The sequence below is a fragment of the Xenopus laevis genome, chromosome 8S (genome assembly GCF_017654675.1).
Source record: "Xenopus laevis strain J_2021 chromosome 8S, Xenopus_laevis_v10.1, whole genome shotgun sequence".
NCBI lineage: Eukaryota > Metazoa > Chordata > Amphibia > Anura > Pipidae > Xenopus > Xenopus laevis.
Window position 1 is genome coordinate 5,505,259 of NC_054386.1, and position 121,896 is coordinate 5,627,154.

The window sequence follows — 121,896 nt, forward strand, 5'->3', positions numbered from 1 at the left end:
CAACAGCCTAATAGTCAGTACAACCCAATAAAGAACATAAGAAGCATATGATGATACAGTGACCGTCTACAGTCTTATCTTGAAAATGACAACACGAGTGTACAGAGCACATAAAGCATTACTGCTGAAGATACAACAAATAAAGGAAAGTAATAAAATGTGTGATTTACATGATTTCCACTGGATTGTGTACTTTCCATTCTATAAATATAGTCACTTTTGCTACAGTAAATTATCTCCAAAGAACACAACTACTGAAGTGCATGCAGCCAAGGGAAAACGTATTTCTAGAGATCATTAGCAGCTGTTAAAGAACAATTTGGATACAGCACTGAGTACTGTTAGGATCAGCCAAGTCCCCATAGTTCTGGATTGTAAGACTTGTTGGATAATAATGCAGAGCCGTGTACTATGTGTTTCATTGATATATTGTGATGAGCCATCCCTAGTGGTCACTTAGTTACACATTAAGCCAACTGAAAGCTCCTTTCCAAACTTCCCAAAGATGTTTTATTGGCAGGGGAAATAGTAGAAAACCCAACTATAATATAAAAGCAAAAAATAGATTCTCGCCAGAAGTATCTGATCAGCTTTGTATTAAAGTGGTTGTAATTTTCAGTGTATTACCTTTTCAGTATGGAGAGCCAAGTAACGCATTTAAAAAAACACAGATTTTAAACGGATGTGATTAAAACCTATAGGAGCTTAACAGAAGAACTGCAGTACATGAATTATTTAAATTGCATTTTCTGAAAAGTTCAGCATTTGGGCATAGTGGGTAGTTATTAAACAGCGCAAGGGTAAAATCGTTTCTTACCTAGTAAGTGAGTCCAGACTAGTATGTGGGAGACGAGGAGGACAGAGAAGGAAAAACCCATGTTGTGAATCGCAGCAGGCACTGATCCCCAGGATTGTGGCCCCACATGTGTCACCTTCCCAGCAGTGCTATATCCTGAGTGGCGGTGCTATCTGTCAGTTTATCTGTCAGTTTATTTGTCAGTTTATTTGTCAGGCTGTTTCTCTGCTGGAGCAGGACCACGACTGATGCTGCTGTCTGGAACTCTGCCTCTGGATTAGAGATGCATCCACACCTCCTTATGCTGTCCTTATGCAAGGTCCTAAAGCCCTCCTTGTTTGAAATAACTCCAATGCAAAGATCACTGAGCTTCACCCCCTCAAGGGCTGAATTGATTTCACATCAGTGACATGATTAGAAGTAAGAAAAAACAGCAATTTCTAGTTGCCGGGAAGCTTACAAAATATAAATGTAAATTCTCAAATTCTGATAGGAATAAAGATATCTGGAATTAAAGTGTGCATGTTACTCTTCTAGCTCAGAAGATGTTCTCACAAAATAGAATGCTGATATATATTTAAAGGGATCCTGTCATCAGAAAACATGTTTTTTTCAGTTAATAGTGCTACTCCAGCAGAATTCTGCACTGAAATCCATTTCTCAAAAGAGCAAACAGATTTTTTTATATTCAATTTTGAAATCTGACATGGGGCTAGACATATTGCAGTTTCCCAGCTGCCCCCAGTCATGTGACTTGTGCCTGCACTTTAGGAGAGAAATGCTTTCTGGCAGGCTGCTGTTTTTCCTTCTCAATGTAACTGAATGTGTCTCAGTGGGACATGGGTTTTTACTATTGAGTGTTGTTCTTAGATCTACCAGGCAGTTGTTATCTTGTGTTAGGGAGCTGCTATCTGGTTACTTTCCCATTGTTCTTTTGTTTGGCTGCTGGGGGGGGAAAAGGGAGGGGGTGATATCACTCCAACTTGCAGTACAGCAGTAAAGAATGATTGAAGTTTATCAGAGCACAAGTCACATGACCAGGGGCAGCTGGGAAATTGACAATATGTCTAGCCCCATGTCAGATTTCAAAATTGAATATAAAAAAATCTGTTTGCTCTTTTGAGAAATGGATTTCAGTGCAGAATTCTGCTGGAGCAGCACTATTAACTGATTCATTTTGAAATTTTTTTTTTCCCATGACAGTATCCCTTTAAGCATTTGTAGATAAAATCAAATTTTTGCCTGGGATTGGGCTTAGCGCCGGCGTTTTTTTCATTTTAGCCGGCGCAGAGTGAGGGAAGGCATTTGGGGAGATTGGTCGCCGCAAAAACTAGGCGATTAGTCGCCAGGCGACCAAATCTCCCCAAAATGCCCAGTGTGGCCTGACCCTAATAAGGAACCTTCTCTTAAGTGACGTATATGCAGTATATATGAGCAACTTGTTAAACTCAGGCATGTCAGAATAATAAAGTTACAGCTGTTGTTAAAGGGGAACTCCACACAAACATAACTTAAGCTTTTTGAAAAGTAAACATAATTTCAAGCAACTTTGCAATATACATCAGTTAAAAAATATGCAGACCTTTCAGTAATTTTTATTGTTTGGAACCGTTCCCTAAGCCTAGCCCCCTGCTCTCCTGCTGATCTGTCTGACTGGGACACCAGGGGCCCACCAAAAAACCTTAGACCAGGGGCCGCTCTCAGTGCTATTTTTCTTCCTCTCCTCACTCAACATCTATTCTCCTAGTCTCTTTTCTTTATAATCTATTATTTCATTTATTAAGCCTCTTTGTTCTCATATAAATAAGGAATGGCCATGAAATAGGCCAAATGTTTATAACATTATAAATTATTAATAACATTGGCATCAAGCAAATACCGGCCAGGTGGCAACCCTAACCCGCGGGTCGGCAGGTTCAGGTCAACTGCTGCACAAAGTTAGCGGGTCATTGGCGGGTGCAGACTGAACTTTAGCTCCTAGTGCCCCACTTATGCCAGACACTTCTTTGTATATACTTGCAAGCTGGCATGCCCTGCCCCCTTCTCTGATGACACAGTGGGGTGGGCGTGGGTATATAAATAGGAACGCACATCGGGTTAGGGTCAGGTGCGGGTTCTTGGGTGTCGGGTTAGAGTCGGTGCAGGTCACGTTTTTCTCTAACTCTCGACATCACTATACATATAAAATGAAAGGGATTCTGTCATGATTTTTATGATGTATTTTTTCTTTCCAAATTACAATGTTTACACTGCAAATAATTCACTCTACAACATAAAATTTAATTTCTGAACCAAGTGTATTTTATAGTTGTAATATTGGTGTGTAGGTGCATCTCAGGTCATTTTGCCTGGTCATGTGCTTTCAGAAAGAGCCAGTACTTTAGGATGGAACTGCTTTCTGGCAGGCTGTTGTTTCTCCTACTCAATGTAACTAAATGTGTCTCAGTGGGACCTGGATTTTACTATTGAGTGTTGTTCTTAGATCTACCAGGCAGCTGTTACCTTGTGTGAGGGAGCTGTTATCTGGTTACCTTCCCATTGTTCTGTTGTTTGGCTGCTGCTAATAGTGCTGCTCCAGCAGAATTCTGCACTGAAATCCATTTCTCAAAAGAGCAAACAGATTTTTTTTACATTCAATTTTGAAATCTGACATGGGGCTAGACATTTTATCAATCTCCCAGCTGCCCCTGGTCATGTGACTTGTACCTGCACTTTAGGAGAGAAATGCTTTCTGGCAGGCTGCTGTTTTTCCTTCTCAATGTAACTGAATGTGTCTCAGTGGGACATGAGTTTTTACTATTGAGTGCTGTTCTTAGATCTACCAGGCAGCTGTTATCTTGTGTTAGGGAGCTGCTATCTGGTTACCTTCCCATTGTTCTTTTGTTTGGCTGCTGGGGGGAAAAGGGAGGGTGTGATATCATTCCAACTTGCAGTACAGCAGTAAAGAGTGACTGAAGTTTATCAGAGCACAAGTCACATGACTTGGGGCAGCTGGGAAATTGACAATATGTCTAGCCCCATGTCATATTTCAAAATGAAATATAAAAAAATCTGTTTGCTCTTTTGAGAAATGGATTTCAGTGCAAAATTCAGCTGGAGCAGCGCTATTAACTGATGGATTTTGAAAAAAAACATTTTTCCCATGACAGTATCCCTTTAAACATAGCCATAAAATTAGTAGTGGCATTAACCTCAGTGCAATTGTTTTGACTATAAAATGCAAGTAAACTACCTTACCCCAACATTGTTGATCTTGTCAGTATATTTAAATAACAAGGTTTGTTTACAATGCACACAATTCGCACATTTAATGAATGTAAATATAATCTTCCATAATATATGTATGTGTAATGACGCATGAGTAAAACCTGGCAAGTCTGACCAGCTCCCAGGGGGCAGTGATTACATTGACTTGCATTGTTCTTTGATGCCTCTCTACCTGTTTGGCTGTCAACATGACTGACAAGAAGACCGCATTCAAATATCAATATTCAGGATGAGGAATTAAAATAAAATGATAAATAGCCCTGGCCCATGGAAAATGATTTATACTAATGAGCACTGATAAAATGTCATAGAATGGATAATGGGTGAGGCATAAATATCATATGAACACCATGGGGGTTATTTACTAAAATCCGAAAATTTCTCATTATTCCCATCCACATGTTCACCTTATTTATCAATGGATTAACTTTAAAAAAAACTTTCAGAAAGAGCCAGCACTTTAGGATGGAACTGCTTTCTGGCAGGCTGTTGTTTCTCCTACTCAATGTAACTGAATGTGTCTCAGTGGGACCTGGATTTTACTATTGAGTGTTGTTCTTATATCTACCAGGCAGCTGTTATCTTGTGTTAGGGAGCTGCTATCTGGTTACCTTCCCATTGTTCCTTTGTTTGGCTGCTGGGGGGGGGGAAAGGGAGGAAGTGATATCACTCCAACTTGCAGTACAGCAGTAAAGAGTGACTGAAGTTTATCTGAGCACAAGTCACATGACCAGGGGCAGCTGGGAAATTGACAATATGTCTAGCCCCATGTCAGATTTCAAAATTAAATATAAAAAAATCTGTTTGCTCTTTTGAGGAATAGATTTCAGTGCAGAATTCTGCTGGAGCAGCACTATTAACTGATTCATTTTGAAAAAAACATGTTTTCCCATGACAGTATCCCTTTAAACACCATACTTGGTTTTCTAAATTGTACGTCCTTGGGTCAGATTGTTCCTGTGCCCCCTTCCCCCCCCCCCAAGTTTGTGCATCAGGAGTGCTGGGGATTTCCCATGGGATATTTAAAGTGTGTCCCCAGTGCTCTGAAATAAAATTCATATGTGGCCCCTGAAGAAAGCGCCAACAGTAACTGTCATTGATTATTTTGACAATCGGTGTAATTGGCAATTGGTGACAATGTAGTGTCAGATCTACTGGGCTGTTTTGCACCTTCTGACTTGGCACCACAATGCTCTCTTCACACAGTTGGCTTTCCTTACCAACAGGCCCCCCCAAAACTGTTGCGCTCCAGGCACAGTGTCGGACTGGGACATCAGGGGCCACCCAAAAACCTTAGACCAGCGGCCCACTCTCAGTACTAATATTCTTCCTCTCCTCAATCAACCTCTATTCTCCTCATTTGTTTTCTTTATATACTATAATCTATTATTCCATCTATTTAGCCTCTTTGTTCTCATATAATAGGGATTGGCCATGAAATAGGCCAATAGGTTTAGCAGCATGAGGGGTCACTGACACCTGGGCCCACCGGGAGTTTTCCTGGCAACTCAGTGGGCCAGTCCGACACTGTCCAGACATATGACTCTTCTGCCCATCGCTCGTTCCAGCTCTGAGTTACATGAAACGAAATCCAAATGCATGAAATACGGATTCAGAGACATTTATTAATTATTTACATTTGAAAAAAAAACTGTCGAGGAGCAGTGACTCAGACTTAGGTCTATGTATTATTTATCTGTTTATTGACCAGCCGGCACTATTATTGCTGGGTGTATATTTTTCATGGTTACATTGGGGATAAACAAGTGCACCGCTAATTTAAACAAAGTACAAATTAAAGGGATTTTCCTATTCCCTGGCTTCATGTTCCCCGTGTTGCATACAACTCATTGACTAAATGTGAGGGAGCAAAAGCAGCCGCTGTGAAAAATTCTCAGTTTTTTTGATTTGTGGAATCCTTCGCAGTGGAATGGATTTGCATTGCTGTTGTTATTTGTTTTGACGGGGGAATTGGTCTAAAATGATACTTTGGATGGAGAATGAGCATCTTAAGTGCCAACTAGTAAATCTGGCATTCAGATCCCATTGTGAGATCAGGAGCACGACAAACAATAAATGATTCGCCAACACTGCAGGTTGCTCAGCTCCCAGAATGCACCAGAGATTGGTCCCTTATGCTATTTTGTGCCCACCCCAGTGTTTTCCTTGGCTCAAAGTGGCTCACAAAATTTATATCTACAAAAGAGTTTAATGCGGAAAATAATGAATTCAGATGTTTTAGACCTTAAAGGGATACTGTCATTGGAAAAAAAAAATTTTTTTCAAAATGAACCAGTTAATAGTGCTGCTCCAGCAGAATTCTGCACTGAAATCCATTTCTCAAAAGAGCAAACAGATTTGTTTATATTCAATTTTGAAATCTGACATGGGGCTAGACATATTGTCAGTTTCCCAGCTGCCTCCAGTCATGTGAATTGTGCTCTGATAAACTTCAATTACTCTTTACTGCTGTACTGCAAGTCCCAGTGATATCACCCCCCTCCCTTTCCCCCCCCCCCAGCAGCCAAACAACAGAACAATGGGAACAGTGCCGATTCTGACTAAAGAGCTGTCTGAGGCGGCTCCTGCAATGCTGCCCCCCCTCACCGGCTTACCTGTTGGGGGGGGAGGCAGGAACACTATTGCGGAGAGCACAATTGCGCTCTCTCGCAATAGTACAGCCGAATTTCTGGTTTAAAAACTGGAAATTCGGCTCTTAAAGGTGCAGGAGCGGCTTTTTGCTGCCCCTGGAATCCACTTGAATTTATTTGCCTTTCCTTTTCCTTTAAGGAAGTTCATGTTAGAAGCACACTAACCTAGGCACGTTAATAACTGAACAGAACAAGAGCAAAACCGCAAATGCGAGACAGAAGCAGAATTGAATGAAATACATGTGGAATTAATCCATTTCATGCTTGGTGGTTCCATTTCTAGAGTGCAGAATGTGGACTAACATGTACAACTCACTTCTGTGTCTAGAACTGAGCTTCTCCAAAGGATATTTAAAAAAAAATAAACAAAATAAAATAAAACAATGATCTGTAGTCCATACTTCAGCGCTCAAATAAACCCTTCTACCTGTTAATCATTATGTTTTCTGAGTAGTACAATAATGAGCAATAGATCATGCAGGCAGACAAATTGGAAGGTCTGTTTTTCTAGTTTGTTTACAAGACATGCAAACCGGGAAATGTGTTTTTATTTCTCCTGGCAAAGGCCCATTGGGTTCTTTAATCAGATCCCTCGAGGAATCTTTTATTAAACGCATCTGCTATTGAATGGTTATGATTTTTGAGGGTAGAAAATTCACTTTCAATTTTGTTTAATGCATGGGGCAACGTTTCGGGGACAAACAATGCACCATGCATTAAATAAAATGCAAGGGCTTGTCCTGCTGGACGCATTTCTTGTGTGCCGGGGATATTCTTCATACATTGGACTGGAGGTTGTCGATTCCCCCATCACTGAGCAACAAGAGGAGAGATTTGGGAACATAGGGTGTGCGCTTATTTTAAATTTATTTGGTTCCCACTGTCCAAGAACATACTGAGCCTTGTGTCCTATGCTTTATTCCCCAAAGCAATTCTAAATGGCAAATTGGAAGTCAGGGATAGTAAAGATGAGCACAAGTAAATACAAATAAATATTGCATTATAATAGGAGCAATTCTTTTACCCTCGTGCCTCCTTCTTGTTTATCCATTCTAATGAAAAGCACTGCTTCTCTTCTGCAAGTCCCCCTGTAGTAAATACGTAGTTATTACAGAAAATATTTTTGTTCGGTGCTAAATATTAGAATGATGATTTCTGCCCCTCTGACTCAAAAACCAGAATGAATATGTGACCTGATATAAACAGAGATTTATAGAGCTCATTAGTCATTCAGCCCCTTCTCCAGTGGATCTTATAGTAAGAAATAAAGGGCGAAGTGGCTAACGCTAACGCTAGCGACAATTCGCCAGCGTTACCGCCCGTAGGGACAATGGCAATTTACTAACGGGCGCAGGCGCCAATTCGCTAGTGAAAGAGACTGGCGCTAGCGGTCATTCGCACTCTATCACCAGGCGAATTTTTGATGTGGAGAATGGGCGTAACTGCGCAAATTCACTCTATATACGGATTTTACTGAGCGTTCCCTCTTTCACCAGACTTGCCTTCACCAGCTCAGACCAGGCGAAGTGCAATGGAGTAGCTAGTAGTTATGGGCGAATAAATTTGACTGGCGCAAATTTGCAGCAAATTTCCGTGTTACGCCACCGGTGAATACATTCGCAAAACTCCAACGAAAATTCGGCAGCATGAGTTCGCTGGCGTCAAAATATTTTGGACGCACGTCCGAAAAGTTGCTTGCGTCAAAATAGCTGCGCGTCAACAGTATTCGGACTCCCATTTAATTTAACGCCGGCGTAAAAATTGGCGCAAGCGACTTCTCAGACGCGCGTCCAAAATTGACGCGGGCGCCAATTTTTGAGTTTCGCAAATTGTTTGCCATTTTGCGGATTTTGCAGGAAATTCGCAAATTTTTTGGCAAATCTAAACGGCAGAAATTTTCCCATCACTAAGGGGCCGATTCACTAACTTCGAGTGAAGGATTCAAAGTAAAAAAAAAGTGTTTTTTGGGCTACTTCGACCATCGAATGGGCTACTATGACCTTCGACTACGACTACGACTTTGAATCGAACTATTCGAACTAAAAATCGTTCGACCATTCGACCATTCGATAGTCGAAGTACTGTCTCTTTAAGAAAAAACTTCGACCCCCTAGTTCGTCATCTAAAAGCTACCGAACTCAATGTTAGGGAAGGTCCCCATAGGCTTGGCTAACTTTTTTTGATCGGAGGCTATTCCTTCGATCGTTGGATTAAAATCCTTCGAATCGTTCGATTCGAAGGATTTTATCGTTCGATCGAAGGAATAATCCTTTGATCGTTCGATCGCACTATTTGTGCTAAAATCCTTCGACTTCGATATTCGAAGTCGAAGGATTTTAATTCCCAGTTGAATATCGAGGGTTAATTAACCCTCGATATTCGACCCTTTGTGAATCGGCCCCTAGATCTTCCCAAATTTTCAGTTACTTACATTATATTCTGTGAGCCAAAAATGCATCAAAGTTCAAAAAACTTTTCCTTTTTTCAGGGTGATTGGCTGCAAAAGTCTTAAAAAATTTTTTGGGTAACCGGGTTCCCCCATACATTTCCTAACATATGGAACATAAACTATACAGTGGGCTCATGTGTAGGGCAATATAACAACTCTATTGTCTTTATTAAGGTTCCCTGGCCATGTGGTTTAACAGTGGAAATGTTAAGTATTTGAACCAACATTAACAATAAAGACGTCCATACGACTTTAAATTTCCCGCCCCAAGCAAATTGACCTGAGCTTAGATCACTAGTGAATTTTCGCTAGGCATCTTCGCTTTGAAATACTCGCACTACTGAAGTAACGCTAGCAAAAAGTCGACAGTGTTCGCCACCCAGGACGCGACTAGTGAATTAGCGTTGTCTGAATGCGCCTGATGAAGTGTTTCGCTGGGTGCGAATTGGACGCTGGCGAATTTTCGCTGGTTAGTAAATCTGCCCCTATGTTGTAAATAAAATGGTAATAGAAATGACTAATGGCTGGTCACAGAGCAGCCCATTCTTATTGTTTCCAGGACTATTACCTGCCACTGAAAATCATATTTTCACACCCACCTGAAGGACCAGGGATTTCTACTTCAGCAAATTAATTTCGGTGGTATTTAAACATGATCTATCCTGTTAATCAATGAGACAGTGTTGATCAAATGAGTAGAGGATTAACATGTGCAGATGAATGGAACTGGATATTGGAACACTCAAGGCTTCTACGGAGAGGTCAGAATGACTTCAATCACTGGCAGCCCTGCTGGTAATGGAATCGCTGAATTAATGACTGGACCAGGGGAGTGATGCGAGGGGGCCTAATTGTGACAAAGAATAAACGAGAAAACAAATACAATCATGAACACTACGGGGCAGATTTATCAAGGGTCGAATTTGGTAAAAACTCCCATGAACCCTCATGAACTTGAAATTCGGGAAAAAAATGACTAATCAAAAAAAAAATTTAAAAAAAAATTTAAAAAATTAAAAAAATTAATTTAAAAAAATTCAAATTTTTCAAATTTAGGTGAATGGGATCGGCCCGCAAAATCAAATCGAATTTGAATCGAATTCGATTTTCAGTATGTCTCCAAACAACTCCAAATTGATTCCAAGACGTCCCCCATAGGCTAAGACAGCAATTCGGCAGGTTTAAGCAGGCGAATAGTCAAATTCGAATTCTTAAAGGCCAGTACATGATAAATTTCAAAATTCTAATTTTTACTATTCCCTAGTCGAATTGCACTAAAATAAACTCGAAAATTCTAATTTTTGAATTCAAAATTTGAATTCGAAATACGGATTTTCACTTCCACCCTTCGTAAATCTGCCCACTTTTCTCTGTATATGGGGCCCATTTACTTAGCTCGAGTGAAGGAATAGAGGAAAAATAGTTTGCATTTCGAATGTTTTTTTTTGGCTACTTCGACCATTGAATGGGCTACTTCGACCTTCGACTACGACCTTCGACTTCGAATCGAACGATTCGAACTAAAAATCGTTCGACTATTCGACTATTCGATAGTCGAAGTACTGTCTCTTTAAAAAATTCTTCGAACCCCTAGTTCGTCACCTAAAACCTACCGAGGCCAATGTTAGCCTATGGGGAAGGTTCCTAAAGGCTTCGTAACAATTTTCTGATCGAAGGAATATCCTTCGATCAATGGATTAAAATCCTTTGAATCGTCCGATTTGATGGATTTAATCGTTCGATCAAACGATTATTCCTTCGATCGTTCGATCGTAGGAATAACGGTAAATCCTTCGAATTCGATATTCGAAGTCGAAGGATTTTACTTAGACGGTCGAATATCGAGGGTTAATTAATGCATTTTGTCTCAGCATTTTTTTTGTCGTGAAAATCCAAAATATTTTCCAATATTTAAATGCGAAATTCTGCCACAAACCCATGCTTGTTAAAAGAATAACACTCATCATCACTTAGGGGGACCCTTGTTACAAATAAAATATTTTGAATACTTTATATTTAATGTTTCTTGAACAGGTATGGGACCTTTTATCCAGAATGCTGAGGAGCTGGGGTTATCCGGATAATGGATCTTTTCATAATTTGAATCTTCATACCCTAAGGGGCAGATTTATCAAGGGTCAAATTTCGAAATTCAACCATTGAGTAGAATCGTTCGACATTCGAAGTCGGAGGATTTTATTCATCGTGCGATCGTATTCCGATCGTAGTACGATCGTACGATTCGAATGATTTTAATGCAAGATCGTACGATTTTCCTTCGAACAAAGTATTGAAGTCGAAGTTTTTTTAAAGAGACAGTACTTCCATTATCGAATGGTCCAATAGTGGAACGATTTTTACTTCGAATCGAAGTTGAAGTAAATTTGAAGTCGCAGTATCCTATTCGATGGTCGAAGTATTCAAAAAATGACTTAGAATTTAAAATTTTTTAACTTCGAAAATTCCCTCGAATTCACTTCGACCCTTGATAAATCTGCCCCTTAGTCTACTAGAAAATCATATAAACATTAAATAAACCCAATAGGCTGGTTTTGCTTCCAATAAGGATTAATTATATCTTAGTTGGGATCAAGTACAAGCGACTGTTTTATTATTATAGAGAAAAAGGAAATCAATTAAAATCAGAATTATTTGATTATAATGGAGTCTATGGGAGACAGCCTTTCTGTAATTCGGAGCTTTCTGGATAACGGGTTTCCGCAAACTCCCAAAAGATTTCTGTATCACAAGACTCTCTTTTGCCCGTCATACAGACTTTGCACATCCAATTTATTCGTATCAACACTAATAGGAACGCGTACTTGAAGAATAATTTATTCGGTTAAATATGGCACTAATCATATTTTCGATTCTTAAGCACTTGATCTCATTTCTCAGCGGGATAGGCTAGCCAGATGTCACATTTATTATGAAAGTTTTGCTTTGAATTTAAACGAACAGATGTCACATACTGCATATTCATCACTTCATCTTTAAACCATTGCGGAGTGCACCGATTTCAGCTTTCCTGCAGTAGAAGGGGATTACGTTAGCGGAGGGGACGTCTCAGAGAATGAAGATTAGCACCCAGGCCAGACTTAAAAATCTAATTTAGTCTATGAAAAAAACTGGAGGCCTTGAGGTTAATGGTTAGACGTCCAGTGCTGGACCAAAACCAAGGGATTTTTTTTTTGTTAAAGCAGATGTGGCACTGAAGATTACCATAATGCTGTGCCCTCTTCATTGCGTTGGTTGTGTTGATTGCGCCTGTTGGTACTGATGGGGGAATTTCTCCCATTACACTTCGCCGGAAAATTCACGAATTTCTCGAAACGGCAAAAAAATGTGCGAGAAATCGGAAAGGTCACAAAAAAATTGAGAAATTTAGAACGTTTTCAATAAGAAATCGTGAAATTCTAACGCTTTCACTAAAAATATCGTGAAATTCGAAAGTTTTCAAAAAAAATGGTGAAATTCAAAGGTTTTTACGAAAAAAAATCATAATTTTCACGAAAAAAACGACACCCGTGAATTTTCACTGGCGAATTTTCACGGGAGATTCGCAAATTTATTCGCCGGTGGCGAAATTCACTGCAAATTCGTGCCAGGCGAATTTATTCACCCATCACTACCTGTTGGCAACAGGGATGGGCAAATTTGACCCATTTTGTTTTGCCAAAAGATTCGCTCGCACAGCAGAATTTTTTTGATGCGCTTCTTTTTTGCTTTTTTGACGCACAAAGCCATACAAGTCTATGGGCGTTATTTCCGCGGCGAAACAATCCGAAAAAATTCACCCATCCCTAGTTGGCAATGTAAATAGTTAAACACATTGCAAATACCTACATTCGTTAAAGGGATACTTTCATGGGAAAACAAATTTTTTCAAAATGAAGCAGTTAATAGTGCTGCTCCAGCAGAATTCTGCACTGAAATCCATTTCTCAAAAGAGCAAACAGATTTATTTATATTCAATTTTGAAATCTGGCATGGGGCTAGACATTTTGTCAATTTCCCAGCTGCCCCAAGTCATGTGACTTGTGCTCTGATAAACTTCAGTCACTCTTTACTGCTGTACTGCAAGTTGGAGTGATATCAACCCCTCCCTTTTTCCCCCCAGCAGCCAAACAACAGAACAATGGGAAGGTAACCAGATAGCAGCTCCCTAACACAAGATAACAGCTGCCTGGTAGATATAAGAACAACACTCAATAGTAAAATCCAGGTCCCACTGAGACACATTCAGTTACATTGAGAAGGAAAAACAGCAGCCTGCCAGAAAGCATTTCTCTCCTAAAGTGCAGGCACAAGTCACATGACCAGGGGCACCTGGGAAATTGACAAAATGTCTAACCCCAGCTCAGATTTCAAAATTGAATATAAAAAAATCTGTTTGCTCTTTTGAGAAATGGATTTCAGTGCAGAATTCTGCCGGAGCAGCACTATTAACTGATGGGTTTGGAAAAAAAACATGTTTTCCCATGACAGGATCCCTTTAAGTTCAACAACTAAGTGTGAATATGTAGACATCTATCTCAACCTAGTCAATGGGGTGAGACCATGGAACCGCATTTGTTTCAAGAGCTAGTATTTGGGGCTGGAGGGTATGATGCAATTGTTGGGGATCCCAGGGACTCCCTTTTCCTGAACCTAAAGCTACTCATTCAATAGGTAGGCGTATGCTCGTAGCATCCATTAATTCTCCATGCAATATGATCGGAGAACTATAATCTGTTATATTTCCTCTGGAGGAAATCAGAAACTACAAGGAATTACTTTTCTTTTCACTATTGCCCTCTCCTCAATCAGTCTACATCTCTACATGCAGACTTTGTGTTGGAGACAATTCTTTTAACTACATCATCTGGACAAAGGGAGCACAGGCCAGTTATCTATTAGAGCTAACTGTCACTTCAAAAAAATGACAGATTTCTTAGAGGAAGAGCAACGTAATTATTTCATGAACAGGTCATCATTTTGAAATGGTCATATTTAGAAAGTTTTCTTATTCGTTTTTTTTTAATCATAATTCCCTTTTATCTTTTCATAAAAGATACAAAGTTTATAAGGAAGTGGGATCAAAGGTTTCAAAGAAATAACTGATCACAAGATGGTATGTGTTAGGGGCCAATTCACCAAAGGTCGAATATCGAGGGTTAATTAACCCTCGATATTGGACTGGGAATTAAAATCCTTCGACTTTGAATATCGAAGTCGAAGGATTTTAGCGCAAATAGCTCGATCGAACGATCGAAGGAATAATCCTTCGATCGAACGATTAAATCCTTTGAATCGAATGATTCGAAGGATTTAAATCCAACGATCGAAGAAATATCCTTCGATCAAAAAAACTTAGGCAAGCCTATGGGGACCTTCCCCATAGGCTAACATTGAGTTCGGTAGCTTTTAGATGGAAAACAAGGGGGGTCGAAGTTTATTCTTAAAGAGACAGTACTTCGACTATCGAATGGTCGAATAGTCAAACGATTTTTAGTTCGAATCCTTCGATTCGAAGTCGTATTCGAAGGTCGAAGTAGCCCATTCGATGGTCAAAGTAGCCCAAAAAACACTTCGAAATTCGAAGTTTTTTTACTTTGAATCCTTCACTCGAAGTTAGTGAATCAGCCCCTTAGTGTTATAGTTCAGTTACACCATGCAGTCTCAGCACGTCCGAGCTATGGACTCATTTTTCATTATATAAATGAGTAAGGATTCCCAACAGTTCCTTCCATTTCCTGATTACAGATCAGCCTTTTGCTTTAAAAACCCAGTGGGTGAGCTTTAGCCTATAGGATAAACCCATGTAAATGGGATTTTCTTGGAGTTTGTTTGGAATTCATTCCCAGGATTCCTTTTGTCTATTTAAATTTGTATGGGGCAGTCTCCTCAACCCTAGTGACTTGTATGCAAAACCACACAGTGACTCTATCTAAAGGTGGCCATACACGAGCCAATAAAAACTGCTGACAGACCGTGTCGGCAGCTTATTGGCCCGTGTATGGGGCCCCCCCGACAGCTTCACCGATCGAGATCTGGCCGAAAATCGGCCAGCTCTTGATCGGGTGGGACAAAAAATCCTGTCGGATCGCGGCCGAATCTGTTCGTTGATGCGGTCCCACGATCCGACCGCCCGTTAGGATCCGATTGTTGGGCCCTAGGGTCCACAATCGCATCAGCCCAATATTACCCAACTCAAGGTGGGCATATTAGAGGGAGATCCGCTCGTTTGGCGACATCGCCAAATGAGCGGATCTCTCCATGTATGGCCACCTTAAGCTGATCAGATAACCCTGCTCTGCACTGATGAGCCTCAAGAAAGGTGGAACCGGTCTGTAGTTGAGAATCAGATCAGCTATTATCTTGGCTTCTGCTTTAAAATCCCAGTGGGTGAGCTTTAGTCAATAGGATAAATCCATGTAAATTGGATTTTCTTGGAGCTTGTTTGGAATTCATTCCCAGGATTCCTTTTGTTTATTCCTTACAGTTGAAACAGACAGTTTAAACCTCTGAGTTGCTTTTTGTAGCCTTCCCCTAAACCATGATACTGAACAATCTTTGTTTTCAGATCTTTTGAGAGTTGCTTTGAGGATCCCATGCTGTCACTCTTCAGAGGAGAGTCAAACAGAAGCACAACTTGCAATTGGTCACCTTAAATACCTTTTCTCATGATTAGACACACCTGCCTATGAAGTTCAAGGCTTAACGAGCTAATCCAACCAATTTGGTGTTGCCAGTTATCAGTAATGAGCAGTTACATGCGTTCAAATTAGCAAAATTACAAGGGTACCCACATTTTTGCACAGCCAGTTTTCACATTTGATTTAATCCCATACAACTGAATTCTGCTTCACTAAAAATCTTTGTTCAGAAAACACCACAGTACTCAGATGTTCCTGGGAAATGAAAGACATACCACTGACATCTTATTTGTTGAAAGTGGAGTCAATTATTATGCAGACTGAGAGGGGTTCCCAAACTTTTTCATATGACTGTATATATAAAATTATTTTTTCCATGATAAAATGTATAGTATTTGTATTACCAGTGATTACTAGTGATAAATATGGCAATCATAGTTCTTCATGATCACATTACTACAGGACTAGATTTGCTGTTTGTCTGATTTACGGCTTGAATTCTACTACTGCTTAAATTCAATACAGGGACCAGTCTTTTAAAGAAAATATTTTTTTTCTATAATTAAAAATGACTAAAAAACCCATTATACAGTATATGTATGGGACCTGTTATCCAGAATGCTCAGAACCTTTCCGTATTCCGTAATTTGGATCCCCATGCCTTATAAATACTGGAAAATCATGTAAACATTAAATAAACCCTACAGGCCATTAGTTGCATCCCTGATAACAGGCAAATATTACAATACAGGTATGGGAATCACTTATCTGTAATGCTTCGGATGATTTTCTGGTAAGAGATTTTTCTACAATTTGGTATGTCTACTAAAAATCACTTAAACTAAAAAATAAACCCAATAGGATTGTTTTGCCACCAATATGGATTCATGCAGCTAGGTTACCATCAAATAAAAGGTACTCTTTTATTATTACAGAGAAAAGGAAAATCATTACAGAAAACACCTAGGGGGCCCATTTACTTAGCTCGAGTGAAGGAATAGAATAAAAAAAAACTTCGAATTTCAAATGTTTTTTTTGGCTACTTCAATCATCGAATTGGCTACTTCGACCTTCGACTACGACTTCGAATTGAACGATTCGAAGTAAAAATCGTTCGACCATTCGATAATCGAAGTACTGTCTCTTATCCAAAAAAATTTCGACCCCCTACTTCGCCACCTAAAACCTACCGAGGTGCAATGTTAGCCTATGGGGAAGGTCCCCATAGGCTTTCTTAGCTTTTTTTAGGCGAAGAAAAATCCTTCGATCGATGGATTAAAATTCTTCAAATCGTTCAATTCGAAGGATTTAATCGTTTTTCGTTAAACGATTTTTCGTTCGATCGATCTAACTAATTGCGGTAAATCCTTCGACTTCGATATTCGGCAGTCGAATATCGAGGGATAATTAACCCTCGATGTTCAACCCTATGTAAATCTGCCCCCTAGTATAGTGTTTCCTGATAAGGGATCCCATAGCTGTATAAGCATTTAAGTTACTAAAGTGTAGTAACTAACCAATTGCTTGGCTTTTACTCAGTTTTTCATCCATAATAAGATGGTGAGCCAGTTCTTTGTGTGTTTTCACCAGTTCTCTGTTGCTCACTGTACCATGTCTGATTAGGAATGGCTAAGTCAGCAGAGGTCATTCTTGCTTATTATTATGTCTCCCAAATGCACATTGGCAGGTGAGTGTTATTGTCCCATTAAAAGCTCAATATTCTGAAGCTAAATCCTTTTTTTCTCATGTGTGGGATGGTGCCGTTTTTCTGCTCCCACCACAAAGAAGAGCTTAAATGTACTTTATTTTGCTTCATGTCAACATCTGTTTGATCACTGCTGTCTGGGAATCCAATGAACAATTCAACTTAGTGTATATATATATATATATATATAAATATATATATCTATCTATCTATCTATCTATCTATATATATATATATATATATATATATATACTGTAATATGTAACAGAGCAATAAATAGTAAATCTTATAATCTTTGCAGTCAGTGATTAAACCTATAACATACTTGTGTTAATAGAGAATGATCTTGTTGTACTTGTCTCAGGGTCCAACTGGGCCGGTGGGACCCCGGGAAAAAAAAGTGGGCCCTGGCCCTCATGGGACCCCGCTGGTTTAAACTTGTTCCCATGCTTAGCATTGCGCAACTGTTCTGGGGACATACTTTAAGGGGTAGATTTATCAAGGGTCGAATTTCAAGTTTGTAAAAATTCCCATAAACTTCCATGAACTCAAAAAACGAAAAATAAACAACCAATCAAAATTTTTCCGAAAAATCACAAATTTTTCAAGTTCGGGTGAATGGGATCGACCCGCAAACTCGAATCAAATCGAATTAGATTAGATTTTTTTCACAAAAAAAAACTAGATTTTCAAGATGCTTTCAAACAACTCCAAATTGATTTGCAGGACATCTCCCATAGTCTAAAACAGCAATTCTGCAGGTTTAAGGTGTCAAATAGTTTAATTTGAATTCTTAAAGGGCCAGTACATGATAAATTTCTAAATTCGAATTCGATTTTTTTTTTAAAAACCTAAAATCAAATTTTAACTATTGCCTAGTCGAAGTACACTAAAATAAACTCTAAAATTTGAAATTTGAATTTCGAATTTTCCCTTCGACCCTTGGTAATTCTGCCCCCAAAAGTCAGGAGAGGGGCCCCCAGTGACTGCCAGGAGGACCCTTTTGGCTGCAGTCCCAGTGGGTCTACAATGGTCTAGTCCGACCCTGGATAGTCTTGGGGGTTTATATTTTTCTGTGCGGAGAAGAAACAACAAGCTTGAGTGCAGACAGTCCGTTGAGTTTCTTAGTTTAAGAGTTGGGATATGTGATAAATATGGGAAATATGAACTTATTTTAGCATAGAGTAGGGTTATCACTCATAACAAAAAAAATATAAATGGTGGCAAGGAATAAGAATGGTTGCAGTTTTTTTTGTATATCTGAAATAGTAAGTATAGTTAATGGATAAATATAGGGTTCTTTTTTGCTTTTAATGGCTGGGTGGAATTTGGAAAAGTTATATACAGGCAGTTACAGTTTCACAAGACTCATGGTGAAAGCAATATTGATTTAGTGATGAGCTACACTGGCTCATTTTGCCCAAAAAAATTGAAATGCATTGGTGTCAATGGGTATATGTTTCCAAGAGCAAGAAAAAAACATCTTTTGCCTGGAAGCTTGTGTGATGTACCCGCACTCCTGCTGTCAAAGATCTATTGATAAATCTATTGGTCACTTACTGTAATGGAACTGAAATATTAGCCAGTCACATAAACGGAATAACTCGTTGATCTATTGAAGTACTTGAATATAATATATGTTGTGTAATTGTATAACTCAGTCATGTAACTAAAGGTTCCAGAATAAATTTGCTCTAAGGTTCTGCTTTGGCGCCATCTTGAAGCCTCTGGGATTTCTGCCTGGAGCGTGGCGGGAGGTAGTGGCCCTTCTTCTCTGTGTCCTATGTCTGTCCTTGATACATGGACCTCATTCTTTTTCTTTCTATCAGACCAAGTATTTGTTGTCAAACAACACCAAGTATTTGCTATTTGTTTGTTGACTGTAATGTTTAAATAAAGGGTTGTGGTATCATCTTTTATTTATTAAAGGCAGTTTTATGCTTTTGTTCCATTTTTTCACATAACTGAACATCTGACAGTCAGTGTGGCTAATACTGTCTTTAAAAAAGACTTTGTTTATATACAGTAAATGCATTCAAGGCTCTTACCCCATAGTCAGCACAGCTAACATATTTATAAATGGTTATATAAATGCATTCGACGTTCATACTCATACCATTTACTTTTAAAAAGATGTGCTCGGTTGGCCGTAAAATCAAGGTACCGTCTATAATATTTGCATAGGCGCAAGAATAGCATCTCATCCAGCAATAAGCCCTAGAAAGAAGGGAAATTGTAAGAGGCAAGAGATGTATTAGTGCATATTTGTACTTCTAGGCAAAAAATGTATTATAGAGAGATAGATGTTATATTAAAGTGTCTACATTAAGACAAAGGACCAGTTTCACTTTAATGAGAAATTGCAGAACTGAACCTAATTCAATTCAGTTTTTCCCATAGACCTCTGCTGAGTTTTCATAAGAATTTTTATTTATATGGAATTGAATCTGGCCCAAAATATTTAACGGGTACAAATCCAACTATAAATATAATTGTTTTAGTTGATTTCAGAGCCCTTGCAGTGTTTCAGTTCCCACAGGGGTATGTTAAATCTTTATTCTTAAATATAGAAGAAAATGGAGAATGGAGCACAAAAGGTGAAGGCGAGGAGAGATGGGGAAAGGGAAAGATTGAGCATAAGAAAGAAGAAAAGGGCTGTGGGTGCAAGAAAAAAGAAACACGGTGGAAATGCAGAGAGAGAAGAGTTAAAAGTAAAGAGGTGAAAATGGGGCTCAAGATAAAAGAAGAATGTGGGCGAAGACAAGTGGGGAGCATAAATTAAAGCAGTGAAACTGTCTGGTTTAGACGAAAAGGAAAAACAAGGGTAGAACATACGTAGAATAGGTAGAATGGCAATGGTGGAGAAGCTGAAAAGAGAGCAGAAGCTGAAAAACGAGTGCTGAGATCAAGTGGAGAACATAACGAAATCTGTGTTGAGGAAGATAAAAGATAGGAAGAGTGTCCTGTCCCCGTCACTGTGAGAAGTGAATCAACAGGCAGTTTACTCGCCCTTCAATCACCACACTGTATAAGTTTTGGAACTTGTTTAATGCTGATGATCAAAAGAAGGTAGAACTGTAGATACAAACAATATAGAGGTATCAGAATACATTCTGGATACATGAGATACAGATGAAATGCAATAAAACATATATAAACATCTGATACGTGTTATACAGTCCTAATCAGGCCTAACACAGGTTACTGCTGAGAGGGAAACACTGGGTTAAAAACTACAACCAGGATGCACATAGCAGTAAAATACACATAGTATAATGAACAGGCATTAAGGCAAAATGCAAGCTTACCAACGATGCTTGGATAGGCCTGCTTGGAAACAAGGATGGGTGAGGATTTTACAGAGTGTAGTGAATTGTGGCTGTTACTACAGAAATGACAGCTTCCTCTCTGCACCAGGAAGTGATGTCATCAAATGTGACAGGGAGAATTTCAGAATGGATAGTAAACATCTGCCAGGCCGCAGTGCTAGAAACAACCAGCAGGGGGGGTACCCTAGATGCTCAATAGACATACTTATAAGAAATCATTACAAATGAAGAAATTGACAGCACTTAAAGAATAATTATGTATGGAATACAGACAAACGACTGCTGTGGCAGCACAAAGAGAATAATAATAAAAATGAAAACTGAATTTGGCAATAAATGTGTCTTGGCGTTAACTGAACAGAAAATTGAGGACAAACAAAGAATTTGAGCAGAATGATCTGTTTCTAGGGGTTACTATAAAGACTGATGAAAAAGAAAGCAAGATAATCTGAAAACAGAATATAAGTATCGTAGAGATATCGGTGACTAGGAAATGGGTACTGTGTTTAAATGGTCACACAAATACCCTCTAAAACATCTACGAACAGCACATTCCTTTCAGATATATCCAACAGTGAAGGGGGGACCCCACAATTTACGGAAGGCCAGAATTCCACCTCTAGTTTCAAAAAATGTGAGCGAACCAGCACGGGAAGTAAAAAGGTTAAGAAATCATGATAAATGGGGGTACCCAAAGAAAAATGATTGAGGGAAGGGATCTTAGAGACAAGTGAGATGTCTCTTAATATAATAAATCTTAGTGATCATGTGTTAACCCCCTCCCAAGAGGGGGTTGGGACATACATACGAAAATTTCACCTCTATAGGGATCTCTTTCTTTTTTGCCGCAAACTGCTATTAAAGGGGAACTCCAACTTCCAAACCAAAATTTGATAAAGAGGCCCAAATAACACAGAAACCCCTAATATACCCATCACAATCACCTGTTTCTTCAAAAAAAAGTCTGAATAAATGGCATTTTCTATGCTGAAATCCAGCTGTTTAACAGTTCTTCTCTTTCTGTATCATTTGAAATCTAAGGATAAGTAAACCTTTAAAATAAGTGAATGTAAAATTGACGAGGGGGCTATTCTAAGGACTTTTGCAATGTACATTCATTATTTATTCTGTTTTTATTGCGAGATATTAGGGGATACATGTACTGTTAATATGAATGAATTTTGTTACAACAGCGCCACCTGCTGGTCAGTTTCCCACCAGTTTGACCAGCAAGTAGTCAAGGAAATTGTCAGGAGAAAGAAAGAGGCTGCTCTGATGTTCTTCTGCTTATTTCTTAGGGAACAAAAATAAGAAACCTTTCTCAAATCTTTCCTAAGCAGAAGAACATCAGCCTCTTTCTTTCTCCTGACAACTTCCTTGACTACTTGCTGGTCAGACTGGTGGGAAAATGACCAGCAGGTGGCGCTGTTGTACCAAATTCATTCATATTAACAGCACATGTATCCCTTAATATCTTGGAATTTAAAAATAATAAATAATGAATGTACATTGCAAATGGGCTTAGAATAGCCCCCTCATCAATTTTACATTCACTTATTTTAAACGTTTACTTATCCTTTAAAGAAGTAACCCTAGACTGAACCCTATACAGGGCAGTCAAATGAGGAAAGAAAGCAGAGTTTAAAATCTTTTTTTTTTTTTAAGAGAAAAATATTCATCCTCATGTTTAAATTATAAAGGAGATTGCACCTTCCCTTTTTTTTATATTTAGAAGGAAAATATTAATTATATCTTAGTTGGGATCAAGTTCAAGTTTATTATTACAGAGATAAAACCAAATCCGAAGAACTGTTGGAATCTGGGTATTAAATTTTATGTATATTTCTACAAATCTATTAAACACAGGGCTTCCATTGACAGATCAAGGCATGAAATTACATTGATTATCAATACCCCCTTGCAAAGCCTGCAGTTTAAAGGAAAACCATTTATAGGCTAAAATCTAGGATGTCGTTAACCTCAGAGGTTACATGGCAGCAAATTCAACTCTGTAAATCCGATTCTGCCGGCATTTCCTCTCCCCAGAACTGGAGACTGATTGAATAATAGTGGAGCTCCAGGCTATGCCATGTGATCAGTGGAATGAGTGAGCAGCATATCATTACAGTCATTGTGAATGGTGGACATTATTAGTGGCTTGCCTTGGAGAATGGAAATAATGTGCTTTATTACATAGCGTAAAGATAATTGAGACACAGAAAAAAAGAACCTAAAGCTCACGCTTGTCACATTTATATTCAGAGGCATTCATTAACAGGTGTTAAAAATATAAACTTTCCCAAGCCATTAAAGATTTTTTCCTTTTTTTTTTACTGTTACTGATAATTCCCTGTTGATAACGGGATAACGGGAGAAAAAAACATTTCAGAAAGTCTTATTTATATTGTTTATAATTGGGCAAGAAATCTCTGTAATTCTGTGTATGTATTCAGACTAGTGTTAATAGCAGAGAGAACCTTGTTGCTTAAGGGCAGAGATGCACGCCAAGATTCGTGGAGATTAATCGGCCGGCGACAAATCACCTCTTCTTCAGGCGACTAATCTCCCTGGACTGCCTTCCCACCAGCTAGACTCTAAATTGCCGGCGGGATTTAGATTGTAGCTGCCAGGAAGGCTTTTCAGGGAGATTAGTCCCTAGAAGAAGAGTCACCAGGTGACTAAATCTTCCCGAATCTTCGCATGTGTCTCTGCCCTAAATGGCCGGTGGGATGACACTTGGAGGAAACTTCGGGCGACTTCGGAAAACGAATCGCTTCAAGTGCCATCCCGCTGGCGATTTAGGTTCTAGCAGGCAGGAAGGCTTTTCGGGGAGATTAGTCCTTTGAAGAAGAGTCGCCAGGTGACTAAATCTCCCCGAATCTCCGCATGTGTCTCTGCCCTAAATGGACGGTGGGATGGCACTTGGAGGTAACTTCGGAAAATGAATCGCTTCAAGTGCCATCCCACTGGCGATTTAGGTTCTAGCAGGCAGGAAGGCTTTTCAGGGAGATTAGTCCTTTGAAGAAGAGTCGCCAGGCGACTAAATCTCCCCGAATCTTCGCATGTGTCTCTGCCCTAAATGGCCGGTGGGATGACACTTGGAGGAAACTTCGGGCGACTTCGGAAAACGAATCGCTTCAAGTGCCATCCCACTGGCGATTTAGGTTCTAGCAGGCAGGAAGGCTTTTCAGGGAGATTAGTCCTTTGAAGAAGAGTCGCCAGGCGACTAAATCTCCCCGAATCTTCGCATGTGTCTCTGCCCTAAATGGCTGATGGGATGGCACTTGGAGGAAACTTCATGCGACTTCGGAAAACGAATCGCTTCAAGTGCCACCCCGCTGGCAATTTAGTTTCTAGCAGGCAGGAAGGCTTTTCGGGGAGATTAGTCGCCCGAAGAAGAGGAAATAAATCTCTCCGAATCTTCACGCGTGTCTCTGCCCTTAAGCTGACTGTGCACAGCAGGTATGTCAAAAGTGCAGCAAGAGGATCTCAGCATGATCTATAATCTGTTGTCAGCAATGTGTCTGAATGGGAATGTTGATGTAATAAAACAACACATAATCTTATGTATGTCTATCTTTTTTTAAATGTGTGTATATGTTTTGCTCTGTCTAATCTACCTATCTCTGCCTGTTGAAATCTGATTATCTGTGGTTCAGCAGCAATTCAGCTTTTACTAGTTACTGTATGTCTTCAGGCTAATGACTGTGTTATGTTTTTGGTAGCCGAGGATGAGTAGAGTATAACAGTGCTTTATTAGCAGAGTCATGCAGCCATTACACAACAGTAACTTTCACTTTCACTTTTAAGCTGTATGAAGTATGCACAGTATAAGTCTGAGCAGAGTGACATCTACAGGCATCTACAGACTGATCTGAAGGAAGCCAGATGCAATCGCTAGACTGGCGCTAGACTTACAATAGCAACGAGCTGAATCTTGTAGACCTTTCTAAAAAATATTTCTTCCAAAGAGCCAAGCAGGGACCGGCCCTAATGTAGGACTTAGTTTGGGCTCCCCAATTTGTTGCCTCCAGTTTCACAATCCCAAACTGCTATCCACATTTAGCTCTTGTACATTAGCTCCTATATATTGCATTTTCTTCTTCTTTGCACTTACGGGGCCAGCAAGCATTCCTTGTTATTCCCTCCTTCTCTCAAAAATATGAAATTGTAAAGCCATCAGAATATGTTAAAGTGGACCTGTCACCCAGACATAAAAATCTGTATAATAAAAGTCCTTTTCAAATTAAACATGAAATCCAAATTCATTTTTTTTTTATTAAACATTCATAGCTGTTGTAAACTCATTTAAAAATCTCAGCTGTCAATCAAATATTGTCTCCAATTACTTTCACTTTCCATTCAGCACTTCCTACATGTCACTGCTCTCCCCACATTCCCTCGTTCTCTTCACCATTTAATTGTGTAGCCAGGACATGGGGATGGACATCAGGTCCCCCATTCTGGTGCACAAACAAGATTCTGAGATGATACAAGGTTTGCCTGTAGTGATCTTACCTGGTGGTCTAGTGGGGGGAGGCAGTGACGCCTGCCATGCCGTGCAGTCTCTGCCATTAGGCCGCAGGTGCCTGCTCTCTAGGGCGCGCGCGGCGCGCTGCTGACTGATTTAAGGGCGTAGGCGCGCTGACGTGATTACATTACAAGGGCGTGAAATTCAAAAAGTATAAATAGCCTAATAGGGCTTCCAGACCTTGCCCGTTATAGGTGTTCCTGGTGCTATTTGAGCTTTGTGCTATTCTGTTTGAACCTGTTTGATTCCTGTTGTGACCCCTGCCTGGCTTTTGACTATTCTGACCTCTGGATCGTGACCTTTGCCTGAATACCAACTACCTCTTCTGCTTAACCCTCTGATTGACTTTCTGGTTTGACCCTTGCCTGCCTGACTACGTTTATTCTCTGCCTGGCCCGACCCGGCCTGATCTGGGTATTCTATTGCCTAACGTCTTCTGCCTAGAGACTTTACCTACAGTTGTGCCGCTTCGCTTGTTTAGAACCTTTCGCCTTGCACCTCTCGTTTTAAGACCTGGCGGCATATGAGTAGCTGAGGGCTCCTCCCGAGGCCAAAGGCGGCTGTTACAGACAGAAGCACGAGCCGAGACCAGGGTGCTTGGCATTGGTTCAGGGTGCCAACCGTTGCATTGCCTTAATAACAGTGTCCACAAATATAGTGCTTGTTATAATTATAAATTCCCAGACCAAAGGTAACAAGATTCAAATAATTTATACAGTGTAATCAAAGTTTATTTTTCTTGAGTAACTTGATAAAATAAGATTTTGAATATTATTTTCAGGTGACAGGTCCCCTTTAAATGAGTGTGTTACTGTTATATCCTTATTATATCCATTGCAGACATGGCCAAGAGGCAAAAAAAGAAATGTGAGAAAGATTTCAGGTATCCTTTTTTGTCAAACCTCTTGCTACTGGGAGAGCCACTTGGTGATGATATTTTGTTTTTGCAGTGTCCTCTGTCTATTACTTTCTTTGCTGTGAGTGTTAGTCAACCTTGCAACATGCAGATCTATCCTGTTATTTGTACATTCCAAGGATTTGTGTACCGCAGGTTACTCTGACATTGGTAAAGTACCACCTGGGAAACGAAATCTGACTCTTGGCACCCTTACATAAGGTGATACAGTAAATACCCTGACCTATTCCATTATTTTATACCCTTTTTGTGAACCCACCAATATATAATGCATACAGTAATACATTTCCCTGATTTTACGTTTTCCTGGATTTTACACCATTTTTTCTGGGCCCCTTAAAAACATAAAATTGGGATTTTACTGTACCTTTTCTAATTACGCCTACATTTCTCATATCTTTGTTTTTTCCTCCTCTCCTTCTCTTATTTTGTGATCTCCCTTGTAGTTATTATCTGGCTGGTTATTTAATTGTCCCTTTTGCTCTTTTTTACTTGTCTTGTGTTTCATCTTCCACCACTGCCTTTCCTTATTCCCTTTTCTTTTATTTTGTGTATTAGCTATACATTTTGTTTCCAGCTTTTCCGTCCCAGGACAGAGATCAATTTCTGGGAGGTTTTTTTTTTTGCACTTTTTTTTTGATTGCTAGAGTATGGACAAAATAGAGTATGGGCAAAATAGATTATGGGCAAAATAGAGTATGGGCAAAATAGATTATGGGCAAAATAGAGTATGGGCAAAATAGATTATGGGCAAAATAGAGTATGGGCAAAATAGATTATGGGCAAAATAGAGTATGGGCAAAATAGATTATGGGCAAAATAGAGTATGGGCAAAATAGATTATGGGCAAAATAGAGTATGGGCAAAATAGATTATGGGCAAAATAGAGTATGGGCAAAATAGAGTATGGGCAAATCTGAACATTTTGTTACTTATTAGATATTAGATATGCTTATTGATCGATATTCCATATGCAAGAGATTAGAGAATGGTACCCAGTTTAAATTGCTGAGCAGCAACAGTACATGGAGTCAATGTTATATTCTTTCATAGAAGCTCTAATTAAGAAATACTATTACAGGCTGTCTACTGTATGTCAGAAGAACAGAATCATTTTTGCTGTGGGAGAAATACTTTATACTTAAGGGAGGCTCTGGTTGGGTAATTCTTCCTCACCACCACTGAAAATTTGAGATACGTTTGTTTTCTACTATGCAAATTTGCCCTATGCAATAGTTGTCACTTAGCTACCGTAACTATTATAATATATGAGTAGAATATGAAGTGATTCTCATAGCTGTGTTTTGTCTTCAACAACCCATAGAATAAATAGAGGCATAATTGTATACACCTTTATACTCTTGGACATCTGAGCAATAAGCCTTTAAGGGCAAGCAGTAAATATTAGGCTCTCCTGCACCTTGCAGCCTATGGTGCTTTAAAGGGATACTGTCATGGGAAAAAAATGTTTTCAAAATGAATCAGTTAATCGTACTGCTCCAGCAGAATTCTGCACTGAAATCCATTTCTCAAAAGAGCAAACAGTTTTTTTTCATATTCAAATTTGAAATCTCACATGGGGCTAGACATATTGTCAATTTCCCAGCTGCCCCAAGTCATGTGACTTGTGCTCTGATAAACTTCAATCACTCTTTACTGCTGTACTGCAAGTTGGAGTGATATCACCCCCTCCCCTTCCCCCCCCCCCCAGCAGCCAAACAAAAGAACAATGGGAAGGTAACCAGATAGCAGCTCCCTAACACAAGATAACAGCTGCCTGGTAGATCTAAGAACAACACTCAATAGTAAAAACCCATGTCCCACTGAGACACATTCAGTTACATTGAGTAGGATAAACAGCAGCCTGCCAGAAAGCATTTCTCTCCTAAAGTGCAGGTACAAGTCACATGACCAGGGGCAGCTGGGAAATTGACAATATGTTTAGCCCCATGTCAGATTTCAAAATTGAATATAAAAAAATCTGTTTGCTCTTTTTAGAAATGGATTTCAGTGCAGAATTCTGCTGGAGTAGCACTATTAACTGATGTGTTTTTAAAAAAAACCTGTTTTCCAATGACAGGATCCCTTTAACAACTGAGTAAAGGGCAAATTAGGGGCACACACCTTCCATCCACTCCCTTGAATGTAGTGCTGGTGGACGCAGGCAGTGCTGCATTCAGAAAAAGGTTTACATCTTTTCACTCCATTCTAGGGTGCAACCCACAGGGCAATGTGGAAAAAGCACAGCTCATTTATGCCCTTTGCACATTGTCCTTGGCTTCTTAAATTAAGCCTATAGTAATTGCAGAAGGGGGTCCATGTCTCCTATGGTTAGATTAGGGTTGCCACCTTTTCCCCCCACTGGAGACCTGGCAGGGGGCGGGACCATGACATTGAGGGGGCGTAGCCATGACATAGATGGGCGGGGCAAAGACATAGAGGGGTGGTACTATGATGCAGCGATCGTCGATTGCCCGATCGACATGTCTATCATGGGGTATAATGCCCGGTTTTCCTTATTTTGGAAAACCGGGCAGGAAGTTTTGACTCGGGCAGCCCTTCAAAATACGGGGCTGTCTGTGTCAAAACCGGACAGGTGGCAACCCTAGGTTAGATTTAAAGAAATCCATGTCAGTTATCAAATTTCAAACTTTTTGTCTTCTTTTTTCAAAAATAAACATAAACAACAAGACCCCACTTTCAGGGCTGGAACTAGGGGTAGACAGAAGAGGCACTTGCCTAGTGCCTCTTCCATCACTTACCCCAGTCCTAACCCTTGTCCTCTCACTGCCGATTCTCGCCGTCAACGCGCCCTCATGCGCAAACACATTCGCTTATGCACTTGCAGACGTGGGCATGCATGTATGTGCACACTCTCATGCATGCTGTTGGGGGCCAAGGTGGCCGGCTGGGTTACCTAGGGCACTTGGCTGGCTTAGTTTGGCCCAGCCCACTTGGTGAGAAGAGCACCAGCCTATAGATTAACTGAGAAATGCCTGTGTAGGATCGAATAGTCAACTCGAAAAGATTCACTGAATAACCCTTTAGGGCGGCAAAAAATAGGTGCGGCATACCGCCCAGCCGCATTATAGGGACGTTTGCGTCCCCATTCAACTACACCAGCTGCGCCTGCGTTTTTTCTGACCGCACGCCCTAGGGGCGGCCGGAGAAGAAATCCGGCGCTGTGTGCAACGTTTGTCAAGTATGACAAAGGGGTACAACCCTGAAACGTTGCACAACTGCAAATAAACACGCAAGGGTTCGTCCCTGTTTGCATTAGCCTTTGAGGGCCAATGAATCTTTTCGAGTTGTCCGATTAAGAGGGTGCCGATCCCTCCATCACTGTGCACCAGGCGCCCATTCCAGAAGGCCAGGTGAGCGAGCGCTGCCTCATATCCCGAATAGGATCAGATAGTCAAGGCATATAACAAAATTAAGTCTGTTTTATTTTACTTTCATTTTTGTTTTGACAGTAAAGTGCCTTCTTGGAAATTGCTTTTTAATGTTTTATTTTTGGAAGACACGATGAACTAGTTATTGATGTAAAGCACCAGAGATGAGCGTACACACTTCTGTTCCACTTAATTAAAGTGTATTTCTTTATAAAACTCATTAATGCCTAAATATAAGTTCTTATTACATGAATGAGCACACACACTATATTACAATTATATATATATATATATATATATGTGTGTGAAAATCATGGCAGCAACTGATTTCACAATTAAGGGTTCCAAGAAGCCTAGGAGCTGAGTGACTGATGTTTATCTGTCAGAGATTTGATCTCATGGATGTAATTTGATTTGGTTTCCTGAACCAACAAGAATGCAGCTGTAAATTCAAACACGGTTTTATAGTTGGTTGTTGAGAAAAACAACCAACTGCTGCTGCTTGCCCGCTTGCTTGGTTTTACAGCCCAGCAGTAATAACAGACCCAATAAGCAAGGTGCACGGCAGAAAACAGAGTATGACATTTTCATAACTGTTGAATTTACAAATATGAATAGAAAAATAAGATGTCTTATGGTATTAGCAGTCAGTTTGTTTAAATGAATAACATTTGGGGTACTTGCAGCCTGTAATTTGGTATGGCCAGATATGGAGTGAATAAGTCAAGGTTGCTCAAATGGTAAATCAGTAGGATCTAGCAGTAGATCTTGAGTTACATAGTTACATAGTTACATAGTTAAATTGGGTTGAAAAAAGACAAAGTCCATCAAGTCCAACCCCTCCAAATGAAAACCCAGCCCCATACACACACCCCTCCCTACTGTCACATAAATTCTATATACCCATACCTATACTAACTATAGAGTTTAGTATCACAATAGCCTTTGATATTATGTCTGTCCAAGAAATCATCCAAGTCCCTCTTATAGTCATTAACTGAATCAGCATCACAACATCACCCGGCAGTGCATTCCACAACCTCACTGTCCTGACTGTGATGAACCCCCTACGTTGCTTCAAATGAAAGTTCTTTTCCTCTAGTCTGAAGGGGGGACCTCTGGTACGTGATCCTCTTTATGGGTAAAAAGGTCCCCTGCTATTTGTCTATAATGTCCTCTAATGTACTTGTAAAGTGTAATCATGTCCCCTCGCAAGCGCCTTTTTTCCAGAGAAAACAACCCCAACCATGACAGTCTCCCCTCATAATTTAACTCTTCCCTCCCTCTAACCAGTTTAGTTGCACTAAGTCTCTGCACTCTCTCCAGCTCATTTATATCCCTCTTAAGGACTGGAGTCCAAAACTGACCCCATACTCCAGATGAGGCCTTACCAGGGACCTATAAAGAGACATAATTATGTTTTCATCTCTTGAGTTAATGCCCTTTTTTATGCAAGACAGAGTTGTTGGTCAGTAGACCACAGCAGATCAAGTGTTGCTGAAACAGCTCTATTATATCATCCTTAATGGGGTTCACTTGGTTCAAAGCAAAGAACCATTCTCAGTTGCATGGTAACACATGAGATGCCTTATCCTCACTAAAAGTAGATCACACACTGCTAAAGTATGGCTTCCAGAGAGAAGGTACAGCTCAACCATAAGACAGCAGACTGTTCTTGAGTCTTCTATTTGAGTATGGACTGAAGATATAATCGATCCCAGTGGAAACTGGCAGAGATGTGTCAAATTCATGAGGAACTCACCCAACATCCCAATATAATTCCACTCCGGTGCTCCATACTCATAAAATACTTATGAAAAACACTTGGGAAACAAAGAGAAGGGATGGGTCAATGTCACAAGAAACATTATATCCATTATCGTCATTAGGCAGATTTAGTACGTTGAAGTTAGTAAGGATCCAAAGAAAACCGTGTAAGAGCAACATGCATGTCCAATTTGAATAATAATAAAGGAAAGAACCTCAATGCCTTTGAAATTATACCTGACAACAGTGAAAGCTTTGGAAACGATGGATTGAAACTGATTAATTTGGCACTGATAAATGTCACAACTAAACGTTTATACGATTATCCATATGATTCATGTAGCAGATCCTCCTGGATTGGAGATTTTGTGACTTTTGTAGTTGAGGCCAACTCTTTTTGGTCCAATATAAGTTCACTTCCCCCATAGCTCATACCCCAATTACAGATATAATTTCTGTAATATCTAGAACTGATTGGAGGCCCATGAAGGAATCCACTGTGCTAGATATAGGTGGACTATAAATTATAAAAATTCATGTGCCGTTGTTCATACCACTTCTAACCTTAAATGCACACTATCAAGATCAAGATCATCAGATATCCAGCATTGTGTTTTCCATAATATGGATTGGGTGCTTAGGATGTATAGGCCTCTGTCTTAAATATATTGATAATGGGTTGAGTGCAGAGGACCTCTTGTAGTTTACTATAGGATGTATAGGCCGTCATGTTACGGTCATGTTGTGGAAATTTTGTCTTTTGTCACAATTGCTGATGACAAGCACTTGTCAGTTTTTCTGGCAGGCAGTTATATGGCTACATGATTGAGATTAGCATTTGTGCTTGATTAGACCATGCAGCTACTAAACAGAGAAGAATGAGCTACTAGACAGAGAAGAATGTATGTTACATTATCATTTGGATGACTTTCATCTGTGATTCATTTACCTGTTAACCTTTTAACCAAAGAGTTTGTCTGGCACCCATCATGTTACCCTGCTCCTAGCCAAGGAACCCTGAAATATAGGTACAGTGGGCAGGTGTGATATTTGATGGTATTTTTTTTCCAAGTGTTTTTCTTGGGATTTGCTTAAAAAAAGCAAACAGCGCTGTAAAGCTGGCCATAGATGTTGAGATTTTTAAAAGATCAGATCCTCATCGTGAGACCACGATCTTCTCAGAACGATCGTACGAATTGACCATCAACTAAAAAGACCAATTTGCCAGGAAAACAAAGGGGAGCTGCCTGCTTGGCCCTGCAAACATAGATACATTGCACTGGGACCGACAAAGATTTTTTGACCTGGCCGATCAATTTCCTGACTGATGTCGGCCGAAAAATCGTAAGATGTACGATCGTTCGAATCCCACTAACCGCACGATAATTTAGAAGGATTGGTCGGGCTTCCCTAAAATCGGTCGTTCGGCAAGAAGAATCGTCGCGTCTATGGGGAGCTTTAGACACAATTTTGTTCATTTTCTTGGTCCTATTAACTCTGTGATGTTCAGGCAGTATTTAATCAGACGAGAGCAAGCCGCCTTCCTTCCTGGACGTAATTAGATGATTTGATTTCTCTCTGCAGATGCCTAAAAATTCTCAACATATTTCCATTTGTAAATGAGCAGCTTGTATTGAGGCTCATGTACAAAGGTTACATTGCAGCTGAGCGATCGTTCTTATTTCTTTTGCTCAATTATCTATTTCGTGTCTGCCCGAGTTTTTGGACATTAGTTTCTTCGTACAGGTATGAAATGTGTTGTCAGCCCTGTTGGAATGGGGAGGGGTCCAGGCCCACAGAGCTGCCACATCAGGGGTTCACACGCACCACTTCAGGCCCCCGACCCCCTTCTGCCAACTTTAGGGCACCGAACAGGCCCCTTCAGCCAACACCAGGGCCCCCCTTCTGCAGCCGTCAGCAACTGAAGTTTACAAGTAAGAAGTCAATGAGTCTGGCTGCCAACTCTGTACGATTTGTTATGTTAATTGCTGGTGTCTCAAGGCAGTAGCAGCTGAGAAATAGCAGCAACACATTTATTATGCAACTCAGTTGCACCATAACAGATGTTAGTAAAGCTTTTAGTTGGGTAGAATGCTCCGTATAGGCTGAAGCTGCTGACACCATGAAGAAATACTAGTAATTAATGTATCGCACTGTAACAATTAAAGGGACCCTGTCATCGGAAAACATGTTTTTTTCAAAACGCATCAGTTAATAGTGTTACTCCAGCAGAATTCTGCACTGAAATCCATTTCTCAAAAGAGCAAACAGATTTTTTTATATTCAATTTTGAAATCTGACATGGGGCTAGACATTTTGTCAATTTCCCAGCTGCCCCTGGTCATGTGACTTGTGCCTGCACTTTAGGAGAGAAATGCTTTCTGGAAGGCTGCTGTTTTTCCTTCTCAATGTAACTGAATGTGTCTCAGTGGAACCTGGATTTTACTATTGAGTGCTGTTCTTAGATCTACCAGGCAGCTGTTATCTTGTGTTAGGGAGCTGCTATCTGGTTACCTTCCCATTGTTCTGTTGTTTGGCTGCTGGGGGGGGGGTAGGGAGGGGGGCGATATCACTCCAACTTGCAGTACAGCAGTAAAGAGTGATTGAAGTTTATCAGAGCACAAGTCACATGACTTGGGGCAGCTGGGAAATTGACAATATGTCTAGCCCCATGTCAGATTTTAAAATTGAATATAAAAAAATCTGTTTGCTCTTTTGAGAAATGGATTTCAGTGCAGAATTCTGCTGGAGCAGCACTATTAACTTATTTCCCCATGACAGTATCCCTTTAAGAGAGTGGACAACTTGGCTTACTGGGCTACTTCTAAAGAAATGAGAGAAGGAAACAAAACATTCATTTTTAAAACAAACATTTTATAGAAATGATCAAAAATGAACATTTGAAAACTGAAAAACAATCATTATTTGCAGTGTATTCATTAAAAAATATTAAAGACATAGTGACAAGTTGTCGATTTTAACAAGAATGTGTCACTATTCCTCCATTTACCCAGATTTTGCTAAACTTTCCTAATGCTTATTAACTGCCATGATCTCCATCGTGGAGCAACTTTGGTTCTGATAGATTGGAGGTAGGGTTGCCACCTGGCTAGTATTTTACCAGCCTGGCCAGTAAAAATGATGGTTGATCCAAATGTTATTAATAGGGAATAAAGATAAATATATAGGAAGGTCAGTGATCCCAATATTATTAATAGGGAATAAAGATAAATATATAGGAAGGTCAGTGATCCCAATGTTATTAATAGGGAATAAAGAAAAATATATAGGAAGGTCAGTGATCCCAATGTTATTAATAGGGATTAAAGATAAAAATATAGGAAGGTCAATGATATGATCCCAATGTTATTAATAGGGAATAAAGATAAATATATAGGAAGGTCAGTGATCCCAATGTTATTAATAGGGAATAAAGATAAATATATAGGAAGGTCAGTGATCCCAATGTTATTAATAGGGAATAAAGATAAATATATAGGAAGGTCAGTGATCCCAATATTATTAATAGGGAATAAAGATAAATATATAGGAAGGTCAGTGATCCCAATGTTATTAATAGGGAATAAAGAAAAATATATAGGAAGGTCAGTGATCCCAATGTTATTAATAGGGATTAAAGATAAAAATATAGGAAGGTCAATGATATGATCCCAATGTTATTAATAGGGAATAAAGATAAATATATAGGAAGGTCAGTGATCCCAATGTTATTAATAGGGAATAAAGATAAATATATAGGAAGGTCAGTGATCCCAATGTTATTAATAGGGAATAAAGATAAATATATAGGAAGGTCAGTGATCCCAATGTTATTAATAGGGAATAAAGATAAATATATAGGAAGGTCAGTGATCCCAATGTTATTAATAGGGAATAAAGATAAATATATAGGAAGGCCGGTATTTTTTCCCAGAAAACGGTAACCCTAGTTGGATGACAAAAGTAAACTTTGCCCCAGCATATCTAAACATTGTTTCCATGAAGCACAAAGTCCATCAGCAGATATATCAGCCAAAATGTGCTCAGCAATATTCGGCTCCAATAAAGCCCCCCAGGATCTTTGTACTGTTACGTCTCTTTGGCTCGCTCAACAAACTAATAAGAACAGAAGAATGTAATTCGTGGTCTTTGTGCTGAAAAATAACATTGTAAAGGTGCTGTAAAATATTATTTTTGTGACAATGTAAAAGACATTTGTCTGACAAGTTCGTGACTCTAGGCTGCAGCACAAAACTCATTAAAATTAGGTATCGGTACTAATGACGAGTGGTGAGAGAGCTGAGCCATGTACAGCGCATTCTTTCTTTTATCCACCACAATTTATAATTGGACTCTACTACCAGGTATTCAATTAAAGTCAAATAAAAAAGGCAGAACTTTGTTCTAGTGGAAGAAAATGTTAAGGGATACTGTCATTGGAAAAAACATTTTTTCAAAATGAATCAGTTAATAGTGCTGCTCCAGCAGAATTCTGCACTGAAATCCATTTCTCAAAAGAGCAAACAGATTTTTTTATATTCGATTTTGAAATCTGACATGGGGCTAGACATATTGTCAATTTCCCAGCTGCCCCAAGTCATGTGACTTGTGCTCTGATAAACTTCAATCACTCTTTACTGCTGTACTGCAAGTTGGAGTGATATCACCCCCTCTCTTTCCCCCCCCAGCAGCCAAACAAAAGAACAATGGGAAGGTAACCAGATAGCAGCTCCCTAACACAAGATAACAGCTGCCTGGTAGATCTAAGAACAACACTCAATAGTAAAATCCATGTCCCACTGAGACACATTCAGTTACATTGAGAAGGAAAAACAGCAGCCTGCCAGAAAGCATTTCTCTCCTAAAGTGCAGGCACAAGTCACATGACTGGGGGCAGCTGGGAAATTGACAAAATGTCTAGCCCCATGTCAGATTTCAAAATTGAATATAAAAAAAATCTGTTTGCTCTTTTGAGAAATGGATTTCAGTGCAGAATTCTGCTGGAGCAGCACTATTAACTGATTCATTTTGAAAAAATTTTTTTCCCATGACAGTATCCCTTTAATACTTCCATATGAAATCAACTAAAGCTGTGTACCTATACATTTGAATATAAGTTAATAGAAGGCACTCCCAGTATTGGAAAAGGAAAAAATTCTCTCTTATTTATTATAATGTACTTGATTCTTTTGTAATTTTCAACCGAAAACTTCGGGGTACTGCTCGACACCCAGCGCACATCAAAAAGTCATTGTGACTTCTCCCATTGATTTATATGCAACCTCGACAGGTCTGAGATGCTGGATTTTCTGATTCAGACTTTTCCATCCTCGGGGGTTTAATAAATTGTGCATTTTTTAAAAGTCAGATTTTATAAAAAAAAAAAAATCAGAGTTTAGTAAATAACCCCCTTAGTTGATTCATTTCTCAGCAGCATCTCTGGAGTATCAGTAACTATTGTATCAAGTCTAAAAGCTGCCTGTAATGAATCCCAGGGACAAAGATAACAAATGTATCAACTAAGGGGCAGATTTATCAAGGGTCGAAGTGAATTCGAGGGAATTTTCGAAGTAAAAATATTCAAAGTAATTTTTTGGATACTCCAACCATCAAATAGGATACTACGAATTCGAATTAGATTAGACGTAAATAGTTTGAATATTCGACCATTCGATAATTGAAGTACTGTCTCTTTAAAAAAACTTCGATTTCAATACTTCAAAATGAAACCTGCCGAAGTGCTATGTTAGCCTATGGGGACCTTCTAGAGTCGAAGAAAAATCGTTCGATCAATGGATGAAATCCTTTGAATCGTTCAATACAAAGGATTTCATCGTGATTTTCATCATGATCGAACGATTTTACTTCGACCGCAAATGACCAAATTCGATGTAAAAAAAATTCGACTTCGATATTGATAGTCGAAGTATTCCAATTCGATGGTCGAATTTCTACTTCGAAATTCAACCCTTGATAAATCTGCCCCCAAATGTATAAATTTAGAACAGTTTAAAGGGTCGGCGACCCCCCTCCCGGAGCTGTATTTCAGAGGAGGTCAATTATAATATTGTTCTGCAGCTCTTGCTGAACTCCGAAAATTCTTCTGTCAAACATGTTGGAAATAGGAGTTTGGGTAGAGCTCAGTAAGAAGTCTGACATAGAACTGAATTGTTTGTTGTAGAAACGGTATTAATTAGGCCTGTTATTGTAGTGTATACATATTTACCAAATATTTAATGAATGTGTACAGGAACAGTTATGTAGGAGCAGAAAAACAAAGCCGTAGCTGTGAGGCATATAATGAAAGACAGCCTGTGCAATGTACACATATACCCACCTGTTTCTCCCAAGGGAGGTTGAAATAAGGAGTCTGTTCATTACAGAACTAATTTGCCTCAAGTGAAGCGTGCGTATGTTTGCATGCAGAGCAATTAGTGCCCATTAGCACTGCGGTTTACTGAATTTAATGATTGACAGACAGTTCATTAGGGATCATTCTATAAGGGCTCTTACAGACGAGCGTTTTTAGCTGCGTTCAGTCGCAGGGGAGCGCAGGAGTAGACGCACTGAATTCTTTTTAATGGGGCTGTACTCACACGGACGCATGTAAGCGCCGAACGCAGGTTGGGACGCAGCCTGTTGCATTTTTCCTGCGTTCGGGGTTACCCCTACGGGTAAGGGCCAGATTTATCAAGGGTCAAATTTCGAAGTACAAAAAACTTCGAAATTCGACCATCGAATTAAAAAACTTCGAATATCGAATTACAATTTTTTTTCAACAAATTTGGCAATCCTGCGGTCGAATAAAAATCGTACGATTAAATCCTTCGAATCAAACGTTTCGAAGGACTTCATCGAACGAACGATTTTTATTCGATGTGTAAAGACTTAGAAAATGGTTGTAGAAGGTCCCCTTAGGCTAACGTAGCACTTCGGCAGGTTTAACTTGGCGAAGTATTGAAGTGGAAGTTTTTTTAAAGAGACAGTCCTTCGATGATCGAATGGTCGAATATTCGAACGTTTTTTACTCCGAATCGAAGTAAATTCGAAGTCGTAGTATCCTATTCGATGGTCGATGTATCCAAAAATTTACTTTGAATTTTGAATTTTTTTACTTCGAAAATTCCCTCGAATTCACTTCGACCCTTAGTAAATCTGCCACCAAGTGTCAGGAAGAAGCCCATGTCCATGGATGAAACTTCAAATAAAGAGAAGAATGACTTGGTAATTGTGTTGTTGTCAGGAGTGGAACATACAGGGCTAAGGACACTGACCACCATCTATTTCCAAGATGTCTCACTTCCCCACGTCAATTTAACACCCAACTGGAAACAGGTCAATATTATTTTATGAACTCATCCTCTCCTAGTCTTACATAAGCACACAAACTGCTGAATATGTACAGTATATGGAACTATGCATTGCACACATAAAATACACTGTTTGTCTATATACCTGTAAAACTGCCAGCCTGTGAAGTTTTATTTCTATAACCTCTTTAGCTAATAACTTATTTACGAATGCTTCTACAAAAGCACATGGTGCTGAAAAGCCTAACGCATTTCTTACTGGAAAGATCTGAATGATTTGTTGAGAGACTAGCGCACTGATAAGCAACATGTAGGGGCAGATTTATCAAAGGTCAAGGTGAATTTTCTGATTATAAATATTCGAATTTCGAGTTATTTTTGTGCACCTCGACTAGGGAATAGTCCGAATTCGATTCGAATTTGCAAAGATTCAAAAATTTGAATTTCGAAATTTATCATGTAGGGGCTGATTCACTAAGGGTCGAATATCGAGGGTTAACTAACCCTCGATATTCGACTAGGAACTAAAATATCGAAGTCGAAGGATTTAGGGCAGATAGTACGATCGAAGGATTATTCCTTCGATCGACCGATAAAATCCTTCGAATCGAACGATTCTAAGGATTTTAATCCAACGATCAAAGGAATATCCTTCGATCAAAAAAAGTTAGCCAAGCCTATGGGGACCTTCCTAAGTCGGCAGCTTATTGTCCCTTGTGTGGGGCCATCCGACGGGCCTCCCTGATCGATATTTGGCCGGAAGTCGGCCAGATCTCGATCAGGCAGGTTAAAAAATCCTGTCAGATCGCGCCCGCATTTGTGCCTGTATGCGGCCCCGCAATCTGACCGCCCGCATCGGATGCATTATGGACCGAGCATTAGGCCCTAGGGCCCACAATCGGATCAGCCCGATATCGCCCACTTCAATGCGGGCACAGCGGGGAGAGGTCCGCTCGTTTGGCGTCATCGCCAAATGAACGGATCTCTACGTCTATGGCCACCTTTACACACCAACATGGACCAATGGTAGAATCAAAGATATGTGTTCTAGTTGCTGCCTAATACTTTGAACCCATGTAACATCTGAATGGAAGTCACAATGGCACCACTTACACCAACATCTCCAACAGCCAATAACTGCTCTCTGCTCACTTGAGTCAGGGTTGTGCAAGGTCACCATTGTGGCCTCATCCTATGTTTATTTACTGTTGTTATTGGGTATTCTGAATTTAGAACACTGATTTAAAATGTGTTTCTATCTTGCCGGCCTCTTTTGTAAATTCATGCCTGTAGCATTTGTTCCTTCTTTCCAGTGTCGGACTGGGCCAGCGGTACACCGGGGAAAAACCCGGTGGGCCCCCGGCTATTGTGGGCCCCACCGGCCCAGGTCCGTACCCATATCTGCCTCTTAATGCTGCGACCCCCTTTATCGGAGGTCGCAGCAAAAAAAATTTGTGCGCACAACCAAGACGCCAGTCGCATGCGTATAAACGCCGCGTGCATGCGCAGAGACGATGCGAACATGCCGGTGCGCCGGAGGGGGGCCCTGGGCCAGTAGCCCCGGTGGGCCCCAGGCCCCCCAGTCCGACACTGCTTCTTACTCTACACGACTTGGATTTGTTATTGCTGTCAGGGTTACTGATGCCGAAGGAAAGTGATTGTGGCAATGAGAGTCACTTGAGCACATATATAGGTTACAGAAAGGATGAATAATCTAGGATCCATCATTCCACCCACTCCTCTCTGTAGCTGACTAAGGCCGTTTTTTTTTTGTTCTCCCAGGCTGTTAAAAAATGCAAAAGGCCTTAAGCAGGTTGGGTCTATCGCCTGTCCCCTTGATGCCAATTCATAAATAAATGAAATAAAATGACCCAGAAATGCCTCCGCAGCTGCAGACAATTTGCCCTTTTAAGACTGTTTTGATTTTAAAATGTAAAGCCATTTAAAAACAAAAGTATTACAATGGCAGTTGAAGACAAAGCTTATGAATATTAAACAAAGGCATGAAATTAATATACGTAGATATTTATATTATATCCTATTTATTATTTTGTGTAACCATGATTTAATTTTTAAAGGATAGCCAAAAAAGGTAAATAATGTAGAATTAATCGGGGAAATCAGGACTGGAGGAAGAAAGTCACAAAGGTAACAAAGGCATGGGGACCCAATATGATCTGTTATTGGAGAAGAAAAGTCTTGCACTCGGGGGTGCCAAATGTTAGACACATTTAGGGTGCTGAACGTGCCAACCACTTTCTCCTATCTAGAGCTGTTTCCCCGTAGAGCCCAGGTCAGTTACCACTATATACATCCATTTAGTAAAACTACTGCCAGAAAGATGATTATCAGTGACTTCTTCTTTGTTACAAAGCTTCTCTCAAGGATTATCAATCTGGTTTTGCTTTATCAATAGAGATTGTATTTAAAGGGATACTGTCATGGGAAAAAAAACATTTTTCAAAATGAATGAGTTAATAGTGCTGCTCCAGCAGAATTCTGCACTGAAATCCATTTCTCAAAAGAGCAAACAGATTTTTTTATATTTAATTTTGAAATCTGGGGCTAGACATATTGTCAATTTCCCAGCTGCCCCTGGTCATGTGACTTGTGCTCTGATAAACTTCAATCACTCTTTACTGCTGTACTGCAAGTTGGAGTGATATCACCCCCCTCCCCTTTCCCCCCCCCAGCAGCCAAACAAAAGAACAATGGGAAGGTAACCAGATAGCAACTCCCAAATTTAGATCTACCAGATGCCTGGTAGATATAAGAACAACACTCAATAGTAAAAACCCATGTCCCACTGAGACACATTCAGTTACATTGAGAAGGAAAAACAGCAGCCTGCCAGAAACCATTTCTCTCCTAAAGTGCAGGCACAAGTCACATGACTTGGGGCAGCTGGGAAATTGACAAAATGTCTAGCCCCACGTCAGATTTCAAAATTGAATATAAAAAAAATCTGTTTGCTCTTTTGAGAAATGGATTTCAGTGCAGAATTCTGCTGGAGTAACACTATTAACTGATGTGTTTTGAAAAAAACATGTTTTCCGATGACAGGATCCCTTTAAGGAGAGGAGGCAAAAAAATGTTGCTTCCTGAAGAATGGATGTAAATTCTGAAATGAAAGTAAATTATGTCATTGGTCTACTTGCAGGTCCATCACAACATTTCCAGAGCCTGTGAGACAGAAACATATTCATGGGTTCACTGGCTGAAGGGTGAGTCTCAGATGATTGTCACTCTTGTGCTCTATGAAGGACACTCCAAGACACCTGGGATAATATGCAGGAGATGGGGCATAACTATATTAATATTTGAACATTTTAATTCAAGATAAAGTCAGATTTGAGAATTACATTTCCAATATTTAATAAATGTGTGAATAGTCAAACACATACTACAGCCTTATAAGCCGATCCGAGTATAAGCCGAGGTACCTAATTTTACCTACAAAAACTGGGAAAACTTATGGACTCGAGTATAAACCTAGACACAACTACAGCCCTGTCTCCCAGCAGCGCACATTCCGCCAAAGAGACCCCCCCACAACCGGACTTCTTTGCAAAGTTGATGGTGACAGAGAATTGCCAAACGGATTACTGTGTGCATTGTCCCACTGTCCCACTACCATGTGCAGAGGGTGCTGTGTGGTATTGCCATCACTGTTAATCCTTCATATAACCAACAGAGGGTGCTGTGTGATATTGCAGTCACTGTTAATCCTTCATATAACCAACAGAGAGCGCACTGTTATTCCTTCATATGACCAACAGAGGGTGCTGTGTGATATTGCAGTCACTGTTATTCTTTCATATAACCAACAGAGGGCGCTGTGTGATATTGCAGTCACTGTTATTCTTTCATATAACCAACAGAGGGCGCACTGTTATTCTTTGACATGACCAACAGATGGCGCTGTGTGATATTGCAGTCACTGTTATTCTTTCATATAACCAACAGAGGGCGCTGTGTGATATTGCAGTCACTGTTATTCTTTCATATAACCAACAGAGGGCGCTGTGTGATATTGCAGTCACTGTTATTCTTTCATATAACCAACAGAGGGCGCTGTGTGATATTGCAGTCACTGTTAATCCTTCATATAACCAACAGAGGGCGCTGTGTGATATTGCAGTCACTGTTATTCTTTCATATAACCAACAGAGGGCGCTGTGTGATATTGTAGTCACTGTTATTCTTTCATATAACCAACAGAGGGCGCTGTGTGATATTGCAGTCACTGTTATTCTTTCATATAACCAACAGAGGGCGCACTGTTATTCTTTCATATAACCAACAGAGGGCATTGTGGGATATTGCAGTCTCTCCCCAAGTGAACTGCAGCAACTCGGGTCGGGTACCGCTGACCCGAGTATACGGTATTTACTAAACTCTGAAGGTAAAAATCATGAAAAATTTGTGATTTTTTTTTTTTTTTAACATATCTTTTTTTTATTTCGTGAACAAAATGGTAACAGTACAATCTTGTCATTGCGTCATTTTTCACATTTGGTGCTTCATATGTAATAGACATTGAAAGACATTACAACAATATGAACTTGCAAAAGCATAAGGTAAGTATTACAACTTCACTTAAACAACAGGAGAAGGCAAAGAATATAAACCAAAACCAATAGTAAAATAATAAAAAAAAAAAAAAAAAAAAAGGGGAAGAGTAAGGAAACCTGCATAGTTAAATAGAGCAGGGTAGGCAATAGCGCGACTACAAAGAGAATAAACGGGTGGCTCTCAAATTGCTAAGTTTTCCCTAACTGGGAAACCGGTGTGTTATGACAGGTTGTATTCTCAATGACTCTGAAAAAGTAGAATTACTCGTGGGAAGAAATTAAGTTAAGGAAACAAAAGCAAAAAACCAGAGGATTTCTTAAAGTTCTCCCAAGGTTGCCATATATCGTCAAAAACTTCTTTTTTGTTATCTGCAATGGCTGTTAATAAATGCATTTCCTGAATGTAGTTGAGTCTAGAAATGAATTGAGTTATTGAAAGCGTAGGGGAAACCCAGTTAAGTGCAACAACCCAGCGCGCCGCTGCCCATATCTGAAATAGCAAAGCATTGGTAACTTTATTAAAATCTGGATTAGGGTGATTCAGTAAAAGATGTTCAGGAGTTCGTGTAATAGGGGAATCAGTTAAGTCACCTGCAATTTGGACTACCCTATTCCAAAATTGCTCTACTACTGGGCAGGACCACCACGAATGTTTATAATCACCTAGTGCTCCACAGCCTCTAAAGCACAAAGGAGAAGAGGAAGGAGAAAAATTGTGTTTACGCATTGGTGTGTAATACCATCTTGAAATTACTTTGTAAGCCATTTCCCGTATGGCAACATTGGGAGAAAATTTATGAGAGAATTCCATTACTTTGGACCAATCCTCTGTAGTCCATAATAGGTTGAAATCCCTGTCCCAAGCTTTCATATACATAGGTAAAGAGGAAGGTGGAGCCTCAATTAATATGGAGTATATAGTGGAAATATGACCTTTAGCTCGTAGGGCATTTTTACAGAGATTTTCAAATAAGGATCCAGTTAATGTAGGTTTCTTTTGTAGTTGTGAGAAATAAAAGTGGGAAAGTTGAGAATAACGTAAAAACTCTCGTGGGTGGATTGTGAGCGACTCTTTTAATGAGTTCCAAGTTCTAAACCCATGCAGGGACAATAGATCATATAATTTATTGAAATTTTGAGAGGCCCACCATTGAAAATCGCTATGAACCATCCCTGGGGGGAAATCTGGATTTCCTACCAGAGCTTGCATGTAACTATTAGTAGCCACTGGTAACAATCTCGGTTTAAGCAATTTCCAAAGTTGCATATGAAATTTAACAATGGGGTTAGTAATAGGGTATTTTTGTATATTGTTCGTAGTTAACCACAGTAGTGCTCTAACTTGCAAGGGATAAATTGAATCATTCTCAAATTCTACCCATCTGAGCATTCCTGAGTCATTATGCCACTGTATTATTTGTGCGATTCTAGCTGCCCAGTAATAATTTCTTATGTAGGGGACCTTAAGACCGCCTTGCAGTCGTGAGCGATACAATACATTTCTATTAATTCTATGGTATTTATGTTGCCATATAAATTGCCATATTTGTTTCTGTAGCAACATAAGATCCTGGGACTTTACAGCAATAGGAAGGGCTCTAAATAAATATAGTATCTTAGGGAGGACAATCATGCGCACCGCGGTTATGCGTCCAAACCATGAGATATGCAAAGCATTCCAATCTGTTAAGAAACGTTGTAATTTTTTATACATTGTAGGGAAATTAAGTGAATATAACGTTTGATATGTTTTCGTAATTTGTGATTTTTTTTAAAATAAAACCGGACTTTTAAAAAATCACAAATTTTTCAGAATTTATTAAACCCAGAGGATGGAAAAGTCTGAATCAGAAAATCCGGCATCTCAGATTTGTCGAGGTTGTATATAAGTCAATGGGAGAAGTCCCAATGATTTTTTGATGTGTGCTGGGTTTCGTGAAACAACCCCAAACAGGAGTTTTCGGGTGAAAAATCTGAAAAAATCATGACAATTGGATAACATCCGAAAAAATTGCAAAAATCAGATTTTTGCCGGAAAAAGCTAATTTTCTGGAAAATTTAATAATAAATAAGCATAAAAACCCAAGCGGATTTGATCTGAGTTTGTAGCAGAAAATACTGAGATAGATTTGGACTTTGATAAATAACCCCCAAAGAGTAACCACTTAAAGGCCCACTTAAACAACACCTGCTTGTGCTAGATGTTAGTCATGAATGGCAAAATGATAAGAGGGCAGAAGCTGCACTAAAATCATATCTGGTTATTGCCCGACATTACCTACAGGGGCTCACATTAGTCAGCTGTACAAAAAGCAACAAACCTTAAAAAAAGAAATTGAAAACCATCAAAACGAATTAATATAAAACTGTTCTGAATGTTCTTCCGAGCACTTTTGCAATTTATTATTTTTTCTCTAGTTTTCAAGATGTTAGGCATTTTAAACTGCTCATGTGATGAAACTAAAACAATGCCACCTGCTGGTCAGTTCTGTTAACGGAGTCGGAGGCAAATTCAGAAAAAGAAGAGGAATGTATTTTGATGTTGCTCTGCTTAGAAAAGAGCAGAAGAGAGTGCTGAGATATTTATTTGCTCTTTTCTTTTTCTAAGACTTTCCTCTTCTTCTGCAAAGGTGCATAGAAGAGCATTCTGAGCAATTTTACACAAATTTGTTTTGAGGGTTTACATTTCCTTTAATGTTCCTGCATTGCAACACTTAGGGGCAGATTTATGAAGGGTCGAATTTAGAGTTCATGGAAGTTTCCACAAACTCCCATCAACTTGAAATGTATTTTTTAAAAAACTTTTAAAAAAAACAAACAACGGGTGAATAGGATCAAGCTGCAAATTCGAATCGATTTCAAATTTTTTCACCAAAATTAAAAAACATTTTTTTCAATAGTCTACTAAACTAAACCACAATGATTTTAGGGTTTCCCCCATAGGCTAAAACAATTCCCCCAATTCGGCAGGTTTTTGATGGCGAATAGTCGAATTCGAATTCTTACAGGGACAGAAAAAAATTCTAATTTCGAGCTATTTTTGTGTACTTCAGCTATCGAATAGGCCAAAATTCGTTTCGAATTTGAAAAAAATTTGACAATTCGAATATCTATCATGTACTCATGTATTCGAAATTTATCATGTACTGTCTCTTTAAAACTTCCACCAAGACCAATCGCCATCTAAAAGCTGTCGAATTGCTGTTTAAGCCTATGGGGGTACTCCTAGAACCTATTTGGAGTCATTTAATGGAAGTTTTTTAAAAAAAGTAGTTCGAATACGATCTTACTTCAATTCGAACAATTCAAATACACCCGCAGAAAAAAACTTTTAATAAATTTTGGTTGGTCTTTTTTTCTTTGAATTTCGAAGTTATGGGAGTTCAATAAAACTCCCATTACTTCAAAATTCGAACCTTGATAAATCTGCCCCTACATGATAAATTTCAAAATTCAAATTTCAATTTTTTTTTTAAATTCAAATCGAATTTGGACTACTAGTCACTAGTCGAATTACACTAAAATAAACTCGAAATTCGAATTTTAAAATTCGAAATTTTCAATTCGACCTTTGATAAATCTGCCCCTAAATTCTGGTAAGAACTGCACGTCAGTGAATGGCACATACATATCATTTACATAAAGTAACACTTTCTAGACTCACCCTAATATCACTGATGTCTGAAGCCTCAGCTCCTGAGATCTGATAAAGTAATAAGAACAGCATATTTTCCTTTTTAGATATTGGGTCAGCAGAATTTTTATTTCGCCGTACAAATAAATGTGTCACTGGCTACATTTTATGTGTAAGTGACTAAGATTATGACTCACCGGCTCTCACGGATATTCTCTTGAAGTTGGAATGAGAAAAGGTCTTTAAGGCTGAAACCGCATGTGAGAATGAACAGTAGGTCTTATTAAATCTCAGTCAATAAATGTGCAATAAATTCTTAATTGTTATCTGACGTCTTCGTGTAACTTAGCCTTCAGGGTGCAAAAATAGATGTACTTCCATGAAGTTCAAGACTTCCCTCTAGTAAAGGGAAAATAACTGATATGTTATGGTTAACTATGTTATGGTATACAAATGTTACATGTCTGGGCATTAAAGAACTAAAGCCTAACTAGCAGGTAGAAATGTTGTACATGATGTTTTGTGCTTCTGTACCAGCCCAAGGCAACCACAGCCCTTTAGCAGTAAAGATCTATGTCTCCAAAGATGCCCCAGTAGCTCCCCATCTTCTTTTCTGCTGATTCACTGCACATGCTCTGTGCCGTGTTGTCATGTAATCTAATGTGGATTTTCTGTATTGTTTAATACAAACTTTCGCCAACTCTGCAGAACCAGTGGCTGCAGCAAAATAATACTCCAAATAGATTCCCAGTTTATCTGTTTAAATCTGGCTCCATGATTGTCCCTGCAGCTGGAGTTGGAAACAGTAAAGGGGATGTAAAGGCAAAAGTAAAATCCAATACAAATCTCTACACAGTCGCCGACTGCTCTACAGGGAAACAAACAAAGCTGCTTGAGTTCTGCATGGCTGGGAAGTAAGGCGGGGGCTCCCCCTGCTGTTCATAAGTATGATTGTTTCCCTGCAAAACAGTTAGGGACCGTCTGACAATTCCTATCCACAGCAGTAAATGAAGGGAGAATTTCACTGCATACAGTCAGGTTTCTTATAAAAACGGTGCACATTTTTTAATTAAAGTATATTGGAGATAGGTTTCTTTTTCATTAAAGAAAGTAAAAATGGTATTTAATTTTTTTGCCTTTACGTGCCCCTTAAGTCTAGATCTAGGAACTAGGAATCATTTTGAATCATGTTTTTCCTTGTGTGTGTGTAGCGTTTAGATATCTTTCCTGGTGCCCTTTTCCTCCCTGGATAGTTGAAAGAGATAGGCAAAGCTGGAGCCAAACAAGATCCATAGCATAGGTGCCTGTTTTCCTATTTATCCTTCCCGGAGGGGCTCAGATCCTTTTGGATAAACAGAAGTTCATGGGTATAAGCCATGGTCAAAGGCAAAGATGTACTCAGATAGTAGGGAATGTTAATCAACTGTCACATATACTGCAACGGGCAATGACTTTCTTTTATGTATTCATTTTATTATCAAAATATAAATTGAATAGGGGGTTTGACCAAGTCTTCAATGTTCAGTGTTAGGCTTCTTGGATTAGCTGGAGTTCATTAAAGGCACGGTCTTGCAGAAAACATTGGTTTCACTTTCGATCATCTTCCTTTAGGCAAGAGGCTAAGGACAAGTTAAAAATGACCTCCTAATTAGATGCTGAATGCATCCATTGTTTGGTAATAGACCAGAAAATGGCACGAGACTACAGCAGTGCACATTGGAACTATTAACTAATGTCTGTGTGATTTCTCGTTTCTCTTTTATGGTTAAAACCTCACCCAACAGTCAACAGACAATGTGTGTCTGGAAATGGGTTTGCCCCTTAGATGATAAGTTTCTCATCACCTTGTATTGCCTTCTTCTGATGCTTCATATGAGGTTACAGTACATTGATTCCGATAAAAAGTTGTTAGAAGATTAAGAGCCATCACTGGTTTGTTAGCAAAGAAATATCCAAAATGATGGCTTAGCTTCATCAAAAAAAGGGAAAAACCAATCTTGTGAAAACTCCATAAAAATCGAAAATGGCAAATAAAGAACTGAATAAGATCGGCTTTTCAACGAGAACTGAATCTGACCCTCTGTTTGAACAACGTTCTTTTTTTCAGTATAATACGACATTCAATGTACCCAAAGGTTTATTCTCTTCGATATATTTTATACAACTCAAAAGTGTTACAGTAGAAATTTGGCAAATTAGTTATAGTTATGTACCTATACAGTACAGGTATGGGATCCGTTCTCTGGAAACCCCTTATCCAGAAAGCTCCGAATTACGGAAAGGCCATCTCCCATAGGGGCAAATTTACTAAAGGGATGAAGTGACTAACACAGGGGAAAATTCACCAGCATGACGTCATTTCGGTACTTTGCCAGATTTACTAACGGTTGCTGGCGTAACTTCACTAGAGAAAGAGATAGACTCTAGCCGTACTTCGCTCCCTAACGCCTGTCGATTTTGCGCTCTGCTGAATTGACGTAACTACGCAAATTCACTAAGATGCGGATTTTACTGAACGTTACCTCTTGCGCCAGACTTGCCTTCGCCACCTCAGACCAGTTGAAGTGCAATAGAGTAGATAGGACTTCCTCAAAAAAATAGTTAAACATTTTTCTAAGTCCCAAAAAACGCTGGCGACTTTTCCCTTTTTCAGCAACTCTATTGTCTTTATAAAGGTTCCCTGGACTTGTGTAGTGTAATGTATTTGCTGCAACACATACGACCATTCAACTTTAACTTCCCACCATATGCAAATTAGCCAATGCTATCGCAACTTTGCTTCGCTTGCCGCAGTAACGCTAGCACAACTTTGCCAACGTTCGGCGCCCTGGACGCATCTTCGGATTTTAGTGAATTAGCGTTGTCCTGGCAAATCTACGCCTGGCAAAGTGTTGCGCTGTGAGCGAAGCCGTCGCAGGGGAATTTTCAGAGGTTAGTAAATTTGCCCCATGGACTCTATTTTAAGGAAATAATTCACATTTTTGAAAATAATTTCCCTTTTCTCTGTAATAATAAAACAATACCTTGTACTGGATCCAAACAAAGATCTAATTAAACTTATCAGAGGCAAAACCAGTTTATGGATTTATTTAAAGGAAAACTAAACCCCCAGCGAAGCTAAGTCCCTACTGCCCTCCATCTGTTGGTCCCCTCCCTGCTTCCCCCCTGCACAGTCTTACCCCAGAATTCTGTCCCCTCTTAAAATAGTGACTGCACATTCAGAGGGAGCGCAGCGGAGCTCATGGGCGCCATCTTCTTCTCTTTAACACTGTTTAGATCTGAATATGGCTCACGGGTACAAAAGGTTGGGGACCCCTGGTCTAGAATCTTAATTAAATGTCCCTTTGAAGATGAACTAACTGTACAATCATACCAAAGCCCTGAGAGCAGATGTTGTTCTAAGCTGAGAAACATCATAGATCTGCTCATTGTGCATTAGGCACCCAGTGCACCCAGCAATAGTAATTGGTTTCCCTGTCAACCCAGCAATACAATTTACACACACACACAATGACCATTACTGATACAGATGAAGAGACGTGTACAGAAGCTTTCTATACTATATGCTGATTTTAGTTCTATTCGGAATTTACTAACAGCTGATCCACTTCCCTGACCGTGAGAAAGAATAGAAGGAATGAATGGGGTAGGAGTTTGGCGTCTGGTTAAAAGTTGCTTGAAATTGAGTTTACGTTTCAAAAAGCTTAAGTTATGTTTTTGTGGAGTTCCCCTTTAATTGCTTCACTGGGGCAAATTTGCCTTTTGAAAGTGAGTCCCATGTAATGTATCACATGCTAACTCCATGTGTGTGGGCAAACAGTGGACCATAAGCTTCTGTTCTGTAGAACACAGACTTACTTCTCATATATACTGAATGTCTCACCTCTCTATTCTACATATATAAGGTAAGATAGAGATTAATAGGAGTTTTTTAAGGTACAGTTATAGTGTGCCAAATGATATAACCTTTATGAAGCCAATTGATCAGTTCCCCTGCTATTAAAGGAAAACTGTACCCCCCCAACAATGTAAGTCTCTATAAAAAAATATTGTATAAAACAGCTCATGTATAAAATACTAATTCAAGTAAATAAACAATTTTCATCATAAAACATTTTTTAGTAGTATGTGCCATTGGGTAATCATAAATAGAAAATAGCCATTTAAAAAACATAAGGTCCTTCCCCTGGGATCGTAGGATTCACAGTGCACACAAACAAACCATAAATGTTAGGTCACATGAGCCAATTAAAAGACCAAGTTCTGTCTTTTACTTCTACACTTCTTCCTGTTACAGTTAGAGCTGCAGTATTTCTGGTCAGGTGATCTCTTCCTGTTACAGTTAGAGCTGCAGTATTTCTGGTCAGGTGATCTCTTCCTGTTACAGTTAGAGCTGCAGTATTTCTGGTCAGGTGATCTCTTCCTGTTACAGTTAGAGCTGCAGTATTTCTGGTCAGGTGATCTCTTCCTGTTACAGTGAGAGCTGCAGTATTCCTGGTCAGGTGATCTCTTCCTGTTACAGTGAGAGCTGCAGTATTTCTGGTCAGGTGATCTCTTCCTGTTACAGTTAGAGCTGCAGTATTTATGGTCAGGTGATCTCTTCCTGTTACAGTGAGAGCTGCAGTATTTCTGGTCAGGTGATCTCTTCCTGTTAGAGTGAGAGCTGCAGTATTTCTGGTCAGGTGATCTCTTCTTGTTACAGTTAGGGTTGCCACCCGGCCGGTATTTTACCGGCCTAGCCGGTAAAATACCTGCCAAGGCCGGGATTACAAATTTACCGGCAATGTAGCTGCCATTAAATTTGTAATACGATCAAAAGGAGCCCTCGGCCTGCCCCCAATATCCTGCAACTTACCTTTTTTTTTTCCTCTTCTAGCGTCCACGGGTCTCCGTCGCGTGGCCTGCCCCCTTTGATGTCACGCCCCACCCCTTTTGACGTCACGTCCCACCCCTTTTGAGGCCCCGCCCCAGCAGCTGGTAAAATTTTTTATAAAAGGTGGCAACCCTAGTAACAGTTAGAGCTGCAGTATTTCTGGTCAGGTGATCTCTTCCTGTTACAGTGAGAGCTGCAGTATTTCTGGTCAGTTGATCTCTTCCTGTTACAGTTAGAGCTGCAGTATTTCTGGTCATGTGATCTCTGAGGCAGCACACAGACCATCAGTAAATGGTGGTTCAAGGAGAGATGTAAAAGGGCAGTTTTTACTTAAATAAATATTCCAGTTTGGTAAGATTCTTTAATTTGCCACTTAATTTGATCTGTTGCTTAAGTATAAATTGTGAGGATATAATTTTCCTTGAATAGGGCCACTATCAAACATTACATGAAAAAATCGTATAGATAAAACCACATATTATGTTTTATTTAAACATCCCTTAAAAAGTACTTTTCCACAAAAGTGTCTACACTGTTGCAGATAGGCAATGCACAGGGAAGCCTGTGCAGAATCCTAAAAGTCATGTCACTTTAAAGCTTTGGATAACCAAATGTCACAATTTTGTCATACCTCCCAACATTTTGGAAGTAAAAAGAGGGACAACATTTTTTTTCCCGCACGTAGCGCAGCAACTTTTTGACCACACCCCTTTCTGTGGCCACACCCTCTAATTACCATGTTTGTTTTACAAAATTTGGCAGGTTATGAAAGTTTGAAAATATTTCTCCTTATCTAAACTGTGTTTTTGTGTCTCAAAATTGTTACAAAGTATCTTATTTGCACCTGTTAGCTGTTCTGGGCTCTCTGCTAAAAGCCAATTAAGTGAGAAACTTTGTTTCTTTTTCTGACTGTTCAGTGCATAGAAAAGAGGGACTTTCCAGTAAAAATGAGGGACTGTGGGTTGACCTGTCAAAAGAGGGACTGTCCCTCCGAAAAAGGGACAGTTGGGAGGTATGATTTTGTGTTCACAGATGATGCAAATTTTTAATTTCTCTCAAATTCAGATTTGGTTCAGTATTTGGACAAACCATTTGGAGTTGCTGCATCCCTGATTTATTTGTAATTCTTTTGTGAACTGGAAAGAAGTTGACATGGGGTTTAGTTCTTTTCGGCACCTGGATCAACTAAGTAGGAATTACTTCAACAAAGGCAACAAAATTGAACCCAAAGAGTTGTGTTTTATCCTCAACTTCACCCTTACTATGCTAATTGGGGACTCTTCGGTTTCCCTTACCCAATAAGAGCTTTAAGGAACATACTTTTCCTAACAAATGCAACCAATACCATAACAAACATTCCCGCCCTGCCTGTTCTGAAGAGCCCGCAGAGCCACACAACCGTTCTGTTGATGTGAGCAGTAAATACATCACGAGAACATCTCTGAAATCTAATCATCTGTACCAGCAGAAGAGCTCCTTGTTCATGTCAAATAGGGAACTCCTGATTCTCATTTCACCTCTTCCATCAACAGAATGCAGATATTCTAATTATCCAATTAGATGTGTTTTGAGCCTTACACGGCAAGTAGGGCAAGACAAAGGAGTCATACTCTGTAGTGATTGTAAGTTCCTAGTACGATATTAATGCTATAATCACTGTATCTGATGCATGGCCTCAAATGTTCTGATGTTGCTGGCCATCGTCAGAGTTCCATGATCAAACATTTTTGTTGGTTTTATAGCAAAGTTATCTCTCCTTACAAGACAGTTAAACGTAGTAACGAGACCACAGTCCCCAGTGTTCTGCCTTCCTCCCACATATGGTGTCCCAGGGCTTAGAACAACGCAGCTAGTTTCTTCGGGACAACTCCACCTCTATACTATTTTCTCATTTCTAACTTTTATTCATGAATTGCTGACGCTTTATTTTTAATTGTTTGATACCATGAACTCACTTTAAAATTATAACTACAGCACTAGCACCTTATTTAATTCATATAAGAACCATGAACTTTTAGATTATTCATCAATTGTGTGTAGATACATTTTGTTGAAGGTCACAGCACCTAATTTATAGCACCTAAGCACTTTAATCATAATTATTTGTATTAACACAATCGATTGAAATACCATTAATTGTATGTTGGTGCTAAATTGATTGAGAACTAAGCATATGTGTATAATAGCACTAAGCACTTATATAATTAGATCTCAATTAATTTTAGTAAGGTAGTGTGGGGTTTTACTGCTTTCTCTTGTTTTTAGTATCCCTATTCTGGTTTATATCCCTCTACACAGCCTGAAATTGGGTAATACAAGTGAGTGAACATTAATTACAAGTGAACTATATTTTTGTTTGTGATCCCTATGTCACAGGATAAAGGGGCATGTTTACTAACAATGGAGATAAATATCTGGAGGCCACAAGAGATAACGTACTGGCAGCTTCACACAAGCACTCCCTGACAGATACATCATCTCTACCAGCAGAAATATTTGCTGATTTAACTCCAACTTCCCTATCAAAATTCAGAGCTATGAAGGAATTGACTCAAATCTTACAAAAAAAATTAGATACAGATGGGGCTTTCCATTTGACCTTCATTGTACGATCCGGAACAGAGCCCACTCATTTAGAACAGCAGAGGATGCCCAGGAAACTTAACAAAAAGCAGGCCTCCTGGAACAGGTCCATCCTCCACAATCAGCAGCCGGAGACCTACAAAAGAATGGCAAACTGTATGTTCTCCATGCTCTACATCAGGGATCCCCAACCTATTGAGCAATATTCAGAAGAAAAAGGAGTTGGGGAGCAACACAAGCATGAAAAATGTTCTTGGGGTGCCAAATAAGTGGTGTGATTGGCCATTTAATAGCCTGTATGTGGATTGTCAGCCTACATTGAGGCTCTGTTTGGCAGTACACCTGGTTTTTATACAAACAAAACTTGCCTCCAAGCCTGGAATTCAAAAATAAGCTCCTGCTTTGAGGAGACTGGGAGCAAGATGTTGCTCAGGTGCTACTGGTTGGGGATCACCGCTCTACATCGTTCAGCAAGCCTCTCCTAAACCCCAGAGATCTCCAGAATGATATGAATGTGATGGTGTATAGTCCACCTCCACCTAAGGCTTTCAACCTATGGCCGAGAATAAATACTGCTCTCATCTCCTGGAACTTGGGGCCTAACCCAGATGGGAAACCGCTGGATACAGGTTATACAAATCCCTATGGGGTAATTCACTACTGTACATCATTTTTGTTTGTTATTGTTAATTTAATGGTTCAAGTTATTTTCAAATTATTGTAATCTATTGCTCTCTGGGACCCAGGTCTATTCAATGTGGTATTACAGATTGTATGCTGAAATCAGACACATTTTTTATATATGAATTGTTTCTAATAATTATAGCCTTAAAGGGAAACTAAAGTCTAAAATAGAATAAGGCTAGGAATGCTGTATTTTGTATACTAAATATAAAAATGAACTTACTGCACCACAAGCCTAATTAAACAAATGATTTATGCTTTCAAAGTTGGCCACAGGGGGTCACTATCTTGTAACTTTGTTAAACATCTTTGCAAGACCAAGACTGTGCACATGCTCAGTGTGGTCTGGGCTGCTTATGGATCGTCATTATCAAAACTACCCAAGTCAAATAATATCTGCCAGAAGCAGATACAATAAGACTGATTAATAATTACAATTTGCAGACTGCACTGGGTCCTGTGTTGTCATGTAATCTAATGTGGATTTTATAGTTTCTATATTGTTTAATACAAACTTTCTCCAACTCGGCAGAACCAGTGGCTGCAGCAAAATAATCCTCCAAATAGAATCCCAGTTCTCAGTATCGGTTTAAATCTGGCTCCATGATCTTTGTCCCTGCAACTGGAGTTGGAAAAAGTAAAGGGGATGTAAAGGCAAAAATAAAATCCAATACAAATCTCTACACAGTCGCCGACTGCTCTACAGGGAAACAAACAAAGCTGCTTGAGTTCTGCATGGCTGGGAAGTAAGGCGGGGGCTCCCCCTGCTGTTCATAAGTATGATTGTTTCCCTGCAGAGCAGTTAGGGACCGTCTGACAATTCCTATCCACAGCAGTAAATGAAGGGAGAATTTCACTGCATACAGTCAGGTTTTTACACGGTACACATTATTTAATAAAAGTATATTGGAGATAGGTTTCTTTTTGATTAAAGAAAGTAGAAAGGGATTTTATTTTTTTTGCCTTTAACAGTAATTACACACAATACAAAGGGACTCAACTCGCCACATAAGCGTAAACAAGCCTATCAATGGTAGGAACGCCTGTATCTTGACATTATCTGCTTACAGGCAACTCAGTTTACTAAAACATCTTAACTTCCATTAACAAGGCACTACCTGGCATCAAAAAGTGGGAAAAACAGAGGTTTTGGCACGGTTTATACATAATTCCTTACCTATCATATTGGACAGAACAGAAATAGACTTAGAAGGCCGTGCAACCTTGAACTTCTGGTTGAATAAGTGGGCGAGCTTAGAGCTGGCAGGCCCAGAGGGGTACGAACCCTGGTGCAGTCGCACCCTTTACTCCCCCAGTAGTTCCGCCACGGCTGTGAGTCAAAGTTTCCCTAAAACACTTGCTTTTCTTAAATAGTTACAATTGTATCTTCGCTTATTGTAATTTGTTACAAATGTATCAAAGTGCAGCTGCTGAGTGTTCTGGACTTTACGCCAAAAAAAACCTCTTATTTTAATTAAGTTTCGGAAATGTTGTATCTTTTTCTGGCGTCAGTGCAGGAGAAACTTGAAAAGAGAAACTTGGGACATTTCAGTAAGAAATCCGGGACTGCGGGCTGAGCTGTCAAAATCGGGACACTCAGGAGGTATGTACAGGTAATATATAACATAATACTGCACTAATAATACTATTCTGGCAAAACATATAATAAATAATCATCATAGTAATTGTATAACTATAAGATCAGAGTCATGCTCAGATTCGGGGAGATTAGTCGCCCAGCAGAGCAGGAAGTGTTCTTGGAAAATACAGTCTTACAGGAAACAAATTGTACGTAAGCGCTGAAATGTTATTAGGGGGTGATTGTACATCTTACACTGTACCTTCAAATAGTCTCAAAAGTAAGTGAACTGTCTGGGCCCACCGCTTTTAGACTAATATTTTAGCAGATGATAAAATTGCCATTTTTGAAATATAATGAATGATGTACCGTACACTGATAGACACAATGTGAATGCCAGTGAATAACATTTACCATCAATAGAGCAGCTAGTTAACTGTATTGCAAGTTCTTCCAATTAGTTAAAGTGCAGAGGTGCTGGAAACAGAGGGTCACAAGAAGGTGAACTGGGGATTGTAAGCTCCAGAGATCAGGGTTTCTCTCTATTAATGGCTTTTGCTATTGTACTGGGCTGAGAGTGTAATAGGGAAACAGAGAAGTCGGCTGTATAAAATTAAATAAGACTTCTGTTCTTTATTCTGTTCTGTTATTCTTACAGAGAACAATGGAGAAAGGGTCAGTCATTCTATACAGTGGTGGGTTAAGGACATGTGAGGCCCCTAGGCTACACTTTCCACAGGGCCCACTTCTAGGGCACCATGTTTTTTTCGGAGCAGTCCGCGGCACTTTTTTTTTTTTTTAAAAAAGCCGACCTCTGCGTAAATAGGCTAGCGGTTTCAAGCTTAGGCAATGGAACATGACATATTTATGCAGCGGTCAGCTTTTTTTTTTAAACCGTGGCATGGACACGTCGAGACCCTAAGGGCTGGGACACACTGGGCGATTTGGGGAGATTTAGTCGCCTGGCGACTAATCGCCTCGACTTTCCACGACCAATCTTCCCCGAATGCCTCCCCTCGCTCTGCTTCCTCGTGAGGCAACTTCGGGCGACTTGGGAAAACGAATCGCCGCGTGTGATTAGCGCAGGCGATTTTTCATTTTAGCCAGGCGCAGAGCGAGGGGAGGCATTCGGGGAGAAAAGTCGCGGCGATTAGTCGCCAGGCGACTAAATCTCCCCAAATCGCCCAGTGTGTCCCAGCCCTAAATGGCCACTGGTACTTGCTGCTAGATAGCTGGCTTGATATTTAAGTTATCTTTAAAAAATAGCAGGCACGCAGCTATTGCCTGGGAGTGGGCCCAGCAGTGGTGTACAGCACAGCCAGCAGTACCTGGCTGTTTCAGCCTGTTTGGGCCTGGCTGAAATTTTTAACTGATCTTTAAAAAAAAAAAAAAAAAAAAATTCTCTTGCGTGCAGTCTGCAAAAGAACTGCTGGACTGGGTGCTGCAGGCTGCCCCCCATCCCTTGCTGCTTTCTAGCTGGCTGAGAGACAATTTAGGCAGGATTCAGGCAAGATATAGCTAGATTTAGGCAAGAAGTGGATTGGGGTGCTATTCATATTTGTTCTCCAGTCTAGCAGTAAAAAGCACAATGAATTGGGGGTTCAGGGGGCAACCACCAGACCCAGCCATGCCAATGAGGAAATGATCCACATCAGGTAGTGGGTGTCATAAGGACAAGTACAAGGTAAATCTTCTCTGTATTGATTTTGCTGAAGGTCAGCAGTTCACACATAAATCTTTAATAGCTCGGACTTTTGAAGGCAATCCTGCTTTAAAAAAACAGAAAAGTCGTGTTCAAACCCCGAGTTCAATAATCAGCAAGGCTTTCATTGGTGTCTCCATATACTCTACTTACACAGCAGCACTCCTAGAGCACTGACATTATTATTAACATTTATTTATATAGCGCCAGCATATTTCCTAGTGCTCATTTAGTCTAAAGAAACTCTCTGTGTTACCAATATATATACGGGAATTTCTCAGCAGATAAATGTAACTTTGTAAAAAATATATTTTTATTTTGCATCACTAATTTCCCAATAAAAATAAGACAAAATGATGTTTATCTATTTAAACCAAAGCTGAAGGGTTCTGATTCAGTTTAAGTGCCAAATGTTATCTATGGGTTAAATAGCCCTTACAAGGAATGGGCACAGAATACGGTCTAGGACCAATGACAATCATAGGATTAATAAGTATGTCAGTGACATTAAAGGATTCCTTGGAACAGCAAGACCATGTGACTGTTTTCCTACTCTATTAGTCGTTTTCCCCTTTTGCCTCATGGTGCTTTTCAGTTGTAGTCTTCAGATGGCGCTCTCGTATTGGGGGCAGCTGCTCGTACATATCAAATCCCACAGGACTCTCACTGGACAGCTGTTTGTAGAACAGGAGATGTTTCCGTAAATCCTGGGCAATAAATATAATGTTAATTTCAGAAAAAGAACAAAATCATAAAAGCACCACGGCTTGTATCTTCTCATACAGAATAGACTGAACTGAACACAAACACTTTTAAATAAGCTGACAATGGTTACTTCTAGGGATGCATTGAATCCAGGATTCGGTCCGGGATTTGGACAGGATTCGGCCTTTTTCAGCAGGATTCGCCCGAATCCTTCTGCCGGGCCGAACCAAATACTAATTTGCATATGCAAATTAGGGGCGGGGAGGGAAAGCACGTGACTTTTTGTCACAAAACAAGGAAGTAAAAAATGTTTTCCACTTCCTATCACTAATTGGCATAAGCATATTAGGATTTGGATTTCGGACAAATCCTTTCCGAAGGATTCTGTGGTTCGGCCGATTCCAAAATATTGGATTCGGTGCATATCCAGTTACTTATGCTTGTTTGTAGTCAACTTGGCCAAAATTTGACCTTGGTTGAACCTCCATTTGTATGGAAGAATGGGTAAAACTCCAAGTGGTTGCAGCACCCACACATGTCCCTTAAAAGAACAGTTTGGTGTAAAATAAAAAACTGGGTAAATAGATAGGCTGTGCAAAATAAAAAATGTATCAAATATAGTTAGTTAGGCAAAAATGTATAAAGGCTGGAGTGACTGGATGTGTAACATAAAAGCCAGAACACTAACACTAACACTAACACTTTTCAGCTCTTAGTCAGCAATTTTAAAGGAGGGCCATATGGGACATAACTGTTCAGTGAGCCTACAAGACCAGTGCTTTGTAGCTGCTTTACGTCCTGCTGTTCTGTACTCTCTGCATCTGATAAACAGAAAGGCGGCCATATTGTGTGTCCTCGTGTACACTCAGACCAATCAGACTATAAAGCTGGCCATAGACGCAAAGATCTGATCGTACGAATCGAGGATTCGTACGATTTTGGAACCGTGTGTGGAGAGTCCCGACATTTTTTGTCCGGCGGAGATCGGTCGTTTGGTCGATGGGACAGGTTAGAAGATTTCTGTCGACTGCTGATAATATCTCTGCGTGTATTGCCGATCGTATGATTTTCAGTGGGAGACTGTCACTAGCTTTGTCTGGACATAGATATCGTACGATTGCTGTCAGGGGCAGAACATTGCTGATCTGTTCTTTAACTAATCTGACTGGTAAGACTTTGATCTGAATGGTTAGTGGCTGGTCGGGTGATGGGAAAGGCCGATCGTACGATCGGATCTTTGCATCTATGGCCAGCTTTAGGCCTGTGTATGGCTGCCTTTAGCCTTGGAGTTCTTCCACAACACCCTTTGCACTTCCGTTTACATTGCAGCTGTTCTCCCGGGACTTACAAAGAACCAATTCATATGTTCTTCTGCTTATTTTCAGAATTTGATCCATGTAAAATATACCTGTGCATGTTTTCTGTTCAAGAAAAATTGGAAGAATTGTTGGACCTCTTAACTGCGGCTACTTCAAACCTCCCAACATTTTGGAAGTAAAAAGAGGGACAAAAAATATTTTTGCACGTAGCGCAGCAAATTTTTTTGACCATGCCCCTCTCTGTGGCCCCCTAATTACCATGTTAATTTTACAAAATTTGGTAGGTTATGAAAGTTTGAAAATAATTCTCCTTATCTAAACTGTTTTTTTGTGTCTCAAAATTGTTACAAAGTATCTTATTTGCACCTGTTAGCTGTTCTGGGCTCTCTGCTAAAAGGCAATTAAGTTAGAAACTTTGTTTCTTTTTCTGGCTGTTCAGTGCAAAGAAAATAGGGACTTTCCAGTACAAATGAGGGACTGCAGGTTGAGCTGTTAAAAGAGGGACTGTCCCTCCGAAATAGGGACAGTTGAGAGGTATGCTACTTATGAAGCACCATGGCTTCTACAACCCAGAAAAACAGTCTAGCGCTGCCTATTTACATTTAGGAGCACTGATTTATGTATTTGTGAGTCCCAAACTCTAATTGAGATATAAGCTTGCCATAGGCTGAGAAGGAAACTTGCTCTATCAGTCTTAGCATTCTGGTAGAAATAGAATAAAATAGAAGTGGAAAAAGTGGAAGAGTCAAATTCCATCCACTGTTAAAACATACATTCATTTGTTATTCCCTTGCGGAAGGCTCCAGAGGACTAGAACTTGAATAAATGCTCTTCATTTTAAACTCTGCAGCAGAAGTAAACTGAGAGCCCATCTCTTCGCTCTCTCTTTTCATATATGTCACAGACTGACACAAGAAGCCTGGACAGAACTGTTACAGTTCAGACTCTCAGGCTAATGGCACACAGGGCATTTGAGTGCTGGTCAAAACACTTCTGTCTGGCTGTCACAGCTCCAAATAACATGGAATGTAAAGTACCTATTCCCAAGTAAAGCATAAAAAAAGCTTTGCCTTAGACAGACTCAAATGCTGAAACACGAACATTATTCAAAAATGCTTCATAAACCGTGTTTGTCATAGGCAGTGTATCATGTATTTTGTTGTGGGAAGGGGTGATGGGACTGTGAGCATTTTGCTCCGTAACAGCACATCACAAGTCTATCTAAAACATATTAAAGTTAATTTAAAGGTAAACTTCCCCTTTAATTCAATGTTCAAAGAAAAACATTCGCCCATCCCTAATGTTCAGCCCTAAAACCAATTTGCAATAAATATTAAAAACAGGATTTCTGGGTCTCATTTTCCTTTGTTGGGAATGTGTTTTTGAAGGCAGGTGACCACATACCTTGTCAACCAGTAGATGGATCTTTCTGAGAAAGCTTTTTCTTGCAGCATCGACTTCCTATTAGGAAAATCCCAAATACCAATAGAATCATAAGTCAGTGCTATTCATTCTATAGTTCAATGTGATTCAAGGTTAAATGAATACTTTGTTGAGAATAATGATTTTATCATATTATTATCACCCTACCTGAGCCACTCGGTCTTGTGAAAAGATGAAGTTATTCACGTGAGCTACAGCCACGACATATAGAACAGGACACCAGGTCTGGCGCAGAGCCCCCGTCACTAGGGTTCGGAAGTAGAGATGAAGGAGATGCAGATTATTCTCACAAGGGGAAGTGTATAAGGCAAGGGGGACAGGTAACTAGAAGCAAAACATACAGGATGAGGATTATTTCAAGTATCAAATAAAGAAGGCAAAGATGCACCAAATTCAAAGTTTTTTTGGATTAAGCATCAATTGTGAATAAAAATAAAATGGTTACATTGGATTGCCCTGTAATGTAGCATCATGTGACTTTAATCCGCCCCCCCATTCGATTTAATTGACTATATTTACAAAATGTATTATTCTAGTACAATCAAACGGATATTACATATTAACTTTGACTTTTAGTATGTTATATAGTGGCCAGTCCTTAAAAAACTTTAATAGATTTTTATTTATTTTTTTGTTTTTTAATGATTTGCCTTCTTCTAATTCTTTCAAGCTTTCAAATTGACAGGGAGTGAAGGCTAGGTTACTTACCCCAGCAGCCCATAAACTATTGCTTTGTGAGTCTAAAATGTTCTTCTTCTTATTATTTTTTATTAATTAATTACTTATCTTTCTATTCTAGTCACTGATACAAACCACTACCTGGTTGTTATGATAATTTGGATCCTAGCAACCAGATAGCTGCTGAAATTCCAAACTGAAGAGCTGCTTTCTACACCATAATACAAGTTAATACAAAGGTGAACAATCCATTTAAAGTGGACCTGTCACCCAGATATAAAAAGCTGTATAATAAAAGTCATTTTCAAATAAAACCTGAAACCCAAATTTTATTTTCATTAAACATCCATTCCTATTATAAATGCATTTAAAGATTTCAGCTGTCAATTATATATTGCCTGTCCCTCCTCTATGCCTTAGCCATAGGGGCGGGGCAGGACATTACTTTCACTTTCGATTCTGCATTTCCTACATGCCACTGCACTACGGACGTTCCCCCTCCCTCCTCACAGTCTATAATTGTGTAGTCAGTGCAAAGGCATGGGCATCAGGTCCCCATTCTGGTGCATAAAACAAGATTTTGAGGTGTTACAAAGCTTGTCTTAAAAACAGTGTCCACAAAATGGCTGCTGCCTGCTTCCTGTGATTTCAAAGGCTGGTTGCAACAAAGATTCAAATAATTTTTATAGTGTAACTAAAGTTTTTTGCTAAACAAACGCAACAGTAAAGAATTTAGAATTATTTCTAAGGGTGACGGGTCCCCTTTAACGTCTTAAGGTGGCCATACATGGATAGATCCGCTCGTTTGGTGATGTCGCCAAACGAGCGGATCTCCCTCCGATATGCCCCTCCGATATGGGCAATATCGGGCTAGGGCCCAACGATCGGATCCTAGCATTCGCAAACGGGCGGTCGGATCGCGGGACCGCATCAACGAACAGATGCGGCCGCGTTCCGACGGGATTTTTAATTCCATCCGTCGGGGGCCCCCATACACGGGCCAACAAGCTGCCGACTCGGGTCTGTCGGCAGCTTTTATCGGCCAGTGTATGGCCACCTTTAGTTTCAGAATCATGAGTGTAAAGGACTTTACCTCTTTTAGGGATACAGAGAGGGATCTCAGGCAGCTCACACACTCTCCGAAAACAGCCTGCTTAAGTTGTACACTGAAACGCCGCTGCAATGGAAGTAAGACAAATGTCCCAAATAAGGGGTCGCCAAAGGACACCCCCTCAAACTGTTCTAGAAGGTCCATGTAGAAATCGTAAAATGAAGCCAGGCCAGGAATAGGAACATCTAAATTTAGGGACTCTAAACACTTATTCTGGCTGTAAAGCATCAATATGGCAGTAGTATATGTGTGGACAGACCCTTCTAAGAAAAGGTCTCCCCCAGTGAGAAAGACACAGGCTATGCGAGCTAACTTGGCCGCAGTGGGAATGTTCTTTAAGCATCCAGAACGCCAGCTTTCCAGGAGGAGGAGCCACTGCAGGTTTCTTGTGATTTTGTTCACTAGATCTGGAGGGAGAGTATTCACTACATTGCCCCTTGTCTCTGCATTAGTCACTTTATTATAAAGATTGATCAGTGGGAGAAAGGGCCAATCAAAAGGCAAAATAGGTCCTCTGGTTTCAGGAAGCATGGCAGATTGAAGAGAACAAGTCCGTTCCTGATAGATGAATTTTGACCGACTGAGATCTTGTTCCATATGAGATAAGTGCGCTAAGTAGCAAGCTCGAATAGCAGGAAGGTCTTTGTAGGCTTCTTTAAGAAGAACACCTCGGCTGGGACTAGAAGCAGGGTATGCCACTGATTTAGGAGGTTCGTTCTTTGCATTGGGAGTGATATGTAAAATATCTGCCAAGTCAGCTGCTTCAGGGCCTCCTGCTGCTCCTTCTCTGGAAAGAAAATGATCAAGATACCATCAGGTTTACAAAAGGAAATATATTCAAATAAAAGAACTTATAATGGGGCTGCACTGATAGCTCTAAAATTAATTACCTTAGTATGTATGACATAGCCATTTGTTGTACCTTAAAGGAGAACGAAAGGCAACTTACATTTGGGGGTGTATATAGATTGCAGCACTCCAGGTTTTTCCATTAAAACCGCTTTTATTTCAATATAGCATAGCTATGCTATATTGAAATAAAAGCGGTTTTAATGGAAAAAACGTGGAGTGCTGCAATCTATATACACTTGAATTGGAGGTATGTGGAGGTGAACATACGTTTGTTGCGTGCACCCTGATGAGTTAATGACTTGGAGTGTATTGAAGTGTGCTGGATATTGACTGTGAAAGTGTATATTACATTTGGGGGTGCCAAAAGTTAGGCACCGCCAAATAATTGTATATACTTACCTGACACTCCGGGCCGGTGCTCCTATCAGCAGAAAACTGCACCGGCCTGGAGTTATACCAGTGAGCACCACGGAGTGATCCTCTTCCTGCTTCCTCTGTCTTCTCGCGGCCAAACTTTAACGAAAATGTTGGCTATTTCATTCTACTCTGCACTTGTCAGCCCCGGGAAATTTGAAAACCGAAGAAGAAAGAAGAGGATCACTTGGTGGTACTCGCTAGAACAACCCTGGGCCAGTGCAGATTTCTACTGATAGGAGTGTCAGGTAAGTGTCAGGGGGTGCCTAACATTTGGAACCCCCAATGTAAATTGCATTTCCTTCTCCTTCAAGTGTATGAAAGGAAGTGGTTACTGGACCCCCATGAAACATTTTTTTAAATAAAATGCTTATAGTTATCAAACACTGCTATGTGTTATGAGATACAAATTGTGATGGTTACAGTGAGAATGAAATTTGCACTTTAGAATACTTTATAATGAGGTGAAGACTTACGGAAGGAAGGATGGGTTGAAGGTGAACCCTGAAATGAGTTGATAAGCCATATATTCACTGCCAGGCAGCAGCCTACTCAATAGACTAACAGAGACACTGTGGAAAACGGAGGCATGATGGCAACCATCTGGACATAAGGAAGCCTGCATAAACATTGTACAGAGAAAACGATTATGAAAAGCTATTGAAACCAGGAAACAACAGGAATTAAGTGAAATACAGGGCACTCTATGCAGAAACTTCAAGAATGTCAACTTGGCCTACTGTCCTTACTGCTAAGGCAAATGTCAAAGAAGTACAATAAACAATGGTCAATTAACTCTAATAATGCCTTTAGAATATAACTAGTCCCTCCAACACAAAAAAAAAATGTAAACAGAGAAGGCTCAGAAAGTTACGGATTTGGAAAGAATGGCGGTTATAGATAAGGTATTAAAACAAATGAATTACCACTTTGTTTTTCAGAGATAACACATAATATTGCAGGTGATATTCATGTCGCAGAACCCAAGCAGAAGAAGGAGTCACAGCTGGAGATGGGGCCTCACAAATGTGCCATAAATAATCCAGCAGCCCTTTGGATTCCAATAGAAAGGCAAACTGTACAAGAAACAATAGAAACATCAGAAACAAACCAGGATGAAAAGAACAACAGCAGGGCTTTCTATTCCAGATGCTGAGGGGAGTCAAAAGGGCTGGAATTAGCAAGTCTTTGGCTCAGAATCTTGACTGCTCTGTCTGTGTGATAGAAGGAAAGTCCATAAATCCCACAGCATACACAAACAATTGCATTGGAAAGCCACACAGAGCATGCTCCTACAGAAGTCAATCAACCCACTATTTATTGATTTATAATACACAAAACCATGAATATCCTGTAAATTATATCCTTATAAACGGTGAGTTCTGATTTCATCAGTTATAAACTGTGAGTTCTGATGTCATTTCCAACACATGAGTAACGGAAACTTGTGTATTATAATAAATAAAGTACCCCCAGTTGCAAAATATGAGGATATTAGAAATACCTCGGAGTTCCATGACCTCAGCCTTCAGCCTCGTGTTTTTATATGATCATGAAACTCCTTGGTAACTTATAATATCCTTATATTTTACAAGAGGGGCTACTTTATTCACTATTTATTGTTTGCCATCTGATTTAGCCACCAATACAGCACCATTCAATTCATGTGATCAATCTCAAGAATACATAAGATCAACACTGGAGACCTCACCTTGCTGGCCATTCCCTTGTGGATGTTACAAATGTTGCAGACAAGGTTAAGAACTGAAGTCAGAACGGGAAAAGAAGATTTTGTTCCTGCCAGTGTCAGTGCAGTTTTTCCTCCAGTGCATCCCAAAGTCACAATACTGGGGACAGACTCTGGCAGTGGGGCACAGGAACCTGGGTTACAAACAGCTGAACATGATCTGTCAGCAAACAGATATAGTGTTAGGTCAATAAATGTTCTTCTCACTGTACCAGACACAGGATGCAGATCTGTATTGGTTTATAAAAACATAAAATTACTTGAGAAGGTCCCACATAGAAGTTGCGGCAGGATGATGTAGAAATGGTAACAGCACCTCAGCAGTTAATCTCTCGAGTTCTTCATTACATATCACCGTGTCCAGCGAGGGCTGGAAAAAAAGATATGAAGCGTTTTTCTGATTTACCAGTAGCGCTAGTTAAGCTAGGTAACTAACTAACTGCATTGTTTTGTTCTTGGCCAATCTGCTTTTTTAATTGCCTTAGTCAATACAGCTCTAAACTTTACATTAAATTGAACACTTTTTTTTTTAAGTTTTTATTTTTGCATTTTAATTTTGAACAACAGTTCAAGGTAGAAAAGAAAGGTTTGGAGCAGAGTAATATGAAATATTTACAAGACATACTTACATGCAATTATGTTGTCAATCAACAATGGGACAGTACTTATACATTGTTTTTTATAGCACTATAACTTAAACTGTTGTCTTTTGCTGCCCTCCAGTGGTGAAGGGAAAATCATATGCAGGTATGGGACCTGTTATCCATAATGGTCAGGACCTGAGGTTTTCTGGATAACAGATCTTTCTGTCATTTGGATCTTCATACCTTAGAGCAGGGATCCCCAACGTTTTGAACCCGTGAGCAACATTCATAAGTAAAAGGAGTTGGGGAGCAACACTAGCATGAAAAATGTTCTTGGGGTGCCAAATAAGGGCTGTGATTGGCCATTTGGCAGTCCCTATGTGGATTGTCAGCCTACATTGAGACTCTGTTTGGCAGTACACTGGTTTTTATACAACCAAAACTTGCCTCCAAGTCTAGAATTCAAAAATAAGCTCCTTCTTTGAGGCCACTGGGAGCAGCATGTTGCTCACGAGCTACTGGTTGGGGATCACTGCCTTAGAGTTACTAGAACATCATGTAAACATTAAATATAAATGGTTTTGCTTCCAGTAAGGATTAATTATATCTTAGTTTGGATCAAGTACAAGATACTGTTTTATTATTACAGAGAAAAGGGAAATCATTTTTAAAAATGTGGATTATTTGGATAAAATGAATTCAATGGGAGACAGCCTTTCCGTTATTCTGAGCTTTCTGGATAACGGGTTTCTGAATAAAGGATCCCATACCTGTATAAGTATTGATAAGCATATAATGCACAACTGCAGTTACCAATAGCAACTAATCAGCAATTACACGCTAATCATTTAAAGCAAAGGTCTGGCTGCTAGGTGTAACTGCACTGGTTAAATGTAACACCTTTGTTTGTAAATTGACCCAATAAATTCTACAGTACAGGCAGTGCTTGCAATTTAGCAATTATACCACGAGGCAGTCAAAAGCTAAAATTGCTCATGTTTACATTGGAATAGCATACGAGTAGCTGAGATTTGTTATTGAACCTACCTGTCTGCTGGCTGCTTGATAATAAGAAGCTACAAAGTTAAGAGATGCTGTGGCGAGAGGCTTGACCATTTCCCAGGTGCTAGGACTGGAAACTTCTTCCAGACACTTTCTTAGACATCCTTCTACTAAGAGTAAAAGCCCAGTCACCTGATCCCATGATACAGACGGAGGAGGAGTCTGCTCCTTGTTTTCTTCTTGGACGCTAAAATATATTGCACTAGTTAGAGGAAACATAGTTATTGTTTTTCAATACACGCGCCGGAAAAACGGATGGATCATGTTTGCTCGATTCATTGGTAGAAGTGCAATGATTTCACAGACAGAGATCCTCACAGCTAGCAGGAAGTTTTGCTTTTGATTGAAAACCATGCCTTTGGGTATAATAGAATAATATAGAGCAGTACTACAATAAAATTTGGAATGTAGAGCCTGTTCCATAGAAAGATTTTTATTACCTGCGAAGTTGAGCCTCAATCTCAGCTGTCCATCCTGCCGTTTGAGTTATGCGCGTTAGCAGAGTAAGCACAGATGCAGCTCGTTGGATAAAGATAGTGGACACTTTATTGCCTCCCCTGCATGTGAAGATAAGGTGAGGTAGGGACTGAAGAAACCCCATAAGCACAGGGTACAGCTCTCTGAAATCAGAAGGAAAGGATACACAAATTTCAGTGTGCAGCTCTCATTCAGTCTTTATTAATATGAAAAAGGGGGGTTGTGGGTGGACACCTAAGGCTAAATTCTAATTTTAAGATACAATGGAAGTGCTACTGATCTGGCCAGTCAATCAATGCACATTCCCTGATGCCCTGTCTCAGTAATTTGATAAATATGCAAGTGCATGTATTTTAAAAAACGGGTTTTTTTGTTACAAAGTTATGATCATAAAATTGATAAGCCACCATACCACGTCAAGGTAAACCCCCACGGTGATCCCTAACTTGTTTACTTCTGGTCATAGTATAAAAGGTATTTTACCTCTCTGCTTAATAGCATTACTTGGAGTAAATATCTCCTGTGCCTTGGTTTCAACATGTTGGCTAAATCCTCCCCCGCCACCTGCTTATGCAACTTTTAAAAAGGAAGAGACTGCCTGTAATGTAGCCAGAAGCTGTGGTTGAAGCTTCATGTGGTTTGTTGCACCCTCATACCCACTCCATTAGACTAATGGTGGTCCTATGTTTTTTAAAAAAATGGGTTTGTTTAATCACTCTCTCTTAAAGGAGAAGGAAAGCCACGGAGACATTTTATTGGCAATAGATTAGCTGCAATAGTGCAAGCTAGAATGCTATATTTATTCTGTAGAATGTTTTACCATACCTGAGTAAACAGCTCTAGAAGCTCTCTGTTTGTTTAGAATAGGAGCTGCAGTATTAATGTGGTGTGACATCACTTCCTGCCTGAGTCTCTCCCTGCTCTGGGCTCAGATTACAGTAGAGAAGGGAGGGGTGGGGGGAGAGGAGCAAACTGAGCATGCTCTTGCCCAGGGCAATGAGGTTTAAGCTAAAGGCAGGAAGTCTGATACAGAAGCCCATGTGTACACAATAGAAGGAAAGAAATGCAGTGTTTCTTTTGACAGGGGACTCAGAGCAACATTACTTTGGGGGTTTACTGGTATATTTAGATGGACCTTTCTAATAAGGCTTACTTAGTTTTAACCTTTCCTTCTCCTTTAAAAGCCTCAAAAGCTAGTGGAGGGTAAGGATCTAGCCCTGTTTGATACCAACGCTCATGAGACACATATTACATTTGCTGCACCTGCCACTAGGTAACACTTTTGCACAAACTTACAGGTGGCGAGGGGAGGATTTAGCCCACAAGTTAAAACCAAGGCACAGGAGACATTTTCTCCAAGTAATGCTATTAAGCAGAGAAGTAAAAGAACTTTTATACTATGACCAGTGGTAAACAAGTTAGGGACCACAGTGTGGGGTTTACCTTGACGTGATATGGTGGTTTATCAATTTTATGATCATAAATTTGTTTCAAAATACATGCACTTGCATATTTAACGAATTACTTAGACAGGGCATCGATTGACTGGCCGGATCCATAGCACTTCCATTGTACCGATACTGTCTACACAATATGTAATAGCTCTAAAAAATATAAAGATATTGTGTATAGTATATTAATATGAGAGCAAGCTCAGATAACCAAGGATCACAGCAGACACACCTGTATAAATCACAGGCTTGGCCATAACCAGCAGCCACAGCCCACATCCGAAAGGTCTCCATGCTCATCCTCTCGGCCTCCTCTTTCTGTAGAGGCAGATCTTGTGGCTCCTGAGCAACAAATCTACTGAGGCGCTTCTTCAAGTCAAATTTGTGCAGCTTAAAAGAAAATATATAATATAAGTGGGTACTGCAGAATTCAAATTAATAAGCAGTCCAGCAGAGAAACAGAGAAAGTATTGGGGTTTTTTATTGGATAACAAAGATGTATTTGCATGATGTTAGGGATTATATCAGTGTACTTTTATTACTAAATTAAACTGTGTACATTGCAAATGTAAAATATTTTACTCTTGAACCAATATATGTACTTTTTTTAGTTGCAGCCATCTTGGATCATTGTGCCTGATCATGTGGCTACAGGAAGCTCTTGTTTCTTCTACTCAATGTAACAGAGTCATGTCGGACTTGGTTTTTTTATTATTGAGTGCTATTCTCATACCTACACGTAGGTATCAGACCACAAGTAACATGGCTGAGGGCTCCTAAGATACTAAAAACATGTCTAAGACCCACATCAGATTTTAAAATTAAAAAAAATGTGACAGTTCTCATTCATCCAGGTCAAGGTATATCTATAGTAAGTCAAATCAACTGGACTTGCTGTATTTTTTTTTTTTTTTTTTTTAAGACGTTTTGCTAGTCATTCAACTGGCTTTCTCAATACAGAATGACCTGTACCAAATATATTATGGGTTGAACAGAGGCGGGGTAAGGGGTGTGACAGCTACTGTCTGCAACATAAAATGCTGTTTTGGCACCTCTCCCCGGACATTTTAAAAACACCTCATAGCTCCAATCATGCTAATACAATCAACACCTTACCTCCATGAGGTCTCTGACCCCATGCTGGTTTTACTAAATAGATTATGCTGACTGGAGTAAGATTCCAGGGTATATAACCACAAATATTTGGTACAGGTTATTGTTTTGGTAAAGGAGTTGAGAAAGCCAGTCGGATCACTAGCGAAAAGCCTTTTAAAAAAACAAAACCAGCAAGTCCAGTTGATTTCACTTCGTACTATAGATAAATTAAAAAAATCTGTTTGCATCTGTTTAATGCAGGATTTGAATGGACAAGTCCTATTAACTAATGCATTTTTAAAAGAAACAAAATACATGTGCATTTACATATCCTCACCAATCTTGCAGCTGCATGACGACCCGAAGATCCAAGAACCCGCAAAAACTTCATGGCAGCAGAGCATGGGATTCCATATAGGTTAGTAGGGCCTAGGTCACCTGTATGAACTTGCATACTCCATTGTATAGGAAGAAATTCCTGCACAACTGTCTCGATCAATCTTGGACAATCCAGGAGCTATGGACGACACAAAAGAAAATGAAGGAACCAATCAGAAATAAAAGTTTTATTTACTCTAAACAAGAGCTCGAGTTTTCCAGTTTATGTTCAATTGATTAGCTTATCATCTCAATTTCTGTCTCAAGGGGACAGTTTTCAACACTCCACATACAACATCCCAGCTTCTACCGGTTTCTTCTTGAAATATTACAGGGTATTTACAACTATAGGTAACTATAGGTATTTACCTATAGTTACTACAACAAAGTGCTGGCCCTTACACTACAACAAAATAATACTCTCATATCCTCCTAAACCAATTTCTGTGGATAATGATCTTACACTGCACTGGCACGCTCGGCTGGATCCCTTACCTGACTACAAGCTGCCATCGAATGTCTGGCAACATAAGTGAGAATATCAAAAATGTCCAGAACCACATGAGGTGCTGGCCGAACCACTTCTAGGATGTAGCGAAGTCGGTGAAGGAGCTTGGTCTTTAGCAGTCCCTGAAGGAAAACAGAAAACCAAAAAAATTGTACAAACGTTTATTAAATAGATATATCAGTAACACATACAACTAATATTATAATTCCATTTAACATTCCTAATTATTAAGCACCACCAATTCTACAGATATCTGTTAAATGAAAGCTTTCTTACCTTTATGACATCATAACGTGCTACGTCAGGGTCTGACTTTTTTTCCTCTTTTACTTTTTTCCTTTCTTCTTTTCCCATCATCTGTTCCAAACCCTCTTCTACTTCTTCCTCCTCATCTTCCGATTCTTCGTTGGGTAGGAAGGGAAAGACAGTGGCTCCTTGGTACCACAAGAAGGTCATATCAAGGTATTCCTGTCCATGTTAAAAGAAAAAAAAACACTCCCTATGTTATGTTTTTGAAATAAAACTTACTACACTGGCCCAAAAACTCAAAAAGTGTTCACCAATAAGGCACTGTTTTATGGGGGAATTAACAAAAGTGGCGATATTTTGACAAAATAAAAGCGCACATTTCCCAACATATTCAGCAACCTCTATTTCCACTTCTGTGAATTTGTCTTTCAAACTGAACAGTTTTCAGATTTTGTCTTTCACATGACATTTCTGTTTGTGAATATGGAGATTGTATTTACACCAGTTTTACCAACACTTTTACACCAAAAAAATGTTTCCTCCACTTATGCAAACTCCCACCTTTATGTCAACTGTTTGCTATTGCTTTTGTAACCCTTTACTCTGTAAAGTGCTAAGGGAAATGTTAGTGCTATATAAATAATAATTAACATAACTGATTATTAATGGAGTACAATTAAGAAGCTGTTTACAGAGATTAACATTCACAATTGACCGTGCTGCAGTGAAATTCCCTATCATATAGCACACTACAGGGTTAATTTAATTTGGATGTTGTGAAGAAGCTGGAGTGCCCATACAGACTCCTTGCATATTGTGTCTAGGTCAGCCCTGAACTCAGGACCCCTGCTTTGCAAAACAGTAGTTTTAACCACTGAACCACATTTCCACTTAAGTCTATACATATAAGCAATTTTTGGAGGTGACTTAAAGGAGAAGGAAAGCTACGGAGGCATTTTATTGCCAATAGATTAGCTGCAATAGTACAAGCTAGAATGCTATATTTATTCTGTAGATTGTTTTACCATACCTGAGTAAAAAGCTCTAGAAACTCTCTGTTTGTTTAGGATAGGAGCTGCAGTATTAATGTGGTGTGACATCACTTCCTGCCTGAGTCTCTCCCTGCTCTGGGCTCAGATTACAGCAGAGAAGGGAGGGGGAAGAGGAGCAAACTGAGCATGCTCTTGCCCAGGGCAATGAGGTTTAAGCTGAAGGCAGGAAGTCTGATACAGAAGCCCATGAGTACACAATAGAAGGAAAGAAATGCTGTGTTTCTTTTGACAGGGGACTCAGAGCAACATTACTTTGGGGGTTTACTGGTATATTTAGATGGACCTTTCTGATAAGGCTTACTTAATTTTAACCTTTCCTTCTCCTTTAAAAAAAATGTACCGTCCAAAATAGTTATAATGCTACTCGCCCAATAAAGTCCTGCTGATATTGAAGAAACTCATGTATGTTCTCCATCTCCTTTCTTTGATAATCCCTTTGGGTAGGGACCCAGGGTTACAGGGAGTTGTTTCAGCCCATAGGTTACTTAAATGGAAGAAACATTTGGCTCTTACTTTTTAGACTTTGGTGGCAGAATGTAATGCTGTTCTGTCTAAGAGCAGTTGGAAAAGGCAATACAGCCAAGAAGGATTACATTACTTTAACAAAAGTGTTGTATTTATGATTAGATTTCCTTCAATCAACTATTTGGATGTTATTTCAAAAGAGGAAAAGAAGAAAAGAATTCCTCTGCCATGGCAACCAATCTGGCAGTCACTTAAATAGCTGCAAAGCAGAGGAAAGACGTTTTGGAATATTAAAATATATGCTGCCTTGTTTTGCAGCAGAAAATAAATGAAAGAAAAAACTCTATGCATAAATATAATAATAGGATAATGTTATAATTTACTTTCTAGAACAGGTGTTTATTACCTCATCTTCAGGTGACACCAACAGTGAACGCAGAGCACGGACTGCAGCTGCAATAACATTTTCTGCTGTATCATCTATAGAAAAGCGCAGAAGGAAGAGAAAACCAGCATCAAGAAGCAGCTGCAGGACACTCCCCTTCAGTGCAGCGCTGAATTCTCCCTGTTTGGCCTAGAAAAGACGAGAGAACAGCGGAATATATGGGCAGCAAGTGACATTCTGTATGTATGAAAATGTGTTATATTAAAAGGAAACAAAGGTAAGAGTAAATCCTATGTTAACTTCTTTATTTAACAGTAAATAAGCATCCAGTATGCTAATGGACTTTACCAACCCCACTCCGTTGTTGCCCTAACATACACACTGAAGATATGTTTTGTGCATACACAGATTGCAATATAATGCTCTCAGGCTGCTACAAGGCTCATGTTCCTGAAAATAATGTGAAATGCTAATGCAACTTATTATCTTCAAACTTTAAAATTTACAAACCCTTGGCAGTAAAGGACTATAAATGTTTAAGGTATAACTGCCATGATAATTTTCAGCACAATGCTGTATCTGAATATAGCACAACATGGTTTTTGAGTTTTCACTTGTAAATGTGGCCATAGACACACAGATCCTATCGTACGAATCGAGGATTCGTACGATTTTCGGATCTTCTGTGGCGTGTGCCGACATCTTTCGTCCGGCGGAGATCGGCCGTTTGGTCAGGTTTGATTTTGACCCGAACGATCCCACCAGAGCCCATGGCACATCGTAATACTTCGAATAGTGGTGAACTAGCTCTTTGCTGTGCTTATGAATTTGCATGCTTTACTCCAATATATGTGTATTAGGCTTTGTGTGGTCAATATGGACTCTTGTGTAAAAGAAAACGGATCCGCACACACACCGATTAGTGCAGTCGGGGATTATCCCCTTTTATTCAGCCACCAAACATCAACGTTTCGGGGGGGAACACCCACCCTTCATCAACGTTGATGTTTGGTGGCTGAATTAAAGGGGATAATCCCCGACTGCACTAATCGGTGTGTGTGCGGATCCGTTTTCTTTTACACATTGGTTGCTAAGGGACCCGGCCGGGTCAATGGAAGGAACGCACCACCAGCTTGCAGGAGTGGTGAACTACAGGTGTGCGGTAGGAGAATTACATTGCAATATGGACTCTTTCCATGAGATTACTCCTCTTTTCATTTTTTTTTTTTTTTTTTCATTTTTTGGTTTCATTTTTACAGGTCAGTCCTGCCTTTGAATATTCTCCGACAATTTTTTTGTATTCTTTCGGTGGAATGATATTCGTTATCTGGGTTCCAACAATGACTGAATGAGTGCTATGTTTTCTATGCTGATCATTTTGCTTGGTTCTTATCCTCGAATACTTAGATCTAGCTATTTGACCTGCTTTTGGGTCCCCTAATGGACTGCTTCTTCAATCTAATCTATGCTGGAAAAGTCATTGCGATGCTGGATGGTGTAACCTTACCATATATTACTTCCTGGCAACAACTAGTTAACAAAGCAATACTTCTCACTTCAGAGGCCAGGAGCACCTAAAGTAAATTTGATTGCATCTGGACCCTCTGGCTGGATCTCGGGTTGTAACAACAATTTAACACCTTCCTTTGTACCTATCTATAAATATATTGGTATTTGCAATGTGCTATGTACTTTCCCTGTGAAATCTGACAAAGTATGTCCTGTTCTGGAAACTGCTCTTTACTTTGTTCATTTTCTTTGTATCAACAAAATAATTGAACCATAGTTCAGTTTAAGTTTATGAAGTGGACAGAATGATTTCATTGTTTTCTCACCTTTTGAACAATATGTCCTAGAACTTGCAGTGACAGAGTCCTCTGCTGGATAAATTGACTACGGGAAAGATGAAAAAACTCCTGGAGGGAATAACCAGCTCTCTGGAAAAGGTGAAAGTTTCAGTGAGAATTACAGAAGGAAACACTCTACACATCAGACACAGGATTTCACTTTCTGCTACTGTACAATTACAGGAGCGGGTTTTTTTAAATATTAGCAGTGTGTATTTTGATACAAAATACATGAAGCAGCATCAATTCCAACTATACCTCGGCCTCTTCTCCATGATGGTGCAACCCCATGTGAGTTGGGATCTCAGAATTTGGGGGAATTAAATCCCCTTTCAGGCTGAATCTTGCCTGCATTCCCTACAAACAGGAAAAATGCAATATAAGAAATCATTAAATCCTAAAAATTTATTAATTCTGATGTCAGCTACTTCCTTCATTGTGGTTATTAAATCTGGTTATACGATTGTTTGTTTTTTGGGTTTTTTTCCCCCAACAAGTGGCCTTTAGATTGTAGCATGTTAGACACTGGATGTGTGGGGTGGAAGCAGCATGGGAACCGAGTGCACCACCAGATTTGAATTGTAAGTAAACAAGTTGCTGGGGTTTAGAGGACATTGGTTAGATAAGGCTAAAATCTACAATGAACATGGGATTTCAAATTACACATAGTTTGGCTAAAGAGTTTGTATCGCATGGTCCTTTGTACCCATGGTTCCCCATAATCATTTGAATATTTTAGTTGCTTACAGGAGGAGGACAGGCCTCTCACTAGCAGATACAGAATATATTCCAAAAACAGCAGGAAGTTTTAGGAAAGAGTAGAACAGTATAAAAAAGAGTTCATGTGTGGGAGAGAGAACGCAGACCTTCTTTGTTTTACTTTGCTTGGTCAGCGGAAGATCCTTCATCCATTCCAGTTTCTCAAACTCCACAGTGTCCATGTGAACCCATTCCTTCTGTGGCTTCACTGGGAGATGACCTGCTAAAGATAAAATATATCAGTTTGTAAAAACTTTCATTTAACTTGTTTACCAAGTTAAAGGGGTTGTTCACCTGCAAACAACTAGTTGTTTTCAGATAGATCACCAGAAATAGCAACTTTTTCCAATTACTTTCTATTTTTTAAGTGTCACTGTTTTTCTAATATTTAAGTGTAAATTTTCACCTTCTATAGCATCTCTGGGAAGGGGGGGTCGCCGACGCCGTTAACTGTTCTAAATTGATAAATTTAGTTGATACATTTCTTATCTTTGTCTGTGCTGACCAGAATCTTTGGGTTTCATTACAGGCAGCTGTTAGAATTGATACAATAGTTGCTAATACTCCAGAGAGTCTGCTGAGAAATGGATCAACTAAATGTTGCAAAATTGTAACAGTTTAGAGTCTGCACCTGAATTATTGAGCTGCCAGACTCAAACACCAGAGACACAACATTAAAATTTAAACTTAGCTTTGGAAAAACAGTAAAAAATAAATAATGGAAAGTACTGTAATTGAAAAAAAGTCTATTTCTGGGGGAAAAAATCTAAAAACAACTGAATTGAAAAAAGTGTTTGGAAGGTGAACAACCCCTTTAACATCCTTGGGACATAAAAACCAAACATACGCCAAGTCCTTTGTTATCTTTGTTGTCTTGGTTCTTGGTGTAGTGCACCCCAGTGTTTATTCCTTTCGTTTATACAGCAGAAGTGCTAATTTCAGATGTCTATTTACATATTTATATATGAATAGTGGCTATGTGCTTGCAAATATAAATGTGCAGAGGAGAAATGTTCTGAGCTTCTGAGTATACAAGCTGTTCCCTTATACTGTACTGGAAAATAAATGAAAATGAACGGGATACATTTTTCACTCAAAGCTGCTTTAAACATTCCCTATTAGCAATTGATGTACATAAGCTTTCTGTATTGCGGAGTTCATCCACAGAGATTTAGTGCTATTGATTGGCTCTGCAGTGGTCCTTACAAGTGACAGATTACCTGAAACTGCCATTTCTTTCTCTCCACTTGGACTCATTCCAGAGGTATCATCTTCTGAAAGATATTGTGGCTCTTCTAAGTGAACAGTCTGGGGTTCCTGTGATGCTTGAACACTGCTGGAATGACCATCAGTGGTTTTCTTGCATTTCTTTGATTTCAAGAAGTCCACCAACTTTGGGTCTAAACACAGGAAAAAAACCCATTAACACCACAAGAGAGATACATCACAGATTGAAGAGGGATAGACCCTTACATTCAGTATGAATAAGTTGGAGTGCAAAGTATTAATGCTGCACAGTGCTGAAAAAGATGACAGCACAGCACAATGCAGGGCATGCTGACCAGTTCTGTCCTTACTGCCTGCCATAGGGCCCCAATGCAGCCTCCATTTATCTGCCTCTCAGTCCTAAATTAGGTGTCTGAATGATACACACTTTAAAAAAGAACTAAACCCTAAAAATTAATATGGCTAAAAATGCCATATTTTACATACTGAAATTATTGCACCAGCCTAAAGTTTGAGCTTTTCAATAGCAGCAATGATCCAGGACTTCAAACTTGTCACAGGGGTCACCATCTTGGAAAGTGTCTGTGACACTCACATGCTCCATGGGCTCTGATTGGCTGTTGAGAAGCTAAGCTTAGGGCTTGTCACTAATTATCCAGCAGAAAATGAGCTTCCCTGGCTGTAATATAAGATGATGCTACAGGTTTGCTGATTATTAAATTCTGATGCTAATTGCACTGGGTTCTGTGCTGCCATGTAGTAATTATCTGTATTAATTACTAATCAGCCTTATATTGTGACATTTCTATTCTATGTGTACTGTATATTGTGAGTGGCTCCCTAAGCTCAGAAAGTGACAGCAGCACAGAGCATGTGCAGGGAATCAGCAGAAAAGAAGATGGGGAGCTACTGGGGCATCTTTGGAGACACAGATCTTCACTCTCTCTCTCTCTCTCTCTCTCTCAAAAATGTGCCTTTTTTTGCACTTTTCACACTGCCTTGACGGTAGTTAATGATCCCTGTATTATAGCAGGATCAGACAATGAGGCATAAGAGATTCTTGCACTATAACTAGCAGAACAACAAGGAACAACTTTAAAGGACACTTATCAACCAGCTATTTTTTCTCACTCCAATTGTTTTTTTCCCTTAACAAATTGGAAGTTCCTTATAAGGATGGTCAAGCTTAGTGGTGTGCATGCACATAATGAGCGGCATAACACACATGTAGCAAAGGCTTTGGCTCTATTCTCAGTGCTACAACATGGCTGTCTGAACCAGGAGCTCAGGAAAAACAATTGTTTCCCCCAATGATAGTGCAGACTATGTTGGTCTGGGAAACTATTTTTGGGAGATGTGGATATGGAGGATGTTTTTGTGCTCCTACCAAGCTGTGACAGCAGTATTTCCTGTTCTTGCATTTTCTCCTCGTTAGACATAGATCTCAGCTTTTTCATGTTCTCCTCATGGATCTTCTGTGCTTCTTCCTGACCTGCTGAGATTCCCAGACCCTGTCCAGTAATCAGAGTAGATTTTTCTACCTCCATTGCATCTGGAAGAGAAAAACCAATGTTCACGATACAATAAATACAAAGTTCTGGTCTAGTCATTGATATGGGCTAATTTAAACAGAAATATTAGAACTAGGGATGCACCGAATCCACTATTTTGGATTCGGCCGAACCCCTGAATCCTTTGCGAAAGATTCAGCCGAATACGGAACCGAATCTGAATTTGCATATGCAAATTAGGGGTGGGAAGGGGAAAACATTTTTTACTTCCTTATGCAAATTAGGATTTGGATTTGGTTCGGCCAAGGAAAGGATTCATCCGAATCCGAATCCTGCTGAAAAAGGCCGAATCCTAGATTCAGTGCATCCCTAATTAGAACACAACCAGCAACTGGGGTCCAAGCAGACCCCTAGGGCACAGATCGCAAAACTTCTCCATTTCATTCCACAACCAATGGTGTCGTCCAGCCTATATGACTAAAATGTAAATTAGAATTAGTAATGGATGGAGGGCACACCAGGACTTTCAAAAAATAGCAAGAGGTGCAGGAACAAATGTTACCCCTACTGCAGGTAACCTATATCAATAATTTATATCTGCATGTTTGCACACTCAAAACAAATACAATTTAGAGAGAGGGTGGTTCGAAAAAATAATTTTTACTTTTATGCAGAGAAAAGCATTTTACACGAACAACGCCATACAACACATGGCATAATTTATACAATGTTTAAAAATAGCATAGAATATCAACCACCCATTAGTTGTGTATAGCAAGCAAGATATCAGCAAGGAGCGGATACACCTACCAGAAAAATGAGAATGGCCCCAACGTTTTGGCACCAAGGCCTTTGTCAAGGGGATTCTGATGCTTACCGAGTTTGGTAGAGGTATAAATACCCTATTCAATCACTAACTGGACGCTTCGTTCGTGCGCTTCCTATACTTCCGGGTATGTGACGTCACTTCCGCCGATAAATCATCTGACTTGGTGACGTGGCGCTATATTCTCATTGATACTGCGCATATTCAAAAATGTAAATTACCACTAATTTGGTATCTATAAGGCAGTCTATTGTTTTGGACACTATACAAAGCCCATACAATACAAAGCTCTACAAAGCAGTCAAGATCTGCCTATTTATGGATAATTTACTTCTATGTGAAGGTAACGTTTATAGAGAGCTATTGATACTGAAGTTAATATTCTTAAACTCCAGTATAACTGCAGTCAGATTTGGTAATAGTGTGTCTTTTGATCTAATGATTTGGATCACTAAAAAAAGACTAAAAGAGGCCATACATGGATAGATAGTTGCTGACTCAGTGCTTCTGACTGGTTTGCTAAAAATCAAAATAGATATAGATCGGGGCATGCAGGTTTTAGAAACTATTGGGGTGAGAACTCAATTGGGTCTTTGCCCCAATTGTATTTTAAAAAAAAGAGTAGTATCATTGGCATACATGGCCACTTTTTCCATGACTAGTCCTAGTTTCAGGCCTTTTATTGTGTTTTTTTAGTAGGGAGGCAAGGGGTTCCATTGCAATTGCAAACAATAAGGGTGAGAGGGGGCATCCCTGCCTTGTACACCTAAAGAGCAAGAATGAGGAGGAGACATTTTGGTTTGTTTTAATCCATGTCCATTTTAGAAAATGTTCTTTTATTCCCAATTGTATTTTTAATGGCCTGTATTCCCACTGTTGTGACCCAATCATTTGGATGAGGACCAAACAGTTGCATCAGCCTGATATTGCCCACCAAGGCCAGAACTAAGGGTAGGCAGAAGAGGCATGCGCATAGGGTGCAGTGGTAGTGGCACTGGGCCTGTACCAAATATACCTGCCTTCCTTTTTGGCCCATCTGTAAGTCTGGGAGATTTGGCGAGAACACTGTGATTTAAACTGAGCCAACTGCAAAGAAACTGTTGCAGTGCAGTAACAGTAAAATCATGAAAAACAGATAATGGCTTCCATCAATTTGGAGACATAAATCTGTTTCTGTGAAGCAAGAAGTCTGCATTTAAATGGACTTTAATTTGTAAAAGTGGATTTCATTGAAATGAACATTACATCAGGAACATGTGATATATGTGCGAAGAATGCATCAGATGTTCATTTTCACTCGGTTACCTGCCAGTGGTGTTGGTTTAATCACATTAGAGGGCAAAACACTAGTGGGACCAGCCAAAGAACAAGAAGGTATCTGAGGGCTAGAAAGTGACCCTTCCTTTGTTTGCTCAGCAGCTCTCCTGGCAGCCATTTGCTGGGCAAAGATGCTTTTTTTGGCAGCGCAGGGTAAATCCTGGAATGTGGAAAATCAAATGATTTGCAAGTTTAATTGATACATTTCACACTTTTTCAAAAAAAGATTAACACATGTTGACATGCAACAGAAAACTACAGAACACTGTCTAATAGCATTATGAGAAAAACAATAGAAATGTTTGTCTTTATCCATTTAATGTAACCAGTGAAAATTGTATTTTGACATATAATATCTAGTCCAGTCCTGAAAAACAACAGCCTTTCAGCATCCCTATGACTTGATATCTGTGTGGCTCTAATCACTGATCCTTGACTTGGAGAATCCTATTTGCGATCTACAACCCTATTCAAACAGTAAATGCCATTGAAGGGCCACAGGTTGCCCATGAGTTTAATACATAAACATTTTTTTTAAATATACTAGTCCTGATTTCAAACATATATGCTGTAAGCTGTGGATGGTTTCATGGGGCTTGTTTTTAAAGGGATCCTGTCATGGGAGAACATGTTTCTTTCAAAATGCATCAGTTAATAGTGCTGCTCCAGCAGAATTCTGCACTGAAATCCATTTTAAAAGAGCAAACAGATTTTTTTATATTCAATTTTAAAATCTGACATGGGGCTAGACATATTGTCAGTTTCCCAGCTACCCCCAGTCATGTGACTTGTGCTCTGATAAACTTCAGTCACTCTTTACTGCTGTACTGCAAGTTGGAGTGATATCACCCCCCGCCCATTCCCCCCAGCAGCCTAACAGCAGAACAATGGGAAGGTAACCAGATAGAAGCTCCCTAGTACAAGATAACAGCTCCCTGGTAGATCTAAGACACTCAATAGTAAAATCCAGGTCCCACTGAGACTAATCAGTTACATAGTAGGAGAAATAAAAGCCTGCCAGAAAGCAGTTCCATCCTAAAGTGCAGGCACAAGTCACATGACTGGGGGCAGCTGGGAAACTGACAATACGTCTAGCCCCATGTCAGATTTCAAAATTGAATAGAAAAAAATCTGTTTGCTCTTTTGAGAATTAGAGCAGCACGATGCATTTTGAAAAAAACATGTTTTCCCATGACTGTATCCCTTAAAGGAATAATTTTAGCCAGTGTATTGTTTGCAGAAATTAGAATTCTTTGCAGTGACTTCTCCTCCATGGCTTTCTCGCTAATGATCCGTCTTTTCTTAGCACACAAGGAAATCCATCATGGTTTTCAGTTTCCTAGGCAACGGAAACCTGTGTCACTAGATCATATATTTCCAGGCTAAGTCACGGATGTCTGAATAAAGGAATTTTATATTGTTAAAAATCAGAGTAAATTTCTAAGAAATTTGCATTGCTGGTGGAGTTGATGAAGTCTGCAGCAATGATTAAAAAATAGAATTTTACAGAATTCAGGTTTAGATCATCTCCTCACATGAAAGTCAATAAAGGGTACTTGTTTGGTATCAGTCAATTTCATGATGCTTTGGTACAGGTACTATCATTTTCCACTATTTATCTACACAAATACGTCCTACATTGCTCTGCATCCTATTTTTGCAACATGTTGCCACAATTTGATATAAAAAATGTACAGGTATGGGACCTGTTATCAAGAATGCTCAGGACCTGGGGTTTTCCAGATAACAAATCTTTCCGTAATTTGGATTTTGATAGATTAAGTCTACCAGAAAATCATGTAAATATTAAATAAACCCATTCAGCTGATTTTGCTTCCAATAAGGATAAATTAAATCTTGGTTGGGATCAAGTACAAGCTACTGTGTTATTACTAAAGAGAAAAAGGAAATCATTCATAAAATTCTCCATGACTTGATTATAATGGAGTATATGGCCATTTCGTAATTCATTGCTTTCTGGATAATTGGTTTCCAGATAACGGATCCAATACCTGTACTACAATTTCATTGGTCAACAATACTGTTTGAATAAAGAGAACATACTGGTTACAATCTTCATTAAAAAAAGCAAACTTGACCGGATTCAACTCACAATTCTGACATGTCATTACTAAAAAATATGTTCAAAGATAGGGCTGAATTTAGGGCATGCAGGCAGAAAGTTATGCAAGGGATTTAAATAGAAAGAATGAGAAAGAGTCATTTATATTAACACGGGTGTGTTAATGGACGATGAAACAAGAGAAATCAGCAGATGGTCACCTTATAGGATTAATCAAAAGTAACATGGGGATGTGGGGAAGCCATTGTTTCCAACACATCTGCTGAATTACAAGAAGCAAAGTCAAGGTGAGGGCCATAATAACTGTGAGGACTGATCAGACTCTCCCCCACATGTTACTGTAAGCGAAGATTACAGCAGCTCCAGACTTTCTACACCCTGCATTACAAATGTCTTTTCTTCACTAGATAAAGATAATGTCATGTTTGACATATTCGCTCCAGTAACAGAAACAAAATGTAGGATCTGGATCACCTGTGAACTTTATGAGTCAGTGATTTCAGGCATTTACGTTTCCTGGTGTAACTAGTTCTTTAAAGGAACAGTTCAGGGTAAAGATAAAAACTGGGTAAATAGATAGGCTGTGCAAAATAAAAAATGTTTCTAATATAGTAAATGAGACAAAAATGTAATGTATAAAGGCTGGAGTGAGTGGATGTGTAACATAATAGCCAGAACACTACTTCCTGCTTTTCAGCTCTCTAACTCTGAGTTAGTCAGTGACTATAAGGGGGCGACATGGCACAAAACTGTTCAGTGAGTTTGTAATTGATCCTTAGCATTCAGCTCAGATTCAAAAGCAAACAGTTGGTTGCTGCATGGTAACCAATCAATGGGAACCAAAAGAGCTGCAAAGCAGGAAGTAGTGTTCTGGCTATTATGTTATACATCCAGCCACTCCATTCTTTATACATTACATTTTTGGATAACTAACTATATTAGAAACATTTTTTATTTATCTATTTACACAGTTTTTATCTTTACACTGAACAATTTCTTTAAGACACATTAGGGGGCACATTTACTAAGGGTCAAAGTGTATTTTCGTATTCAAAAACTACGAATTTCGAAGTAATTTTTGGGTACTTCGACCATCGAATAGGCCAAATTCGGCTTCGATTAGAATTGAAAACACCATTCGAAAATCGATGCACTGTCTCTTCAAAAAACGTAGACTTCGGCCACCTTAAACCTGCCGAATTGCTATGTTAGCCTATAGGGACCTCCTAGAACCTATAGCCAACATTTGGCTAAGTTTTTAGAAGTCAAAGTTTTTTTTGGAATTTTTTTTTCAATTCGATGGTCGAATTTCAAAGTTTTAGCACTTCAAAATTCGACCCTTAGAAAATGTGCCACTAGGTTTAGATAATATTTTTGGGACACATAAATGGAAGCGGCATAGCCCCTTTAATGGTGGACACCCCCCCCCACACTCTAACATCGCAACACCAATGCTGACAGTCAAATTCCATAACAGCAGGGGCTGAACAATGGGCATCCCTGATCGAACATTTTAAAGTAGTTAATATATAATGTACGGTTTCCCTGCACTGGTGAAATTGGTGTTTTCTTTTAGAAACACTACTATAATTTATAAAAACATGGTGCTGTGTAGCCATGGGTGCAGCCATTCAAGGTTCCGGTTACATAGCAGATGCATTCTGCAGAATACAATTGTATTCTACTACAGAGATTATCTGCTAAGTAACCTGTGCCTTTTTTAAGTCTAAATGGCTTCCCCCGTGGCACCCAGCAGCCTATTTATATACATTATAGTAGTCTTTCTAAAGCAAACACAAAACTTCTACAAATGAAGGGCAACAATACATTATATTTTAACTACTTTAAAATGTTTTTATTCTTTGGTATTAATGTTCCTTTAAAAGTATATTCTCCAACACTGCATGCACCAAAACATTGCCAAACATGGTATATGACTGCAAAGCAAGAATGAAGAAAGTATATTTTTCTGACCTGACTTGGGACTTGTGACCGGTGAAACACCTTAGGAAATGGTAATCCAGTGGAAACAGGTGCTACGATTGGGACTCCACTGGTATCTCTTTCCTGCCGAATGAAAGTGGGAAAATAAAATATCATATGGACAGAGTACAGAATTGAGAACAATGTACCTATTTCAAATAAATAACTGCTTACATTCTGAACTATAGTTTGATTTTTAAGGGCATAGATAGAAGACATGCAGGAGACAATTTGTTTGTGAATGCTTACTACCTTAAAATCTGCTTCGTTTTTTGGAGGCTGGTCCATCTGTGTTCATTTTGTTCTCCCCACTGGGTGAAACAAGCTTTGGGGTCATATGGGGGGCCGAAATCAGCTATCTGAAATACATTGGCTGATTTCAGCCCTACCATGGGCAGTAGCCTCCTCTCTCTTCTGCACTCAGAAGTGTTGAATCCGCCCAGAACAGACTGACAGATTTTGCGGATTCTGCGGAAATCTGCTGGTCTATTCTCGCCGCTTCTAATTCAACACTTCTGAATGCGGAAGAGAGGAGGCTAATGGCCGAGGCAATTCCACACGAAATTAGAGTGCTCTACCTGTTAAACGGTACCCTCTCGGGTGTCAGGTGCTGTACAGTCAATTAGACCCCCTGCTCAGGGTCACAGCGATACACATGCAAATCCAAGGAAACTGCAGCACACTGATCCAGGTTTCAATTATAAAGGTGGTTTATTGGCTCTTGGTTTTCAACGTTTCGGACCACGCTGGGCCCTTTATCAAGCCTATGGCCTTAGCGTTACTGGCACCTGATATTTGCCTTTGTTCTGGGAGAACAAACAGCAGCCAACACAAAAGAAACACAAAAGTTACCCTGAAAATGTAGACACACAGATCAGAGCAACTCTTCCTCAGCGGGGAAACAGAACCTCCATGACATTATATTTCTAATTGTAATTTTTTTCTCATTAGCAAATAGATATTTACATGGTTTTCTTTTCTGCTTGTTTTCCTACTTTCTTGTAAATCTTGAACTGTAATAAATTACAAAAAAAAAACAAAAAACAGAACCATTCTAAACACATACCAGTAGATTTTACACCAGCATAGCACTAAAAACGCTATTTATAATGTCCGTCAATTAATTTTTGAAGCCGCTCAAAGGTTATACACCTATTAGTGATGTGCGGGCCGACCCGATACCCGCAGGTCGGTCCGGTTCGGGTTGACCTCACACCCCCCTTTGCGGGTGGCGAGTGGGTCCGGGTCGAGCTCTCCCTCCTGCTCTCCCCACCTTCAACTGCCGGCTTCCGACTTTATAGCTGCGTGCCTGCTTGCCCTGCCCCTTTTGTGACGTCATTGGCGGGGCGGGTAGGCACGGGTCTATAGGCGGAAATCGGACTCGGGTGGGTGCGGATTGGGGAAGACCCGACCCGCACATCACTAACACCTATGGTCATATTTCTTAGTTTGTTGTGCTGCATCTGTAATGTTGCTTGTGCAAAGCAAAGAATGGCAATTTCCTTTTTCTCTGTAAGGAAACCTTACAGGTACCTTGTACTTGTTGGCAAATAAGCTGCATGAATCCATATTGGTGGTAAAACAATTATTGGGTTTATTTCATGTTCAATGATTTTTAGCTGACTTCAGGTCTAGTGAAAAAACCTAGGTTTCTGAGCATTCTGGATAACAGATCTTATACCTGTACACGAAAAATCTTTAATATAACAGTGCCCTGATCTGAGGTGTCACATTTGTATAAAAACTGTAAACATTGTCCAAAGAGTAGAGGAAAGTTTTCTTTCAATATTATTAGTTTTAGTAATGAGAATATGAAAGCAACAAATACAAAATGATGGTAATTTGAGAATTTGTGTCAAGAATACATTACATCACATATATAAATATATGTGGTAGAAAAAATAGGTACAAGCACTCAACACAACAGAACACCTTTTAAGGAGAACTAAAGCTTAACTAAAGCAGTAGCTGGAAATGTTGTACATCATGTTTTGGGCTTCTGTACCAGCCCAAGGCAACCACAGCCCTTTAGCAGTAAAGATCTGTGTCTCCAAAGATGCCCCAGTAGCTCCCCATCTTCTTTTCTGCTGATTCACTGCACATGCTCTGTGCTGCTGTCACTTACTGAGCTTAGGGAGCCACTCACAATATACAGTACACATAGAATAGATATGTCACAATATAAGGCTGATTAGTAATTAATACACATAATTACTACATGGCAGCACAGAAACCAGTGCAATTAGCATCAGAATTTAATAATCAGCAAACCTGTAGCATCATCTTATATTACAGCCAGGGAAGCTCATTTTCTGCTGGATAATTAGTGACGAGCCGTAAGCTTAGCTTCTCAACAGCCAATCAGAGCCCACTGAGCATGTGAGTGTCACAGACACTTTCCAAGATGGTGACCCCCTGTGACAAGTTTGAAGTCCTGGATCATTGCTGCTATTGACAAGCTGAAACTTTAGCCTCATGCAATAAGTTCACTATATAAAATATGTCATTTTTAGCCATATTCATTTTTAGGGTTTAGTTCTCCCGTTCCCTGTAAATGGCAGTGGTTCTGGGTTTAGGGCCACACCACAATGCTTTTTTAATGAGGTGTCCTTAACGTAGCCATTTCAATTGAAGACAAAGGGTTAAAACAGCTCTCAGCCTTGCTGTCTAACAGGAACAACACTGCTTAGATGATGTAAACCCCCTCCCAAAAAAATAAAAAAATTGCATAATGAAAGCAAAATTAAATATAAGGAACTTCAATGCACATTGAATACGAGATTTCAATGATTTTAACGTTTCGTAAAACAAATTTGCTATTTAAAGCAGTAGTTGTCTGTCCTTTGCTCTTCTGGGCCCGACTACATTTAATACATTTAATATTGAATCAATTTTGCAGAAGTCAGCTCCCTTTTTGAACTGGGGCGAGTCCCTTGGGCCTGGCTGAATAACTATATGGACTCCCGATTTTGAATTGAAATATGTGAGCTCCCTTCCAGCCAAGATTCCCGTTTACACAATGATTTGCACTGCTCTGTGATAAATGCCTCTATAAAGAAGCAGATTCTCCATAGAGTGCACAGTTTTGCCACTTACAATGATTTTTGAAAAGACGGTAGTGATATGCTGGTCATGCTGCTCCAAGATTTCTTCTGGGTCTTCATCTGCAAATCTAACCTTTTCTCTTGCAAACTTCGATTTCTTGGTGGGTGCAGGAGTCAGAATTGGGGGTAAGTCAGGGAATTCTACAAGTCAGAAGAAAGAAATTGAGCTGTTGGATTCCTTTTTTACAATGAAAACATACTATATTTGCTTGGCGAGGGGACACTTGGATATGGTCTGCACCTGATCAGCTGATTATGGATACGGATTCATATGGTTGATGATACACAATAACAATCATGGCTAAAACCAAATTTGCTTTTACATAAATGTGGTGCAAATCTACAGACTACCCATTAAAAGTAACTGATCCTCTGCTTTCATGGCATCAACAATATACTGAAAATCCTGAAGGCATTTATGCTATATAGTGACCACTTTACTCAAAGATTTTCCATTCTGGATACAGAACTGTATGTTAAATGTGTGGTTTGCCTTTAAGTTAACTTTTACTTATACCCTACTCCTAGCAAATTTGCCATTAGTCATAATAGACATAATTTATTTTTTTTATTTTCTGAATTATTTCCACTTCTGCCTTTGTCTGCTTTCAAATGGGAGTTGCTGAACCCAGAAGCCTTTGTGAGGGCTACAATTTTTCTTGTTACCTTTTGTTACTTGCCTTCGTATTCAGGCCCGTTTGTATTAAACTTCCAGTTTGTCATTCACACCAATTCCTGGTTGCTAGGGTAAATAAGAGTCTAGCAACCAGACTTGAATCGGGGGACTTGAATATCATAGAAGATCTATGGGATGATTTGAAGCAGACTGTCCATGCTCGGCAGCCATCAAATTTAACTGAACTGGAGAGATTTTGTATGGACGAATGGTCAAAAATACCACCATCCAAAATCTCGTCTAGAGGCTGTTACATTTGCAAAAGGAGCTCAACTAAGTATTGATGTAATATCTCTGTTGGGTGCCCAAATGAATGCATCTGTCTAATTATGTTATGCTGCATATTGCATATTTTTGTTAATCCAATAAACTTTATGTCACTGCTGAAATACTACTGTTTCCATAAGGCAAGTTATATATTAAAAGTAAGTTGCTACTTTGCTCAGCAAATGATAAAGAATTAAGAGGGGTTCCCAAACTTTTTCATGACTGTAACTTTAAAATGGTCAATTACATTTTCTTTCATTATGGGGGAAAAAAAGGTATTTTGGGTGAGGGACTCTTTAAAATACAAGGCCAGTGACAATGTTTAACCCACTGTGGGGGCAATGTTTAACACTCTTTCACTGCCAGCACAGAGAAACTGTGGGGTCCTTTCTACGATCATTTCTCAATGTTGTGACCAGAACTGATTTCTCAATGTTTTCACTATGAGTTTGGCACATGGCTCGCCTGTACAGATACTAGTAATGTTAGTAAACAGTTTTGCGTATTCTCAACCCTACAGAAGCACACTGGGGCATTTCCCAGCACAGTCCCAGGGTTGCCAGGTTGGCGGTTTCATGCCAAATTGGGCTACTAATTTAAAGCCAAGGTGGGTTTGGAAAGTACAAACTAGCCAAAGTACTGATTTGGAATACTTTCTTGGGCCTTTAGCTGGTTAATACTTTGGAAACCGGCAAAAAAAAAATTTCCTGCCCTAATGTGGCCAAGCCTGAGTCTCCCAATGCATGTTGGGTAATGTCGTTTTTGTTTAACAATTTACCAACTGCCACATTTAATACCCAGCATGCAATGGGACTGACTTGTGTAGAAGTCAGGGGGGGTACCAGATTTTGGGCTCTGTACCCCAGTCTCCCGTCCCTCTTAAACATGCTCACATTTTCCAGCGACTTTCCTCAATTTCAGACAATTTTGGGGTAAAAATCTGCTGGCCACCAAAATGTCTAGAGGTTGAGCGGTTTTACAAATATTTATTGAAATTGTACATGTATTAGGGATCCCTATACCTCCTGAGCCCCCCTCTGTAATTATGCCCCCTTGTTAAGGGCGAATCTGTCCCATTTTGCTTCATGGAAAAATTGGTGAAACTGAAAATTTGAAAAAGGCGTATTTGAACATACGTTAATACATTTTTTAGGCTTTTTGTTCGTGGCACATATTGTGCTATTTTTAGATACCTCCCAACTGTCCTGTTTTGAGCGGGACAATCCCTCTTTTGACAGCTCAACCAGCAGTCACGCGTTTGTACTGGAAAGACCCGATTTCTCTGCACTGAAGAGCCAAAAAAACAAAGTTTCTAACTTAATTGGCTCTTGGCAGAGAGTTCAGAATAGATACTTAAGGTACATTTGTAACAGTTTTGTCCGTTGGGAGAAGTTAGACTCACAGCAATTCACCTTCATTAGTAAAACTGTAATAAAACTAGGATTGCACCTAATCCGGGATTCGGTTCGGGAGTCTGCCTTTTTCACCAGGATTTGGATTCGGCCGAATCCTTGTGCCCGGCCGAACTGAATCCTAATTTGCAAATGCAAATTAGGGGCGGGGAGGGAAATTGGGCGACTTTTTGTCACAAAACAAGGAAGTAAAATATGTTTTCCCCTTCGCACCCCTAAGATTCGGATTCGATTTGGTATTCGGCCGAATCTTTCACAAAGGATTCGGGGCTTCGGCCGAATCCAAAATAGTGGATTTGGTGCATCCCTAAATAAAACATAAAAACTACAGAAATGTGTTCAAACTTTAAAGGAACAGTTCAGTGTGAAAATAAAAACTGGGTAAATAGATAGGCTGTGCAAAATAAAAAAAATTATCTAATATAGTCAAAAATGTAATGTATAAAGGCTGGAGTGAACCGATGTCTAACATAATAGCCAGAACTCTACTTCCTGTTTTTCAGCTCTCTAACTCTGAGTTAGTCAGCGATTTGAAGGGGGGCCACATGGTACATTTCTGTTCAGTGATTTTGCAATTGATCCTCAGCATTCAGCTCAGATTCAAAAATAACAGATATGACCCATGTGGCCTCCCCTCAAGTCTCTGATTGGTTACTGCCTGGTAACCAGGGCAACCAGTCAGTGGAAAGCAAGAGAGCTGAAAAGCAGGAAGTAGTGTTCTGGCTATTATGTTACACATCCAGTCACTCCAGCCTTTATACATTACATTTTTGGCTAACTAACTATATTAGAAACATTTTTTTATTTGGCACAGCCTATTTACCCAGTTTTTATTTTTATACTGAACAATTCCTTTAATAACCTGGCAAATTTTGTAAAATGGGCATGGAAATTAGGGGGGTGGCTGCAAAAAGGGGGCGTGGTCAAAAATGTATTCGCTGCAAATATTTTTGTTCCATTTTCACATGTTTTTGGGCTACTGTTGAAGTGCCTCTGGGCTAGTTTTGGTTTTTGTTAATTAGACCGGAGAACCCTGCAGAGTCCAGACAGAGAGGAATCTGTACTCACCCTGAAGTGTCACAACATCTCTGCCCCCTGTGGCCTGAGGTGACAGTTTTGCAGATTTCCCATCATCCCCTTTCCTTTTATCAGCCTTCCTCACTAGCTGGGCAGCTGCAGAGGTTTTGGCTGCAAGAAACTGATGCTGGAATTGGAGGAGATCCTCCTCAGACTCCCCGGGCTTGGGACGAGACAGCATCTTATTGGTTGTTCATCTACAAGAAAGTGATTGTATGAAACGATTAAAGGTACAACGAGTAACAATTCACCTCAGTCCAAGCCGATTTACATTAAAAAGCTTATATATTGGATTCAGTGGCAGCATTAGAGGCGCCATTTGCAACCCCGGCAGATGTGGAGTCACCAGAGATCCATAACAAATGAATAGCGAGCAGCTAACAAAACATTTACTAACACATTCTTCCCGGATACTCACCTGCTCTACTCACTCCATGCGGGCAGCGTCTGCTTCCTCTCAGCTGAAAGGACCTCGATGACATCGCGATCACGTGACCCGACCATCACGTGACCGCCCTGCGGAGGCGGCGCTGTTGTTAAGCGGTAGATTCGAATGGCGGAAAAAGTGACGATTTATTCTTGGCGGGCAGCGAACACGTCGTGGTATCTGGGACACCGCCTGTTGAGAGCGTTAGTAACTTATATTGTAGTCTGGATGGGGATTTCCGCTTGTTAGACACACACTACCCAGGATGCACTGCGCTTCTTAAGGCCGCGGGGGCTTTGGAGTAGAAAGACATTACCCATTTTGGATTTCTTTCCCAAACCAAATTGTATGTTTTCTAAGACTAAAACTACTTTTAGTGGCAGGGTCAGACCAGTCTGGTAGGACACTGGAAAAAACCCGGTGGGTCGGCCCCATTATAGGGTTGCCTCCTTTTTAAAAATTCTTTACCGGCTGGTGGGGGGCGGGGACATAAAGGGGAGGTCCGTGATGTCAAAACGGGCGGGTCATGTTCTTAAAGGGGCGGGGCTGTGTCGTCAAAGGGGCGGGGCTGCGCCACTGACGCTAAAAGAACCAAAAGAAAAGCTAAGTTCAAGGTGATTGGGGGCAGGCCGAGGGCTCTTTTTAATCGAATTACAAATTTACCGGCAGCTACATTGCTGGTAAATTTGTAATACCGGCCTTGGCTGGTATTTTACCAGCTAGGCCGGTAAAATACCGGCCGGGTGGTAACCCTAGCCCCATATCCTCTGGCTACGGTTGCCGGTAAAACACCTGCCAAGGCCGGGGCCAGTATTACAAATGTACTGGTAGGGAAGCACCAAATACACTATTTTGTATTCGGCCGAACCCCTGAATCCTTTGCGAAAGATTCGGCCAAATGCTGGACCCTAATTTGCATATATAAATTAGAGGTGGGAATAGGGTTGCCACTTTTCAATAAAATTTGCACCGGCCGGTGCTGGGTGGTTAAAAGGGCGGGGCTTGACGGCAAAGAGGAAAACGTTTTTTATTTCCTTGTTTTGTGACAAAAAGTCACGTGATTTTGACCGGATAGAAGGATTTGGCCGAATCCTGGATTCGGTGCTCCCTATTTCCAGCAATTTTGTTTCACAGTTCATTGCAGTATGTATAAGAGCAACTTGTAGTACTGTGGCTAAGGTTGTCACCTGGCTAGTATTTTACCGCCATGGCCTGTAAAAACGATGGTTGATCCCAATGTTATTAATAGGGAATAAAGATAAATATAGGAAGGTCAGTGATCCCAATGTTATTAATAGGGAATAAAGATAAATATATAGGAAGGTCAGTGATCCCAATGTTATTCATAGGGAATAAAGATAAATATATAGGAAGGTCAGTGATCCCAATGTTATTAATAGGGAATAAAGATAAATATAAATATATAGGAAGGTCAGTGATCCCAATGTTATTCATAGGGAAATAAAGATAATATATAGGAAGGTCAGTGGATCCCAATGTTATTAATAGGAATAAAGATAAATATATAGGAAGCGTCAGTGATCCCAATGTTATTAATAGGGAATAAGAATAAATATAGGAAGGAAGGCCAGTGATATGATCCAATGTTATTAATAGGGAATAAAGATAAATATGATGAAGGTCAGTGATCCAATGTTATTAATAGGGAATAAAGATAAATATATAGGAAGGTCAGTGATCCCAATGTTATTAATAGGGAATAAAGATAAATATATAGGAAGGTCAGTGATCCAATGTTATTAATAGGGAATAAAGATAAATATATAGAGGTCAGTGATCCCAATGTTTATTAATAGGGAATAAAGATAAATATATAGGAAGGCCAGTGATCCCAATGTTATTAATAGGGAATAAAGATAAATATATAGGAAGGTCAGTGATCCCAATGTTATTAATAGGGAATAAAGATAAATATATATGGAAGGTCAGTGATCCCAATGTTATTAATAGGGAATAAAGATAAATATATAGGAAGGTCAGTGATCCCAATGTTATTAATAGGGAATAAAGATAAATATAGAGGAAGGCCAGTGATATGATCCCAATGTTATTAATAGGGAATAAAGATAAATATATAGGAAGGTCAGTGATATGATCCCAATGTTATTAATAGGGAATAAAGATAAATATATAGGAAGGTCAGTGATCCCAATGTTATTAATAGGGAATAAAGATAAATATATAGGAAGGTCAGTGATCCCAATGTTATTAATAGGGAATAAAGATAAATATATGGAAGGTCAGTGGATCCCAATGTTATTAATAGGGAATAAAGATAAATATATAGGAAGGTCAGTGATATGATCCCAATGTTATTAATAGGGAAAAAAGATAAATATATAGGAAGGCCGGTATTTTTTTCCTGAAAGGGTGGCAACCCTAATTGTGGCCCATCTTGGGATATTACGTACAAGGTACTAAGTTTTTATTCGATAGAAAAAAGGATATCAATTTTAAAAATCATAATTATTTGATTAAAATATGGGACACTGCCTTCCCATAATTCAGAGCGTTCTGGTTTCCTGTTAATGGGTCCCATACCTGTACATACAATGCACTGTATAGTTGTATTATAGAACATGTACCTAGGGCGCAACCGGGCACATACCTTTTCAGCCTGCGCTACCCTAGTTCAGGCCCTGCAGGTCCCTCCTTGTCTTCCTACAGGCCAACCACTATACTAATAATAATATTCAAGCATCAGTCACAAAGTTGAAGTTACACAGGGGTTGGATATTCCAACAAGACAATGACCCTAAACTCACTTGGAAATCTACAAAGACATTTATGCAGAGGGACAAGTACAATATTCTGGAGTCCCCCGACTTGAATATCATGGAAAATCTATGGGATGATTTGAAGCAGACTGTCCATGCTCGGCAGCCATCAAATTTAACTGAACTGGAGAGATTTTGTATGGACCAATGGTCACAAATAGCCACATCCAGAATCCAGACACTCATCAAAGGCTATAGGAGGCGTCTAGAGGCTGTTACATTTGTAACTAAGTATTGATGTAATATCTCTGTTGGGTGCCCAATTTTATGCACCTGTCTAATTATGTTATGATGCATATTGTATATTTTCTGTAAATCCAATAAACTTTATATCACTGCTGAAATACTACTGTTTCCATAAGGCAAGTTATATATTAAAAGGAATTTGCCACTTTGAAAGCTCAGCCAATGATAAACAAACTCCAAAGAATAAAGAGGGGTTCCCAAACTTTTTCATATGAATGTGTGTGTATATATATCTATATATATATAGACACAAGCACACAATACTTGCTCATACCCACAGCCAATTGTCTAGTCTGCAGATCTGCTGCACCAGTCTTTCTGTTTCTTCGTATCATCAGACAGAGAAGTGCCCAAGGCAAATATAATATATTCCTTTGCAGTTAACATAATGACAGCTAGAAATGAGGTAGGGCCTGTCAGATCTGCTATTTTAAAGAGATGGTGACACTGAAATTGCTTTAACTCTAGTGCAGTGTAGAATCACAAATATTTTTTCCTTTTGAAGTGGAACATTTGCTAAAATGTGAAATATTGGACCTTTTGTTGGGATATATCCACACAGGTAACATAAAAGCACTGCATATTCTACCCACAATGCCACCCTGCAGTGACTTTTAATTACAATAGCCTTTACCCTTTACTAAATGACTGAGCAGTTCTGATGGACATTATTAGCATAATCCTTCATTTATATAACACCAACATTTTTATGCAGCGCTATCAAGAAATTGGTCATTTTGGCAACACAGACTTGTTTTAGTCTCACCTTCGTCTTGCCCTGACTTTTCCTCTCCGGATTAAAACCGACAACCAGATTAAAATTTTGGTATGCTTGCACTGAATGCAATTACAAAGAAAAATAGTATTTTTTAACAAGTTAATATAGCAATAAAGCAGAATATTAACCATAATTGCTAAAATTTGTCATCAGGGTTATGTGTCAAAACTCATATTAAAAACATAGCAGAATTTATAAGGGCAGGAATCCCCCCAAAAAAACAAATATCTTGTGTGGTTACATTCCTCTTCACCTTTTGGTGTTTCCCTCTGTATATTAAATTCTGTTTCAGAAAGGCTGCAGTTTACTGCTACTCTGAAATTCAAGTAGTTCCCCTTAATTCACTTTATTCTTGGACAGATCCAGCTTATATTAACCATAATTTTATGACAGGCTATCAAATACAGGTTCTACCAGTCATGTGCTATTTAGTCAGGGCAAGGCCAAGGTAAGACTTAGGGGCCCATTTACTTAGCTCGAGTGAAGGAATAGAAGAAAAAATACTTCGAATTTCGAATGGTCGAATTTGGCTACTTCAACCTTCGACTTCGAATGGAACGATTTGAACAAAAAATCATTCGGCTATTCGACCATTCGATAGTCGAAGTACTTTCTCTTTAAAAAATACTTTGACCCCCTAGTTCGCCACCTAAAACCTACCGAGGCCAATGTTAGTCTATAGGGAAGGTCCCCATAGGCTTCCTAACAATTTTCTGATCGAAGGAAAATCCTTGGATCGATGGATTAAAATCCTTTGAATCGTTCGATTCGAAGGATTTAATCGTTCGATCGTAGGAAATGCGCTAAATCCTTCGACTTTGAAGTCGAAGGATTTACATTCAGCAGTTGAATATCGAGGGTTAATTAACCCTGGATATTTGACCCTATGTAAAGTTTATCTGATTATTTCAGAATCAACCAAAACCTTGAAGTGTAGGATTACTCCCTTCTGGAGAATTTCTACTGTTCATTTACTAACATTACGAATGCATACACAGCCGCAGGGGCACACGTCCGGGATGAATGGAATTGCTTTTGAGGAACTGACTTTTTAAACCAGTATCATGTATCATATTTCTAGATGATGATTTTTAATTGCCGTAATTGAATTGTCTTTAACCACATGAGATAAGCTTCCTGGAAGCTTCTCCTATGTAGGTTCTTTTGTTATCTGTCACCTGTTAGAGATTATACATTACTAGCTTTAAATTCAGTAAACAAGGTTATTAGGAAAAGGGAGGTCTCCTTGTAGAGACATGTGTTATTGATGTTATTTATGGTGCAGCTGTTAGTATTGCTGCTGGCGTCCTGGGTTTGATTCCATTTAGGGCACTGAATGGAGTTTGTAAGGGTTTCTACTGGGTGCTCCAGTCGCTTCCAAAAGTCAACAAATATATAGGATAATTATATCAGTTCTTAAAGGGGAAGTAAAGTCAAACAGAATAAGGCTAGAAATGCTGTATCTTGTATACTAAACATAAACACGAACTTACTGCACCACAAGCCTAATCAAACAAATGATTTATGCTTTCAAAGTTGACCACAGGGGGTCACTATCTTGTAACTTTTTTAAACATCTTTGCAAGACCAAGACTGTGCACATGCTCAGTGTGATCTGGGCTGTTTAGGGATGGTCATAAATGATCAAAACAGCAGAAGTCAAATAATATCTGCCAGAAGCCAATACAGCAAGACTGATTAATAATCAGAATATACAGACTGCTCTGGGTCCTGTGTTGTCATGTAATATAATGTGGATTTTATAGTTTTTGTATTGTTTAATACAAACTTTCTCCAACTCTGCAGAACCAGTGGCTGCAGCAAAATAATCCTCCAAATAAAATCCCAGTTTATCTGTTTAAATCTGGCTCCATGATCTTTGTCCCTGCAGCTGGAGTTGGAAACAGTAAAGGGGATGTAAAGGCAAAAATAAAATCCAATACAAATCTCTACACAGTCGCTGACTGCTCTGCAGGAAACAAACAAAGCTGCTTGAGTTCTGCATGGCTGGGAAGAAAGGCGGGGGCTCCCCCTGCTGTTCATAAGTATGATTGTTTCCCTGCAGAGCAGTTAGGGACAGTCTGACAATTCCTATCCACAGCAGTAAGTGAAGGTACATGACTTTATATTATTATTTAAAGGCCAATAGGGATGTCGCGGACTGTTCGCCCGCGAACTAATTCGCGCGAACATCGACTATTCGCGTTCGGCGAATGTTCGCGAACGTCGCGCGACGTTCGCCAATTTGGGTTCGCCTTAGCTGGCGCTTATTTTTGCCCTCTCACCCCAGACCAGCAGATACATGGCAGCCAATCAGGAAGCTCTCCCTCCTGGACCACCCCCACACCCCCTGGACCACTCCCCTTCCATATATAAACTGAAGCCCTGCAGCGTTTTTTCATTCTGCCTGTGTGTGCTTGGAAGAGCTAGTGTAGGGAGAGAGCTGTTAGTGATTTGAGGGACAGTTGATAGTAACTTTGCTGGCTAGTAATCTACTTGATACTGCTCTGTATTGTAGGGACAGAACTCTGCAGGGATTTGAGGGACATTTTAGGTTAGGTAGCTTTGCTGGCTAGTAATCTACCTTCTACTGCAGTGCTCTGTATGTAGCTGCTGTGGGCAGCTGTCCTGCTGCTGATCTCTCATCTGCATCTGTTCTTCAAACAACTGCCACCTAGCTGTCTAAATATCAATAATAATACCGTCTCCAGAAACACCACCCGAGTGACGTTTTTCAAGCAGCAATAATATATTCCGTATCCAACGGCTGTAGTGTATACGTTGACCTTGCAGGCATTATTTGCCCAGTCTTTAACCAAGTGCCACCTAGCTGTGTGAGCTTGTTCACATTCTGTCTAAATATCAATACTAATACCGTCTCCAGAAACACCACCTGAGTGACGTTTTCCAAGCAGCAATAATATATTCCGTATCCACTGCTGTAGTGTATACGTTGACCTTGCAGGCATTGTTTCAATTTGTTTGCCCAGTGTGTTCTTCAAACAACTGCCACCTAGCTGTGTGAGCTTTTTCACATTCTGTCTAAATATCAATAATAATACCGTCTCCAGAAACACCACCTGAGTGACTTTTTCCAAGCAGCAATAATATATTCCGTATCCACTGCTGTAGTGTATACGTTGCCCTTGCAGGCATTGTTTGCCCAGTCTTTAACCAAGTGCCACCTAGCTGTGTGAGCTTTTTCACATTCCGTGTCCAGAAACATCACCTGAGTGACGTAGTGTGATTTCTGCCCTTTACAGCACAAAACGCAGCGCTGTGTCAACAATGGATTTTTCAGATACATTTTTGCCCTTGATCCCCCTCTGGCATGCCACTGTCCAGGTCGTTGCACCCTTTAAACAACTTTAAAATCATTTTTCTGGCCAGAAATGTCTTTTCTAGCTTTTAAAATTCGCCTTCCCATTGAAGTCTATGGGGTTCGCGACGTTCGCGAACTATTCGCATGTTTTGTCGCAAGTTCGCGAATATGTTCGCGAACATTTTTTCCGCCGTTCGCTACATCCCTAAAGGCCAACACATTGTGAGATTTTTAGGACTTTGATGCTAAAATGTCATTCTGAATGTTCGTTTCAGATCATTGCACGTGCAGCGTTCATGGACAACTAATATAATCTGAACCTGTGCTTTAGAATGTAAGCTCCTCTAGGGTAGGGACAGATATGAATGATAAGTAAGAAGCTCTGTAAAGTGTGATTAAACAATGCCAGCTGAAAGTGACGGGCTGCTGTGATAACAGTCAAAAAAGTCAGCAATAGTGATGAGCGAATCTGTCGCTGAAAAATTTGCGAAACTGTGAAGAAATTTCTTATGGCGACTTTTTTGTCCTAATGCAGAAAAGTCAATGGGCGTTTTTTCTTATAGTGACTTTTTTGTCTTAATGCATTAAAGTCAATGGATGTTTTTTTCTTATGGAGACTTTTTTTGTCCTAATGCATTAAAGTCAATGGGCGTTTTTTTTGCTTTGCCGAAAATTTTGCAAAACTGCAAAAAAAATTTCTTATGGCAATTTTTTTGTCCTAATGCATAAAAGTCAAAGGGCATTTTTTCTTAAAGGAGAGGAACGCTATGGAGGCATTTTATTGCCAATAGATTAGCTGCAATAGTGCAAGCTAGAATGCTATATTTATTCTGTAGAATGTTTTACCATACCTGAGTAAACAGCTCTAGAAACTCTCTGTTTGTTTAGTATAGGAGCTGCAGTATTAATGTGGTGTGACATCACTTCCTGCCTGAGTCTCTCCCTGCTCTGGGCTCAGATTACAGTAGAGAAGGGAGGGGTGGGGGAAGTGGAGCAAACTGAGCATGCTCTTGCCCAGGGCAATGAGGTTTAAGCTGAAGGCAGGAAGTCTGATACAGAAGCCCATGTGTACACAATAGAAGGAAAGAAATGCAGTGTTTCTTTTGACAGGGGACTCAGAGCAGCATTACTTTGGGGGTTTACTGGTATATTTAGATGGACCTTTCTGATAAGGCTTACTTAGTTTTAACCTTTCCTTCTCCTTTAAGCCAACTTTTTTGTCCTAATGCATTAAAGGCAGTGGCGTAACTAGATATTACTGGGCCCCACAGCAAATTATTTTTCAGGCCCCCAAAATGTTTAGAGGTTGACTTGTTTCTCCAATATTTATTGAAATTGTATATGAATTAGGGCCTCATGGGGCCCCTATACCTCCTGGCCCCCCCTGCAGCCGCAGGGTCTGCTTCCTCTATAGTTACGCCCCTGATTAAAGGCAATGGATGTTTTTTTCTTATGGCGACTTTTTTGTCCTAATGCATTAAAGTCAAGTCAATGGGCGTTTTTTATACCGCAGTTTCACAAAAAAATTCGCACATGGTTTCGCAAATAAATTCGTCATCACTAGTCTGCAACATCTTTTTCTGTTTAGGTTGCTGGACTACTAGGCACTACATGCAGTGCAGTTTTTGCTCCGAAATATGCCCTCAAGTTTTCAGACAGATGAAATGTGCAAGATCACCAAGTGTGCACCCAATATATATCTATTATAAATATACAGAAAAAGTGGTAAATAATCCTGCCAGCACACCTTTCTCATATTAGTGATGCCTTTATCAGTGTTAATATCTGAGGTTAAGCCATTTGCACTTTCAGCAGCAACTCTGTGACAGATATGTCATCACTAAAGTGCAAATAGCGTAAAGAATATGCTTGAGACTCATGTAGAAAACCTCTCAAAGCTAATGACACATGAATAATACAGCAAATGCAACTACTAAAATAGGTAACATAATTTATAGTAACAGCCTTTCCGGCATCGCCAATGTCATATTGGTACAGCCAGAAGTAATAAGTATGCACATGGGAAGAAGTCTTTTGCTAGACTACATGATATTAAGCTTTAATCAAGGCAGTTTTAAAGGTGCAGAATATTGTTAATACATTTCTTATAAAAACAGATTTACTGACACGTGTATATTTAAAAAAAAGATGTTTTACAGGGTATCTAAGCTAAGTAAAACAAGAACGCTCTCCTGGTTGCCAGATACTTCATTTAAAATGTGCTTTATGTAGTCTTTTGCTGCCCATACACAACAAGACCTGCCATGCTTTATGACTGGGATTCCTGAAGTCTGGGCAACATTCTCCTGTGAATAAAGAAAAAAATAAATCCCCAAAAAGTCACTCAAACATACTAAACACTATAACTGTACAATTTAGTTTTATGAGAATGTGAGCAGGGACCTCGATTCTGGGATGGCAGTGGATGTGATCTACTTTAGACTTAGCTAAAGCATTTGATACAGTGCCACACAGAAAGTTATTGGTTAAATTAAGGAATGTTGGCCTGGAACATAGTATTCGTACCTGGATAGAGAACAGTCTTAAAGATAAATTGCAAAGAGTGGTGGTAAATTGAACATTTTCTAATTGACCCGAACAGTTCGGTTTTTTTAAGGCCTGTTCGGGTCTCAATTTTCTGTTCGGTTTTAAGCCTTGGGAAAACCGAACAATAATCAGGCCAATAAAGGAATTATCAAGTGAGGTTCATTTCTTATTACCGAGACAAAAAAAAAGCAAATCAATCAAAAATAACACATTGTTTTTCTAAATTAGCATTTCTGGATAATGGGTTTCTGTACAACAGATCCCATACCTATAATTAAAGGATTGGGCTTACTCATTAGGTAGAATATATATAAGAGATAGGGTTGCCAACAGTGTGGTTTTGAACTGGACATCAAAAATTTCTGTCCAGTTTACAATATTGAGAAAACTTGATGGACTGGATATCCCCGCCCTGATGTCATTACTCCACCTACCTCTTATGTCATCACTGCTCCACCCCCAATGCAATCTGCCCTGCCCCCTTTGTTCGCATTTAGCCAGGGTCGGATTTACATAACTCGGCCCGCTGTCGTTTGTCACTAGGGGTTGCCACCAGGCCTAGCCGAGAAAACACCAGCCAGGGCTGGGTCCAGTATTACAAAGTTTCCGTAGTTGCCGGTAAATTTTTAATACCCCAAAGTGCCGCCCTGATCCGCACACTTAAGCCCCTCATCCAGTAAAAACTTACCAGTCTCTTACACTTCATCCTACCCAAAGACTCTCTTGGACGTCTGGTGATGTCATCGCCCCTCACGCCATCATCCCACCCCTTTACATCATCGCCCCGCCTCCTGTTATATCACCTCCCCCACTGCCCGGTAAGAATAAAAAAGATGGCAATCCTAATATATATATATATTTATATAGTGAATAAAGTACCCCCTCTTGTAAAATATAAGGATATTATAAGTTACCGAGGAGTTTCATGACCATATAAAAACACAAGGCCGAAGGCCGAGTGTTTTTATACAGGTCATTGAACGCCGAGTTAACTTCTAATATCCTCATATTTTACAACTGGGGGTACTTTATTTATTATAATACACAAATTTTAGTGAGTCATGTGACAGAAATGACATCACTGCTCACCGTTTATAACTGATGACATCACTACTCACCGTTTATAAGGATATAATTTACAGGATATTCATGTCTTTTGTGCATTATATATATATATATATATATATATATATATATTTTCATATTCACTCTAGTATATTTTATCTAAAATGTATACATTCCATTATTCTGCAGTGTACAGTTGGTATAACTGGCAGAGATTAAAATTATTTTGTATTGTGCTCGAAAGTAAAACCGCAGCTCTACCCTTTTGGTTTCAGACAGAAAAAAAAAATCCGATTAAAGTGATCTTTACCCAAGTGCTGTTACATTATTGATGTTCTGTTCAGTTTGGCTTTTTAAGAGGATATCAAAGCTCACTTTGTTAAATGCCACAGACAGGTTTCCTTTGTCAGGCACTGCAGCATTGAACACTCATTCCACTAGGGTTTTCTGCTCTCTCTTTTTCTCTTAGTGGGGGTTGCTGGGAAAAAAATGCCACTTCTTTCATGCTACATTGTGATAAGGCTCAAATATTTTTAGTCTCTTTTTTTGTATATACTGTGTATCTATACACAAGAGCCATGACATGTATCAAGGTCTGTGGCCCCATGCATTTATATGGTCATGGTATAATTTGACTCCTCTGTCACTAATATTCTTTTATTTTACAGTAGGAAGTACATTATTCTGTATATAAAGGATATACTGGAAATTCACAGCTAAATCACATCTGTGTGCTTGTGCTTGAAGTTTTCTCTTGGCATTGGGGTTATGTAATAAAAGATTCAAATTTGCTACAGGTTTAGTCGCCTATATCAACCAATTAATTGAGCACTTTATACAGTTATAAAGAAATATGCGTCTATGCTACTATGAGAATTTGTAGTTGTGATGTTATACTACTTTGTCACAAACAGGATCAATGCTTTGAAGTTAGATATGTTCTGCTTTACTCATTAAAAGTACACCTCATAGGATAAGGCTGTTATATTATTTGTTCATGTCCCAGAATAAATCGGGGCATATTCCCTAAAGGGCGAAGTGACTAACGCTAGCGAAAATTTGCCAGAATGATGTCATTTCAGAACTTTGCCGATTTCCTAACGGGCACAGGCGTCAGTTCACTAGCGAAAGAGATAGATGCTAGCGGATTTTACTGAACGTTACCTTGCTGCAACATATATGGCCATGTAACTTTATAATTTCCTGCCATATGCAAATTAGGCAGCGTTCGTCGCCCTGAACCCAACTTCGCACTTTAGCGAATTGGCATTGTCCTAGTGAATTTACAACTGGCTGCGAAACCGTCGCTGGCGAATTTTCGCTGGTTAGGGAATTTGCCTCATCATTTCTAGAGGTTGTTGTACTACTCCTATTAGATTGGTGCCGATTGCCAGGGCCGTAACTAGGGGTAGGCAGAAGAGGCACATGTCTAGGGCGCAAAGTTTGGGGGTGCCAGTAGGGTTGCCATCCGGCCAGTATTTTACCCGCTAGCTGGTAAAAATGCTGGTTGATTCCAATATTATCAATAGGGAAAAAGATAAATATGTAGGAAGGCCGGTATTTTTTTTCCAGAAAAGGTGACAACCCTAGGTGTCCAGCACGTACCTCATAAGCAGCCTACCCCTAGTCCGCCAGTAAAAAAAAGTAAGATGGTGCCGCTCTCTGATGTCAAAGTATGCTGACGCAGGCCCATCCGCGCACATCCGTGCACGTGCGTCCTCTTTGCTACAGCTGTACAGGGGGGGGCGGGAGTGACATGGCCGGCCAGGTGGCCTAGGGCCCCAAGCCGGCATTGCCAGGCACTGCCGTTTGCATAAGCACACTGTAACCCTGAGTACCTGGGGAAGATTGGAAGGAATGTATGTTGTGCAAGGATCACAGTACTCCCTTTATGTAAGAAGGTGAAAAATATTTTATATTTCAAAATCGTTGGGCAATGTTACAGCTCAGCCAGCAGGTGGCACCAACCTCTAAGGTTGGCCTGTAGGTGAGGTTCCCCTGCAGGAGACTATATAAGGAAGTGCAGGAGCTGTGAACTTCCTCTTTGGCCTATCTAGGAACATCAAGCAGGCAGGACTGCAGACTGTTGTGACCAGATGATGTGGGAGGCTACATGATTAGTAGTGGGGTGTGAGCTCATTCTAGGAGTGAGAGATAGAGAGACTAGCTAGCAAGGACAGCCTGTTGTCCCAACAAGGAGTGAGTTTTTGGGGTAGAACCTCTGCAATTGTGCGCCAGTTAGGAAATTGATAGTGTTCAGGTGTAGGGGAAACCTACAGGCTGTAGTGAGACGATCGGGAGAAACGGGAAAGGTTCAATTAGGAGAGGAGGCCCCCTGAACATTACATTTCCACATGACCGTGTCCTGGAGCCTAAGTGAGAGAAATGCTATGTGGGAGAGAATGAGAGTGCAGAGGATCTATTTAGAAGTGTTAACTGTGTAATTGTCATCCTTGAGTTGGCAACCAGGACTGTGACCTGCCTCCCTGCAAGAAGCTGCCAATATAGTGTGCCCATAACCATTGCAACATTGTGAAAATGCCTATTTCTTATAGAAAAGGGCGTATACACATCTATTAATGTAATGGGTGTCTACCAGCCACGGGTAGCAACTTTACATGATATTTGTCATTTGTTTTAATGGTTAAACCTTGGAAACGCTAAATGAGGTGCCTTCAAGTCTTCTTTACATTCTTTGTAGTTACCAGGAACTCTATCTTTAACCCATCGGGTCTGAGAGTTTTTTTGGAGCCGGTTCTACTTGGAGCCTCGGTCAATGTTATTATAATTTCTGGCACCTGGAAAGGGAGCTGTGTTAGAATAGAATAGAAGAGGGGGTCTGTTCTTCAATTCAATTTCAAAGACATTGAAACCATTAATATCTATCTAGGGCAACCATCATTGTAGTACAGGTTTAACAGGTAGACGTAGCTACCCCTGTCATTGCTGGGAATGTGGAGCCCTGTAAATCCATATTTACATGGTTTCTTATGTCAAAGTGGACCCCAAGTTTTACCCTTGTTCTGTAACCAAGAGGAACAATTAGGTTTCTGACATTTGTGACCACACTTGTATGATTTTATATATATACCTGTATATACACACTGCCCAACTTACACTCATTCTAGCCACTTACTTGACTTGTGCCTCCACTTGTATAAAGATGAATTCCCATTTCTTTGCAAAAGCTCATGAAGTCTTGCTAAGTTTTACGGAAAAAATAATTCATATATATATATTTTGTCAAATTGCTTGGCAGTTGTGGAGTGTAAGGGTTAAAGCTCTTCACTTCAGCTGTTGGGATCTATACTGGTTGGAGGAGTAAGCTGAGTGTTGCCATTACACCTAGCAGATTGCAGTTTGACATCCCTGCAATGTTAAAAGATTTCTCAAGCCAGTCATCCAGGACCTACAAATACACCAGGATAAAATGGTGGCCTTGCTGATACACAGGGCAAACAGTGATGTAGCAATCAGGTCCTCCATCAATGTTATGAACTTGTCTGTTTTCATACAATTATAGCCTTATATCCACGGCCGTTAGATGTCTGCACAGGGTTGGTACAACAACAACGGCACCTCATACCTCATAAAAAACCTATAAAACTTACAAGATGCAATTATTTTTCCTTTCAAAAAGAAGCCGCACTCGTTTAATCTGCAGATTTAAAGGGCATGTAAAAGCAAAAAAATAAAATCCCATTTTTACTTTCTTTAATGAAAAAGAAACCTATCTCCAATATACTATAATTAAAAAATGTGTACCGTTTTTATAAGAAACCTGACTGTATGCAGTTAAATTCTACCTTCATTTACTGCTGTGGATAGGAATTGTCAGACGGTCCCTAATTGCTCTGCAGGGAAACAATCATACTTATGAACAGCAGGGGGAGCCCCGCCTTACTTCACAGCCATGCAGAACTCAAGCAGCTTTGTTTGTTTCCCTGTAGAGCAGTCGGCGACTGTGTAGAGATTTGTATTGGATTTTATTTTTGCTTTTACATCCCCTTTACTGTTTCCAACTCCAGTTGCAGGGACAAAGATCATGGAGCCAGATTTGAACAGATAAACTGGGATTCTTAAAATACTAAGTTATTCTTTAAATATTAAGTTTAATAAAAATAATTACCTCATGGAGAGTTGGAGGCGTGAATTACTGTTAACAACTATTTGAAAATGAGGAGAAAGATAGTAAAAGCCCCCTCACTCTCCAATGAAATAAATACCTTAATATCTAAATTATACCGTGAATCAATTAATAAAGTTAAAGTGCTTGTTCTATTAATGCAAATGCTTGCTTGGTTAATTAAAAACCTTCTAATAATTTAATTAAATATTAGGCAATTAGCAAACAGCAAGTTCAGAAAAGCATAGAGTTGCCTTTTCTGTGTATTAAAAAATAGCTGGTGCTGACTTGATATTGAATTTATGCTGTGTTTGTAGACAATTAATACAAGATTTCAATAAATGATACAAGAATAATCAATTTAGCACTTGCACTTTATAATTTATTGAAATCTTGTATTAATTGTAGCTATCTACAGAGGTTTAAACTGTCAGTTTCAACTGTAAGGAATGTAATCAGGAAATGGAAGACCACAGGCACAGTTGCTGTAAAACCCAGGTCTGACAGGCCAAGAAAAATACAGGAGCGACATATGCGGAGGATTGTGAGAATGTTACAGACAACCCAAAGATCATCTCCAAAGACCTGCAAGAACATCTTGCTGCAGATGGTGTATCTGTACATCGTTCTACAATTCAGCACAATTTGCACAAAGAACATGTGTATGGCAGGGGGATGAGAAAGAAGCCCTTTCTGCACTCACACAAACACAAACAGAGTCGCTTGTTGTATGTAAAAGCTCATTTAGACAAGACACAGTCATTTTGGAACAAAGTGCTTTGGACTGATGAGACAAAAATTTAGATATTTGGTCATAACAAAAAGCGCTTTGCATGGCGGAAGAAGAACACGGCATTCCAAGAAAAACACCTGCTACCGACTGTCACATTTGGTGGAGGTCCCATCATGCTGTGGGGCTAGTTCAGGGACTGGGGCCCTTGTTAAAGTCGAGGGTCGGATGAATTCAACCCAATATCAACAAATTCTTCAGGATAATGTTCAAGCATCAGTCACAAAGTTGAAGTTACGCTGCAGGGGTTGGATATTCCAACAAGACAATGACCCTAAACTCACTTGGAAATCTACAAAGACATTTATGCAGAGGGACAAGTACAATATTCTGGAATGGCCATCACAGCCCCCCAACTTGAAAACCATCAAAAATCTATGGGATGATCTGAAGCAGACTGTCCATGCTCGGCAGCCATCAAATTTAACTGAACTGGTGAGATTTTGTTTGGACGAATGGTCAAAAATAGCCACATCCAAAATCTCATCAAAGGCTATAGGAGGTGTCTAGAGACTGTTACATTTGCAAAAGGCTCAACCAAGTATTGATGTAATATCTCTGTTGGGTGCCCAAAGTTATGCACATGTCTAATTTTGTTATGATGCATATTTTCTGTTAATCCAATAAACTTGATGTCACTGCTGAAATACTACTGTTTCCATAAGGAAAGTTATATATTAAAAGGAAGTTGCTACTTTGAAATGATAAACAAAACTCCAATGAATTAAGAGGGGTTCCCAAACTTTTTCATATGACTGTATGAAAGGCACGGCTGCAGATTGGCGCTTTGGAGAGGAGGGAACAGCGTGAGGTCACTGTGTATCACATATTACAGCAGCTCCTGCAGAAGGTAAACATGAAAAGCTGCTTTAAGGAAGCCGCTGGATGTTAATGGAATGTGTGTGTGAGAGAGGGAAGAGATATGTCCAGCTCTGATTGAATGCTGAGGAGAAGAGAAGGGGGTGTGCACACAACTGAGACATCACAGAGGAAAGAGCCGTGTGTTTTCCCCTCTTTATCGCTTATTACCTGCCTTTGCCTGAAGTTCCTTCAGCAGTGAGCGTCAGGCTCCAGTCTACTTTGCCCGTGTGCCATTTCTGCCTGTGCAGATAAGGTGACCCCTCTTAGCCCCCATGGAGGGGCTGTGGCACTGGGGGCTTCTGCCTTCACCCTCCCCAATCTCTCTCCATAGGAATGGGGGCCAGGAAAGGGACAATGGGTGTGAGGAACCTGTTCCAGCTGTGGGATTGATGGGGTGCAGACTGCAGCATTGGCTGGGAGCTCCCTGTACCAAGTGATTGTTTCTTCTAGGGAACAGGATCTGATACACACCAGCAACGGGGTGACCGGGAGGCATAGCATGGCAAAGGATGTCTGCTGAGGGGGAACCTGCTGAGTCAGTGTCAGAGACCCCTGCAAGTAGCCTAGGGGAAGAGGCGGCAGCCCCGACTGATGTGGATGTGAGAGAAGAGGTGAGCAATACAATCAAGGTCATGGGCACTTCCCAATCCAGCATGTCACTACACAAAGTCTGACAACTGCACACACACACAAATACACAGTGTGCATCTTATCTACATATTATATATGTAGCACCAATCCTGCTCTACTACACTCTGTCATATCATTTGTGTATCATGGAATGATGTGTGTGTGGCACAGGCAAGATAAGACACACTGCTTGCAACTATAGTGGCCGGGCATGTGTAGGGCATTGTACTGTATCTCTGTTGCACTCTATTGCACAATATGCTTTCCAAAATATACTATAAATCTGAATAATGTGCCTGGCATCAGTTGTGTTGGGCAAGGGGGTTAAGTGAGTGCTAGCCAGGAGCTGCAGTGCTGTTCTTGTTGCTGTATTGCACACACTGCTACGTTGATGACAGATACTAAACGTTAATGTGTTACAGCAAGATAAGGAATACTCAGGGAACAGAGGGAACTGATTATTCCCCGTAGAGTTTCCCAGTGCAGCACAAAGGTGGATTCAAGGGGCCCCTCCTCTGTCAGGTTTCAATGTTTGCCTGCAGGACGGACTCCACTGTGCCAAACGCATTGCTGCTGCACAAAGCCAGGCATCCGGGCACACACTGCGGCTTCTTATTAGCACTTGTATATTTCTGCCTGTACAGGAGCTTACACTTTGCTTTTAATCCTTGCTCTGCCTGTGTATATCTATGACGGGAAACGAGTGTATTAAAGTTCTTTTCTACCTACAAGACCAACACTGTATAATCAGGGATATTCAACCTGCCACCTTCTAGCTGTTTCCCTACAAATCCCATCCCTAAGTAGTTAGAAAATTATGGGAGTTGTAGTTCATATTAATTTCTAATAGAAGCATCTACCCAATTACCTTTATTGAATGGTTAGTTGATCTTAAAGTTAACTTTTGTGAGGTGTAGACCATGGTATTCTAAGAGTTTGCAAGTAGTCTTCACTTTTCATGGTTTTTTTTTTATTTATTTTTTATTTGCACCTACCTGGCTTGGAATTTACACTTTTGTTTGGTTGTTAGGGCTTAATTATTATAACTGGTTAAAAAAAAAGACTTGAAGATGACTAGGAGCGTGGCTGAATAGAAAGAGAAGGCATATGGAATTAATATACCAGTGAAACTGAAGCCTTATAGTCAAACTGGTTGCTAAGGTCAGTGATCCTGACAACCAGAAAGCATTTTCAGTTACAGATTGGAAAGAGGCAGACCTTATCATTCAAAAATATATATGATGAAGAACGACTGAAAGTCAAAAAGAACAGTTCCATCTATAGTATAGGAAAAGGTAAGGTAAAGGTGGACCATTCCATTTTTATTTGCATGGCTGGAGATCCTCCATATAATTTGGCTAATTTTAGTCTTAGCTGGGATAATGTAATCCAGGCAATTTGTCTTTATTAAATATTAACATAACAGAGGATACAGAATATTTGTATATATACTGTATATCTGCTTGTGTTTGCAGATATGTTCTCCGTAGATTGCAACAATACAGAAGCACCTATTTAAATCACAGGGGATCTGATGCATTTTAGAGATAGGCAAGTAGTATGGCAGCTCCCATTTACATGCTATAACATAATTCAAATAAGAAATCTTCTGTTTATGTAGGAAGATGTTATACAATCTAGTATTGCCACTATTAAATATGAGTCTCACTGACACCCGCACACCCACTCAGATTTGTGATTGTTTATTAAGGGGAATTTGCCAAAGGGGGATTCATCACATGGGTCAGTTGAGGGCCCTCTAGAGTTTCCCAGGTAGCACATTTCTATGCAGCATGCATACATTCATGTAACAGAAAAATGTCTAGTGCCAGAATATATGATATTATTATATAATTGAGGGGTGCCTGTGGACCCCTGCAAAACAAAAAAATCTTTGTACAGCACCGCTTAGTTTAAAAATGCCTTTATTCACAATTTCATGGCAGAACCCGATCAGGCAACAATATGTTTATCTTTTAACATAGTCCCTCACCCTTCCATGGAAAACAATCACAACAGAGGTCAGTGGGCTTTTCTTTACCACTTTACAGCCACAAGCCTTAATGCACCTCACTAAAGCTGACCTATTGATCCCAGGTGCTTGTCTGTAACAGATTGCTTTGCTAGGAATACTGTGCCGGGCAGTATTTATAATGAATATATTGCAGTATGTAGGGTGCCTTCCCTTGCAAATCATTACTCATCAGCACATCCATCTTCGTTTGGATCACCCCGCAGCATGCACTAGTGAAAACTATAGAACTTTAAGGGGCATATTTACTTCGCTCGAGTGAAGAATTAGAATAAAAAATACTTCAAATTTCGAAGTATTTTTTTGGCTACTTCGACCTTCAACTACGACTTTGAATGATTCGAACTAAAAATCGTTCGACTATTCGACCATTCCATAGTCGAAGTACTGTCTCTTTAAAAAAAACTTTGACCACCTACTTCGCCACCTAAAACCTACCGAGCACCAATGTTAGCCTTTGGGGAAGGTCCCCATAGGCTTTCCTAGCTTTTTTTGATCGAAGGAATCGTTCGATTCAAAGGATTTAATTGTTCGATCAAACGATTTTTCGTTCGATCGAAGGAAATGCGGGAAATTCGAAGTCGAAAGATTTTACTTCGACGGTCAAATATCGAGGGTCGAGTAAAAAGCTCTAGAAACTCTCTGTTTGTTTAGGATAGGAGCTGCAGTATTAATGTGGTGTGACATCACTTCCTGCCTGAGTCTCTCCCTGCTCTGGGCTCAGATTACAGTAGAGAAGGGAGGGGGTGGGGGGAGAGGAGCAAACTGAGCATGCTCACGCCCAGGGCAATGAGGTTTAAGATAAAGGCAGGAAGTCTGATACAGAAGCCCATGTGTACACAATAGAAGGAAAGAAATGCAGTGTTTCTTTTGACAGGGGACTCAGAGCAACATTACTTTGGGGGTTTATTGGTATATTTAGATGGACCTTTCTGATAAGGCTTACTTAGTTGTAACCTTTCCTTCTCCTTTAATGAACAGTAGCATCTTCTTCCACTGACAATGAGCCTCATATTGAGGGATTTAACTTTGCAGTTTGACGTTGCCAATCACTTTATGCCTCTGCAATTCTAGTCTGCTTCTTCTCAGGCGTGAAAATCCTTTCTTGACCTTTTCCATGGACAACCTATCTCCTGCTCAACCGATATGAGACAGCTATTGATTTTTCTGATATTCTCCCCTTTTTACAGCTACCTGGTAGATTTTAGGCATTTAACATATTTTCCACTGCAATTTAAGATTGTGATAGTGGATGAAAATCTCCGAGGTTGCTGGAAAAGAGAAACATTGCAAAATCAGTAGTAGTAGTAGTAGTGAAGATGTATATAATGTAAGAGGATAATGTTTTTGATCATTAAGTTATCTTCAAAAGCAAATGCTTATAGTTATAAAGGTCTGATACATTATTTAGCAGTAATTCTGATAGTCGTTTATATCCTGGCAGCTCTAGCAGACCGGGTGGGCACTGTTGTCCTCCAAATGCCCTGGAGAGGGAAATAAAGAAAAGCAATGGGAGCCAACTGTGGTTTCCACACCAGATGCCCAGGCAGAAGGTGCCGGCTTGGCCATGTGTGAATGGGATGGGACTATAGAGCACAAAGCTGGCATCAAAGAGACAGTAGCTAATGTGAATTCTTTACACACATGGTAAATGAAAAGCATCTTCACATGCTTATTTATAACAAGAAATAGGGACCCGTTCCATATTCAGGAATAAACTACAGAACTGTTAACTTCATCCATTAAATCCTTCATTGTTAATTCATTTGTACGTTGACAGGCCCAACATTTTTCATGTGCAATTAAATTTTTTCAAGCAGTATCCATATGTCCACACGAGTCCATATGCTAAGGAATTGTTTAAAGTAGTTTTAAAGGAGAACTAAACCACCCACTTACCCCCCTCTGCTGCCCCACCTCCCCCCTGCACAGTGCTACAGCAGATTCTGTGTCCCCTCTAGGAATACTGACCCACACCTGCAGAAAAGCGCAGCGGAGTTTACAAGCGCCATCTTCGTCACTTCGTTATTCTTCGTGAAGTTAGAGGCGTATCAGTGCATGCGCAGTTGGAGCAATCTTCTTGTTCGTTACAACTGCACATGCGCTGAAAGAGACGGAAATTGTCGAAGGTAAGAAAGAAGACCCGAAGATTACCGAAGCGCCGGAAGATGGCGCCCGTGAACTCCGCTACGCTCTTCTGCAGGTGTGGGTCAGTATTCCTAGAGGGGACACAGAATCTGCTGTAACACTGTGCAGGGTGGAGTCAGGGAGGGGGCCAGTGGGGACTTTTGCCTAAAGGGGGGTTTAGTTCTTCTTTAAACACAATCACCCGCCTCCATTTGCTTTTTTCAGAAAAAGCCATTTAATGCATTTCTAATGGAATGGATAGAGGTACCTTTATAACAGGAAACATACACTTGTACCTTTTTCCTCACTTGGGAAAGCTCTAATTATAACCTGCCATTGTTGATCTTAAAGCCCAAATCCACAATTGCTTTTGGACCACTTTATGCTACGAAAGTAGACCTGTGTTTCAAGATTCACCTGTCCATCTGGCTATGGATTATGGAGGTGTGTGTGTGTGTTGAGGGGGCTGGATCCAGGTTTTCTTTTGTATTCCTGTCTTCTTCCTGTCCTGTCTTTTTTCACTAATTCCTTATCCAATTAGTGATTATCTAATCTTGCATTACTCTTTTTTTCTTCTGCTTAAGTATATAAATCTAATGTGACATTGTATCATCATAATCATCATTTATTTATTTATTTATATAGCGCCGACAAGATACGCAGTGCTTTACATTGTTTAGAACAAACAGGTAATAAATGGTGGATAACAAACAAGGGTTTACAGAGTACAATAGGATTAGAGAACCTTACAAATTAGAGTGTACAATTGAGACATTAGGATTTTAGGAACAATTTTGTGATTTATGATACAGCAATGATTAATTAATTAATGTATATTGAATAAGCTTCTTCAAACAGGTGGGTCTTTAAGGAGCATTTGAAAGTTTGGAAAGAAAGAGAAAGTCCAGAGAAAAGCCAAAGAGAAGTCTTGTAGATGAGAATTGGCAGAAGTGATGAGAGGAGAAGCAATGCAAAGGTCAGAAGCAAAGCAAAGGTTGCGTGAAGGAGAGTATTTGGTGAGAGTATTTGGTGATCAGAGATGAAATATAGGGAGGGGCTTCATTGTTAAGTGTTGAGTGTAAGTAGTTTGAATTTGATTCTAGAGGAGATTGGGAGCCAGTGAAGGGACATACATATGGGAGCAGCTGATGTTGAGTGGTGAGATAGATGAATGAGTCTAGCGGCCGCATTTAGAACAGATTGGAGTTGTGAAAGGCGACTTGTTGGAATACCTGTGAGGAGTAAGTTGCAGTAATCAAAGTGGCAAATGATAAGAGACTAAGAGTAAGTGTTTTGGTTGATTCTGCACGCCAAGCAACTTAGAACAGAACTCTCAGTTGTGGTATTTGTAATCCCTATAAATATTTGCAAGGGACCTCCGCCTACACTCAGGAGCTTCCATTATTAAATAAGTTACAAGAATAAAGTGTAAGAACAGCCTCCAGACGATCAGCGTTCATGGGCGCTTCTTCACTTCGTTAATCTTCGAGAAGAGAGTGGCGTGTTGGTGCATGCGCAGTGTTAGGTGCGATGTGCCGGTCCCGAACAACTGCGCATGCACCGAAAGCCACATAAATTGCAGAAGCACCGGAAGAAGACCTGAAGATTAACAAAGAGAAGATGGCGCCGTGAACTCTGGTGCCCTAAATCTGCAACAAGGGGTAAGTAAAGAGATAGGGGCATTTACACAGGGTAACACCTAGCGGGGGGGGGGGGAGCAGGGAGGGGGTTCTATGTTGGGTAGATGGGTAGGGAATAGTAATAAAAAAGGGTCGTTTCTCCTTTAAAAGGTTGAACTTGATGGACGTATGTCTTTTTTCAAACTAACTTACTATGTAACTATGTTATATTATACTGTATGTATTTATAAATATATTTTTTATTATATGAGATATCTTCAGATTAGAAAGCATTCTGCAGCATGGTGTCACCTCCAGCTAGAGATATACAGGAAGCACAGGAAATTAGCTAAGCATCTGCTCCCCGCAAAAGAAATAATTGAAAGATATGGTATATTCCCTTAAAACTAGTGAAGGTTAAAGCAAAGGTCACAGCAGAAAACATCTGAGTACTAATTTTAAGACCTTTTGTGTACAAGCCTCCCTTTTAAGTCCAATATTTGTTCAAAGCCTCGTCATCTCATAGCAAGTTTATTGATATATATGGTGTCCTGCTATGCTTTCATGAATATCAAGATCATGTGCCAAATGGCTTTATACAGTATATAGCAATGGGTTATAGATGGTCTTTGGTTAGTGGGGTTACTACCATGGGACCAGGTGATGCTACTGTACCCCATAGATAACAAGTCCTATTTTTTGTGTGTTCCAAAGGGAGGAAGTTGGTCCTTCCCAGTTATCCTTACACTGGCCATCAAAATTATATAAAAATATTGTATGGCATGCTGCTCGAAATGAGAAGCCGAGAGACATAAATTTATGGAGCGCACGCTAAGCAGATTTAATGCAGTAGCCAATAAGTAGGCTATCTCCCTAATTATACATTGCCATTAAATCAATCATTGCCCTGGCTCTTGCTCCTGCTGACTAAGGTAAGAATAACACCATGACTTATTACAGGCCAAGCCCCATTCAATAATCGTGAAGGCTGCCTGTGTTCCACCCTCATGCACTGCCTTTGTTGCAAATACCTGCCATGTTCCTCCCTGCAGGCTAAATTCCAAACCAGTAATGAGAATGACCCTGTGCAATGCTGTTAAAAGGATTTCAATTAACATGGGCGCAGGTATATTTTCTCAGTGGCAATTATGAAAAATGGAAAAATAATTGCATGTATGAAGTCCTAAGGCAGGTGCGCCAGGCATTTTTCATTTCAGCCGTCATGGATTGCAATTCCCAGAACTATCAGGGAAAGGATGGCTGGTTGAGAATGATGGGAGTTGTTTTCAAAGCTTTTGGGATTTTTCAGTCCCATACATAATATATATTTAATACCATCATTTGTAGAGGATAGTAGAGTTTAGTTTACACTGACCTTTTTATCACTTTAACTACGTAGGTAATACCACTCTAACAGGGCAAAACTGTCTCTTTATGAAATAAATTTGCTGCTGGCACAGTCTCACAGCAGTAAAACTAGGGAATAACAGGGTTGTTTCCCCCTTGGCTATAAACTGAAGCATTGCGAGCGGCAACCCATGAGATATTTTCATGGGTTGGATGGGATGGATATTTTCTAGGCTGTCGGTAACTCCCAGCATTTCAGAAACAGTACAGAATTTTTAATTATATTTAGAAAGTTTCTTAGTTCAGTATGATGAAGCTTATATTAAATTTTCATTTTCGCAATAGTTCCCCTTTAAATGCCATATAGATCGGACTATCATTCATTTTCATTACTGCTGTATTTATTTAATGGTAACAGCTAAATGGACCTGCCGTACATTATGCATGTAAACTGTGTCAGTTATTGCAAGACTGCAGTTTTTCCTTATTTGATTGCATGCAGTGCTTGTTTTCTGTCTCCATAGGCTGTAGGGATCTCTTACTAATGAGTGCAAAATAAAAAATCTAATTTGCAAATTGTTTTGATTTATAAACACTGGGCTAAGTTGCTCTTGTGCAGTAACCTGTGAAAACCAATCAGATGTTTGTTTCTAGCATTCTACCCACAGCTGGTTGAGAAATGCTAATCACTGATTGGTTGCTATGGGTTACTGCCCAGGTGCAAATTTGCCCAGTGTTTATAAATGAGTCACAGTACTGACCTTGGCATTGAATTCCTGTCTAGAGGTCTACAGGTGTACAGGTTATAAAAGAAATCTACTGTGTATCCTGTGCTTGAATGGCTGCCCCCATGGCTACACAGCAGCTTGTTTATATAAACTATAGTAGTATTTATCTGTTATCTACTGTGTATCCTGTGCTTGAATGGCTGCCCCCATGGCTACACAGCAGCTTGTTTATATAAACTATAGTAGTACTTATCTGTTATCTACTGTGTGTCCTGTGCTTGAATGGCTGCCCCCATGGCTACACAGCAGCTTGTTTATATAAACTATAGTAGTACTTATCGGTTATCTACTGTGTATCCTGTGCTTGAATGGCTGCCCCCATGGCTACACAGCAGCTTGTTTATATAAACTATAGTAGTACTTATCTGTTATCTACTGTGTATCCTGTGCTTGAAAGGCTGCCCCCATGGCTACACAGCAGCTTGTTTATATAAACTATAGTAGTACTTATCTGTTATCTACTGTGTATCCTGTGCTTGAATGGCTGTCCTCATGGCTACACAGCATCTTGTTTATATAAACTATAGTAGTACTTATCTGTTATCTACTGTGTATCCTGTGCTTGAATGGCTGCCCCCATGGCTACACAGCAGCTTGTTTATATAAACTATAGTAGTACTTATCTGTTATCTACTGTGTATCCTGTGCATGAATGGCTGCCCCCATGGCTAAAAAAGCAGCTTGTTTACATAAACTATAGTAGTACTTATCCATTATCTACTGTGTACTGTGGGAGTCATTAAGTAAGGAGGGAACAGAGAAAGTGCCCTGTTAATGCATCAGTTTGCTGAATGAGCAAACTCAGAAAAATAGAAAATTATCTCTTTATCTTTACCAGGATATATTTACAATTATACTGTATAATTTGTAAAAAAACCTCACTTGACTTTTCTTTTGTCTTCTCATAGCAGCGGCCAGAGAAACAGTCACTGAGTGCCTCTATGTGCCGGGAGTCCCACTGGAAATGCCTTCTACTCTCCATCTTCATGTTTGTTTGTCTTGGTGCGGTGACTTGGTGCCAGGTAACGAGTGTGACCAAGCTCAGCTTTGATAGTTCCCTTAAGGGCAGATCCATGATCTACCATGGAAGTCCTTGCTCAGATGGCTATGTCTACATCCCACTGGCTTTCCTTGCCATGCTTTATGTGGTCTATATGGTAGAGTGCTGGCACTGCCATGCCAGGAGTGAGCTCCAGAATAAGGCAGATATTAGCAGTGTTCACGATCAGATACAACGCATGAGGCAAGCTACACCGTGCATATGGTGGAAGGCCATCAGCTATCACTTTGTCAGACGCACAAGACAAGTTACTCGCTATCGTCATGGTGATGCCTATACCACCACCCAGGTCTACCACGAGCGTGTTAATACCCATGTTGCTGAGGCAGAGTTTGAATACTCTCATTGTGGCATAAAAGACATCTCAAAGGACTTATTAGACTTGGAACGCCATCCTGCCACCAAATTAGAATTCACAAAGTGCTTCAGCTTCGCCAGTGTGGAGTCAGAGAGTTCATATCTTACCCAGCGTGCTCGGTTCTTTACAGAGATAGAAGGGCTGGATGACTACATGGAGGCAAGGGAAGGAATGCAACTAAAAAACGTGGACTTCAAAGAATTAGTAGTTGCTTATGTGGATTTAGAAAAGCTGCCATGGTATGTGTCTCATTATGCTTTCTGGGTAGCTGCACTGCTCATGTTGTCTTGGCCTCTAAGGGTTTTTATTGAATATCGGACAGCTCATGTTCACTACCATATTGAGAAACTGTTGGGATTGGAATACAGAGCATCTTCTACTGGAGACGAGCCCATATACAGATTCAGAATGCCCAGAGTAAGTACTTTGGACAGCACCGAACTAGAATGGCATATCTGTACCAACCGACAACTGATCCCAAGTTATTCAGAGGCAGTCTTGATGGACCTTACAGACGCATCATTATGCAATGGCTACTCTTCTTGTGGTTACCGAGGTGTTCTTCAAGCCTGTGAAGGCTGCAACAGAGCATCCAGCTGTTCTTCAATCTTCTCTCGCCATGCTATACACAGCTGTAGTGCAGGCCCATCTCACCTCTCCCTTAGTACCAGCCGTTTTTCTCTCTGCCGGCTGCATGGTTCCCATAGGACAGGGCTCTGGAGGAGCCGCAGTAGCAGCCTGGCAGACCGTGGGTGCCCAGATGAACGATGCTGCTCTTACTCTAGCCAACTTGCCCTCAATGAAAACCCACCAACATACCACGATGCCCGTTTTTTCCCTGTACTTATAGCACATCGACAGGAAGGGTGCCAAACCAGGAACTTCTGCCTTCTTCGCTCCTCTTGCATGGAGACATCTTTATGATAGAATTTTGTAAGATCCAAATGGTACAGTCATGATTAGAAACAGTGGGGGTCATTTATCAACACTGGGCAGTAACCCATGGCAACCAATCAGATTGCTGCATTCATTGTTCTCCTTGCAGCTGGCTTTAAAAAGCTAATCACTGATTGGTTGCTATAGGTAACTGCCCATGGGCAAATTTGCCCAGTGTTGATAAATGAGCCCCAATGACTTTACTGTAGAAGTGCAATAGGACAGTTTCTTACAATTTACTTATTACACATGCTGAATAGCTAAAGCCCATTATACACAAATTTACATAGCTCAGTATTCTGAGAAGTGGCAATGTTACAGCAATATACTCCTCTGTGTTATATCACTCTGTGGCCAGGAATAAATTAGTTTTACAATGAAAGATCCACAAACCTGTTACTGCTCCTATCCAAATCTGGCTTTCTCCATCAGAACGGCAGATGATGCTGTCGTTTATTAGCCTAAACAGAGCCATAACATAATTGGTTGTGAAAAAAAAAAATTCCCATTTCTGCTGATAACACACATATGCTGATGCCATATATCAAAACAATATGTACATGAGCCCATACACACTAGGGGGCAGATTTATCAAGGGTCGAATTGAAAATCTGAATTTTTAAATTCGAATTTCAAGTTTATTTTAGTGTGATTCGACTAGGGAATAGTCCAAATTTGATTTGAATTTAAAAAAAAATTGAAATTGGAATTTTGAAATTTATCATGTACTGTCCCTTTAAGAATTAGAATTTGACTATTCGCCATCTAAAACCTGCCGAATTGGTGGGACCTCTTACAATCAATTCGAATTTTTGTTATAAAATAAAAAATGGGTTTTTTATGCATAAAAACTCGAATCAGTTTGAATTTGCAGCTCGATCCTATTCACCTGTTTTTTTAAATAAATTTTAGGGATGCACTGAATCCAGGATTCGGCCAGGATTCTGCCTTTTTCAGCAGGATTTGGATTCGGCCGAATCCTTCTGCCCATCGGAAACAAATCCAAATCCTAATATGCATATGCAAATTAGGGGCAGGGAGGGAAATTGTTTTTTGTCACAAAACAAGGAAGTAAAAAAATGTTCCCCTTCCCACCCCCAATTGGCATATGCAAATTAAGATTCGGATTTAGTTTGGTATTCGCAGGCCCGGATTTGTGGCAAGGCCACAAAGGCCCAGGCTTAGGTTAGCACATTTTTCGGGGCGGCATGCCGCCCAGCCGCTCTATGGGGAGCACTGGGGACGCGCTGCTCCCCAGTGCTCTGGTTCTTGCATGCCAGCACCCTTGCACCTGCGCGGTAGTACGGGCGGGCGCTAGGACCGTGCGGCCCCACCCAGCCGAGTTTATGGGAGTTGATTTATTAGAAGCTACCATAAACTCGAAAATTCGACCCTTGATAAATCTGCCCCTAGATATACAGCAAACACACACAATCTAAATGTACACAGACAAGTAATTATTAGGACATAGTCAAACTGTTTATAATGGGACTTTCAATACCACCAAGGTTAATTTAACCTAGTCTGTAATATCTGCTTTTATACAGAATTGCCTCTCTCCAGGATTATTTGTGTAGAGCAAGAAAATTAACCCT

The 121,896-nt window shown here is 39.8% G+C and overlaps 3 protein-coding genes across 4 annotated transcripts in view; 1 reads left to right on the plus strand and 2 right to left on the minus strand.

The window, feature by feature from the left end:
* The window catches only part of LOC108699739 (leukocyte tyrosine kinase receptor), a 103,787-nt gene extending 82,683 nt beyond the window's left edge, over positions 1-21,104 (minus strand). The window contains exons 1-2 of the mRNA XM_018232257.2: positions 20,815-21,104; positions 19,623-19,723 (exon numbers count right to left, since the gene is read on the minus strand). Coding sequence (XP_018087746.1) covers positions 19,623-19,710 — 88 coding nt within the window. The 5' untranslated portion in view covers positions 19,711-19,723; positions 20,815-21,104. The remainder of the gene's footprint in view (positions 1-19,622; positions 19,724-20,814) is intronic.
* A 37,567-nt stretch (positions 21,105-58,671) lies between these two features.
* rpap1.S (RNA polymerase II associated protein 1 S homeolog) lies at positions 58,672-93,318 on the minus strand. Of its 2 annotated transcripts, none has more exons than XM_018231946.2 (25): positions 92,863-93,318; positions 92,436-92,641; positions 89,005-89,153; positions 85,900-85,992; positions 81,831-82,002; positions 79,576-79,740; positions 78,182-78,361; positions 77,069-77,181; positions 76,461-76,559; positions 76,191-76,292; positions 74,377-74,544; positions 72,481-72,672; positions 72,192-72,326; positions 71,656-71,835; positions 70,456-70,613; positions 68,736-68,915; positions 68,281-68,482; positions 66,910-67,019; positions 66,614-66,809; positions 65,829-65,978; positions 65,379-65,521; positions 63,619-64,423; positions 61,995-62,171; positions 61,809-61,865; positions 58,672-59,087 (listed from the first exon to the last, which is right to left on the minus strand). In XM_018231946.2, the coding sequence occupies exons 2-25, from the start codon at positions 92,623-92,625 to the stop codon at positions 58,938-58,940; spliced, it is 4,266 nt and encodes a 1,421-aa protein (XP_018087435.1). In that variant the 5' UTR covers positions 92,626-92,641; positions 92,863-93,318; the 3' UTR covers positions 58,672-58,937.
* A 16,001-nt stretch (positions 93,319-109,319) lies between these two features.
* LOC108699740 (transmembrane protein 151B) lies at positions 109,320-120,685 on the plus strand. Its single transcript, XM_018232258.2, has 2 exons — positions 109,320-110,015; positions 118,856-120,685. Exons 1-2 carry the CDS (start codon positions 109,914-109,916, stop codon positions 120,287-120,289), a joined length of 1,536 nt encoding a protein of 511 aa, XP_018087747.1. The 5' UTR covers positions 109,320-109,913; the 3' UTR covers positions 120,290-120,685.
* The last annotated feature ends 1,211 nt before the right edge of the window (positions 120,686-121,896 follow it).

What these genes read in the sequence shown, in the direction of transcription:
- rpap1.S (XM_018231946.2), bottom strand. Translation starts at nt 92,625, where the DNA reads ATGCTGTCTCGTCCCAAGCCCGGGGAGTCTGAGGAGGATCTCCTCCAA. An exon ending in AATACTGCTGTCACAGCTTG is followed by an intron (nt 78,362 to 79,575) that starts GTAGGAGCACAA and finishes TCCTGTGTTTAG; the next exon opens with ACCCAAAGTTGGTGGACTTC. An exon ending in AGCAAAGTAAAACAAAGAAG is followed by an intron (nt 76,560 to 77,068) that starts GTCTGCGTTCTC and finishes TCCTGTTTGTAG; the next exon opens with GGAATGCAGGCAAGATTCAG.
- LOC108699740 (XM_018232258.2), top strand. Translation starts at nt 109,914, where the DNA reads ATGTCTGCTGAGGGGGAACCTGCTGAGTCAGTGTCAGAGACCCCTGCA. An exon ending in ATGTGGATGTGAGAGAAGAG is followed by an intron (nt 110,016 to 118,855) that starts GTGAGCAATACA and finishes GTCTTCTCATAG; the next exon opens with CAGCGGCCAGAGAAACAGTC.